General features: G+C 42.8%; 4 protein-coding genes across 21 annotated transcripts; 3 read left to right on the plus strand and 1 right to left on the minus strand.

The window, feature by feature from the left end:
- The first annotated feature begins 23,075 nt into the window (after positions 1–23,075).
- On the plus strand, positions 23,076–33,054 carry FAM111B (FAM111 trypsin like peptidase B). Of its 2 annotated transcripts, none has more exons than XM_014831759.3 (5): positions 23,076–23,263; positions 23,983–24,117; positions 24,226–24,275; positions 25,471–25,595; positions 30,757–33,054. In XM_014831759.3, the coding sequence occupies exons 4-5, from the start codon at positions 25,515–25,517 to the stop codon at positions 32,857–32,859; spliced, it is 2,184 nt and encodes a 727-aa protein (XP_014687245.2). In that variant the 5' UTR covers positions 23,076–23,263; positions 23,983–24,117; positions 24,226–24,275; positions 25,471–25,514; the 3' UTR covers positions 32,860–33,054. The 2 variants fall into 2 exon arrangements, with proteins under 2 accessions (XP_014687245.2, XP_014687246.2); XM_014831760.3 differs by having other exon boundaries at positions 23,137–23,263; positions 25,476–25,595.
- A 6,244-nt stretch (positions 33,055–39,298) lies between these two features.
- Positions 39,299–52,400, plus strand: FAM111A (FAM111 trypsin like peptidase A). 15 transcript variants are annotated; one of them, XM_044750150.2, is made up of 5 exons: positions 39,299–39,554; positions 42,359–42,462; positions 42,736–42,924; positions 45,875–45,992; positions 48,377–52,400. In XM_044750150.2, exons 4-5 carry the CDS (start codon positions 45,912–45,914, stop codon positions 50,111–50,113), a joined length of 1,818 nt encoding a protein of 605 aa, XP_044606085.1. In that variant the 5' UTR covers positions 39,299–39,554; positions 42,359–42,462; positions 42,736–42,924; positions 45,875–45,911; the 3' UTR covers positions 50,114–52,400. The 15 variants fall into 15 exon arrangements, with proteins under 15 accessions (XP_044606085.1, XP_044606082.1, XP_070343941.1 ...); XM_044750147.2 differs by having other exon boundaries at positions 39,309–39,554; positions 42,739–42,881; XM_070487840.1 differs by having other exon boundaries at positions 39,340–39,570; positions 42,739–42,881.
- A 15,806-nt stretch (positions 52,401–68,206) lies between these two features.
- DTX4 (deltex E3 ubiquitin ligase 4) lies at positions 68,207–103,290 on the plus strand. Of its 3 annotated transcripts, none has more exons than XM_070487844.1 (9): positions 68,207–68,233; positions 77,272–77,992; positions 85,335–85,396; positions 85,744–85,905; positions 88,003–88,064; positions 88,940–89,092; positions 92,365–92,526; positions 97,093–97,182; positions 99,443–103,290. In XM_070487844.1, the coding sequence occupies exons 2-9, from the start codon at positions 77,379–77,381 to the stop codon at positions 99,674–99,676; spliced, it is 1,539 nt and encodes a 512-aa protein (XP_070343945.1). In that variant the 5' UTR covers positions 68,207–68,233; positions 77,272–77,378; the 3' UTR covers positions 99,677–103,290. The 3 variants fall into 3 exon arrangements, with proteins under 3 accessions (XP_070343945.1, XP_014687244.3, XP_070343944.1); XM_014831758.3 differs by lacking the exon at positions 68,207–68,233 and adding an exon at positions 68,608–69,350; XM_070487843.1 differs by lacking the exon at positions 68,207–68,233 and adding an exon at positions 70,142–70,280.
- A 217-nt stretch (positions 103,291–103,507) lies between these two features.
- Positions 103,508–107,763, minus strand: MPEG1 (macrophage expressed 1). Its single transcript, XM_014831757.3, has one exon. The coding sequence runs from the start codon at positions 107,603–107,605 to the stop codon at positions 105,452–105,454; it is 2,154 nt and encodes a 717-aa protein (XP_014687243.3). The 5' UTR covers positions 107,606–107,763; the 3' UTR covers positions 103,508–105,451.
- Between the last annotated feature and the right edge of the window lie 8,309 nt (positions 107,764–116,072).

A 116,072-nucleotide genomic window follows, 5' to 3' on the forward strand; every position in this document is an offset into this window, starting at 1 on the left:
GGTAGAGATCTTGTGTCTGCCACTGTCTCAGCTGAGTGACCTTAAATAAATCAACTTTTGAGCCTTGGTTTCCTCATCTGTGAAATGAGAATAACTTGGGCTATTGAGAGTACTAAATAAAATATCGTATGTGAAGGTAGCTAATACAGAGTAGTAGTAAGTAGAAGCTTAATAAAGGCTGGCTCTTAACACTTTTCTGGAACAAAATATTAACCATTCGTGTTTCTCAGGTTTAATTCTTGAAATGTATTCTAAGGAAACAACAGTGGCTATTCACAAAGATGTGAATGTATGGAAGATTAATCAGAAAGATATTTGGAAAAGTGAAAAGTCAGAAAAATATTTAAATGCCCAACCACAGGGAAATGGTTAAATAAGCTTATGTTATACCTGCTCTGTGGTACTGAGCAAAAATGCTCAGTGTCAAGAGAGTATGTTCATGAAAATACTGTTAAATAAAGAAAGCAGATTGCAAAACAATATGGAGAGTATTAGTCTTATAAAAATGTTATCTATGTGATTTTTGTTCCTCTCTGGATCTTGTCCCACACCCAACACATTGTCTCTCCTGCGAGATTAGGCAGCTGCCCAAGCACAACTGGACCCCAAATATACATGTGCTTCCTGAGCACATCTTAGCCCTATTGCAGAGATCAATTTGTGGACATTTCTTTCTCTTCCACTGGAGGACAGGACCACCCTGACATTTGTGGCACTTAGGGAAAAAATACAGGCCTATATACCATACTCTAAATATTCAAGCTATAAAAAACCCTGAAAATGTTAAATATGTTCTACCCTCTATCTTGACAAACATACTTTCATAAATAAATTATCAATCATAGAAAATAACATTGGAGGAATATACATTAAAATGTCAGCAGTAGCTCTCTCTCCATAGTGGGACTGTAGGTGATTTTAACTTTCTTCCTAGTGCAAGAGTATTTTATAAAAAGTCTATAAGGTAAATGCAGGACTTCTGATATCAATAACAGTGATGTGATATTCATGTATTTATACTTATTGAGTGCCCAGTTTATACCAAGATCTTTTCTGAACATTTAGTATATAGCAAAACAGATAAAGATCCTTGCCCTCTTAGAGCTCATAATCTCATGTTGGGAGGCAGGCAATAAAATAAATCAATAAATAAATACATTGTACAGCATGGTTGAAGGTGATATTTACTATGGCAAAACAAAAGAAGTAGAGAATACCTATGGGGGACAGAAGCATGGCAGTAAGCAGGGGAGCAGTTTTGATTTCTAATAGTGGGGTCAGGAGAGGTCACATTGAGAAGGTGGCTTTTAAGTGAAGACTTAAAAGAGGCTAGAGAGTTTTCTGTGCAGACTAATGAGAAAATAGAATACAAACAGAGGGAAAAGCCAGTGCAATGGTCATAGGCAAGAGTACACCTGAGCTGTTTAAGGAAATGCAAGGAAGACAAGGAGCTGAAATAGAGTGGCCAAAGGCAGTGAAGTAGGAAAGAGGTAAGGGAGGTTATTGGAGGCTGTCATGGAGAACCTAGTGGGCCATTGTAAATAATTTGTGTCTTTTTTTCTGAATGAGATTGGTAATCATAGCAGAAGTTGGACAAATGAATGACAAGATCCGTCTTTTGTTTTCAAAAGAACATTCTGGTTTCTGTGTTGAGGTAAGACTGGGGGGGGAGCAAAGAGAGAAGGAGGGAGGATTTAGGAGGATATGGCAGTAATCTAGGCAAGAGTCATTGATAGGTGGTTATAGAGATCAGAGCGAGAGTGGTTGGTAAAACCATCAAGAATTGTTAAGGCATTAAAATTGTACCCTACTTACAAGCTAACAAGATAGCCTGGCACAATTTCATAAATGCTGGCAGAAGGTATATGACTCCTGGGTCAGAGACAGGATTTTATTACTCGTGCTCACTAAGGAGAATGAATTCTATGTTTGTGTCAGTTCCCCTTGCCCCACAAGATTGATAAAGGTGATGCAGAGTGGCATGGATCAATGTTGCAAATGCAATGGATTTGTGCTGCAGCTGAGGAACCCTGAGTTTAGGGAACCTGAATGTTTTATAATAACTACATGTAAATCTGCCTGACTTTTGCTCCAGAGAGAGACATTACCTCTTTCTACCTGACAGGAAACAAACTTGCTCTCTGCTTCTGAGGAAAATAATATCTCTAGCTTCCAAGGCTGTTCCCTAAACAAACATCTTTGAAAAAATCAGCAGGAACAAAGGCTATCAGTGTCTCTGCTCATAAGACATGCAGAAATGTGAGAACCATGGAGAATTGTCTCCCAATAAGAATCAGCAAGATTTTATAATGAATTGGATATAAAGTGGGAAGGAAAAAGGAGACTCAAAAGAAACTCCAAGATTTTTGACCTTAACAACGAGAAATATAAAGTTGCTGTCAATTAAGATGAGAAAGCCTACTGGTGGAGCAGGTTAGGTAGAAGGTGGGATCAGGAGTTCAATTTGGGATATGTTGAGTTTGAGATGGCTATTGAATGGATATCCAAGAGGAGGCAACAAACAAGCCGTTAGATATGTGTGTCTTGAGTTTGAAAAAAGAGTCTGGGATGGGGATATAAATTTATTAATCATGGGCATATAGACTTTTTTTTTTAAAGATTTTATTTTTTTCCTTTTTCTCCCCAAAGCCCCCTGGTACATAGTTGTATATTCTTCGTTGTGGGTCCCTCTAGTTGTGGTATGTGGGATGCTGCCTCAGCGTGGTTTGATGAGCAGTGCCATGTTCGCGCCCAGGATTCGAACCAATGAAACACTGGGCCCCCTGCAGCGGAGAGCACGAACTTAACTACTCGGCCACAGGGCCAGCCCCGCATATAGACTTATTTTAAGCCACGGAATTGGATGGGATCACCAAGAGAATGAGTGTAGATGGAAAGGAAGACTAAGGATTAGCTCTGAAGTGATCAAACATAAAGAGATTGGTGAGAAGACAAGGGTCCACAAAGGAGACTGAAAAGGAGTAACAAATGCAGCTAGAGTGAAGAAAATCCATCAAAGGATGATCAACCATGTAACAAGCTGCTGAAAGATCAAGTAAGAAGAGGAGCAAGAATGGACCACTGGATTTAATAACGTGGAGATCACTGATGACTTTGACAAAAGATTTTCAGTGGAAGATGGCAGTAAAACCCAATTAGATGAGATTTAGGAGAGGGATTGGAGATAGTGTGTATAGACAGTCTTTTCAATGAATTTTGTTGCAAAGGGAACCAAAAAAAAGGGAGAGTAGCTGGTAGAAGGAATCGGGACCAAGAGAAGGCTTTATTTTTATATAATAGAAAAATATACCATATCTCTATGCTGATGAGAAAATCCAATTGAGGGTGAAAAAAAATGATGATGCAGAAGAACCATGTGAGACTTGCTGAAACCATATCCTTTATCAGTGGACAAAGGGGATGCAATATAATACTCAAGTAGATGGATTGGCTTTAGATAAGTACATGGAGTGTTTGTTCATCGATGGTAACCGGAGAGAAGGATGGCTATGTGGGTGAAAATTTGATAACTAGGAATTTGTGGCAGAGGCAGTCTATGGAAGTTCTCTTCTGACAGTTTAAATTTTCTCAATGAACTCAGAAGAAAGTCATCTTCTAAGAGAGAATATGGGGAAGAGGTGTGGGTTTGAGGAGAGGGGAGGTATGAAATAGTCATCTAAGTCATGAGTGCGCGAGGGTACTGAGTATATATATACTCAAGTGTAATATGATTGCCCAACAGTCATAAGAACTCACTTGACATGCGTGGTCATGAATTAGAAGACTATTCAGTGTGGATGTGTGTTTTTGCTCCAGTCACACTCAGCTGTACGAGTCCAGGCCCAAGGTATGAGAGTAGTTGAATTTAACCAGGTTTGTGATTTTGCCATGTGAATATGACAATGTGTGGAAAAGGGACCAGGTGGTTGAGGGTAGATGAAAAGGAATGATTATAATGATTGCCCATGGGATTTATGCTTATGAAAAAGAGGAGAAAGAACATGAAATGGGTGAAGGAAAGGGAAAAAGTGATAGGTTTGGAGGTCCTGGCATGCCTGCTAAAATATTGGAGTCAGAGTTCTTAGGAGATAGGCTGAAAAGGAGGTGACGGTCAGAGAATGGAGATCACAAAATCATAATTATGGAGGGGTTGTAATTATTGGTAAGGACAAGGTCTTGGATATGACCACGAACGTGGATAGCTGGAGGAAAATGGAGGAAAAGGATTATTGAACAGGCTAGGTTCAAGGAACTGAGAGGCCAACTGTTGAAAATATCCTTTACATGTTTATTGAAATCACCAAGAATTAATACATTAACTGCATTAGGGCAAGTGTCTGAAACCCAAGAGCCAAAATCCTTGAGAAATGAGGGTAATAACCTTGGGATCAGTGGATAAAAGTAACAGAGTAGTGGGTGATGTAATCTGATTACATGAGATTCAAACTAGTGAATTTTAGGGAATAATTAGAGGGAATGGCTGAAAGCAGCAATGCGGAACAAGGAGGATGCATACCCCACTGCCAGATCAATGGTTTGAGGGCTGTGGAATAAAAATCACTTGCCGTTTGAAGGGACTGAAAGGGAAACAATGTCCTCAGGGAAGAGCCAGGAGCAAAATGGTGACATGTATGTTTACAGAAAAGGTGAAGGTTTTGGAGATGTTGCTGATAATGGATCATAAATTACAGAAGTCTCAGTGGAAGATGTTTGGGAGTTGGAGAGAGGTGGGATGAGGGACAGAGCCTTAAAAGGATTAGAATAGAGATATAGGGGCTGCTCTGGGAGTCTGGACTCCTTGAGGTGACCAACATAAACAGGGACAAAGGGCTTCATATGATTAGTTCTGATGTATTCAAGGCATATAGTAGTAATTGGCTGAGTATTTTGAGTTAGAAAGGAGTGGATTTCTGGAGACTCCAATGAAGCCATTAAAAGTAGTTTGTCTGAATCTTAACATCTGAAAATATTCACTGTACATCTGCATTATCAGAGAAGTTGAAGACAAAGATGTATGTATATGCCTAACACTATGCAGAAAACATTGCTGAAAGAAATTAAAGAAGATCTAAATAAATGGAAAGACACTCCATGTTGATAGAATGGAAGACTTAATGTTGTTAAGATTGTAATACTACCTAAAGCAATCTATAGATTCAATGCAATTCCAATCAGAATCCTAATGGTGATTTTGCAGAAATAGAAAAATTCATCCTAAAATTCATATGGAATCTCAAGGGACCCTGAATAGCTAAAACAATCTTGAAAAAGAACAAAGTAGGTAGACTCACAGCTCCTGATTTCAAAACTTACTACAAAGCTACAAAGTAATCAAAACAGTGTAGTACTGGCATAAGGACTGACATATAGACCAATGGAATGGAACAGAGATCCCAAAAATAAACCTTCACATATATGATCAACTGATTTTCGACAACAGTGCCAAGACCATTCATATAAAAAATTTAACTCAACAATGGATCAATGACTTAAATACAAGACCTAAAATTATAAAACTCTTAGAAGTAAACACAGGGGAAAATCTTCATCCATCGGCTTTGGGAATGAGTTCTCAAATATGATACCAAAAGCACAGGCGATAAAACAAAAACTAGGTAAATTGTACTTCATCAAAATTTAAAATATTTATGAATTAAAGGATACTATCAAGAGAGTGAAAAAGACAACACCCAAAATGGGAGAAAATATTTGCAAATCATATATCTGATAAAGGATTAATATCCAGAATATATAGACAGCTTTCCGAAGAAGTTATACAAATAGTTAAAAAGCACATGAAAAGATGCTCAACATCACTGTCATTAGAGAACTGAAAATCAAAACCACACTGAGATACCACTTCCCATCCATTAGGATGGTTATTACCAGAATATGAAAAATAACAGATGTTGATAAGAATGTTAAAAACTGAAACCCTGGGCATTGCTGGTAGGAGTCTAAAAGGATGCAGCCATTGTGCAAAACAGTTTAATGGTTCCTTAGAAACTTTAACATAGAATTACCATATGATCCAGCAATTCCACACCTAGATGTATACCCAAAAAGAAATGAAAGCCGGAACTCAAACTTATACACCAATGTTCATAGCAGCATTATTTATGATAGCCAAAAGGTAGAAGCAATCCAATGTCCATCAACAGATGAATGGTATAAGAAAAATGTGGTATATACATACAATGGACTATCATTCTGCCTTAAAAAGGAATGAAATTCTAATACATGCTACAACTTGAGTGAACCTTGAAAGCATTATGCTAAGTAAATAAAGCTAGACACAAAAGGACAAATATTGTATAATTCCACTTAAATGAGGTATCTAAAATAGGCAAATTCAAAGGGATAGAAAGTAGAATAGAGGTTACCAGGGTCTAGGGAGAGGGAGGATGGATAACTATTGTTTAATGGGTACAGAGTTTCAGTTTGGGTTGATGAAAAAGTTCTGGAAATGAATAGTAATGATGGTGACCCAACATTGTGAATGTTCTTAATGTTGCCAAATTGTACACTTAAAAATGGTTATGGGGCCGGCCTGGTGGCACAGCGTTTGAGTTCGCATGCTCCACTTTAGCGACCCAGGGTTCGCAGGCTGGGATCCCAGGCGTGAACCTAGCGTTGCTCCTCAAGCCATGCGGTGGTGGTGTCCCACATAAAATAGAGGGATATTGGCACAGATGTTAGCTCAGCGACAATCTGTCTCAAGCAAAAAGAGGACGATTGGCAACAGATGTTAGCTCAGGGCCAATCTTCCTCACACAAAAAAAAAAATGGTTAAAAAGGTAAATTTCATGTTATGTATATTTTACCATAGTAAAAAAAATAAAGAGTTGAGAAAGGGGTCTACCCAGGTTTTTAAGCAGTTTTCTTTTCAGAAAGAAAAATTTGATGGTGAAGGTAGAGAAAACTTCTATTCTGGTAGATGGAAGCAGAGGCTAGTGCAAAAAGACAAACAGCAATATTCTAACTTGAGGAGGCGGCTCTGAACTAAGGTTGTGGCAGAGGAAGGAAAGTGAAGGAAGGAACAGATATTTGAGGTATGTGGGGGAAGGATACGGAGCAGATCTGTGTGGGGGAGTAAACTTTCATTCTTCTCAAGTGTCAGTCCTGGCCATAGTGTTCTTAGGGCCAATAAATGGCCCAAAAGTTCTTTTGGGGGAGTGATAAAGCATGATGGATCTTTAGTTAAAACTTCTGAAACTTTGATTGAAAGTTCAAAGGAGAAAACAACAGTGAAAGACTCGGGAATAGGCAATTTTAGATAAATTGGGGGAGAACCAGAGAGCAAGAAAAGTACTTGAAGGAGAAAAAAAAGGAAGAGTAGCTTTTTCTGACAGCTACAAGAACAGCACAAGAAGGTAGGATGCAGAGGGTAGACTCGTGTCACAGACCCAGTTCTGTTCCTTAAATATTCAAGCATTCTGAAAGTCTGGGTTCATGCAACAGGGTGCATTTGTTTAAAGATTACCTCATCAAACTACAGAACACAGTGTAGCTTTAGAATGCCTTTAACCACAGGTAAGACAAAATATATTTAACCTTGCCTACCAATTAACACATATTTGTTAACCCTTTCACCTCCATGAATAAAAAAATATCTTAAACATCTATACTAGCTAATTGGTCAATAACTGCTTCAAATGTCTGATCCATGGGTTCTTTCTCTTACATTAATTAACCTGATCAGTTTTTCACATTTTTAATTATTTTTCACATCATTGCATATAATTGCTAAACCTATAAAATGGCATATTGATCATTTAATCAATACAAAAAACTAACATGTTGGTTCCATGTTGGTTAGCCAGGCATCATGCTAAGCATTTTACGTGCATTGCATTATGTAATACCATACCTCTGAAAAATATGCACTCTATTTTCCAGTTTACCGATTAGAAAAGATTTTGAGACTGATTGGTTAAGCAACTTGGCAAAGAAGTAGGAGGCAGAGCTAACATTTGAACGCAGCTTGAGCTTTGAAGGACTACCAGGCATGCCAACAGCCTTCTCTAAATTATTGTTAAGTTCTTGGCACTTTTCCCAGAATTGAGAATATCCTTTCAACTGAACTTCATGGATACGTGTCAAAAATTTTCCTTGTTTTTCAAATATTGTAATGAAACCAAGACAACTTCTGAAACGGCCTGTGGGCCTAAAATATCTGTGAGCTGGACCTTTAAGAAAATGTTTGCCAACCCTTGCTCTCAGTTTTCCTCCTTAACTGCTCTTGAAAGACTGATACTCTTCATTCCCCATAAAAGAAGGCTTATTAGGCATCTGCTGATCAAGATATAGGAAAAGGCTTGTGGTGGTGGTGGTGGAGAACTCTGTGGTGGGCATTTGGGAAGCTCATAGAATGTTTAATGTTCACTTTTAATATTCATTCTATTAGGGAGGAAGAGCATGGGTTTCAGAGTCATTCATACATGGTTTCAAAGTCTAACTGTCTCTCACTTCTGGATGAACTTGAAGAAGTTAGTTTCTCTGACCTTTGATGCCTTCAACTTGACCATGATACTAACATCCTCATGAAGATTACTTGGGGGATATGTGTAAAGTACATTTTTAATTCCTTTGGTTCCTGAACAATCTCCCCTTTCTTCTCATCCTTGAAGAGTTAAAAGACTGAAGAATGCCGGTGTGCTTCTGCTGTGTGATTCCCAGAATCTGCAGACCTTATACAAATTCTTGGCCGGAAGCAACCCTCAGTCCCTGAAGGTGAGGGGGTAGTGGGAGGTTGTGGTGTAGAAGTGGGGTATTGAGGATGAGAGAATAGCAGGGTCAAGGTTCTGGTCCTTCCTCCCTGCCTTTCTGCAGAAGGTTGGAGCCACAAAAGAGGATGGAGGGAGAGGCACATTTAGAGCTGATGCTTCTTCTCAGGAGGAGGCAACTGCATTCCGTTTGCGGGTTTTGCCTTTCACTTGGAGAGGCAGTGGAGGATGGTAGCTAAGGGCATAGTCTTGGAGCCAGACTGAATGGGTATATATTACAACTTTCTAGTTGTGCGGCTTTGGGCATGTTACTTTACCTTTCTGTGCCTTGGTCTCTTCATCTGTGAGATGGGAATAATATTGGCACCTTCCTCTTAAACTTGTTGTGAGCACTAAAGTCCATACGACGTAAATACTTAGAGCATAGCTGTGCCCAATTAGTGCACACTGGCTATTCATTATCATGAGGATACCTGTACCTGCTTGCTGGTGACTTCACTTGCTTCAGTATGGTCCTGGAGATATGGCTCATTTATTCCATCACTGACTTGATCCAAGCACCCTCTCCTGGCCTCCATTTCTCTCTTCCTCATCACATCCAGGTCCCCATCTCTGAGGATGCCAGTGCAACCTTCCCAACGTCTCCTAGTCCCTTCTGCTACTTCTTCAGGTTTATGGCTCTGTTTATCACATCAACCATGGAAACCCCTTCAACTTGGAGGCACTGGGGGACTCTTGGCCTGAGTATCAGACAGTCATTCTCCTGCCTTAGAAACAGGTAGGCACACGGATGGAGACCAATGGGAGCAGTCAGCTCCTAAAGGCTTGAGGAACCAACCTGGTTCAGATTCACCACAGCCGCTTGTAGCGTATAACAGAAGTTGGAGTATTTTAAAGACACTCCTTCAGAATGTGGTACCTCAGATGAGCTCCACATCCCCCCCCTTCCTGTCAAAGCATAAAACTCATCTGGGCAAGGGCAGGATGTGACGAGAAGGAGGAGGAGAAAACTGGAACTGACAGATCATCTCTGGTCTGATGGAAATTAAGGGCCAACTGAAGCAGCAGGGGTCAGTGACAGGGGCTGAAAGAAGGCCAATCTACAGGGAAAGGTGAGTGTCTAGGACTTCAGAACAGCGACCTGGAAAAAAAAAACCAGGGCAGAAGTCCACTAGTAAAAACTGCCTCTCAGGAACCAGAGATGGGACTCCTAATGACTGTGTGTGAACCATGTGGAGGCATTTCCCTTGTTAGCGAATGTCATCCTCAGAACAACCTTATCAAGTGAGGGTTAATATCTCCAATTTAGAGATGAGAAAACTATGCTGAGGGATATTAAATATGTTGCTGCAGGAGATCGTAGGTTAAAGCATTGTCTTTGGCTTTGGCTAGTATGACTCGAATTCAAGTTTGAATGACTTTGTTGATTTTATTAGCTATGTGACCACAGGCACTTATCTGAGCCTCAGTTTCATCATCCACAAAATGGGGATAATAAGAGTACCTTCAGTGATATTTATATTAGAAAGAAAAGAAAAAAGCAAAGAGTACCTTCATAGAATGACACAAAGTGTAAATGAGATACTGTATATGAAAAACTTAGTATATAGCACATGATTGTAAATATTATCATTGTTATGGCTGAAGTCACACAAAGAGTGAGTGATTCAGCTGAAATGCAAACCTAGGTCTATTTTTGCCCTAAAGCTTATGAACTTTCCTGTTCTGTGGACATTTAGTCAGTGAATTGACACTTCAAAGCCAGCTGGCTTTATTGCGGGTACTGAAGCTGAGACCCCAAATAATGATAAACTAATCCAGGTCAAGATGACCTTGAAAACCAGGTTAGGCCTGGGGTGTAGAAGGTGATGAAGTGACCCCAGCTTATAGAAACGAGGGAACCAGGCAGAGCCGGACAGTCCGCACAACTTCCTCCTTGGCATTTTCCCCAGGGAGGTGTTTTTATCTCCTGGCTTCTTGACAGTCTGGGTTTTAGGACTAATACTCAGCTATTAAATTCTATAGCCCAGTTTTTTCAAACTGTTGTATGCTAAATAACAGTAAGTGGCATATGATCAAATATTTCTTTTTATTTCAATAATTTTATATTTGTGATGTGCGTTGGAGCAATATAACTTTAGCATCAAACCCATGATTGCACATCTTCATTGCTTTGAACAAGGCTAGTTTTACAAAAGTGAGTTAATAAATAAAAATTCTAAATATGTAGAAGTGCCATGGTACATATATATGACAAAAATTGGGAAGAGTGTAAAACAATACAATTTATTTTTTAAGTTAATTTTTATTGAGCTAAGTTTTATTGAGTGTATTGAGTTTAATCTTGTGAAATTTCAGTTGGACATTATCGTTTGTCAGTCATGTTGTAGGTGCACCCCTTCACCCTTTGTGCCCACACCCCACCCCTCCTTTCCCTTGGTAGTCACTAACCTGTTCTCTTTGTCCACATGTTTAAATTCCTCATATGAGTGGAGTCATACAGAGATTGTCCTTCTCTATCTGGCTTATTTCACTTAACATAATTCCCTCAAGGTCCATCCATGTTGTTATAAATGGGACGATTTTATTCTTTTTTATGGCTGAGTGGTATTCCATTGTATATATGTACCATATCTTCTTTAGCCAATCATCAGCTGATGGGCACTTAGGTTGCTTCCACATCTTGGTTATTGTAATTAATGCTGCAGTGAACATTGGGGTGCATGGGACTTTTGGAACTGCTGACTTCAAGCTCTTTGGATAGATACCCAGTAGTGGGATGGCTGGGTCATATAGTATTTCTATTTTTAATTTTTTGAGAAATCATCAGGGAAATATAAATCAAAACTACACTAAGATATCACCTTACACCCATTAGAATGGCAAAGATAATCAAAACAAAAAGTAACAAGTGTTGGAGAGGTTGTGGAGAAAAAGGATCCCTCATACACTGCTGGTGGGAATGTAAACTGGTGCAGCCACTATGGAAAACAATACAATTTATTTTTAAATACATTCACCTAGCCTAATTCCACAGCATATCATATTCCTTTCAATATCAAAAGTCAATCCAATTGTCATGAAACTATGACTGATTTATTTTTTTCAGGAAAATTAGCTCTGAGCTAACATCTGCTGCCCATCCTGCTCTTTTTGTTGAGGAAGATTGGCCCCGAGCTCACATCCATGCCCATCTTCCTTTACTTTATATGTGGGACACCTGCCACAGCATAGCTTGCAAAGTAGTGCACAGGTCCACACCCGGGATCCAAACTGGCGAACCCTGGGCCACCAAAGAGGAACGTGCGAACTTAACCGCAGAGGCACCAGGCCGGCCCCTATGACTGATTTTTTTTTTAAACTAAATCAGCTTTTATACATTTCTTAAATTTTCCTTCAAAGTATAAGGCATGTAGGAAAATCACTTGAACTACTCTGCTGTTGTCACCTTTAACCCTGTTTTGATCCCAAATTGTATTTTGAAGTTGGGCCGTCTTCCCATATTCACCTGAGCAAATTCAATGTTATTTTGTGGTGTTACAGAAATTCAGATTTACATGCAGAAACTTTACTCAGAAACTATCCAAATAAGAGTCCCAGAAACGTTAGGGTTGTTATTCAAAAGAACGTCAAAATTCTGTGGAAAACGGAAGTATTTAAGGCTAAAATAATCCACTGGTGAGAGTGGGATGGGACAGATGAAACAAGATTGGTTATAATGCTGATAATCGTTGAAGCTAGGTCATGAGTATAGGGCGGTTCATTATACTTCTTTCCACTTTTGTCTAACTTTTACATTTTCCCTTACTAAATGTTAAAAATAAATTTTTTAAAAAATCACAAGAACCAAAAGACTCTGTCAACTTCCTCGCAACTTTGGAGCATTAGCCAGGAAGAATAGAACTAAATTTGAGCTGGTCCTGTATCTAACTTGGCCACTTGATAGTTGACCACTTTTACACTAAATTTTTGTATTGTTCTTAAAATTTTCTGAGAGCATTTTGAATATTAAGGGTACTAACATTTGAGGTGTATGCTACAAATTTGTTTCTCAATTTATAATTATTTTTATTTTATCAATGGAGCTTTGACATGCAGAAAATTTTAATATCTATAACATCAAATATGTCATCTTTTTCATTATGACTTCTGAGGTCTTTTTTTTTAATTAAGAAGCTTTTTCCTACTCCAAGCTTATACAAATATTTTCCTTTTTTTTCTTACAATAGGTCAATTTTTACTCCTTACATTTTAATCTTAATCTCATTTGGAATATATTTTTTAATAGCATTAATTAAACTCCTTTTATATCTTTCTTTCAGATGGCTAGCTAATTATGCTAATACTATTTATTAACTAAATCATTCTACTGCAATTTAAATATGTCTTTTGTCATATAACACAGTTACATATTTTTAAATCTATTTCTGTATTTGTTTCTAGTCTTTTCTTATGCTATTTCAATGGCTTTATGGTAAGTTTTAATATCTCATAAAGTAAATCTCCCTCCACTAATCTTTTTCTCATTTTTCTTTTTCTTCTTGTGGATTTATGAGCTGTATGGATTTACATTAATTTATCCAGTTTCCTACCAACTACCCCAACTACTTATTGCAATTGTAACTGGAACTGGATTAACTTTTTAAAAGAATTGTGGAAGGATTGATATTTTCATGACAGTAAAAATTTTTCACATAGAAACATGATATGTATCTCAATTTTCTCAGTTCCTGTCTTACATCATTTGGTAAAGTTTTGGTGTTGTCCTTGGATAAGCCAAATGACTTTCCATTAAACTTATTCTTGGGTATTTTATGCTATATGTCACTAGTATTGGTAGAATTATTTTTCCTTTTCTATTTCTGAGTATTATTACTTAGTTATTGGTTCTTATTTGTATTCCTAATTTCAAACATGCCACAATATTCTTTAAGATCCTGCTTATTTATGTGATTTTGGTTAAAGTCTCTTGGATTTTTAAAATGTATAATACTGTAATATACAAACAAAGATAATTTGCTTCTTCTTTTCCCATATCTCTATTGGTTGTTCAGTTCCTTGCCTTATTCCACACAATAGAACCTAAGGAATGGATTAAAAAATGGGTGGATTAATTTTCCTATTAAAATACTTGTCTCACAGATATTGAGTAAAAAACAAAGTCCAATAAATACATATTAATTTGTTCAGGCTGCCACAACAAAATACCATAGACTAGCTGGCTTAAACAATAAAAATTGATTTCTCATTGTTCTGGAGACTGAGAATTCTAATATCAAGGTGCCAGCAAAGTAGGTGTCATTCTGAAGCCTCTTCTCTTGGCTTTTAAGTGGCCGCCATCTCACTATATCCTCATATGTTGGACAAAGAGAGAGAGCTCTGGTTTGTTCTCTTTAGCTTAGAAGCACACTAGTCCCATCATAGGGACCCCACCCTCATGACGTCATCTAACCCTAATCACCTCCCAAAGGCCCCACCTCCAAAGACCATCACCTGGGGGGTTAGGGCTTCAACAGATGAATTTAGAGGGTGGAGGGACACAAATATTCAGTCTTCATAAGGCACATCTGAAACAAACAGCATGTGTGTGTTAAAAGCATGGAAAAAGATATACTAGACATATGTTGAACTGAAATCCAGGAAATAACATCAATATCTGGCAAACTAGAACTTAAAGTGGACATCTGATAAATACAGAATCCTCCCACAGGATAGGTCGTGAATCTTCCTAACAACAAAAGGCAGCTACAAAATATGTAGGTACACAAAGAATGATCAGTAAATCCATAATCATAGTGGGAGAATTCAGGACACTGTCCTCAGAAAGCAACAGATCAAGTAGATTAAAAAAAAAAAAAGGGGGCTGCCGGCCCTGTGGCTCAGCGGTTAAGTGTGCATGTTCCCCTTTAGCTGCCCGGGGTTTGCTGGTTCGGATCCTGGGTGCAGACATGGCACCGCTTGACAAGCCATGCTGTGGCAGGCGTCCCCATATAAAGTAAAGGAAGATGGGCACCAGTGTTAGCTCAGGGCCAGTCTTCCTCAGCAAAAAGAGGAGGACTGGCGGCAGATGTTAGCTCAGGGCTAATCTTTCTCAAAAAAAAAAAAAAGACCATTTGGATTTACACAATATCATTATAACTTGTTATTCTGGTGACTTTTGGTGATCTACTTAATTTGCGCTTGAGAACTCCTGTTTATCTGCTTTGCTGTTTATCACAGCAGATCTACAGGGATTATGGTGGAGGGGAGGGATGTGCTTCCACAAGGGGAGTGCTGGCAACTTGTTTCTAAGTCTAGAGGCCCCTGGTCCCTCCTGTGATCATCAGCTACCTATCGGGCAAGCTGTGCATCTCCAGCCCCAGTGGAACACTCACCACTTTAGCCTGTGGGTAAATGCCACAGCTGTCATGCTGCTTAGGACAAACAGGATATGAAGATGGAGGACAGAGGTTGATTAGATGAGCCACAATAAAAGCATGTCCTAGGCTACCTCCCACTCACTTTTTACTTCTGTCATCCCCCAACTTACAGGTTTTCTTACAGTTCCTATCTCCACAGCTGTCTGCTTCCTCCAGTGTTTTGATGTGGAGTTTCCTCCAGGTTTATCTGTCTGCTCAAAATTTTTTTGTTTCTTTTTATTTTTCCCATGATTTCATGTAATTATTGGTGTGAAGAAGACAGACACGTGTATGGCTCACCACCTTGATCTCTCCACATAGGATTCTCTTTCCTCACTCTTTCTCCCAGGCTGGTCCCATCCCTCATATTGCACCGTTCTCTCATATTTGCATCATACAGTTGCCTTTGTAGTCAGATGAACCTGTCAATCAGACTTTCCCATGGACACAAACTCCCCTGAAATATTACCTGAGTCTCGGGCTGTACATATGGATCTTCCCTTGACACAGCAAGCAGTCTTTTCTTTTACCTTCACGAAAAGTTTCAACTCAGAAGTTGATCCCAATGGACTTTCTCAGAAGGTAAACTTGCTGTGCCTTCTTAGGGCACAGGGCAGAGGGCAGATGTTAGGAGGGACCATTTCTTCCTTCCTTACCCTGAAGGAGCTCCTGTTTCACAGGAAAAAATTAGGGACAGTCCAACGGAAGTTGTTGGCAATCAAGTCTTGTCTTGTCACCAGGGGAAGAGCAGACTGTGTGTTGAGGGGTGAGATTTTAAAAAACAACAATGATGCCCAGGAGTGATAATAAAAATACTTTAAAACTGGGAAAGGCACCAACCTTTCCAAACAGTCTGTCTTTCCAAGGGCCTACAACTGGGACCTGGAGATCATGGAACGTCACTAGCAGCCTATGGGCTACCTATCTGCCCCTACCCAAGACACACACACACACACACACACACCCCTCTGCTATCCTTTGGTCCCTCATCTCATCTAAACTTAGTCCAAATCTTTATCTCCCTGTGCCCCAAACTCGTGTGTTGTAGGGCTTTTGTGAATTCCTTTTCAAGCATACTCTTTGACCTCCAAAAAATATTCATGAGAAATATATATAAGGTAAAAAGTTTCATTTCAGGCCAGATCAGCCGAGCTGCTTATGTACGAACACTGAACTGCTTACTTGCTGCAAAAATATATCGAAAAGGAGTTACTATGCTTGTGTAGTCATCAATTATCTCTGGAAAGGGATAGAGGATGGGGTGAAAATTAATTTATTTTCCTATATATACTTTTTTTTTCTTTGGAAAACTGTACTGTGTGTCTATTCAAAAGTTAATGCTTTTTGCAAAGGGATGTTGCCTCCACTAAGGAATCTTATGGATTCACTTATCTATCAAATTCTCTTATTAACTTTGCAATCAATCAATAGTCGTCTTTCTACTGCTCATAGTTGAACAGAAATTTCTATATTATATGAAATAATAATATAATTATATGAAAAAATAATAAGGTGCAGCTTTCAGGCCCAGCCACAGCAAGGAGTGTGCTTGGTTTCCAGACACGAGGCTGGCATGGGTGTGCACCATCTCAGTACAGAGAAACTAGTGCTTGTCTGTGCACTCAGTTTTACACCTCGCTAGTCATGCTAGCTCTTCAGGGTGTGTGACTGGCTCCTGTCCTCTGTGCACCTGGGGCCCACTGATTATAAATCATATAATAAATAACCTCTACATCCTCTGTAGGTTTCTTAGAATGTTCCCCTTACATTACACAGAAACTGGCAACTGGACAAGATCCTAAACTGAAACCCCCAAGGCTAGTCATCTCCTTCTTACTAGCTGCATGAATTTGAACAGGTTGACTTCTTTTTTGAGCCTCAGTTTCCTCATGTGCAAAATGGAGAGAACAAAATTTGGTCAGCCTAAAATGTGTGCCTCACATTTGGAAGCCAAGCACACCCTTTGCTGTGGCCGGGCCTGAAAGCTGCACCTGGGGCATTGGACCACTCTTTTCATTCCTACTTCCTTTTATAAACTTGAAGTTGGGTTAAACCCTATTTTACCCTGTGCTTTTGCTTGTTAATCCCAAACTGAAACCCCCAACTCTTCATGCTTTGCTACTTTCCTCTCACAGTCACCAGTGCTGAGGACCTCTCCCTGCCCCTTTTGAAGCTTACATTCTGATGCAAGGAGACACAAACTAAACCAATCAAAAAAATCATATCTGCTATACAGTGAAATGGAGTATATGAAAAATAAAGCAGGATAAGGGGATAGAAGATGATGGTGGGGAGAGGATAATATTTTAGAGGAAGTGGTCAGGGAAGCCATCTCTGAAAACCTGGCATTTGACAGAGAGCTGAAGAAAGAAAGGAGAGAGTCAGTCCCATACCAGTGGTGGAGGGCTCCAGTCCAGGGACACACTCCAGGAAGTGCCCAAAATGGTCCATTGGGATGAATAAAGGAAATAATTGAGCTTCCATTTATATTTTTATCTAAAAAATAAGAAATTATGTGCAGCTAACAGTTAATCTATTGATTATAAAAGAATATATAAATAAATATATATGTGGTGAATGCTCAATTTGTTAAAAACTATAGGAGTGGGAAATTAAAAGTTTAGAGATTACTACTCTAAAGCAATTATCTTCTGAAAGGCAAGGGTAGGTTTTCTCCCTGTCTGTATCTTCAGATCCCATCATATTATCTGGAACAAAGTATGCATCAATATCCTGTGTATATCTTTTCTACCTCCTCTACTTTAAGCAGAGTCCATATCCTACTGTATTTGTAATAGCAACTAGATCCATGCCTTGAAGATAAGCCCCTAATAGATGAACAGATAGGTGGATGGTCAGAAGGTTGGATCAGTGTGGGCAGAGGTGACTCACTGGATCTGGGTGCATTGAAATGCTGCAAAAACAGCCTTGGCACAATAAGACCTTGGGTTTTGCTGTCTGACATGAGTTAAAATCATTCAAGGACTGCTTTTGAGAAATTTATTTACCTTGTTTCCTAATCTGTGAAACAGGAAATGAATTAAATAGGAAGATGATGAAATGAGGCCGTCCTATGGAAAGTGCCAAAGCACAATGCCTGGCATTTAGTGGACACTTCCTGCATGTTATCTCTCACTCTACTCTCTTCACCTTCACTCTCACGCAGCCTGCTCCCCATTGTCAGTGCCGGAAATACTTAGCTGCTAAGAGAATGACAGTTATCATGCTGGCTTCGCCCCTAAGATTCCTTTTACAAAAACTCCAAGGACCCAGCGTGATGGAGATAAGTCTGCCTAGAGACAGATGAGGCGGGCCTTAGTTAACTGAGAGGAAGGTAAGTTGGAACAAAGGGTGAGCCAACATGAGCTATAACAACCTTGGACTCATAGGCGTACCTTCAGGGAGCACGTGACGCGGTATCTCCCATTCCCACCTCTCTGTGTTCTGTGCCACAAAGGAAGCCTCTTAAAGGGGTGGGAAGCTCTTGGCCGCCAGAGAACCTAAGAGTGGGCAAACCACATCGTGCTGCCATTGGCCATAAGGAGTGTCAATCCTCACTCTGCCCGATTTTTCCCCGCCTCCTTGCCTCTCCCGGTTCCAATAGGTTCATCCTCTGGCGACATCTACTGACGGTGCGGTTCACTTCATCCGTCGTGAAGAAGCCTTAGCCAGGAGAGAGCACGGGGTGAAGACAGGGCGCGGTTCTTAGGGGTTGTGTTCGAGTGCCAGGGCGGTCCTAGAAGGAGGCTGCCCCCGCTGATCTCGTTCCTAGGACTGACCAGTGGGCACTGAGTGAGGGAGTAGGGAGAGTAGTGACGGAGTAGGGAGAGCCGGGTTCAGACCAGGAAGGGAGAGAGAAAGGGTGGGATGGAGTCGTGGAGGCTCACTGGAACAAGAGAGAAGAATGCCTCTGAGCTAAGGTCACTGTGCCTGACTGCTCGTCCTGTAATCCTGGCTCTGCTAATAGCTGCGTGTTTTTTGAGGGCAATTGCTTGCCATCTCTATGGCCACAGTTTCCTTTGAAGTGGGGATAACAGTAGCTGCCTCTTATGGTTATTATGAGGATTAAATTAGGTAATATTTGTAAGGTATTTAGAATAAGTTTTGTTAGATAAAATTAACCATTGGCTTTGAAGAGGGTCAGCAGCAGTATTGGCATCTCTCTTGAGACATGCAAGTTATGGGGCCACAGTCCAGCCTTAAGTAATCAGGATCTCTGCAGAGGGAGCTCAGAATGTGTTTCCATAAGCTCACCAGAGGATTCTGATGCATCCTAAACTTTGGGAAGCACTGGTTTGAATTTCTCAGGTGGGTCTCTTGATGCCTCTGCTTGTTAAAAGATGCAGATTACAGGCCTCACCCCAGAACTATTGAACTTAAATATATTGGGGTTAATTCCTAGAATTGGCCTTTTAAAAAAACAAGTACTAAGTTTAAAACAATTGGACTGGGATCACAAACGAACAGATCTCTTTAATTTACAAATAGGGAACTGAGACCCCCAAGAAGGAAGGGAACTTGCCCAAGGTCTCCATGCAGGATCCTAAGAGGCTATGAGGCCCTAAGGTTAAACTCCTGGACTTCTCTACTGTGGCCCCAACTAGTCCTGTGGTTTCCAGCTAACTATCCTGTTTCCTAATTTGTGAAATGGGGGCAAAAGTCACAACTACCCTAAAGGGTGACTTCAGTGATCAAATGAGACCAAACTGAGTCAACTACCAAACACACCCCTTACAAGGGTTGAACTAAAGTATTCATCCATCTCCAGGCCCTAGAACCTGAAATGACTGTAGGCCCCTCGGCCCCCATAGAGAAGGATTTCCCTCTAGGAAGCGCTTGATAAAATCAGGCTCCTTCAAAATTCGAGTCACCAGGGGAGGGGATTTGGGGAGAAGTTCCAATCTCTGGGCCTCTTGGTTTGGCCTGAGTCTGGCCCAGCTGAGTTCTGAGCTGAGAGACTCAAGGCCCGCTGTAAGAGGGTGGAGATCAAACCACCCAGCTCACTCCCTCTGTCTCAGCCCCAGGCTAAGTCCACGTGGGGTGCAGTGGATACTTCTCTTACTGGCGAGAGAGAGAGAAAATTCCTTGCTGATTCCTTGAGCACTCCCTATTCTGTCACTGGGTTTGCATTAAAGCTCTCAGAGCACAGCCTTGAGTAGGAAAGCAAAGCTGGAGGTCTACTGCAAACCAATAGGTTCTGACCCAGCCAACTCTAGACGGTTTTCTTGTAAGGGTCAGTTTTACATTTAAGGCAGAAATAGAAGACCGCCACTTAAAATAGCATCAGGCTAATTATTCCAAGAATGTGGTTCTGTGCTTATTCCAGTGATGAGTAATTGAAGAGGGAGTAGAAGCATCAGCTATTAGCTAGGATCAAGGAGCCATGACACTAAGATTGACAGAAAGCATGTGCTGGTTGGGATGCCATTACAAATAGACAAAAGTAGTCTACTGGAAAGTAAAAATCCACACATCCCTTAAGAAACAGGGCACCTGGGAAGCAAGGCAGGATTTTTCTTTATCTTCTGCTGAGATATCACCCTGTGGAGTTCTTTTCCTTTTAATTCTCACTGTAGTTCAGATATACTTCTCAGTTAATGGCCAACATCATTACCATCCTAAGTCCAAGCTTCTCCTTCTCTGCCTCTCTCTCTCTCTTTCTCTATTTTGGGCTACGTTCTTCCCTCCCATGTTGAGTCCCTGTCCGTTCTTGACCCTCCCTGGGGATTCACCATCATGTGTTGAATGTGAATCCTTCCACTTCACTCCTTATCTTTCAGTTGGAGTGGATTAGCATCTCTAAGTCAACATGTCAAAAGTAGAATTATTCTCACACACACACACACACACACACACACACACACAACCATTCATAGTACCCACAGCAGCTCCTTCCTCAGATTTCCCCATATCAGTTAATGGAGACTTTATCCTTCTAGTTGCTCAAGTCAGAAGCCCAGAAATCATCACCTAGCCCTCTTTTTCTCTTGTTTCTGAAACACCCTATCCATGAACAAAGCTTGTGGACTTGCCCTTCCAAATCTATGCAGCATCCAACCACTTTTCACACCTCCACCATACCACCCAAGGTCATGCCTCCCACATCTTTGGAGTGCCAGGATAGCTTCTTAACCACCTTCTCCTTTTGTATCTACTCTTGTCCATTCAGCGTTTTTGTCCACACAGCTCCCAGTGATTTTTTTTTTTAAATCAGGTTATATTACTCCCTTGTTTCAAATTCTCTGTATAGAATACTTCTCACATTTATAATAAAATCCAGACTCTTGACTATGGCCTTCAAGGTATTTAGTGCCAATGGCATATGCAAGCGCTCCTTAAGGTATGTTCCCTTCCAGGGCAAATTCTCAGTCCCCAGAGATGTCTGACAATTTCAGGAGCACCCTTCTCCACCACCTCATGCTTTTCATAACTTTTTAGTGTCTCCAGATTCTATAAAGAAAAGCGAATCAGCAAGACCCCTTGTGCAATAAGTTGTTCTCCATCTAGATAGATATTGGTACTGGTCACCAACCGGTCACCTGTGACACTTTAGGATGATTTAAGGAATAACAGTGATTTGGTAACCTATCATAGTTTTTCCTCTTTTCTCTTTTAATTTTTTGATATTATTTTTACCGTTTGCTTCTAAAGTTTACTCTCTCCAAATCCCACAGATCACCTGGAGTTTAAGCAGTGATTGTAGCTTCTCTGTGTATGTTTTATATCAAGACAAGTTCGGGAAAGCTTTCACAATTCTTCCACCAACACCATCAACTTTTACATAAACATCTATTCTTCTATGAATTACGAAAGAAATGTCACTATCATCACCCACCAATCATATTTTCCCCTTCTTTGACCAGCCTTTCAAAAATAGCACCCAAGAGGCCAGCTGGTGGCATAGTGGTTAAGTTGGCACGCTCTGCTTTAGCAACACGCAGTTCACTGCTGAGATCCCAGGGCGGACCTACACACCACTGGTGGATCTGTGCTGTTGAGGCATCCCACATACAAAAATAGAGCAAGATTGCCACAGGTGTTAGCTCAGGGACAATCTTCCTCACCACAACACACTCACAAAAGTACCCAATACTGAAGGTTCTTAAGAACCTAAATTTAGGTTCTTAAACTGTAAGATGTTTTCTCAAGCCCCTTGCAAAGCACTTCTTTGATGGTCAGTTTGGAGATACCTAACTTTGGCGTCCTCCATCAGGGCGGTAAAGTTGTGCCATGTCCTAATGCAACGTCTAGGAAACCAGGCGTGCAGGTGCTGCCCCGTCCTCCTGGTTGACAGAGTCTATGTGCATCAGCCTCTCGGCGAAGTTGGCTCATTTGCAGAGGGGAGCCAAGCCCGACTAGACGCCACCGCAGAAGCTGCTTGCTTTCGGCCATTCTGGCCGCTGGAAGCTGATGAAGCGAGGCACGCGGACGCTCAAATTTCCCGGCAGGAGCCTCCGCCAGGTCTCGGGGAGCTCTGCAGCAGCTGCAGGCTTCGGTCCTGGATCCTCCTCCCACCGCTGCCGCCCACCCCGCTGCGGCTGAGGGGCATCCACCACCGCGCACAAAGCACCGGTGGCCGGACTGTTAGCCCTGCAGCTTCGACCCCGGGCGCGCTGCTCCTGCTCTGCGCAGCTGCCCCGGATCGAGAGCCCCGCGGAGAGCACGAATCCGCCAGCTCCTCCTATTCCCGCCCAGCACTCGCTCAGCTCTTCTCCTGGCGACAGCCGAAGCGGATAGGCGGAAGGGATGGAGGGAAGGAAGCGAGTGCTCCAAGTTTGCCCCAGAACACGGAAGCTGGCCGTGGACCGAATGTGGGCAGTGAGTGGAGGGGTGGGACCAAGCCGGATCATCAGGACAAGTGGGGCGGGTGGATATGCATCTCCTGCGGGCCCGCCTGTAGCGGCAGCCCGCCCCCTGAGGTCCATCCCCATCCTTTCTCACCGCCCCACTCAGTGGTCCAATGAGCGCGGACAGCTCCTGCAACGTTGCCGTCCGTTGGCCAGATGATGTCATATCCCACACCCATTCCTGTGAGGCCGCGTAAATTCCGGGAAAGAGCCAGCTGAGCGCCATCTCTGCAGTTCTTGCGAATCCCAGTGTGGCCTTCGCCGGCACTTTTGGGGCAGATTCTCCGCTTCTGTGAGTGGTTCTTCTGGTCTTGAGTTGAACGTGGAGTTCTTACGGGGTGGTTATCAAGGGCACTGCGCAGAAGGACCTCAGGCAGGAACCAAAGAGGTTTTCGGGGGAAGGGAAGAAAGGCAGCTTTCGGTTGTGGGAATCTCCTTTCTGCTCCCCAGCTTCGAAGTAAAACTCCCCAGAGATTTACTCCTGGAAAGACACTTTGAGATAGTCTTGAGGGTAGAACCTGGTATCTTCCTCTTTTTTTGTGTGAGGAAGATTGTCGCTGAGCTAACATCTGTTGCCAATCTTCCTCTTTTTGCTTGAGGAAGATTGTCGCTGGCTAACACCTGTGCCAATCCTCGTCTATTTTATGTGGGATGCTGCCACAGCGTGGCTTGACAAGCGGTGCCAGGTCCACACTTGGGATCGGAACCATGGACCCTGGGCCATGGTGGTCGAACTTAACCACTACACCACCTGGCTTCCCCACGGTATCTTCTTTTTTAACAAGCTCAGAGGAAGTAATTCACAGGAATATTAAAAGTTTGATCTGAACCAAAGTCCTTAATTTACAAATGAGGAAGCTAAGATCCAAGAGGTGTGTAGGGAGAGAGTTTGACGTTTTGGGGTAGTTCTTTCCAGGCCTTAGGTAGTTTCCTCCATTGTTGCTCTGATCTGTTCTCAGCTGAATGTCAGAAGGGAACCCTCTTCATATCCGGAGTTCTCTCTTTGTGCAGGTCTCTTCCTTCTGTGTCCTGTTAACTCTTGCCACCTTGGTCTCTCAGCTCTATCTCTTCAAGTCAGGAATCCCAGCTGACTCTTGCCGCCTCTCGGTGTGCCCTGGCCTGGAATCTCTCAAGCAGTCAGCTAGAGTAAGTAGATTGCACCTCATTTGTCACTGTCTTTAATTGCGTGATGTCCAGTTCTTTGTAAATTATTGTTTCACGTATCTTGCCCATTTTGGCTTGTTTTGTTTTCAGACTTGAGGGAAAATCCGGTTCCTGTTACTCCATTTAGCCAGAAATCCAAGGTAATAATTGTTCTAATGTACTTGTCTACTTGTTTCATCTGTGTCACTTCTGGGATCTGTTTCTATTCATTGATTTCTCTCCTCATGATGCATCATACATTCTTGTTTCTTTTTATACCTGATAATTTTTGATTGGATATTAAGCTTCATTAACTTCACATCTTTGTGTGCTAGAAATTGTTATATTCCTATCAATATTCTTGAGCTTTGTTGTAGCACACAGTTATGTTATTTGCAAACAGTTTTATCTGTGCAAGACTTGCTTTTATTTTTAATGCCTTATTGTTATTATTATTGTTTCTAGAGATTGGCACCTGAGCTAGCATCTGTTGCTATTCTTTTTCTTTTTTTTCTTCTTCTTCTTCTTCTCCCCAAAGTCCCCCAGTATATAGCTGTATGTTCTAGTTGTGAATGCCTCTGTTTGTGCTATGTGGGATGCCACCTCAGCATGGCTTGATGAGTGGTGCCACGTCTGCGCCCAGGATCTGAACCGACAAAACCCTGGGCTACTGAAGCGGAGCACGGGAACTTAACCACTTGGCCACAGGGCCTGCCCCCCAACGCTTCCTCTTAAACTTTGTCTAGGTGGGACCAGAGCAGCCTGTAGTCTAGAGCTAATTTTGTCCCACTATCGAGGCAACACCTTTCTGAATACTCTACCTGATACCTCATGAATTATGATGTTTTCCAGTTTCACTTTTGGGAACAGAAACTATTCTCAGCCCTCTGTGAACTTCAGATTCGTCCCATCTTTTTCCTTTGGGTGGTTCTTCCCCTGGCTTCCATTAGTTTCATCACACGCCTGCACTCCTCAGTATTTAGCTGAAATTTGCAGGGTACCCACTACAGATCTCCGACGCTGTCTGTATAGCTGTAGCTCTCTTCTCTATCGTACTCTGCCCTACAAATTGCAATCATGTAGGCATCCCATGACTCACAGCGTATCTTCTCAACTCAGGGAAATTGCCAGGCTCTATTGTGCTTTTTCTCTTTGGGCTGTAGCCTAGAAACACTCCCCAGGCAGTAAGCCAGACATCCATAAGGCTTACTTCATTTGATTTCTCTCTCGTAGGGATCAGAGATCATTGTTCTATGCTGCCTGATGTCTAGTGTTTGAAAGCTATTCTTTCATCTGTCTTTTCTTATTTTTTTAGTCATTTCAAGTAGGAGGTTAATCCAATCTTTGTCTGTCTAGCTTAGCCAGCAGAGGAAGTGACTTACCTTCCCTTGGATATCATCATGAATTCCATGAAGCCTGAAGAGAACAAGTCATTCAGTGCTACAGGAAATGCCCAGAGTACCAGACCTAAAGTTTCAGAGGTAAGTCTACTTTTTAACAACCCTTCGCGGGAGCAGCACTCTGACTATAGCGCTATATTAGGATCCTGGAAGGGGATAAGTTCATAAAGAATGGCAGTTATAATCCCTTCTTTTGTGTGGTTTAAAATATATTTGGAGAGATCATACACATAAGTGCCTGTAAAACAAAATGATAGTGTATAAGTTATTAATGCAAAAAGTGCCTTGTTAGACAACATGGTAACTGATAAACAGTGTAGACACTTACTATCATTGACAATATAGACAGACGAAAAATAATAACATAGTTAATATTTACTGAGAAGTTGCTATGTGCCTGGAATGATGCTTGTTACTTCCTATGGATTATCTCATTTAACGTTTAATAAAACTCTATACAATAGATGTTATTATCATCCTTATTTTACAAATGAAGAAAGTGAAATCCAACTTCCTTAAAGGTGAAAAGTAATAGACTTTGGAGTGAGGATTTGAATCCAGGCAATCACACTTTGGGGTCTGGTTTTTGATCAACACACTATTTTACTCAAAATTTGAAAAATGAGGGGCCAGCCCCGTGGCTGAGTGGTTGGGTTCGTGTTCTCTGCTTCAGCAGCCCAGGGTTTCACTGGTCTGGATCCTGGGCGTGGACATGGCACCACTCCTCAAGCCATGTTAAGGTGGTGTCCCATATGGCACAACCAGAGGGACCTACAACCCAGAATACACAACTATGTACTGGGGTGCTTTGGAGAGAAGCAGAAGAAAAAAAAAGAAAAATATGGGCAACAGATGTTAGCTCAGGTGCCAATCTTTAAAAAAAAATATGCAAAATGATAATACTAAGTGGAGATATCAACAAGAGCTTTTGGAGTGCAGAGAGGAGGATGCTTAATTCATACTCAAAAAATTAAGGCAATACCATACGAGAAAGATCTTAATGATTAAAACTTCACCAGGGAAGTGGATGAAGCATGAGGGAATAGTCTGAGTCATGTACACATGAAAACAGAGTTGAGGAACAGTATAGTTAGACTTGATGGTATATAAGGAGAATTCAAGAATGTGGTAGACAAATAATGCTGGCAAGATAGTTTAGTACAAGATCACAATAGGCTTTATATCAATAAAAAGTTTTCATTTTGTCAGGGAGAAAAATCCTGCAATTGTGAAATAATAAAATGGATTAATTAGATTAAAATTAAATAAAATTTAAAATTAATTTCCTCCATGCACTAGCCACCTTTCAAGTGCTCAGTCACCATGTGTGGCTAATGGCTGCCATATTGGACAAGGCAGATATAGAACATTTCCATCATTGCAGAAAGCTCCACTGGACAGTGCTGCTCTGGATTAAGGAAGTCTGTGGCCTTGCTACTCAAGGTGTGGTCCATACCCCAGCAGCATTGATAGCACCTGAGAGCTCATTAGACCTGCGTGATCTACATTTTAACAATATACCCAGGTCATTCCTATGCATATTAAAATTTGAGAAACACTGTTTAAAAATATGCTTCCATTCAAATATTATATATGGTGAAATCCATCGTTGGTATCAGCATTATTTGCTAATATTTATTTAGCTTGTATAGCATTATTACAAAACGAGACACTTTTAGCCCCATGGAGGGAAAAAAAAATGGATTTCATTAGTTCATGCATCTGGAAAGTCCAGAGATCAGCTGAGCTTTAATTTAGCAGTACACAATTATTTTCAAGGACTTATTTATGTTTTCTTTTTCCTTTTTTCTTTTTTGAGGAAGATTAACCCTGAGCTCACATCCTTCACCAATCCTCCTCTTTTTGCTGAGGAAGATTGGCCCTGAGCTAACATCTGTGCCCATCTTCCTCTACTTTATATGTGGGATGCCTGCCACAGCATGGCTTGATAAGTGGTACATAGGTCCATACCTGGGATCCAAACCAGCAAACTCCAGGCTGCTGAAGGGGAGCACATGAACTTAACCACTACACCGCCAGGCCCGCCCCAACTTATTTATGTTTTCAATCTCTACACTCTGTTTTTCATTTCAAGCCTCTGGCTGGCTTTCTACATAGTGACCATGTAGGTTCAGTAATTTCAGGGTTCATATCTGCATTTTTGACCATCCAGATAATGAATCTATCCTGGTAGCCTGAGAAAACTTCTCTTTGTCATCTGATTGTTTCAAGCTAAGTAGCTCAACCATTCTTGCACAAAAGCTTGTGGCTAAGGGGGCACTTAAAGCAATCAAGATCTATTCTGAGCTGGCAGGAATTCATTTCTATACACTTTAAAAAAAATTTTTTTTTAGTGAGGAAGATTGGCCTTGAGCTAACATCTGTTGCCAATCTTCTTCTTTTTTGCTTGAGGAAGATTGTTGCTGAGCTAACATCTGTGCTAATCTTCCTCTATTTTATGGGGGATGTCACCACAGCGTGGCTTGACAAGTGGTGCTAGGTCCATGTCTGGGATCCAAACCTGCAGACCCAGGGCCACTGAAGCGAAGCACGTGAACTTAACTGCCACGCCACTGGGCCAGCCCCTCTTTATACATTTATAGCACTAAAAAATGAGAGAGGTAGAATAGCTTTTTGGAAGATAGCTGCAGTATCTTTTACTTCCTTGAACTTCATGCTTAGGTATTTGGATTTTATTCTGTAAGTAAAGAACAAGTATTTACAGTTTTTATTCTTGTATTATTTAGGAGGAGGGGTTTAATTGAAACTTTAAGTTAAATATTCATGTTAAAATACCTAGCGCTACACTGTTCAATACACTAGCTACATGTGGCTATTTAAATTTAAATTCAATTTAATTAAAGTTAAATATTGAAAAACGTGAACAATTCAGATTCTCAGTTGCACTAACCACATTTCAACTAGTCAATAGCGACACGTGGCTGCCATGTTGGGCAGTGTAGATGCTCAACATTTCCATCATTGCAGAAAATTCTATTGGACAGTACTTGTCTAGGGCATCCACTTACAGAACAAAAGTATAATGTAAAACTTCCAAATTATTTGGAGGGAAAATAGAATGAGGAAGAAAAATCGATCTGAAAGAAGACAACAAAGCAAGAGAATATAAATTTAGAAAAAATGGGAAGAATAGTTGAGCAATTCCACTCTTAAGTCTATACCTGAGAGACGCTCTTGCACATGTGCACCAGGAAACATATTCAAAGATCTTCATAGCCAAACTGCATCACTATTTTTAGCAGAGAAACCCTGGGAACAACTGAAATACGCATAAACAGTTCATTTCTTCAGTGGATTCTGTTTAACTGTGAAAGTGAATATAGGACTCCGTCAACTGGAATGAACCTCAAAAAAATAGCAAACGAAATCAGAGAAGTACACATTCAGTAGGATGCATTTATATAGAATCAAAAACAGGCAAAACATATGGTTACTTATAATTTTACTAGGTATGTGTATGTCTCTAAAGAAACATAATTTTTAAACAAATTCAGGAATAGTTGTCTATGAGAATGAGAAAGGGAGATATGAAGGAGGGGCATACTGAAGGCTTCTAGTGAAATGTAATATGCTATTTCTTAAGCTGGGTGGCAGATACATAGATGTTTATTATTATTTAAAATATAGGATATGTCATATACTGCTTTTGTATGTGTAGTATGTTTCCTAGTTTTATAAAAGTGGCATACAAGAGATAAATTAGAGGAAGAAACTCAGGATGAGGATGATTCATAGGGTGCTAGCTTGGGTGGTTGAGTGGGTGATGGCAGCATTAACAGACTCAGGAAACACAGGAAGAAAGGAATGATGAGCACTAAGTTTTATGACTCTGGTTTTGAAAGGGTTTGGTTTAGTTTTGAAAGTGTTGAGAGTGAAATGCCCCTATGTGTTCCAGAGTAGACGTCAAATAGGCAACGGAATCTTATATCTGGAGCTCAAAAGAGAGGATATTGTTGCAGATAGAGATTTGGACAATAAATAGTAGTTGAAAACATGAAAGAATAGGAAAGCACCATGAGAAGAAATTCACATGCCCAGAACCTAAGCCCATTCCATTGCACTTTCCTCCTAAATAAACCAAGCTCAGGTGTCCTTTCTGACTTTACTCTGTCTAGCTTTATTCCTCTATTCATATAGAGTAGGTCTAAGACTTCAGATTCCACAATAATTCCCAGGCAAGTTCTCTTGACTCCCACGGTGTAGTATTTTTCATTTACATCCTTGTTTTTCATTCCTCTTGCCATCAGGTTATCAATACTTTTTCCTAGGCTATTGCCAACTGATTGTATATGTATATGTTTTGAATATGTATGTTTGTATATGAAAATGTAAATTGATTTGTATACATATCAATCCTGTGATTTATCAATCATTTTAGTACATTCCCAGAGTGCTGTTGAATCATGTACAGAATAGAAGCTAAACAGATACTTAATGGGAATTTTTGAAAGGTGATGTTTCAACTGTGCAAAAGATGTGTTAAATAAGGCCAACTTCACTAGTAAGTAAATAAATGCAAATTTAAAAAACAGTTAACTTAGATGGCATTTCATCTATCAATTGATGAACATTTAAAATAATAGTACTGAAATCCTTTTGAGGAGTTAGCCATGTGGTTGATCTCCTTGGGCAGCAGGGGAGAAGGGACAGTGTGAGTTGACCCAACTTTCCTGGAAAGCAGAGTGGCAGTATATATGTTGTGAAGTACTCTTATAACCTTAGTCTCAATATTTCCATTGCTGGGATTCTGGCCTAAGGAAATATTCAGATATGCAAACAAAATGTTTTATGTATAGAGATTGGTCACATTTAGAGCAGTAAAAAATTGGAAACAAGCTAAATATCCAGCAATAGAAGAATGGATTCGAAATTATTGTACAGTGAAATATCATATGGACCCTCAAATTGTGTTTTCAAAGGTTGTTTAATGACACATGAAAGCATTGGCAGACTGCTTAGTGAAAAATAAACTCATATGCAGTATAGTATAATTTAAGAATCATAAGATTTATAACTGCATGTAAAATAATAGAAACAAATAAAATGTACAGTGGTTATCTCTGGTAATGGAATAATGATTGATATATTTTCTCCATTATACATTGTCTATTTTATTATCCAATTTTTATTCAGAATATCTATTAGTTTTATAATTAGAAAAATATGAAACATTACTATTAAATGTGGTTCTTATTAAATTTTTAATCTTTCATTTTTTAAGGATGTCGTGAAGCAGACATGTTCTGGCACACCTGTTGATCATTCTCTAGTTGACACAAGAGAGGGTAGTGGCACCGTTAAGCTTAAAAGTGAAGTTATTAAGCAAGAAACATCCCATGAAATTCAGAACCCAAATCTGAGCACCAATAAAAAATGTTGTTTCACCTTTACTTTGAATGACAGCTCCAGGAAATCAGACCGTAGTATATTTACAACATATGGTGAACTCAATGAGAATATCTACTCAGCTTTGAAAGCTAATGACAATTTCAGTGAAAGGATGGAGAATCATTTTAATAAGAACATTATTGCTTATGAAGAAAAAACAATAGAAGGATATGTAAATTTAGGAATGCCTCTCAAGTGCCTACCTAAAGGTTCCCATTTTAAAATAACGTTTGGTCAAAGAAAGAGTAACCAGGAAGAAGATGATCAGATATTACGCCAATGTGAAAATCCAAACATCGAATGCATTCTTTTTCACATCGTTGCTGTTGGGAAGTCAATAAAGAAGATTCTTAAGATCAAGGAACTTCATGAAAGAGGAAGTACACTTTGTATCTATGCCTTGAAGGGTGAGACTATCAAAGAAGCCCTGTGCAAGGATGGCCGATTTCGGTCTGACCTAGACAAATTTGAATGGAAACTAATGGAAGGTCATAATAAAATTCATGGAAAACAGTCCATGGTGGATGAAGTATCTGAAAAAGTCTTAGAAATGGACATTTTTAAAAAAAGATCTGTCAGAAAAGGTACCTGTAGAAAAATTAAACGGGAGAATGAAAATGCCACTGATGAAATCAGTCCCTCGCATCCGATACAGAATAAGATCAAGGTCCATGAACAAGAGAAAGATGCAGTGACTGAAGATGCAGAACACAACAGAGAAGAAATTCTGCCACCTCAGAGTCTAGGGCATGATATTGAAGGTAAAAAATGCCGGACTATTGTCAGAGTTAGGCATTATTACAACAATAATTTCAACAGAAGATATAGGGAGAAAATCTCACGAGTTAGGCAAAGGCCCCATAAGGCTGTGCATTTTGCTATTGATGAGGATATCCAGAGGAAGGCAATTAATCTCTTGATAAAGAATTTCCAAATGTTGGACCAAGTTATAATGCATCAATATCCGAATTTTAATGAAGAGGCACTCCGGATAAGAAAGTATTTTCGGGAAGAGCAGAAAAAAACAAAACTGTCAACGTTTAAACAATTCAACATATATAAAAAAAACTTCGGAAAAGTGACTAAAAATTCTACTTCAGTTGCCACCTGTGAACATCTTATTCATCTTAGTAAGTCAGTTGGGTTCATGAGGTGGAACAATAATGGAAACAGGGGCACAGGTACTTGCTTTGTCTTCAATGATGGTTATATCTTTACCTGTCGACATGTTGTACATCTTATGGTGGGAGAAGGCACAGATCCAAGTTTGTGGCCAGATATAATAAGCAAATGTGCAAAAGTAACTTTCACTTATAAAACGTTCTATCCTACTGATAGCAATTGGTATTCCCTTGAGCCATGGTTTGCAGTGTCTGATGCAACTCTAGATTATGCCATTTTAAAACTAAGAGAAAAGGGAACTGGATTTCCTCCAGGCCTATTTGGACAAATTTCCCCTCCACCATCTCATGGTTTGATTTACTTAATTGGTCACCCAGAAAGCGAGATCAAGACAATAGATGGTTGTGCTGTGATTCCTGGAGATCAGCGGTTAAGCAGGTACCCAGAGCATCATCAAGATGAGGTGGTAGGACCCAATGCTGCCACTTACAGTGCTTTCTCTATGTTTACCCAAAGGAGTTTCCCATCAGGAGTTTGGAGAAGTGACACACTTAGCTATGATACTTGTTTTTCTAGTGGGTCCTCTGGCTCCCCGGTGTTTAATGAATCTGGCAAATTGGTTGCTGTACATTCCTTCGGCCATTTTTATAAGTGTGGCAATGTGGTGCATGCCCTCATTGAATTCGGCTATTCTATGCAGTCAATTCTTTGTGATATTAAACAGAAAAATGAGAGCTTTTATAAATTATTAAACGAAGAGAAAAATGAGAATCAAAATGAAGACAAAAATAACAAACAAGAGTTGTCACTTTAAGATCATCAGGTGGAACCCATGGAACATTAGAAAAAAGATTCTGTTTTCAAGAAAATATGCCAATAATTTAGAGTAGTTGGGGCTCTTTCCTTAAAATATAGTGAATATTCTTTTTTAATTAGACAGCTTTTACAGAATCTTGTTAGATATGTAAAACACATATTAGAGTGAAAATAAATATTGATTTTTTTCCCAGATTGAGTTTTTTTATTTGAAACAATCTCAAGCCTCACTTAAAATACTTAGCTCACTGATGACATATGCAAAGAATTTGGTATTTACCACCCTAAATGCCTAGGATGGTACAGCCATCCCATCTTCCTAACTGGTGAAGCGGTTCTTGTTCTCTGAGTAACAAGATACATTTAGAGTTAGAGTTAAGGGAAAAAGGTGTATTGATCCTCTAAAACCCAAAGTTCTTTGCTAATCTTATTTTTTCCTCTTTTCTGCCGCCTGTGACATCAGCCTCTATCGCAGATGCCAATAGTAAATCCCGGCTTTTCAGTTCTTTAATTCTGTGCTTCTCTGGCAGATATAAGGAGTGATTGCTTAGTCTCCATTCCCATCTGCTCATGTTCAGAGTCTGGAAAGCTAAAAGCTGTCTCAGTCTAAGTTGAAACTAAGATTCTGGGCATAAGTCGGATTCCTTTAAATAGATGCACTTGCCTGCCGGAGTCCAGCTCCAGCCGGTAGGGTTCCTGAGGGAGGAACGGTGTTGGCGAAAAGAGAAGTTACGGTGAGACTGGAAGTGAGGTTTCCAAGCCTGATTTATTCGAAGCATTCAAGCACTTATATAGGGTCCAGGTCATGCGTTTATGATTTCATGGAATTATCTCAGTACATAATTTTGGCAAACAAAATGGGTACATAAGCATATCTTGTTAGAATATTAGCACAGTATGTCTGTGAGAAGTAAGCAACCTTTCTTAAATATAGATATTGACCTTTTTTATATGTCTACTAGGCGTCTAGATGATTAAGAATGATTGCAAAACAGTGTGTAACGTCTAGATTTATTTCCTCATGGGTCGAATGGCCCTAAGCCTCTATCTTTATTCCTGTAATAATGAAAGCAGAAGTATCGCAAAGTGTAAGGGGACCAAATACACACAGGCCCCCAGCTCCGTCTGATCGAAAGCCACACAGGCACAGTGCTTGGGGTTTCTCTTTTACCATTAACTATTTTATAGGGTTCCCAATCCTCATCATAATCCCAATTCCTCTGTGTCAATATATTACGATATTTCTTTGCAACTTTGTCACGATCATGAGTTGCCTTAGGAAGGGGTAGTTTTTGTATGCCTCTGCTCCTGGGTGGGTGCCACCATTTACCTCCTGTCCTAACAGGCCTAAGATAATATCTGCCTCGTAGAAGGACCTGAGGAGGGAATGTTCTCCTTTGAGGCTGATTATTAGAAGGCTTCCTCCTGGAGGGCTGTCCAAGCTCCCCCACCGCCTTTCCAGGAGGGGGTCAGAACGTTTTTTTCCCTTCAGGCTGTTGTTTCCCTGAACCCTCCCTAGAAGGCCAGGTTACATCAGCTTTTTTCCCCTGCTTGGAGAGATTTTTCCCAAGATATCCCATGTACAGAAAAAGAACAGCAAGAGCAATATTGCTAAGATTAGTAGCATGAGTAGGATCAGGAGCGGCTGACCGCCAGCTTCTGAGGGTCCGCCGTGCGTTCCCTCATCTCTCTCCTTGGGTAGAGGCTTAGCTGACTGGTGGGCGGCTCCCGGCACTTGCCTATTATTTGGAAGATGGAAATAAGATGTAGGCCATGTTTCTTCTTGCTCCATCTTGTGGCAAACTAAGTCATAGAAAAGTGAGCATCTGGAGATAGTAGTTTTGGCCACATTCAGTGAGGTCTAGTCATCAGCTTCCTGGGTACCCAGGAGTAATCACAGCAATAGCAGCAGCCAGAGTCAGCATTGCAATGTCTAGTCATTCACTTTGATGGTGTGGAGAGGCGTTTCTAACAGCTTGCTATCCAACCAGCTTCCTGATTCCTGGTCTGCAGCTAAGACTGTATTCTCAAACCCAGCAACTCCAGTGTTGGTCTTCTGAATCCCACTGCTTTTATCATTCTGAAGATTTTCCAGCACTTAATCCCTTCAGTTAAATCTGTTTACTTGCACTCTGATGTACCCTCCTTAACAACTACTAATTGATTAGACTGCCCAAATATGTGGTAGTCTCTGTGTGCAAAAGCCATAAATCTGACTCAGAGAAATTGTTGGTTCAGAAACTCTAGATCTGTATGTCTATTACAAAGGATATAGGAACAACTGCTGAATTTCAAAAATACAATAGTAGCTTAAATGAGAGAAGTTTATTTATCTCTCACCTGATAATCTAAACATACTCTGTGGTTGTGGGAATTCTGGGATGTTAAGATATTGGGTGTCTTCAATCAGGTTACACCACAGTCCTCAACATGCAACATAGTCCAAGATGGCTGCAAAACCTCCAGCCAACACATATACACCACAGCCAGGAAACTGCAAAAGAAGAATGCACCTTTTCCTCTTAAGAATACCATCCAGAAACTGCATGTATCATGGCTGCTTGTACCCATTGTATCCAATTTGGTTACAGAGCTCATTTAGCTGAAAATCAGGCTGTGAAATGTAGCTTTTATTCTGGCTGATCAGATGCCCAGCCTAAATGCTATTGCTGTTGAATAAAGGGAAAATGGATATTGGATAAACTAGTAGTGTCAACCACAGACCCACCCATCTGGCCCCTCTAGTATCTATATATACTCTTCTTTTCACATATAAAGCACACTTACCCACTTCCCAAAATAGTCCAGAATTTCTGGATAATGTGCATTTCGCTCTGACACATCTGGATGCGGCTCCTCATAGTCCAGGGATGTATCTGACCATTCCCCCTCACACTACATACACACCCCATATACCATAGTGGAATATGGTCAGAATCCAAGAACTTAAATTTTTATTCAGAAAAGAGAAGAATGGAAACTACAGCAGTCACCATCCCATAGCAGTGGTCAAATTCTGTTGCGCAGGATTTGTCAGGATGCTCAGCTCTGGCAGGGGGAACCATTTTTGGTTAGCTCATACTGCAACTCTTGGTTACCGCTTTTTGGAGCTGGAAGTGCCTTGATCATTGTCCTTCACAGCCCCAGATTTTGTCCTTCAGGGTGGTCTTTTTTGTCCATTGTTTGCTGTGGCCATTCCTTACTCTTTTTTTTTTTTTTTTTATAAAGATTTTATTTTATTTTTTTTCCTTTTTCTCCCCAAAGCCCCCCGGTACATAGTTGTATATTCTTCGATGTGGGTCCTTCTAGTTGTGGCATGTGGGACGCCGCCTCAGCGTGGTTTGGATGAGCAGTGTCATGTCCGCGCCCAGGATTCGAACCAACGAAACACTGGGCCGCCTGCAGCGGAGCACGCGAACTTAACCGCTCGGCCACGGGGCCAGCCCCCCTTACTCTTTTTTAAAGTCTACTTTTATTAAGTGAGGACTTATGTACAGTAAAATACACACTTTTTGGCAGGTATATGAATTCTGGTATATGAATACAGGTATATGAATTCTGGTATATGAATACAGGTATATGAATTCTGGTATATGAATACAGGTATATGAATTCTGGTATATGAATACAGGTATATGAATTCTGGTATATGAATACAGGTATATGAATTCTGGTATATGAATACAGGTATATGAATTCTGGTATATGAATACAGGTATATGAATTCTGGTATATGAATACAGGTATATGAATTCTGGCAAATGTATATACTTGAGTAACTGCTACCACAATCAAAAAGTTAAGCAGTATTTAGTAAAATAGAACTGCAATGCTGTCATCATGCTTACAAAAATTTAATGATAATTTTAGCCAGTGTATATCTTTCCCTAACTACTCCTAAATTTGCTGTTAATTTTTGTTTTACATCGGGGTTTTTCAAATCAGAATCAAAAGTCCACACGTCATATTTGGTTGTATGAGTCTAAGTCACTTTTAATGTGTAAACTCCCCCTTTCTCTTTATTTTTTCCTGACATTTATTTATTGAAGAAAAGTGGGTCATATTTGTCCTGAAGAATATTCTACATTCTAGACTTTGCTGCGTCATCCCTGTGATGTTATTCAATATGTAGCTGTAGTCTCTGTATTTCCTGTAAACTAGTGGTTAGATCTAGAGGCTGATTATATTCAGTTTGGACTTTTTTCCAAGAAACTTCCTAGGTGGTGCCAAGGAATGCCTTCCGGTTGCATTTACGGGAACTTTTATTGACAAAGGAGATCCATAAAGATGGCAGAGAGGTAGACTTACTGAGGAAAATGTGACCATATTCTTCTATCCAATACTAATATGTGAGACATATGTTGTATTATAATTATTTACTTATAAGCCAATTCAAGGTCCCAAAGTGCTTATTCAAGAGACAAGCCTTCTTTCTTAATCACTACCTGAGTAATAGGAAATCTACTCTCAGTATTAGACTCATCATTTCTCTACCACACCATGTATACTGACATTTCCTGTTTCAGTACTTACTGAAACTGAAAGGAGCAATCGCACAACAAAAGGTGAGGTATAGCTTTAACCAAAAGGAAACCTTTAAACATTTTCATAAAGCTGTGGGCCCTCATGATGAATCCTGGGAGCCCAGTACTGCCCCTGCTACAATCACACAGATAAAAGGTTTCAAATCACTTAATCCTGCTGCTGCAACTAAATCTCCACTTAAGATTATTCATGGAAGCTCCTAATTGGGTGAATCAGATCTTCAAACTTATTTTTTTTTAATAGTAGGCAATTGAAGCCTGCCCTTCTCAGTGCCAATCCTGGAAACCTGGTCATATGCCACTGCTTGAGCTTGGCTGCCATATGATCTCTGCCCCATCCCTCTGAACCAAAGATGGGTCCAACCAGATGGGCCAGACAAACCGTGGTTCTAAGTGGTTATAGTAAGAGGCACTCTCCAATGAAATTTTAGGTATAGCTTATCATTGGGATTTGCAGGACTCAGATACATAGACCCTTGGATTTTGTGACAGTAAGCACATCTGAATTTGGGATCTATAGCTCAAATGTCACCACCTCTGTGCTAGCATCCTTGAAACCCTCTTCATGCCACCGCTGCATCCTATTTATTTCTGTATTACAGCCCATGAGTTATAATTTCCTTTTACTTGTCTTTCTCATTTACTACATTGTAACTTATTGGATGGTGAGGACAACGTTACATTCCTTTTCATAGCCCTTCTTAACACTATACTTGGCACACATATAAAAGTTCCCCCAAAAAGAATGAATAATGTTTTTAAAAAGAAGAATTTAGGTTTATCATTCTCAGACAAAGTCAATGAGATATGAGTAACAGCTCTCTCATACAGCATATGCACAGGACTTCTACTCCAACAGATACTTGTATTGGGACCATACAAATCATTAAAGATGAGGCCCCACTGTGGTGCTTCTCCATCACTTTCCTTTCTGTCTTTGCTGCTTTGTCATCCTGGGCTTCATCTGACCTTGCAAAGGGCAGCCAAGAAGAGAAAACCAGAGGCTGGTCCGCACCTTGCTGGTGAGATGACATGCCCATCCATCCACATCAAACACATTGGTTTCAGCCTGTTTTGTTGTTGTTGTTGTTTATTGTGAAGGTCACTTATACAGTTAAAGTAAAACTAAAACACAGCCACTCAAAATGAAATCTGGCTAATGATTCTGGTCTGTTTAACCATCTGGTTGAACCACGTGGCTGAATCACTTCCCCCAATTGCCAGCAAAAGAGGAGAGGGTGGGTAAAGAAATTAATTGCTAAGCTTCAGGGAACAGAGTCTGCAATTGGCTCGGGCATAGCAGTGGGCTTTTGCTGTGGCTGCTGCTATAAAAAGGCTAGGGAGGAAACCTAAGGTTAAGGAATTAAACTTCCTAATAGGTAATACATTGATTTACAAAAGAAAACTATATAACTTAGAATATATTTAAGGGTCCAGCCTGCTTTCCCCTTTTCAGGGCCAGAAATATTTGGTAGCTGAATTAATAATAGCATACTCCTTAGCCTTGCGCCAAGAATCCCTTTACAGTTTTACAACAATGCAGGGGATCACGAGTGAGGGAGAAAAGGGCATTTGAGACTGCCAGGGAAGGTGAAGCAGATCATTAGCAAACTAAAGGGGCAGTGAGGCAGCCCCAACAAGCCAAGCTAACCTCAGTTCTAGTACTTTAAGACCAACAGATGGATCTCGGAGGAGCACATGAGAGAACCACCAGCTCCGCAACTTTACAGATCTCTTCTAACCTCTCCCACCTCTCCAACGCTCAGCGAGGGAAATAGTCTCCTAAGCGCTGCAAGCTCTGCCCCAGAAAACTGAAGATTGGGTAAACTATCTCCCTATCGTGCTGCCATTGGGTATGAAGGATGTCAATCCTAGCTCCGGCTCCGCCCCCGCGCCCTGCACCGGTTCATCCTCTGGCTCCATCTGCAGGCGGCGCGCAAGACTCCGCTCGTGGTGAAGACGCGCCTTCGCTGGGTGAGGTTCACAGGGGCTCCGCTCGCTTGGCAGAGACTCCCGGAATAGGGCTGCCCGCGCCGGTGTCATACCTCGGAGCTGCGAGTCGAGGAGCTCCATGGGCGCCGCGAGAGGATCAGGGAGAAGCTGGTGAGGTCGGCAAGACGCGGAGGAGGCGGAGCGGGGAAGAGCTGAGGTGAGGAAGACCTGAGGTGGGTTGGATCACAGAGACTGATCTAACAATAAATTCCTAGAGGCTAAAATCATGAGGCCAGGTTCCTCCTCTGAAAAATAGGGGTGATAAAAATTGTCCCCACTTTGCAGAGGTGTTGTGATGATTTAAAATTTGTAAAGTGCCTAGTTAGCAATTGACTTTAAAGATGATCCAAACCAGAGTTTCTCACCAGGGCGATTTTTTAAAGATACAGATTATATATTTACCTTGCATGTAAAAATTAATTTCTTCCCATCAAGGAAGAAGTTTTCCTCCCAAAAAACTATTTACTGACTGCAAATTAAATATGGAAGAAAAAATACTTTGGAGCTAATATTGGAAAAGACATATCCTCTGGAGACCTAGTCTAAGAATTTTGAAATAGCCTTTTTGATAAAACATTGACAAGGAACCCAAACCATTTTCTTAGAATAGGAGTTTCATAGTAATTATAAGAACTTTGGTCTTTAGAAGACAAAAGAAGTCAGATTAAATAAATAAGTTTAATGGTCAAAATAGCTTTTTACAACTTATTTGGTTGATGGTCTTGAGAATGTGAATTTTATTTCATTTTAGGTCTCACTAGCTATGTTTTGTAACTTGAAATTGACTTCATTTTGTCTGAAATTTGAAGAAAAAAACAATAACCAAAGTTTGCTACAGAAAAAAATGTTAATCTTAGTCTTTTGTTTTAAAGATAAGGAACTTTAGTAATATAAATCAAGAAAATGCCAAAGATGTAGGGATGATGAGGAAAAAGTGTGACAGTAATCTTTCACCAAAAAAGTTTATTGTCCTATTACCTTAAACCAAAATATATTTTATTGCAAATATATTTAAGGTTTAAGAATTATTTATTTTATACCCTTTCTCCAATAAGCTAAAAAATAACTTAGCAAGCCAGAAATGTTTTTAATATAAGGATGATTAAAATTATACAAAATTATATAAAGATTTAAGAAAAAACATGATAGATATCTTGCTACATAGTAGATTTTGTTGCATAGATGTTAGAGGAACACATTTTATATCCTCTGTAATAGTAACTTTATTTAATCTTCTGTGCACTATTTCAATAAACAAAATCTATCAGTATGTTGAATTCTTAACATCCATGTTTTAGAAAGTGCTGTTAAGCCTATTGTCTGTTAAATCACTACTTTGTTTATATATTGAAATGTACAAAAGGCAAAAAAAAAAAAAAAAAAAGAAGGAAGGAAGAAAGGAAGAATGGAGAGGGAAAAGCCACAGAAAACACTTCAGGTCGACACAAACATTCTCAGTGGACTAACAACTTGTGTTTATTCTGTCATTGTAAGTCTTCTTATTCAATACTGTCTCCACATGCAGTGGCCTCAACAATGCCTGTGTTTGTTCCAAAAAGGACAACTTCACTCTTCTTCATAGCTTTCTAAGGTCCATTTCTTAATTTCCAGGCAGTATCTCAAAAGCCTGTCAAAGGCTATGAAGTCAGGTGGAGATGGCAAGATGCTGTCCAGGTTTGGGAGTCACCAAGCTAGCTCTCCAAAACAGGATAGCTCAGACTGTTGGGCACTTTTCAATCCCAGTATTCTTTGCCACCCTTTGCTTGTCACTGAAACTTTTACTGCTTCAGAATCCATAATGAAAAACAGAATCAGCCAAATCCTAATTCCTTGGTGATTGTTGCATGCACTACTCTCAGGGGCGTAGAAACCTCTCCGTATTTTCGGAGAATGAAAAGCGATGAAACGTACCTATAATTTACTGTTGTTGTTGACTTTTTAAAGATTTCTCTAGCCAAACCCTAGAGAACCCACAGAAGAGGAAGCAGTAATTTTAGCTGCTTTGGATGTCTTGTATGGATATTAAGGCCGGTTCCCCCAAAGTGCCACCTGTATTGTAGTTACCAACACACTTTTCAACCCTATCACTTTATATACATCATCTTCTTCTGTCAATTGCATAAGAGCTGCCACCATTGTGACCTTGATCCCTTCTCTGACACAGCATGAAATACTTGCACATTGCTCTTGATGCAGATCCTTAAACAGCTGGCTGCCTTTGCAAGCCCCTTCCCATGGAGTTCTTTGATTGTCAGCTTTGAGATGCATCTTCCTGGAGTCCATATTGTCGTCTTCATCCGGATTGTAAACTTCTCCACATATTGGACATTTGGAGAATCAATATATGACAAGGTCGTCCACTCCCACCGCCTGCATTCGCGGCTTCTTCCTGATTGTCATACTCGTGGGGGTGTCCCAACTGCTGGGAATACTGCCTCCGGGGAAGAGCCCGAGTCGCCCAAGCCCTCTCCTACCCACCCACCCACCCGCAGTGCCTCCTGTGCGCTGGAGCAGGTGACGTGTCTCCTCCACCATCCTCCCGCCCCACTTCCACAGCGGGTTCCCGTGCGTGGGGCTGGGGCTCCTGGAGGGGCCCGCTTCCAACGTTCTCGCTCCTTCTCCCGGGCCTCCTGCTCCCGCGTCTCTCAAGCCCAGCCCACCGCGACCCACCCCTCACTGGAACTCTCGAATTTGGGACTACGGAATCAAAGAAAGATGAAGCAGGCATTGATGGCAGTGAGCAATGGAGTAATGGGGCATGATCCTGATTAGGGAGGGACAGCGGCGGGCTCCCCTCTACTCGCAGCCCGGGCATTTGCTTCCACTAGCGGAGGCGATGGCTCTGCGCTCACCTTTGTCCGCGCGCCGCTCGCTGGGTAGCGCGCGGCCAATCGCCTTCCGTCGTAGGCGTGTTGCTATACCATGATCTGTCTGTCATTGGTCAGATGCCCCATTCCGTAGGTTGCTGCCCCAGAGCGCAGAGTCCCCGGCTGAAGCGAAAGGTTCCCTCGAATTTTCAAGTGCAGGCGGGTGACAGCTCGGTTTGGGACAGATTGGCCTCTTAGGTGAGTTACTCCTTTGTTCCTGGGGCTGACCTGGAGTTTGGGGAAAATTCATTGGCAGGGCATTGTGCAGAAAAACCTCAGGCTGGTGGAGAAGGGGTGGAAAATAAAGGACCAAGAGAGATGGTGGTGGGCAGAGGTGGGTGGGAGGCTTAGGCTGGAAGAAGTCGGGTGGATAATATGAAAGCGAAAGTAACGAAAGGGCCTGATGCACAGCAGTTCCCAAAAGGCGGGAAATTTTTTCAACCCTTAGCCCCGCCTTTCCCCTTCTCGCAGTAGGAGCTGAAGTGGGCGCGCCCTCCTTGGCAGGCTGTCTTCGGAGGAGCTCAGAGGCCTTCACTTCCTCTAACAAGAACTGACCTCGGTTGGTCGCTGGGTTCGAGTCCCGGGTGCTGTGGCGGGCGAGGTGCGCAGCGGAGTAGGTGAGCGCCGGACAGGTGCGCGGGAGCCTTCGGGGCTGGAAGGGTAAGGAAGGGGCTGCGGCGGGGGGGGGGGGCGCTCCGAGGTCTGGGCCAGAGGGCGCGGCCCACCTGGGGGGACAAGAAGGCACAGGTTTTATTTCAGTGGCTGCTTGTTGTCACTCTGTGTGCTGAGGGGAGCGGGGTGGTAGGTTTGGACGAAGTCTAGGGTCGGTCGGGATCCCTCTGATCCCTCAACAGCTTGGTTCAGCTCAGGCTTGGGAGTGCCTGAGAGGAGAGAGGAGGGAGAGAAAAGAGAGGGAGAGGGCATTGTAGGAGGAGGAGAGGGAGGAGGAGAGAAAGGAGGAGGACAAAGGAGGGGGAAAGAGAAGGAAGCAGAGAGAGGGAGGCGGACAAACAGGAGTGGGGGGGGAGAGAGAGAGAGAGGGTGGGATTTGATGGGGAGAAGAATTCCAAGGGGGAGCCTTTGGGTGGGCTGGAAACTGAGATAGGACAAGTGTATTGCCTTATCTCTTTACTGTAGGACATAGGGCAAGGCCCTCAGGTCACAGAGCCTCTGCTTCTCCAGCTATAAAACAGAACTTGGAGTGGGATAGTACACTTCACGTTTTGATGGAACATGGTTCAGACTGGATGCTGGAAACCGTGTTGGAGGAGGGTATTGGGGTATTAGTTTCTTACCCTCTTGCTCCTCTCCACTGTGATTGCTCTAGTTCATTCCAGTGGAGTGCAAAATTCACATTCGTTTCTGCCCACTTTATATTCCTTTTTTGGTCCATGTGTAATAATCACTCTTAAAGCATCTGAGGCCTCTCTCAATTCCATAGGATGGGTCACCATCAACAGACACACTGAACCCCCAAATTCTCTTTGTTGTTAGGCAGTAAGTTCCTGCCTTCAAGGATCTCTCAACATAGCCCAGCTCCTTAATTTTATGTATCTATTTTTGTTTCCCCAAGTTCTCTGCTCCTTAAAAAGTACCCCTGGGGCCAGCCTGGTGGTGTAGTGGTTAAGTTCATGTGCTTCACTTTGGTTGCCTGGCTTCCCTGGTTCGGATCCTGGGCATGGACCTACACAGGGCTCATCAAGCCATGCTGTGGTGGCATCCTACATAGAAGAACTAGCAGGACTTACAACTTTGGGGCTTTGGGGAGAAAAAAAACGAGGAAGATTGGCAACGGATGTTAGCTTAGGGTCAATCTTCCTCACCAAAAAGCTTAAAAAAAAAAAGTATGCCAGTGGTAAGGATATTGTTGTTGATAATACTAACAGCAGCAATATTTACTGGGCAATCTGTCATGTGCTAGGCCTTGTTCTAAAGGCTTTACATGCTTTATATTTTTTAATCTTCACAACAACAGAGGCTGATTCTGTTGCTGCTTCCATCTTGGAGGTGTGGAGAATGAGGCAGAGAGTGAAGATAGTAAATGGTAGCCTGGTATTTGAACCCAGATGGTATTATGAAAACAAACATGGATACAGCACTTTCTTATTCATTCTCTCATTTAGAATCATTGCCTCATTTTGCAAAGAGAACACAAAGGCTCAGAAAGGCTGAAGTGAGTTTCCTAGCTAGCATATTACTGGTAAATGATGAAGCCAGGTTTCCTGCTCTGTAGTGAAATGGTTAAGAGAATAAACATAGTCTTTAGATAATTTCTACTTGACAAGAAATACAGGGGCCAGAGCATAAATTAAAAAAACATCAAAAAGCAACCCAGAAGGTGAACATTCTACGACTTCTCTGTTCCCTTCAACAAATCAATGCTTTTTCTAGAATAAGAGACTTAAGAGCCATACTAATTAAAGACAGCTTGTCTACTTCAATTAAATCTTGTTCTGAATAAATTAGTGGTATAATTCTTTAAGAAAAAGTCTTAAATTTTTAGAGATGGAAGATTATAATTAGGGTTAAAATATTATGATGTCTCTAACTGTAAAATAGTCTAGTAAAATAAAAAGACACAAATTTGCAAAAAATGAGCAATTATTAACTGTGATAAGTATAGGGAAGTTCATTATACTATTTGTTTTTTTTTAATATTTGAAAATGTTCATAATCAAAAGTCATTAAAAGTATACTTTCTGGGGCTTTGTGACCTTGAGTAAATAGTTTAATTTCCCTAAGTGTTCAAGTTCTTTATTAGTAAAATGGGACTAATAATGTCTATCTCACAGGGCTGTAAGAAGTATGTGAAGTAGTTTATGAAGAGCACTGAGAACCGGGCATAGTACATCATATGCATACTCCATTCATTCATTGAATGTATCTTTACAAATGTATCTTTATTGAGGGCTTGCCGTGTGCCACACGTTGTGTTAGATACTGAGATACTGAACATAGACAGCTGCTGCCCTCTGTGGTTTTCCTTCTAGTGGTATTTATCACTATTGAGGATTTCACTATTTTATTTACATTGTTCATTTTCTTCTGGGGAGACATCAGAGGAAAGATAAAGGGCAAGCTGTCATTTTGATTTATCTTCATGGTATCACCCAGTTCCTTTTCCATCTGTTTCCCTGCAATTGTACTATCTCCATCTTAAACAGAGGCTAGATTTTAACATCAATGTAACTAGAACACGCTTTTGAGTTCTCCAACTGCAAACCCTTCTGTCGGGTATTTATACCTGCATTTGAATTCCATCTCTGCCGTGTAGCTCTGGTCTTGGGCAGGTCATCTACATTCTCTGAGTTACACTTTCCCCATCTACAAAATGCAGCTATACCTGCTTTGCATAGTATCTGTGGGCATGGGCGATTAGAGATAATTTTTGTAAAGTATTTAGTATAGTGCTCTATAAAAGGGAGCTTTTATTGTTGGGGTGATTGTAGTTGATAGAAAAACTGTCTACTTGCTCAGTTAACATCTCTGAGGAGAGCAAAGCTGGAGCTGAAGGAAAAGGTGGGCTATGGGGTCCCTGTTAATCTTATCCTCTGTACAATTAAGAATAGCTATGAAGATACTACTGTAACTTGAACCTCTTTGAAATTAGTATTTCAGCTGAACTGTCTATTCGTCTTCAAGCCATCATGAGCCCTAAGAAGCGCAGGTCACAGAAGATCCCATTTGATGAAAAGAGTAATATGAAAATTGATAACTATTTTTCTCAGGTATGTTTGTAACAATTTATAGAATATCTTGATATTAGACTTAGCTATCCTTCACATTGATTCATAGTTCTTCCTGTCAAGAAATTATCTCATTGTATGTGGGGAATATTAAGTAAGTTTCTCATCCATTTTATTCTTTCTATTTTGGGAGGTGGTGGCGGGGAGGAGTTTTAGTAAAAATCTTGGCCATATCAAAGCAGCCTTTAATAAAAAGCTATTGTGGGGGCTGGCCCAGTGGCGTAGTGGTTGAGTTCTTGCACTCCGCTTTGGCGGCCCTAGGTTTGCAGGTTCAGATCCCAGGTGCAGACATAGTATCGCTTGTCAAGCCACACTGTGGCAACATCCCACATAAAATAGAGGAAGATTGGCACAGATGTTAGCTCAATGGCAATCTTTCTCAAGCAAAAAGAGGAAGATTGACAACAGATGTTAGCTTAGCGTCGATCTTCCTCACATGCACAAAAAAAGCTATTGTAACATTTCCTGAACAACTGCAAAATATCAAATATAATGTATTAAACTATGTAATAAGACAAAATCAATGCTATTTCAAAGCATGAAAATATATACCATCCCAAATATGGCTGATCTATTTGATAACAATAATAACCTACATTTATATAGTGCTTTACAGTTTATAAAACAATTTTTTAAATGTTTACTCTTACTGTAACCTTGTTAGGCAGTCAGGAAGGATTTTATTATCCTCAATTTGTTTATAAGAAGAGAAGAGAAGTGAGTTGCTGCTTAAGGCAGAAGTGGAGTGAAGTCTTGGACTTCAGTTTATTTACTGACATTAAGTTGGAGCTCTTTCTATTAACTGGGCTTTGTTATCATATCAAACCATCACATCCTTTTCTGAGTCTAAAATGCTCCTTGAATTTATCAAGGAGTCTGAGAAATGGTGAACATCTGAGAATGCAACTTAAAAGCCTTTAACTTTTCTTTGACCCTGGTTTTAACTAAAACATCCAAATATCTAGAAAAGCCAAGAGAAGTCTAATTCTGTTTTTCTCTATTCTGTTCCACAACAGAGGGAGCTAATAATCAGGTACTACACCAGATCCCCTTTTGAAAGTGTCCATATCCGCCCAAGAATCCTTTGAATAGTTGGAAATCCATTACATTGTTCTGATGGGGTGTATGACAGCATTTTTGGATGTTTTGGCAGCATTAGGCTGAAGGGGTACTCTTTGAGACTTTGTATGAAGTCCCAGAGTAAATTTATATTATGTTACATTCCTTTTTTTTGATCCAGAATATTAATACCATTACAAAGAAGGAAAGTAAAAATTAACGTATAATGTGCAGGTCATTGTGCCAGGCATTGTCACATGTGATGTTATACTTAATCTGTACAATAATCCTGGCATTGTTATTCCATTACCAGCAAGTGGCATCGCTGGCATGTGAACCCATATCTGTTGGCACCCCTGCCATGATGAATCTGACTTGGGTAAAATGTATCTTTTAAATATAGGAATCAGATGCTCTTAATTTTTCATTGAATTTCTGCTATTTTATTAATTCTCCTTACGTAATTCCTCTCCCCTCCCCCACCCCTGATTTTTAAGATAATGCCCTATGATAATGGGAATCAATGATAGAAAATTTACAAAAAGAATATATAGTCTAATGGAAGAAATACTAGACTAGGTATTGGAGTTCTGATATTCACTTCATTCATTGGTTATTATGTGACCCCAGAAAAGGCACTTACAGGGAGAACTTTCTGTGCTTCCGTTTCTCCACCAAAAGGACAGAGAGGCCATATTTGTTCCTCCTCATTTCCTAGGATTTAGGAATTAATTGATATAATAGAGGAAATAATTTGCACTCTTTTCATGATAGATGCCAGGTGAATCAAAGTTTTTATTATAAATAACTATATTATTACGACCAAATGATTAGTTAACTAATCATGGTTTTTTTTAACATTTAATGCATAATAAATCCCGATAACTTATTCTTGCCGAGTTTGGAGCTTTAAGAAGACATTTTTGGTGCAATCCATCACTATGCTCAGAAAAAAATAAAAACTATACAGCTGAAAATAGTAAACAAGACCTGAAATAACACTGTAAGAGAGCTGGCAGACTTTTAAGCATCTCTGTTTTTGATGCAGTTGAAAAAAAGTTATTTCTTTCCTCATTTCCCAGAAAAATGCACTAGTGTGGCAGTATGAAGAGCTTATCTGACTGATGGGACAGGAAACTCACCTTATATTTTGAATCCCAACTCAAACTCTGATTTCTTTGTATTCACTGGCCTTTTGAGATTGGTTCTGAGTTTCCTATAGAAATTTTTTGAATTATGTACTAAAAACAGAAACAAAAAACTAGAGTTGCATTTAGAGTTTTAAAGTATTTAACATTTATTTTTAGGTCAATAAAAAAGAACAGAATAATTCCAGTATTTCTCAAATGAAGACGGGCTCTAGAAAAGGTCCAAAAGATATCTCTAACACCCAGGCTCAAGGACCCAAAGACCAGACTGTGCCCCTAAATAAGACAATTTATGTTACCTTGGATGTAAATCACAAGAAAAACAAAAAGATGAAACACGAGCTCACACATAATGAGAGGGATAGCTTATACGTGGCACTCAACACTCTTAAGGCTGTCAAAGAAGAGATAGAAACTCAGCAAGGCAAAGAAATGCTGGTGCGAGGCACAGAAGGAATTGAAGGATATATAAACCTGGGAATGCCTCTCAGTTGTTTTCCGGAAAACTGTCACGTGGTACTTACATTTGCCCAAAGTAAGCAGAAAGAAGAGAACCAGGTATTTGGCCGGCATGACGAGGTATCTACTGACTGTGTCAAATTTTATATTCATGCAATTGGGAAGAGGAAAAAAAGGATTGTCAAACGCGGGGAACTTCACAAAGAAGGGTGCAAACTCTGCATCTATGCTTTCAAAGGAGAAACCATCAAGGATGCTCTGTGCAAGGATGGCAGGTTTCTTTCCTGTCTGGAGAATGATGATTGGAAACTCATTAAAAACTTGGACTCCATTTTAGAAAACACACAGCCTGTTGATGACTTAGAAGGCAAGCTCTTTCAGATCGAGGTTGAAAAAAGAAGGGGCTCCAGGGCAGCAGCAGCTCTGAATCCTGAGTTAGAGGAAATAAACACTTGTGTGTTGAGTGAAGAAATTGTGGACCAGTACCCCAGTTTGAAAAGAGAACGTGAAAAAATCAGAGAAAATTTTGAGAAAGAAATGAAAAAAATAAAGGGGAAAACTTCATTATTTAAATTGCATAAAACAAACTTTGGGAAACTGACAAAAAACTCTACTCTGGTTAAAGTACACAAACTTCTTTCTCATCTCAGTAACTCAATTGGGTACATATCCTGGGACAACAATGGAAATATGGGTTCTGCCACCTGCTTTGTTTTTAGAGGGTTGTTCATTTTCACTTGTCGACATGTAATAAATAACATTGTGGGACAAGGTATAGAGCCAAGTAAGTGGGCAGACATAGTTGGTCAGTGTGTGAGAGTGACATTTGGTTATGAAGGGCTCCCAGAAAAAGAAGAGAATTGCTTTTTTGTTGAACCTTGGTTTGAGATATCTGATGAAACTCTTGATTATGCTGTTCTGAAACTGAAGGAAAATGGACAGAAAGTACCTTCGGGACTGTATAATGGAATTTCTCCCACACCTGTTAGTGGGCTGCTGTATATTATTGGCCACCCAAATGGAGAGGCAAAGTCTACTGATGCTTGTGCTGTGATCCCTCAAGGTCAGCGAGTAGAGAAATGTCAGGAAAATCTTCAGGCTAGAGAAGCACAGGGTTGTGATTATGCTAGGGAGTGGATCCATATGTTCACTCAAAGTAGTTTCCAGGAAGTAGTTTACAACCGTGATGTGATTACCTATGAGACCTCTTTTTTTTGGGGGTCTTCTGGCTCCCCAGTGTTTGATTCAAAAGGTTCATTGGTGGCCATGCATACTGCTGGCTTCCCTTATTTGTACCCAAACACAGTTCCCACTATCATTGAGTTTGGCCCTACTCTCAAATCCATCCTCCTTGATATTAAGCAAAATCATGGAGCATGGTATGAAGAACTATGTATAAATCAGCAAGATGTAGAAATGATGAGTGATGAGGATTGAGGACAGTGAGAATTTGGTCTGTTTACTAGTTTTAAGCGGATTACCTGTGGAGTTGCTATTCCGTAGGCAATGATGATAGTTTTCTAAATTCCAAATGGTCAGTTTCGTCAACAGTAATAATAATTAGTGCCAGCTCTGATGGCCTAGTGGTTAAAGTTTGCCACTCTGACCACTTCAGCAGCCAGGGTTCATTTCCTGGTCACAGAACCACATTACCTGTCTGTCAGTTGCCATGCTGTGGCACCTCACATAGAAGAACTAGAATGTCTTAGAACTAGGATATACAACCATGTACTGGGGCCTTGGGGAGGGAAAAAAAAGAAAAAAGGAAGACTAGCAGCAGATGTTAGCTCAGGGTGAACTTTTCCCTGCAAAAAAATAAAAACAAAAAAAAGAAAATTTAATCAGGAAATATGTAAAGTGTGAGGGCAAAGTCTCCTGAAATGACATTCAGAAATAACCATTCTTAAGTATGCAAGCTAGAAATTAAAATAATAATAATTATTGGTGACTTCCTAGGTGCCAAGCATTTTTCTAAGCACATGAAGAAGCTAGTCCTTATTATCCCTATTTTACTTTTTTTAAGAAATTTTCATTTTTGCTAATGATTACTTTTTTTTTGCAAGGGAAGATTAGCCCTAAGCCAACATCTGTTGCCAATCTTCTTCCTTTTTTTCTTCTTCTTCCCCCATCCGCCGCCAAAGGCCCAGTACATAGTTGTGTATAGTTGTGAGTTCTTCTGTGTGACCCACTGTCACAGCGTCGCTACTGACAGACAAGTTGTATGATTCCAAGCCCAGGAACGGAACCTGGGCCGCTGAAGCAGAGCGTGCTGAACTTTAACCACTAGGCCGTCAGGGCTGGCTCTCTGTTATCCCTATTTTAAAGTCAAGCAATGTGAAGAATTGATTAAGATAAGATTAGGTAATAATCAGTTTTATACTCTAAAAGTAGTGTAACCGTTATTTTTTTTAACCTTCCATATCTTCCCCTAAATTCAGTTGCTTGAAGGCAGGATCTGAGACTTGTTCATCTCATTATCTGCAATATCTGGCACATGGAATGTACGTGCTTAGAAAATGTGTGGGTTGAGGCCAGCCCGGTGGCGCAGCGGTTAAGTTCGCCTGTTACACTTCTCAGCAGCCTGGGATTTGCTGGTTCGGATTCTGGGTGCAGACATGGCACCGCTTGGCACGCCATGCTGTGGTAGGCATCCCGCGTATAAAGTAGAGGAAGATGGGCACAATGTTAGCTCAGGGCCAGGCTTCCTATGCAAAAAAGAGGAGGACTGGCAGTAATTAGCTCAGGGCTAATCTTCCTCAAAAAAAAAAAAAAAAAAGAAAATGTGTGAGTCAATCAGTAGCAAAACTTAGGGATGCAGTTAATTTTTAGTGAGAAACTAAATACTTGGCTAGAAATGATCTCAAACAAAATTGTTATTGTTCACTGTACTTGGATGGGAAATAACTTTATCACCTTGAGTACAGTGTTTATGGGCAGGTTCCTTTGACTTTCATCTTAAAGACTCATTCTTAGGTGAGCACCTTTTCCCTCATCTCCTTCAGTGAGGTTGTTTCATAGGTTTTTTTAATACAGTTAAGATTTTCTTGTCACAGCCTGCCTTCTTTCCTTTGGTCCCTTGACCTCCTAAATGATTTCTTAAATTTGCATACATTAAGGTTCACTTTTCATGCTGTAAATTCTATGGGTTTTGACAAGTGCATAATGTCATGTATCCATCATTACAATGTTATCCAGAATCACTTCCCCACCCTAAAATTCCCATGTGCTTTACCTATTTATCCCTCCTCTCTCCCCTGAACCCCTGGTGACCCCTGACCTTTGTGCTGTCCCTGTAGTTTGCCTTTTCCAGAGTGTCATAGAAACGGAATCATATACTAGTTAGCTTTTTCAGATTGACTTCTTTCAGTTAGCAATACGCAATTAAAGTATTTCTATGTCTTTTCATGGATTGAAAACTCATTTCTTTTTATTGCTGAATAATATTTCATTGTGTGGATATATCACAGTTTGTTTATTCATTCACTTTTTGACAGATAATTTGGCTGCTTACAGTTGGTGATTCTAAATAAATTTGCGTACAAGCTTTTGTGTGAACATAAATTTTCAACTGAGTTGGGTAAATACCTAGAAGTGTGATTACTGTGGTATATGCTAAGATTGTGTTCAACTTTGTAAGAATCTGCCAAACTGTCTTCCAATGTGGCTATACCATTTCGCATTCCCACTAGCAATAAATGAGAGTTCGTATTGTTTCACATCCTCACCAACGTTTGGTATTGTCAGTTTTTTGGATTTTAGGCATATTAATACTGTTGTAATGCCTGGTATTCTTCAGGGAATTATGATATTCATTCAGGAAATTGGGGCTGTTTTGGATGATCTAGCATATGTACACGTAGTTACAGTATCAGTCTGGATTCTGAAGAATAAAGCCACTACAAACACAGTAAGAATCAGGTATTTAGTTATGAATTGGGGTTGTATGAATATGGAAGGAGCACAGGAAGAGAAAATCTGTCAGACTGCAGCCAGAGGATGTCAACCTAAAGCATTGGAAAACAGATAGAAGTTGCTGATTGACGTGGGAAAGTCTGAGAAGTTGCCATGTCTTGTCTCCATGATGGTAAAGTGATAGCTTACAAAGAGGTTGCAAAGTTGCAGCATCAGACATAACGTACAAGTGGGAGCTTATGGAGCCAAAGTCCTGCCTGACTGCCACAATCTTCCAGTAATGACTTCCACTTCATTTCCACCGCCCAATATTTTTATGAGTTTTTGTTACCAATGCAACCCAGAAAACACAGGGATTTGAGGAAAATAATTCTCAGCTTTATAAGGAAGTAGTGATGCTGCTAAACTGACAATAGGTAGCCAGCACACACAAGCATGCGATACATGCACATATATACAATCATCAGTTATCATTGTAAGCAAGGCTGTAACCCAGTGTTTATCAGGAAGTGTATGTTACAACTGATTACTAACTGCAAGTCACCTGCGTATTCACCATGTCCTACAAATAAATTATGCTATAAACAAATCCTATCACCAGGTGTTTTTGTTCAGCTGAAATATTCGGCCATGTTTAATATCTGATGCCATCACAGAGAATTATCAAGTGAAAACTCAGGCCAAAATTGGACACAGCTAGGAAAAATTCTACTTCTTCCTGCCGCCTTTTGATTTTTCATACAGCCCATCTCTTTTCTGTCTTTCCTTATTTTCCTCATGAGAATTCCAGGTGAGCTCACAAAAGCTTTAATCATGGCCTTTCACTTCTCATTTCTACCTTGGTTTCTCTTCCAAAACATTAATTTCCTTATTTCATCCCTTCCCGTCTTTCACACTGAAACACAAACTCTTGTTTTTCTATCACGCTCTCTGCCTGTTAACACCTTTGAAGACATCCAGAAAGGATTTTGAATTTCAGATTTTGAAAACTGCCCAATATATATAGCTGATATGCCTTGGGATAGTTACTTAAAATCCCTGAGCCTTGATTTCTTATCAGTATTTTAAAAAAATTATATAGCTTGATAATGGGCTAAGCACTGTCTTAAAAGTACTTTATGATAACTCTGCATCCTCACATCAGCCCTCTAAGGTAGGTACTTTCATTAGCCCCATTTCACTCATAAGGAAACTGAGGCACAAAAAGGTTAACGAACTTGGCCAAGTTTGTACAGCTCTTGAGAAGAAGGGAAATGGATGGGAAATCCAAAAGACAGGAGAAAGGACAGTTGCTCCTTGGAACCTCTGACCTCTGATCAAATCCATTGACCTTTTATCAACTTTTCTACAGGCTGTCCTTTTTATTTCTTAATTTATATACAGTAATATGCACTCGTATTTTATTTCTTTTTATTTATTTTTTTAGGAAGATTAGCTTTGAACTAACATCCACCACCAATCCTCCTCTTTTTGCTGAGGAAGATTGGCCCTGAGCTAACATCTGTGCCCATCTTCCTCTGTTTTATATGTGGGACACCTGCCACAGCATAGGTTCGCACCCGGGATCCGAACTGGGGAACCCCAGGCCGCTGTGAAGCAGAGTGTGCAAACTTAACCTCTACGCCACTGGCCCAGCCCCTGTGCTCTTTTATTTTTGTCACACAGTCCTATGAGTTTTAAACACATGCGAAGATTCTTATTATCACCACCATTATCAGGATGCAAAGCAACTCTAGCACCCCAAAGAATCTCCGTGTATCACCCTATTTTAATCTGACACTTGCCCCTTCCCTACACCCTGACAAATGCTTGTCTCCCGTCTTAAAGGATCTTTTTATTCTTAGCTTTTTATGGCACTTGACTTTCCTTCCACTGTTCAAGCCATTCCTCACTCCTCTTTCTCTTCATACTATCCAAATATTCCTTTGGAATCCCATCTTTCATCCTCTTCACTCCCTTATTCTCCACTTGGCAATTGCAGTCATGGGTCAGCTTCCCTAGTACCTGTCTCTGGATCATTCCATGATTATTAGTTCTAGCCCTGATATGTCTCAGGAGCACAAATATGCAAGTCAAACTCCTGGACAGAGTCCCCTCAAACCCAACTTGTTAGAAACCAAGCCATGAAGAACCCCCACCCTGCACCCCCTGAATCTGCTTTTTCCTGGTGTCTGTATTCTTTTCACAGCCTCGCCACCCACCTAGCCTTCCAGACTAAAATCTTTGGAAGTATTTTTGGTCACTCATTTCCCCTCCTCTCCCATATCTATGTTATCAACAAGTCTTGACCCCTCATCTCCAGTTCTTCATTTCTTTCCATTCTCTTTCGTCTCTCTTCCATTGATAACGTTATCACAGTAGCTAACATTTTACGCAGTGCTTAATATTTAGGGCCATGTTAAAACTTTAAATGCAATATCACATTTACATTTTGCACAATCTTAGAAGGTAAATTTTGTCATCATCTCAATTTGACAAATGAGAAAATAAGGCATCTAAGGTGGAAAGTCATCCTGAGCGGGGAAGCAGGTTTTAGACCACCTCTGGAGCCTGGATAACCATTCCAGATCACCAGGAGCCCTAAACGCAATTCTGTCTCCTGGCTTCCCTGGGGACAAAGTGTCAGAAGACATGAAGATCTGGAGCATTCCTTTCTTCCCTTGCCATGCAAACTGCTGAAAACACTGGGCAAAATCAGCCACCCACCTCTACGCCACCCACCCCAAATCTTATTTTAACATGTTGAACTGAATTATCTTTATGGTACTTTTGAGCTCTGAACTTCTGAAATTGAGAGAGGAGACCACGGACTTAGGGGAAATGTTAACCAGGGCTCTTTTATGGGGCAGAATGTATTAGTATTTAGGTTACATAATAGAAAAGTTACAGAGGTTGTAGTGGGTTGAACTGTGTCCCCCCAAAAGATATGTCTGAGCCTTAGCCACTAGTACTTGTGAATGTGGATGTGACTTTTTCTTTTTAGAAATCAAGTCTTTGCAGATGTAATTAAGTTAAGAATCTCTAGAAGAGTTCATCCTAGTTTTAAGGTGGGCCCTAAACCTAATGATTAGTGTCCTTATAAGGGAAAGAAGAGGGAAATTTGACACACACCAAGAGAAAGGCCTTGAGGGAATTAAAAATAAGAAGAAGACGACATAAACATCTGAAAAAGCCTGAGAAGGGAAAGTTGGGGTGGTGTGACAAAGGGGTGAAGAGAAAGAAGACCAGGAAGCCCATTAGTTTCCCTCCAGGCTGGAACCCATTTCAAAGCCAGCACCTCATTTGGATCCACCTCTCCCTCCTTTCTTACTCAGCAGCAGCCAACATTTGTCCCCTGTTTGTCAGTCCCCAGATCTCTCCAGTCTCTTTACTTCCTCTACTAAACCTCTGGTTCCCTTCATTTCCTCCACTAAAACTTCTGGACTTTGTCCAGAATGCTCACTGCAAGGAAAGGTGTGGTAATCAATGAGCAGGTAAGGAACCAGGTGCAGGCACCTGGGAGCCCAAGATGTGAGGTGTCACAAAGGCCAAGCAGGGAAGGGGTGCTGTGTCTACTTAGAGGGATACAGATTGAGAGGAGGATTGAACAAAGCCTAGTGCAGTCTGTGCCCCTCAGGAGCTTGGCTTCCTTGAGGAAGAAGGAAGGATGTGTGGTTAGGAAGCAATCATACAATCATAATAATAATGGATCAGGGAGTAAGTTTGCATTGAGTGCCAGCCAGAAAGTTACAAGCTGAACTGACAGAGAAATTGAGAGAAGGGAGAGGGAGTAGATGAAAAGGTGTGGGAAGGTGGATACCAGGAAATGAGACTCACCAGCAATTGCATTGATACACCCACTCCACAAATATTAATTTATGTGTTGAGCATCTTGTTACTGTTGGCGAGAGAGTGGAGAATAAGGTAATGTAGTCTTTTGCCACAATTTCCTTTTTTTCAACAGGTATCTACCAGTGCTACAGTATGATTGGATCTTTCCCCTATTCAGTGCATCATTCCCTAAGGGGATGCCTCCTGGGTGAAAATTCAAATTCAGTGTGACCCTTGGAGTAACATATGAAGTATAAAACAGAACAAAATGAGTATCATTTCTCAGCCTGAATATTCTCGTTATTTTCAGACTATATATTTGCAAATTTGCTTACTCCCTAAAATTAATTTGAACCCCCAAAATCAATACACATGGTGCTTTTGGTCATGTGCGATTGTGCACAGAGCAGCAAAAAACTGAGTTGCTTGATGCACACATTCCCAGCTGAGGTGGAACAAGACCATGCACTGGCGTTTTTAGCTCTCGTATTATAATTGTATCCTTTTCACTGTAAATTTAGCATCACATTTTTTGCATTTTTGTGCGTTTTTTGGGTGGTGATTTCGCTGTTGAAAATGACCTCCAAGCATAATACTGAAGTTCTGTCTAGAGTTCCTAAGCATATGAAGCCTATGATAAGCCTTATGAAGAAAATGCATGTGTTAAATGAGCTTCGTTCAGGCATTTTATAGCACTGTTGGCTGTGAGTTCAATGTTAATGAATCAGCAATATATGTTAAATAAGGGTTTTTTTTTAAAGCAGGAATACACATAAAACAAGGCTCTGCAATGACTGATCAATGAAAATGTTGTGACCAGAGGCTAATAAGAATGTAGCCCTGTGTTTCCCCAAAGAGCAATGGTTCAATATTCCATAATCCAGTGTTTCCAGTGACTTTATAGAATGAAACTACTGCAAGGAACAAGAATTAACAGTGTGCAGTACTCCCCCGTTATCACAGTTTTGCTTTCTAAGGTTTCAGTTACCTGCGGTCAACCTCGGTGTGAAAATATTAAATGGAAAAATCCAGAAATAAACAATTCGTAAGTTTTTAATTGCACGCTGTTCTGCATAGTATGGTGAAATCTCATGCCATTCTGCTCCGATTCAACCACGGTGTGACTCATCTCTTTGTCCAAGGGATCCACACTCTATATATTACCCGCCTATTAGTCACTTAAGCTGCCTGGGCTCTCAGATCGACAGTCAGGTGTCACAGCACTTGTGTTCAAGTCACCCTTATTTTACTCCATAATGTGCCCAAAGCACAGGAGTAGTGGTGCTGGCAATTCAGATTTAACCCTTTGAGTGAAGAGGTAAAAGTTCTTAACTTAAGGAAAGAAGAAAAACCTTATGCTGAGGTTGCTAAGATCTACGGTAACTATTATTACAGTGTATTATTATAATTGTTCTATTTTATTATTAGTTGTTGTTAATCTCCTACTGTGCCTAATTTAGAAAGTAAACTTTATTATAGGTATGTATGTATAGGAAAAAACATAATCTATATAGGGTTCAGTACCATCTGCAGTGTCAGGTATCCACTGGGAGTCTTGGAATGTATCCCCCTGTGGATAAGGAGGAACTACTGTATATCATTTCAAACATAGTTTATTATAGTGAAAGGATACAGATTAAGATCTTCAAAGGAGTGGGATTTATTCCAGGCATGCAAGGCTAGTTAAACATTCAAAATGCAGCAATGTAATGCATCACCTCTACAGGCTAAGGAAGAAAAATAATATGATCACATCAATAGATGAAGAAAAAGCATTTGACAAAATCCAACACCCATTTATAAAAACTCTCAGCAAAGTAGGAATAGAGGGGAAGTTCCTCAAGTTGTTAAAGAAGATCGACAAAAAACCTACAGCTGATATCATACTTCACAGTAAGAAACTAGATGCTTTCCTGCTAAGATCAGAAAGAAGACAAGGATGTCCACTCTCACCACTCCTATTTGATATCATACTGGATGCCCCAGCTAATACATAACACAAGAAAAGGAAGTAAAAGGGATACCAATTGGGAAGGAAGATATGAAACTAACTTTGTTCACAGATGGCATGATTGTCTATGTACTATGTAAAAGCTCCCAAAGAATCAACAGCAACAACAACAAAACCCTCATGGAACTAATAAGTGATTATAACAAGATTGCAAGGCACACAGTTAATACACAAAAGTCAATTGCTTTCTTATTTACTAGCAATGAACAATTGGAATTTGAAACTTAAAACATAACACCATTTTCATTCCATCCTCCAACAGTGAAATACTTAGGCATAAGTCATATAAAATATGTACAAGATCAGCATGAGGAAAACTACAAAACCCTGGTGAAAGAAATCAAAGAAAATCTAAATAAATAGAGAGATGTTCCATGTACGTGTCTGGGAAGACTCAATATTGTCAAGCTGTCAGCTCTTCCCACTTTGATCTATAATCAATGTAATCCCAATAAAAATCCCAGCAAGTTATCTTATGGATATTGACAAACTGATACTGAATTTCATGAGAAAAGGCGAAAAAACCCAGAATAACCAACACAATATGACGGAGAAGAACAAAGTTGGAGGACTGACGCTACCAGACTTCAAGACTTACTATAAAGCTGCGGTAATCAAGACAGCATGATATTGGTGAAAGAATAGACAAATAGATCAGTGGAAGAGAACAGAGAGCCCAGAAATAGACCCACATAAATATAGTCAACTGATCTTTGACAAAGGAGCAAAAGCAATACAATGGAGCAAACACAGTCTTTTCCACAAATAGGTCAAGAACAACTGGACATCCTTATGCAAAATTTTTAAAAAATGAATTTAGACACAGACTTTACACCTTTCACAAAAATTAACTCAAAATGGATCATAGACCTAAATGTAAAGCACAAAACTATACAATTCCAAGAAGACAACATAGGAGAATCTAAGTGACCTTGGGTTTGGTGATGTCTTCTTAGACACAACACAAAAACATGATACGTGAAAGAAAAAATTGTTATGTTGGATTTTGTTAAAATTAAAAACTTCCACACTGTGAAAGACACTGTCAAGACAGTGAAGGCTGCCCCATCCCCACTGCTGTGAGGTGCAGAGATAAGTGCTGAGCAAGGTCAGAGAAAGTCCATGTGAGCCTGACCACTGGGACACCAAAGCACTTCTTGCCACCCCTGGGCCCTGTGGGCCCTGCAGCACAGGCCAGATGGGGCAAACACCAGTTATTTTAAAAACAGAGAGAGAAAGAAAGAAAAGACAAGCCATAGATTAATATAAAATATTGTGAAAAACACGTCTGATAAAGGAATGTTAACTAAAATATACAAAGAACTTTTAAAACTCAACAATAAGAAAACAAACAATTCAGTTAAAAAGATGGACCAAAGACCTGAACAGACATCTCACCAAAGACAGGTGGCAAATAAGCAGGTACAAAGATGCTTAATGTCATATGTTGTTAGAAGATTGCTATTTGAAACAGCAATGAGATACTATTGCCTATGTTCTATGGGTTCTATGTCAAAACCCATAGAATGTACAACACCAAGAATGAACCCATGTAAAATATAACTTTAGTTGACAACAATGTATCAATATTAGCTCATTATTGTAGCAAATGTACCATAGTAACACAAGATGTTGATAATAGGGGAAACAGAGGCAATGGGGCACTGGGGGAACTCTATGTATTTTCTGCTAAATTTTTGTTTAAACCCAAGACTGCCACCCAAAATAAACTGCATAATTTAAAAAAGACCTGCAGAGGGAGAAACCATAGAATAAGACCCAGGAGAGAACGAGTGTGGAGCTTCCAGTTGTCCCTTTGCAGTGGAGTTGTGTGGTTAGCATTTATTTCTCCCAGTAAAGGTGTATGACAACATGCATGGAGTATTGCCAACAAGGGAAGCTCACCCAAGTCTTTGTGTCTGGAGTTTTTATTAGTGGTTGATCATATAGACATGGCTGACCACCCGTGAGGCTGACCTTAGTCTCCAGCTCCTCCAGAAGTCAAGCTGATACTGTACGTCTCAAGGCCTCTATAATATATGGCATTGTTAGCTTTAACTATCTGTCGTGGCTCAAGGACCCAGGTAGACAAAGACACTCTTGTCAGGCAGGACATTCCAAAGGCTTAGAGGTTACCTCCCAGGAGTCAGGGGCAAAGGGCCAAACTTTTCTTTGGACAAGATTAATTCTTTTTTGCCCACAGGGCCTGAATTGCAACACAACTTCTCCCTTTGCCCAATTCTGCTTTTTTCCCCTTCCTTGCTTTCTGGGTGATGAGCCAAAGGATGCTCCTTTGTAAACATTCTGCCCACTAAGCTCTGTCTTAGAGTTGGCTTTCTGGAGAACCCTGCCTGCAACAGCTGATGCGATGGGACAATTGATCTGTAGTTTAGGTCCTAGACTTAACTCTGAAGAGATTTTATTCACCAGGTTTTGAGATTTATTCCAAACTTTCCACAGAAAAATCACACACCATGCACAAAAAGGGGAAGCAAAAGTTTTAAGTTGCTTTAAGAATTTTTAAATCTGTAAATTATTTATTTTTTAGAATCCCAAAGACAATTAGGTTAATTTAGATACTCTGAAAAAGAAATAGTTTTCTAGTCAGAGGGGCTTTAGGAAAAGTTGAAGAAAGACAGCTGGCACCCAGTTTCAAGTGTTACATGCATCTGAGGAAAATCCCATAGGCCAGACAACTCCCTAAAAGGAGAAATTTGCCATTACTTTGGATGTAAACCTCAAGAAACACTACTTAAATAACTAACCAGTAGATTGTGATAAGCTGTGAATATATAGTGTAATACCTAGAGTAACCACCAAAAAAGCTATTCAAAGAGATACATTAAAAAACTATTTACAAATCAAAATAGAATCTTAAAAATGTGCAAGTAACCTGCAGAAGAAAGAGAACAGAGATCAAACAGTAGACCAAAACCAAAATGGTAGACTTAAGCCCTAACATATCAATAATTACATTAAATGTAAATGGTTTAAATATACCAATTAAAAGGCAGAGATTGGCAGAGAGGATTAAAACATAACCCAATTATAAACTGTCTACAAGAAATTCAGTTCAAATATAACATTATAGGCAGATTGAAAGTAAAAGGATGGATACTGCAGACATTAATAAAAGGAAAGCATAAATGCCTATCTTAATAATAGATAAAGTTGACTTCAGATGAAAGAAAATTACCAGAGACAGAGAGGGATATTATATAATGATAAAAGGATCAGTCCACCAAGAAAATGTAGCAATCCTAAATGTGCAAGCACAAAACAGCAAAGCGGCAAAGTAGACAAATCCACAACTACAGCTAAAGACTTCAACACATTTCTCTCAACAATTTATAGAACAACAATACATAAAATCAGCCTGAGTACAGAAGAACTACACAAAGTCATCAACCAATAGCATCTAATGAAAATTTATAGAACACTCCACCCAATAACGACAGATACACATTACTTTCAAGCACACACAGAACATATGCAAAGATAGATCATATCCTGGGCTATAAAACAAACCACAACAATTTAAGATTTGAAGTCATACCAAGAGTGTACTCTGGCCACAGTAGACTCAAACTAAATCAGTAACAGAAAGACAACGGGAAAATCTCCAAACATTTAGATACTAAACAACACATGTAAATAATGTATGGGCCAAAGAGAAAATCTCAAGGGAAATGTAAAAATATATTGAGCTGAATGAAAGTGAAATAAAATATCAATTTTTGTGTGACACAGCTAAACAGTGCTAAGAGGGAAATTGATAGCACTAAGTGCTTGCATTAGAAGAGAGGAAAAATCTCAAATCAATGATCTAAGCTTACATCTCAAGAACCCAGAGAGAAAGAACAGCAAAGTATGTGACTGAAGGAAGAAAATAATAAAGGTAAGACCAGAAATAAATAAAGAGCCGGTTCTTTGAAAAGGGCAATAAAATTGAAAAAACTCTAGCAAGTATGGCAGAGAGAGAAAACACGAATTACCAATATCAATATAAAATATGAAACAGAGGATATCATTACAGACCTCGAAGACATCAAAAGTATAAGGAAATGTGATGAACAACTCTTCACACACAAATTTGACAACTTATGTGAGATGGACCATTTCCTTGAAAAGTACACACTATCACAACTCATCTAATATGAAACAGATCAGTTGAATAGTCCTGCAACTGTTAAGGAAATTGACTTTGGAATCTAAAATCTTCTGGAAAAGAAATCTCCAGATCTAGATGATTTTCCAGGAGAATTCTACTAAACTTTTAAAGGCAAATTAATACCAATTCTGTATAATCTCTTCCAGAAAATAGGATAGGAAAGCACACTCCCCAACTCATTTTATGAAGCTAGTATTATCCGGATACCAAAACCATACAAAGACAGTACAGAGAGAGAAAGAGAGAGAGAGAGAGACAGAGAGAGAAAGAGAAAACTACAGACCAATATCTTTCATAAATATAGACTCTAAAATTCTTAACAAGGTATTAGCAAATAGAATTTAGCAACTTCTTTTGTTTGCTGTTGATTCAGTAGCAAGCAAAGTTTTAAAAGAATAACACACTATGACTAAGTAGGGCTTATTCCAGGGACGCAAATCTGGTTCAATATTTGAAAATCAATCAATGCAATCCACTGTGTTAACAGACTAAAGAAGAAATATCACATGATCTTATCAGTTGATGCAGAAAAAAGCATTTGATAAAACTCAATAGCTGTTCATGATAGACAAAAAGACACAGAAAAACAGGAATAGAGAAGAATACACCTTCTTCAACTGGGTAAAGAACATTTAAAGTAAACACCTATAGCTTTTATCATATGTAATGATGAAAGACTGAATGCTCTCTCTCCAGGAACAAGGCAAGAATGCCCATTCTCACCATTGTATTCAATATGGTACTGGAAATTCTAAGAATTGCAATATGGCAAGAAAAGTAAATAAAAAGCTTGAAGTTTAGGAAGGAAGAAATAAAATCCACAAAAGAATTCCTAGACCTACACCTGTACTCTTGCAACGTCACAAGATACTAGGTAAACACACAAAAATCTATTGTGTTCCTATATAGTAATGAACATAAGGACTCTAAAATGAAAAATACAATTCTATTTATATTCACTCCAAAAGGATTGAAATATTTAGGCACATATTTAACAAAACATGTACTGGACAGGTGTGCTGAAAGCTACAAAACACTGATAAAAACAAATCAAAGATCTAAATGGATAAGCATATTGTATTCATAGATTTGAAGACTCAGCATAGTAAAAAGATGTCAGTTCCCCCCAAATTGATATACAGCTTCAATACAGTCTCTATAAAAATTCCAGCATTTTTTCACATATAGACAAAATTATTCTAACATTTATATGGAAATCAAAGGAACTGGAATGGCTAAAACAATTTTGAAAAAGGAGAATAAAGTTGGAAGAACCAATCTACCCAATTTATAACAAGACATTGGACAGCCTATTAATCAACACTATGTGGTATTGGTGGAAGGATAGACACAGATCAATGGAACATAATAGAGAAACTAGAAATAGACCCACATAAATATGCCCAACTGATTTTTTGACAAAGATGCAAAAGCAATTCAAATAAGGGGGAATGGCATTTTCAAGAAATGGTGCTGGGGCAATCAAATATCTATAGGCAAAAGAAAAAAAAAGAAAAGAGAAGAGAGAAAAAAAGAAAAAACTCAATTTAAACCTCACATCCTACACAAAAATTAACTCGAAATGGATCATAGGTTTTAAATGTAAATTGAAAACTCTAAAACTTTTAGGAGAAAATATTCAAATCCTAGGGCTAGCCAAAGAGTTCTTAGAATTGACATGGAAAATAGAAACCATAAAAGTAAAATTGGATAAGTTGGATTTTATCAAAACTTAAAATATTTGCTTTGTGAAAGACTCCATGAAAAGGATGAAAAGACAAACTATAGATCAAGAGAAAATATTTGCAAACCACATATGCATTAAAGAGTTATTATCTGGAATATATAAAGAACTCTCAAGCTTGAAAAATAACAAAGTTTTTTTAATGGCAAAAGGCACGAATAAACATTTCATCAAAGAGGATATACAGATGGCAAATTATCACACAGAGAGATGTTCAACATCATTAGCTGTTAGGGAAACACAAATTAAAAGCACAGTGAAATATCACTACACACTTATCAGAATGGCTAAAATAAAAAAAATATCGACATCAAGTTCTGGTGAGGAAGTAGAAACGACATCGCTCATACCTGGCTGGTGAAAATGTAACATGGTCCAACCACTCTGGAAAACTGGCAGTTTCTTAAAAAACTAAACATATGACCTTGCAATTATACTCCTGGGCACTTATCACAAAGAAATGGAAACTTTATGTTCACATAAAAACCTATACATGAATGTTCATAGCAGCTTTATTCATAATAGCCCAAACTAGAAACAACTCTATGTCCTTAATGGGTGAACAATAAGGCAAACTGGTACATTCATACCATGGGATATTATTTAGCAGTAAAAAAGAACAAGTTCTTGATACATACCACAATCTGCTTGACTCTTTACAGTATTATGCTTAGTGGAAAAAGCCAATCCCAAAAGGTTACATACTCAATGATGTCATTTACGTAACATTCTTGAATTGACAAAATTATAGATATGGAGAATGTATTAGTGATTTCCAGGGGTTAAGGACAGGATGGTAGGGTGGAGGATTAGATGTGGCTATAAAACGGCAACATCCAATGTGGTGAGGGAAATGTATATTGTATATATTTATATACAAAATGTGTAACATATGACATAATGATGTTGTATCAACAAAGGAGCAGAATTATAACTATTCTGTATCTTGACTGTGGCAATGTCAGTAGTGATATTGTATTATATATTCATGTATTATATAGTTTTGTAAGATGCTACCATTGGGTAACATGGAGGAAGAGGGTACATGGAATCTCTCTGTCTTATTTCTCACAAAGGCATGTGGACCTACAATTATTTCAAAATAAAAAACTTAATTAAAAAAAGGCAATGCAGCTTCTGTCTGGCTCTGTTTATTGGGTCACACTCATTTGGCACCCAACCTCTACACCGTGCAGAAGCCAATCAGCAACACAGACAGGCTGAGCATAGGTGCTTGAGCTTACGATAGCCTGGCTGACTTCCCGATGACAGCCAGCATCAATCACCAGACATGTGAATGAGCAAGACAGATTATTCTGACCCACAGCCATCCTTCAAGCTGCCTTGAGCCCCACGTGGAGCAGAGACTAGCTGTCCTCATCAAGCCCTCCCCGAACTGAACTGCACATTTGTGTGCAAAATAAGTGCTTATCGCTGTTTGCAGCCACCAATTTTAGGGTGGTTTATTTCATAGCTATAGGCAACTGGAAAAAAGAGTGACTTTTGTCTATGAACATTCTACAGAAAAAGAAGAAAATGGCTTTTTCATTGAACCTTGATATTAAGCAATGATGGCACTTTTTGAAGTATCAAATTATACCTTTGAAAATTCAGACTAGCTTCATTCCAATCAGTCAATTAGCATAGCCGCCATATTTCAAATTAGAAATTAGGCACATCATTTCGTTAAAGATTGTTATACCACTTATGGATGCGAACAGGTGACCATTTGGGAGATATACTTTGGATACTAAAATGAAATGTTTGAGGTTTTCAGGGGTTTATAGTACAAATTATTTGAAATTAGGATTGTTTTGGAAGATCTAAGAAATGTGTATACAAATATATTACTATTATTAACATATAATTGTAAATTAATATTGCCAAGTGGGTTATGAATGATGAATTATCATAGCTTATCAAAAATACACATAATCTTACAAGTGTAATCAATTACTAATGTCAAGTCATCTCTATATTCACTTCCTTTTGCAAATGAATCAGGATAGATACAAACCCTCTCATGTGTCATGGGCATTTTAGTTCTGCTGTAGCTGGCAGGTACAAGAAGACCAGATTCAAAATCAGGCTGGACATAGGTAGAGCCATTTTCTTCCTGCTTTGCATTCATCTTTCAAATATCCATTCATCTTTCAAATAGCCTGTCTAACATTTGGTAATAGTCCTCTTATCTGGTTTAGGCTTTTTTTCACCTGGGAATTTCTGGTTTAGCTCGTCAGATGTTGTTTTCACCTTGGTCCTTCCAACATCCTTTCATTTATTTATTTATTTATTTATTTATTGAAGAGGAAGTTTGGCCCTGAGCTAACATCTATGCCAATATTCCTCTCTTTTGTATGTGGGATGGCACCACAGCTCAGCTTGATGACCCGTGTGTAGGTCCATGCCAAAGATCCGAACTGCAGTGCGTGAACTTAACCACTACACCACCAGGCCAGTCCCCCGACATCCTTTTTAAATCTTTACTGATCGTTTCTGGATCTTTACCTACTCAGACCACAAGAAAGTTTACATTCTCTTACGCTTGGAATGAGGAGTCTTCATACTCTTGGTCTCACAATTGAAAGTAAAAATAGCTCAATAAAACTTTACATTACCTTTCTTCAATACTACTTTTGTTCCTCCTGAACACTCTACCCTTGTTTTCTCCCTTTTCTTCTTTCACAACGAGACACTTTAACATTGCTGGATACCCCTTACTGCACAACCTCTTTGTCATATAACTTGTGTTATGGAACCAGCAATTTTTTTTTGTTTTTTTGGTGCTCCACTAAGTTTTGGACACCAATTTCCCCTCTGGCTAAATATGTAACCTGGGGCAAAGTGCTCAAATTCCCTAAGCCTGGTCATTTGTAAAATGGGAATAATAATGGCTCTGGGTAGGATTAATTGAAGTATCCTTTATTTCTTTTTCTTTTGTCCTTCAGACCCTGAAACGTGGTGTTTTAATGAATAGTGTTGATTGAGTTGGATGTGGAGACTGGCCTTAAGGCAGAGGCTGACTGGAGATTCTGGACATCACACTGGGGAGATTTCTGGGCAAGGGCACCAGAAAGAACAAAGCTCAGAGGTAGCCTTGAGCTTGGTGCTTTTGGAGGCCTAAAGAAAAGCATATCTGATATTTTTCCTTTTGCTTTGTATTTAGAACTGTGAGGAGGGAGGCAAGCATAGAGGGATGGAAAAGATATGAAAAATACTAAGGATGGGAGAGATGGGAGAAAAGACAGCTGTAAATTAAGAGAGAGCAAGAAAGAAAGAGGGAAGAGAAATCTCCCAAAACAAAAAAAAGATTATGTAAGATTATGAAAGAAAACGGTTATTTTCAAAAGGATTCATAATCCCAGTCCCTAATGCATAACCTATTTTTATTTTTACATCTCCTATCTAGTTCTTGATCATATAAATTCATTGTTCTATGTGGCTGCAACCTTGGCAAAACAAGGTTCTGTTCTCTGGTAAGATTGACATGTAATCCTGATATCAATCTGCCCTTTTAGATAATTTTCCACATTAACTGTGATGACCAAAATATCCAAGTCTAGCTTGTGTCTGTCCCAGTGTGTCATTATTTTGGTCATAGGAACCCTGCAGAATAAATCAATTTAACACCTGCTTCTTGACTGTAGCAACGTTGAAGCAGGCCAGAAAAACCACATTTGCTCTTTACTTAGACGATATAAATCCATCATTCCCCAAATTACTGCATCCCTTTGGCCTGAGTCTCCTGAACAGAAATGGGAGTTGAGCAGTAAACGGTGTGTGCTATTGGCCTTGGCGCGTCGCTTTGAGCCAGCAGGGGGCGTTTGAGCTCCAGGGCGCCAGCCAGAGTAGTCAGGGGGCGTGGCTCTGCATCCTTGACGGACAGCTAAGGACGCGGGTGAAGATGAGGTAATAAGAGCTGGAGCAAGGAGGGCGTGGGGTTGTGGGCGCGTGTCTGTTCCACTGTGAATGTGTCAGTGCTTGCGTTAGCCGACGACACTGCGTGTCTCGGAGCTGGCGCTGCAGACACTGACCACACTGTATTAAAAAAAAGAAATTCCATTTCTGGGAGGGAGGCTGCAAAGTTGCGGCCAGGCGACAGCTGCGGTCCTGGGGCTGGGTCATGGCGGGTCGCTTTTCGGCGTCCAGGGACTGGGGAAACCCCCGTGGGCTACGGTTTGCCCTAGCGCCACGCTTGGGAGGGGCGATTCTTTCTGGAAGCGAGTGAGCAGAGCCACAGGGAGGGGGAGCTCTCACCAAAGAGGCGACAGCATTTCGTGCGGCAAACGGGTTGGGAGGGTGGGGAGAGAGGGGAGGGAAACACAGCGTGCCATTCCGAGCGCAATTGCGCGGCGAGATCCCACCCTAGCGTCTGCAGAGCCCGAGGCGCAACTGGTGCGAGGGCTCGGTCTTCGCCTCGCCATTCCTTTTAGCTCGCGGCCGCCAGGCTCTGGCCGCGCGCCCGCCGAGTGGTTTTGCAAGGCGGACGCCTCTTTGCAGAGAGCCGGGTATTTGCATGAAGCGATTCGACCCCACGGATCAGCGGCGGCAGCAGCGGACCCCGGCGGCGGCGGCAACAGAGGCGAGCTGTCGGAGCCAGGCGGCCCCAGTCTCCTGGCCCCGGTGGATGCGCTGCTGGGGAGCGGCCCATGGGCCGGAGCTGAGGCTGCCCGGGGCTTCGGGGCGCGGGGCGGGGGGCGCGGTCGAGGCCCGGAGGCGGCGGCGCAGGAGGAAGCGGAGGAGGGCGGGCGCGCCGAGCCCGGGAGGCAGGCAGCGCAGAGCCGCCGCCGCCGCCGCCTCAGCCCAGGGCTCGCCATGCTCCTGGCCTCGGCCGTGGTGGTCTGGGAATGGCTGAACGAGCACGGCCGCTGGCGCCCCTACAGCCCGGCCGTGAGCCACCACATCGAGGCGGTGGTCCGCGCCGGCCCCCGTGCTGGGGGCAGCGTGGTACTGGGTCAGGTGGACAGTCGTCTTGCGCCCTACATCATCGACCTGCAGTCCATGAACCAGTTCCGCCAGGACACGGGTGAGCTGGCCGCCCCTGCCCTGCCCGCGCCCACCTCCCCTCCCTGCCCTGAGATCTCCCGCCTAGCGAGCCCCCGCGGGCCTACCCAGTCGGCACGTCCTTGCAGTGGTGTCACCAAAAGGTATTCGGGCAGGGGGCGTTTTACTCCCCATGATCCTATTAAGATCCCGCCCGCAACGAACGTCCATGCTAGTAGCATCAATGTTCTGGTTATGCAAACCGAGCTTCTACCTAGCTCCTAAGAACCTCTCTTTTACACCCCTTTTTAAGCGCTTGATGGCCCCAAGTCACCCCATACACAAATTGTGGAGCTGCCCAGCCACAAGCGATCCCAGCCTCCAGCACAGGCTTCCTGCTCTCCTCTCACACATGGGTTGACCCTGCTTTGCCTCAGGCACCCTTGGGCCTGCCACATATCACCCTCGTCTAGTCTCCCACTGCCTGTGCCCCTCCAGTGTGAGATGCCTTCCCACAGCTGGGAAAGGAAGAAGGGAATCCCCGGAGGCTCTGGCTGTAGTCGAGTATGGGAAGGGCTGGGCCGCCCCGGGGAGTGGGGAGAGATGGGAGTTGGGGGGTTCCGGAGCATGAAACACCCTGGATGCTGTGGCATTGGCAAGTGCCACTGCTTATGCACTCAAGTGCTGAAGCAACAGGCCAGAGCAGATGGAGAGAGGAGGGGGAGGCACCGGTTCCGGAATGCCTGGCAGGGAAGCCACTCCCTTTGTCCATGGAGGAGGAGGTGCATTCCTAAGAAGAAACTGCCCCCAAGCTTCCTCCTGAAACAGTTGCCTGTCAGGGATACCCTGACCTGCCAGAACACTAAACTGTCTTTTCATGAGAATCAAGTTGCCACTGTGGCCACCACAATCCCACTTCCCAGCTGACCAGCCTTTCCAGGTTGGAGCAAGGAAAGGAGCCTACAGGAAGAAGGTCAGGCTGGGGGGTCATTGGTGGAAAGGGCAGGGCAGGGCAGAGCTGCACCTCTGGTTGGCCCAGTGGGTCCAGGCTTAACTGAGGACCTGAGACAAGTCTATGTGTCCCTCATGGAGGTGGGGAGTTGTTTTTGGAATTCTGGCTAGACTTTCCTGAGCCTGTGACCCAGGAGTCTGGAGAGGCAGGTGTGTTGGGGGGAGGGACTAGAGAGGATGGCTGGGAGAGTCCCAGAGGGTCAGAGAACAGCTGTTTGAGCAGGATATCTCAGCCTCCTTGGAAAGCCCCCACATCCTGTGCACTAATTAGGATTGTCATGGGAAAGGGGTATCTTTCCACCCTCATGTCCCCATTTTGAGTCATAACTCCCAACAACCTCTTTGCCAAGGACTTTGCAAACGCTGGCTGAATGAGTAAAGCTTTCTGGGGAAAGGATTCTAGAAGGGTTACATCTGGAGGGGCTTAAACCTTGGTGGGAAAGGGAGACTGAGAGGAGGAGGGAATAAGGAGGAATGTGGGGAGATTGAGAAAGAAGATTAAGTGTGGCTGAGGGGGAGGGAGAGAATGTCATTGTACGATTTGGATAGAGGTTGTGGATAGAGGTGTGTGTCTGGAGAGGTGGGGAGCTGAGCCATGGAGGTGGGACCAGGAAGACCAGCAGTTAAGACACCTGACAGGGAAGTCCAGCCCTGTTCAAAATAAACAGGCAGGTGTTAGCTTTTCTATCTCAGATTAAATGTCTGCAGCTGAAGAACCACCCTGGTGACATAAAGATCCCATCCCTGGTCCTATATTTGGGAAGGGAGAAAGTTTAATCAGTGCTTAGGGGTATCTAAGATGGACATGGTACCTAGAAAGGGTCCTAGCCTGAAGGGCCCTTTCTACAGAAGTGAAGTTTGGAGAAAACTGGGTTAAAGGACAGAAGCTACCTCTTCAAGGTCTGAACACTCTTCCCTGAGGATGAGCTGACCACTACATGGTGGTTAGCAATTTAGTCCAAGGCTGGGGCTCCTCAGATTTTAGCCTGGAGGCAGAAAGCTGGCCCGGGGTCATTTTAAAGGCTACCTTAGGGTATGTTTTACATTCTGGTTTGTCTTTCAGGCACAGGATTCAGACTGCTTAGGTTACATCCACTCATTCTAATGGTCAGTCGGTCAACATGTACTGAGTGGCTCCCTCTTCAGTGCCAGGCTCTGCGCTGAGTGCTGAAGGCACTGGGCTGAATTCCCAGGAATGCTGGGTCTGTCAGGGAGCTTGTCAAAGTAGAATAGGATCTCTGGGTTTCTGGGCCCGGAGCCCCCTCCTCTCCCTTCTTCACCAACAGACACACAGTTCCTCTCAATATAGCTCATTGATGAGGCCATAACGGGGTAGGAACTTTAAACCATGGGCTCCCAGGCAACCTCAGCCAAGCCCTGGCAATGTTTAATTAAATTACCCACCCTCCCCATGCCACAGTTTGAAGCTGGGAACCAGAAACATCCCCACAAACAAAGGAGAGCTGGAAGTCCCCTGCCCAGAGGCAATTCCTCTCTCTTTTGTTGCCTCCTCTATGTGGGGACATTTCCTGACATGGGAGCTTTGTTTTTTCAGAAGTTGCTTGCCCTGCTGCTGAGTGAGTCCTTGGACTCTCTGCTCCCCTGGGCTCTGACTTCATCCAGCCTGTCTCCAGGGAGATGGCCAGGAGGTAGCAGACACCCTCTGTCTTGCCTCTGTTTGCCCTGGGCCCTTCTCCTTCCCCAGACCGCTTCGGAGTCTGAGCTTATTTGCATTCTATGCAGGTCTCCTCTGGGCATTTTAAGATAGAGAATCTGGAAGCAGGAAGAAGATGGGACTTTGGCTGCTTCCAAGAGCTTTGGTTGGGTCCTCTCCACCTATGGTCCTTTACCTTGAGTGTGGGCTGAACTTTTTCTGTTGTAGGGCAGTGACTGGAGCGCTTTACTTCAGCATCACTATGTCTTCCAAGGCACCTGATCACTGCCATCTCCAGGACTCCCGCAGCGGGATGGGGGACGACCTGGGCTAGGAGTGGGCAAACATGACTCAGGCTCTCATCCCAGACTCACTGGCTTACTGTGTGACCTTAAGCAAGTCTCTTAACTGCTCAGATCTCATTTACCTCTGTAGAAAGAAAAGCAGCCTTAAGATTCCTTCTGCCTCCTTTCCTCCCATCCTGCAGATCAACAGGCGAATGGGTTTGGCCCCTGCACCAGTGATGATGGTGTGAGGAAAGGTTCTTTTTAGCTCCGAGTTTTCTGTGCAACTTTTGCTTCTTTTGTGTCTTTAATGAAGTGAGAAAGGTCAGACAGAGAGAGATTAAAGGGTTTGACAGATGCTGATTTTTAGGCACCCCCTGCCATACTCTGCCCTGTGTGAGCACGGGAGTGGAGGAGGCAGCCGTCATGATGATCACCGTATGGGGCATGCGCCAAGCACATGGCAGACGTTATCTTGTTTAATTCTCACAGTAATCTTATGAAGGAACAAGTGTTCCTATTTTATAGGACAGGAAACAAGTTGAAAGAGATGAAGTTGTGCAAAGGTTTACAGTTAGTCAATGGCCGAGCTGGAATTCGAATTCAAGTGACCCGTGCTCTACTCCTTGATTCAGTGAACACTCATGGAGCACCTGCTTCCTGCAGGCACTGTTCCAGGCATGTGGGATATAGCAATAGCAAAACATCGAAGTCTTTGCCCTCATGGAACATTCTAGTGGGAGTGAGGGGTGCTGGTAAAGGAGGCCTGGGTTATCTTGGGCACAGTGTGTGCTCCAACACAGGATTGCATAGGTGCAGGTGAAATGCCCTAGAGACCTCGAGGGGTCATACCTGGAAGGCGTTGTCTCCCATTTCCCAGGAGCCGAAGCATCTTGAGTGCTTTGGGATGCAGTGTCTGAGTTGCTAGAAAAAACTGATTTTCTTTTTCTTCCTCATTAGTCTGTGAACATCCTTTATCCCTATGCCATTAGACGCCTTTTCCTTGGGTCACTGCATGTTAGGACCAAATGGATTTCCTCAGATCATCTAGTTTATGGTCTGATTATAGAAAGGCCCAGGACTAGCCCATTCCAGATAGAGGGGTCTCTGAAAATAATCAGAGAATGAAATCCCGCCATCTCTCTTGTCCCCAAACATTGGTTCTGAGGTCTGCCTACTGTCTCTAACTAACCCTCTTGGGCTGAACTGAACTCAGCATCTTTCCCTCCAAAAACCAGCTCTTCCTCTTGATACCCCTCTGCCTATTAAGGCACTACCACTTTACCACTTGTCCATGGCCAAAGCCTTGCGATTCTTTGACTCATTCTGTCATTCTTATTTGGGTACCCCTTACGTACGGGCATGTTGACCGTGTGGCCCAGCAGTTGAAACGTTAGTGTGTATCATGAATGCTCAGTAGTTGTTCACATACAGATTCCCAAGCCCAGTCCCTGGAGATGCTGACCCTTAGGTCTAGAGGGCATTGCTGATCCATCTGCAGGAGATTCTGAAGCAGGTGATTCTGGAACCTCTCTTGCAAAGCATTCAGTTATTCATGGTCAAGTCCTGCTCATTTCCTCTCTGTGTGGTCCCTCCAGTCTGTTGCCTTTTTTGCTTTTCACTGCCAACACCCTCCTTACTTCTCACTTGGAACTAATGAACAGAGCAGCTCTGGTCTTGTCACTTCTCTGTGTCACAAACCTCACTGGCTCCTCATTGCTTACAAATAAAACCCATCACAACCTAGTATTCTAGACCATCTATGCCCTGGCTCTCACATACCTTTCCAGGATTATCTTCTTCTATGCCTTATATTTTCCTCTACTTCTGCCAAACAGATGTCGCTTTTATCCTCATGCATTACCTTAGAGTTCTTTGACACTCCCCCCCCCCCAACTATTCAGACAGTCTGTTCTACTGAAATGCCCTTCCTTGCCATTTTTGCCTGTTGAAATTCTCCTATCATTCAGGTCCTATGCTGTTTGTCATCCATTTCATGAAATGTTCTCCAAATCATCATTACTTCATTTATATCTTTATAGTTGATATTTATTGAGCCCCTATGACATGCCAGGCACAGGGGATACAGCCATGAGCAAACACCCGGCTGCCCACTTTTGTGGGATTGGGAGTCCAGTGAGGGAGACAGACATTCATCAAATTAATCACACAAATAAATGTGTTACTGCACATCAAGATAAGTGCTATAAAAAAACAAGAATGGGAATTTGACCTGGTCAGGGCATCCTAGAGAGGTTTCCTTAAGGAAATGAGCTGAAATATGAAGGGTGAGCAGCAAGAGGATGCCAGAGTGTTTTGAAAGAGGGACCAGCATTGTGAACAGGCCTAGAATCAAAGGAGCATGGTAATGGGGAAAGACTGAAGGAGGCCAGTGGCAGAAATATGGGCAGAGTGCATTAGGGTATGAAGGGGCCACAGAGGTTGGTGGGTGGAAGGGATTTTGGTTTTGACCTAACGGGGAGTCGTGGAAGGGATTTAAGCACATGGGGATGTGGTCAGATTTTCTGCCAACATGCATTTTGTTGGCACCCTTCCTGTGCTTCTTGTGGCATATTATGCCTCGTAAAGAGTCATTCACACAGTTGTCTTGTTTTACACTGTAAGCTACTCAAGGAGAGTGTGAATCTTTGTTTTCCTCATAGCAGCTAGTGGGTACTCAGCAATATGTGATGCGTGATTAAATTTATCACAGCATGTTTATGGAGCCCTCATCACTGCCAGACACTGCATTAGGGTCTGGAGTGCAAAGAACTGTACAGTGGCATCTCTGCCTCCACTGAAGGCACCGATACGAAGTGCCGAGACACTGGTACACATCAGGCACAAGCAGATATGCATCTCAGACTTCCTAAGGGAGGGGCCTGGACTAGGAGAACATTTTAAGATATGGATGGCAAATGGCATGGGACTTGAATTATCATTCAAGGAGATGGCAACAGTACAAATGTCAAAGAAGGGCATTTCAGTAGAAGGGACCGGCAAATAGTAGGGGACTTGGACAGAGAACCCTGAGGGAACGCACGAGGATAAAAGAGGCATCTGGTCCTCAGGAGTGGAGGAAGATACAGGCATAGAGGAAGGTAAGCCTGGAAACGTATGTGAGAGCCAGGGCATAGCTCCCAGACGTTCTGGGGGACCTCTCAGGCATCTCTGGGATTGATGACTGTCATAAAAGATGTCTTTTAAGCACATTCTCTCTTCCTCCTCCTCGTTCTTTCTTTCTCTCTCTGCCTCTCACACATTGCATCCCCTGAACTAGACTTTCCTCATGACTTTTCCATCCTGCTTAGACATATAACTGAAAATAGATTACAAGGATAATCACCACATTTGATGAGCCCTGTCGTGTTATTTTTGTGCCATATGTTCATTCCTTCATTTCACCCTCAAGTCCACCCTTTGAAGTAGCTATGGTCACCGAAACAGATGAGGACACTGAGGCTTCATCAAACAGCTGGAAGGGACTGAACCTCTGCTGTTGGACCCAAAGCCTGTGCTTTTTGTTCCCAGCAAGTGGGCTACTCAGGAAGGAAATGGAGGCCAACCGGGGAACTGTGGCCCACCCCCCTTCTTCCTCCTCCTCTGTCCTCCCATCCTGCTACCCCCATGTCGCCCAGCAGAACTCCTGGTTCTGAATAGGGGATTGTGCTGCTTCTGCCTCCAGCCTCTGAATGTTGATGTTTTGGGTCATTAAGGGGCCTGGAGATGGGGTGTGGGGTGGGGGGTAGGTTATGACCCTTGGCAAAGGCCTGAATAGCCATTGTTCCTTTTCTTCCCCCCTTGAATGGGATTCTGTCCCCAGTCCTGGTGTCTCCCTTTGGTTGGAGGAGGGGGTGGGTCAGAGGCCGGCAAAGGGGAACCTTTTCCCACCACTTTGATGGATAGGACTTAAGCTGACAGATGCGGAGGTTCTAGCATCCTCGGAGCTTTCCCCGGCCTCTGCACCCTGCCTCATGAGCCAGGCACCTTCAGCCTTGACGTTGATACCCATGAAAGAAGCCCTGGTTGGGGATGGGTCTGAATTCAGATTTGGGGTGGGTAGGTGAGAAAGAAGCAACAGTTACAGGCTTAGTTTTCTCTTCCAGTCCTGCAGGTTCATTTCTGCTGTTTTATTCCTCTGGCCTCTTCCTTGCCCCTCAGTGAGACTATAAAACTTGAGAGGCTCCTATCTCTAGGAGGGTTTGAGTTTCTTGCAAGAAAGACGTTAGATAAATATAAAAGAATTCGTGTGACCATCATTATCAGTGTTGATATAAGATTTAATGCTGCGAAATATGAGCATGGGAAATATTCATGGGAAATCTCAACCTGATTTTCCGTTTTTTTACCACACCCATAAAGGTACACAGAGCCAGCTCAATCGCCTCCACCTCTGGGCAGCCTCCCTGGATGGGAGCAGTCTTCCTCTGTCCTTTAAGCTTCTGTGACTCTGTGTTCTTTTCCCCCATAGCCCTCAGGGCAGGGGCATTTAGAGGGATAGGGGAGAAGGGATATGATATTTATGAGCACCCAGTAAGTGTCAAGGGCTTTATATGCCTTAGGACAAATTACAGGGCTCACAAGAAATCCGCGACCTGGCATGTACAAATACATGTTTGTTGGATGAATAAGTGAGTCACATTTAATTTTCACAAAAACTCTGTGAAGGAGTTATTAGCCTATCTATTGGGGGGAAAAAAGGAGGCTGAGGTGTTCTATATTAGTAAATGAACAAACTTGGCTGCAGACCAAGCGCCAGACTCCAAACCGGGAGGTACTCTTTCTGGTACACAGCACTACCTCCAGATCCTTCCCCTTGTAATTCATCCGCTTCTACCCTTGTGTGACCGTATACTCCTAATAGGCAGGAATGAGTCGCTTTCAAAGCTGATACCTCAATAACAGCCTAGTGCCTGGCACACAGTAGGTCTCTTTTGATGTTCTGCCTAGTAATGAAACACAATTCAGTTTCATTTTTGCTGACCCTGACCCTCTCCTCTGTCTCTCTCCGGCAGGGACCCTCCGGCCAGTTCGCCGCAATTACTACGACCCGACTTCGGCCCCCGCGAAGGGCGTGGTATGGGAGTGGGAGAATGACAATGGTTCCTGGACGCCGTACGACATGGAGGTGGGCATCACCATCCAGCACGCCTATGAGAAGCAGCATCCCTGGATCGACCTCACTTCCATTGGCTTTAGTTACATCATTGACTTCAGCACCATGGGCCAGATCAACCGACAGACCCAGCGCCAACGCCGTGTCCGTCGACGTCTTGATCTCATCTACCCCATGGTCACTGGTGCCTTGCCTAAGGCCCAGTCCTGGCCAGTCAGCCCTGTGTCGGCTGCCTCACCCCCTGCCCCACCCTGCTCCTGCCCACAGTGCGTCCTGGTGATGAGTGTCAAGGCGGCCGTGGTCAACGGGAGCACTGGGCCCCTACAGGCCCCAACAGCCCGCAAGAACATGCCTCCTTCTGGGGTCAAGCTGCCCCCACCAGCAGGCCCTGGGGGCAAGCCACTGGACAGCACAGGCACCATTCGAGGCCCGGTGAAGACTGCCCCATCGCAGGCGATTCGGCGACAAGCCTCTAGCACGCTGGCAGGGGCGACTGCAGGTTCTCCTGCCAGCCCCCCAGGAGCCAATGGCAAGAACGGAAGGGTGGCCCTGGCCACCTTAAATCGTACTAATCTGCAGCGACTGGCTATCGCTCAGTCCCGGGTGCTGATCGCCTCTGGGTAGGTGTTTCCCTGGCAGCCACTGAGCATTTACTCCCCACTGGCATAGGACATGACTGATCTTCTGGGTCAGAGAGAAGGAGGGGCTGCCAAGACCTCAGCTGCTCATCATCTTGTCCTGACCCTCTGGCTGCAGGTGGAAGGCAGCAATGCTGGATAAGGCGGGGTTTGGCATTTGGGGTCCGACAGATCTGGATTCTAGTTTTGAGACTATGCCTCTAACTAGCCATGTGATTTGGGGCCGATCCCTAACATTCTAGAGTCCTAACTTCCTCCTCTGTAAATGCTGGCAATAATACTCATGTTAGTGTTCCTGTGAGGCTTAGAGAAGATTATGCATACTATATATTATATTATAACAGGCAGCATTAATTGAGGTCACACCATGTTCTAGTTTTGGTCTTTATCACCTCATTTAATCCTTACAGCTACTCTGTGAAGGAGGCATTTTCATCCTGTTTTACATTTGAAGAGGACAGAGTTTCACTTGCTCAAGGGCATGTAGCTAGATGTCGGCTGAGACTGGCATCCAAACTTTAGGAGGTCAGAGTCCAGACTCCGTCTGACTCTGCTCTGCTGCTTCCCTGTGGAGCATGAACCACGGTGCGTGGCATGCAGTCGGTGCCAAATGAGAGTTAATCCCTTTCCTATGGTCTCTCTGGAAGCGGAAGGGTGACTCCAGATTGGAATAACAGGCCATATTTAGTAAGTACTTACTATGTGCTGGGTGCTTTGTGTGCATTGTCTCAGTTATTTCTTTGACAACCTGGTGGTGTTGCAGGTTCTGTTGTTATTGCTTTTTATGATCTTCTTGGTCTTCTTGATCATAAAATAGGAGAGGCCCAGGTCTATGTGGTGCCCACAGCCTTTGCCTGCCAGCCCCTGATTTCTTGTGAGATTGGCCTTTCGCACCTGTCCAATCTTCCCTTTCCCCAGGTTGGGATGGGTTAGGTTGGACATCTGAGTGTGAAATTCAGGCTGCCCCGAGGAGCTCACAGATGTCAGTGCTGGGAGGAGAGAGGGTGGAGGGTATACTGCAGGTGAGAAGCCTGGCCTTTACTCCTGCCTCTGCCACTTGGGTAAGCCATGGGATCTTTGCAAGGTCCAGTTTCCTCGTGTGCGAAATGAAGATTGTCACATCTGCCTCACTTACCTGTTGATGCAAGTAAACCGTAATCAGTCTATAAATCAAAATTGGGGTGAGTTTATTATGAGTCAGATCTGAGGCCTAGCCCGGGGCCTTTCTTCCCTAAGAAAGGAAGGGCACCAAAGAAGTGGGGTATACAGAGTGGTTATATACCATCTTGGAACAAAGAGCAGACATCACATATGATAAGAATGTCCCTTTTACAATTGTCACGAGATGCTTAGCTGGCACAGAGGTCGGTGGTCAGCAGGTCAGTGGTCACAAGGTGAGCACAGCAGGTCAGTAATTAATCCTTAGTTCCAGGAACAGATGCTTATCCTTAAAGAAATGCCAATATGGGGGGGCTACATCCCTGTCTTTAGAGGCAGCATTCTTGTCTTTGGAACATAGTAAATATTTAAAGCAGGTGTATATTGCATGCTCAACAGGCCACATCAAGTCCCTTTGGAAAAACAAGGTCGGGAAGAATTAGTTTTACACCAAATGGCTTCCTCATATACTCCAATAGGTACTATTGCTTTTCATTTATTTATCATACCCCATGGAGCCATTGTGAAAATCTCCACTAAGAGAGTTCACCCCTTAACAGTTTACCTGATGCACTCTCCTGCGGTTGTCAGCATTATACCATTCCCTTATGCCATGATGCAAGTGTCAGGCATGGGCACTTGGAATTAACTCCCCAAGGAGAGCCACACAACTCACGTGTTACAGAGTAGGGACTGGAACCCAGGTTTTTTTTTTTTTCCCTTCTTCTCCCCAAAGCCCCCTGGTGCATAGTTGTCTATTTTAGTTGTGAGTGCCTCCAGTTGTGCTATATGTGATTCTGCCTCAGTATAGCCTGAGGAGTGGTGCCATGTCCAAGCCCAGGATCCGGACCGGCGAAACCCCGGGCCACCAAAGCAGAACGCGCAAACTTAACCACTCAGCCGCAAGCTCGGCCCCCTAGAACCCAGGGTTTAGTCTCCTCGTCCACTGCTCTTTTGGCTAAAACCCAGCTCCTCATTTTATGTGAAGGCAATTTTTAAATGGTCTGATGCTGGTCAGATGCACAGGATTTTCATATGACTTCCTTTGAGCTGGCAGAATTATTTGGGAGAGGGAATATGTATGTAAACAGTGCTGCTGCTTGTTTTCTCCACGCCATCAGACATCAGCATCCTGGGGGCCCCTAACAGCTCCAGGGTGATTGCTGGTGTGGCAGAGGCAGGCTGCTTGGTGGATAAGAACACAGCCTTCAGACCCTGACTGCCTGGGCTCAAACCCAACCTCCTTGCTGTGTAACGTGGGGCAAGTTTTTTATCCTCCGTCTTCAGTTTGCTCATCTGTAAGATGGGGACAGTAATAGTACCTTCCTTATAGGGTTTGTCATGAGGATTAAATGAAATAGTGTATAGATTTAGCACAATGCTTGGCACTTAATAAGAGTCCAGCATTAGCTGTTATTATTATTATTATCAGCAGGTATCTATTGAATATGCACTGTGTGTGTAGTTGTTGAAGTCGAAGCTGAGCAGAGTCCAACACCCCACCTCATTTCTGGCGCCCTTGACAAATGCCAAGTGACCCCATGCCATAATTGAGAGAAAGGAAACCCAGATCGCTTTAAATCTCAATGAGGGAGTCGGCAGCTCTTTATCTCCCTGCTTTATTCCCTCTGCCAATAGAATTGGAGCAAGAGAATAGGGTGGAGGTGGAGGTCCTGGCAGCGCAGTTTCAAAAGGGCTATGGAAACAAGTTGTTTTTTTCTCAGCTCTGTTTTCCTGACAAGGGAGGCCCCTCCCCACCCCTCTATCTTCCAGCCCTTTCCTTTTCACCTCTTACCACTTCCCTTACCCCCACTACCATCTTCTCCTCCAGCCTTTCTTGGCCATTTAATTAGCGTGTTTATTCCCTTTGTCTGCTATTGCTATCGACCTTCTGTCGTGGAATGGCCCCTTCCCCCTCCTCTCTCAGCCCATGACCTCTTCAAGCAACTTTCCCACGGAAAAAAGGAAGACCAGGGAGGGCGGGAGAGGTGGGATGGAGAGAAGGGTTTGTGGGGAACAAAAGATCCTGTGAATTATTCAGAGACACAAGCAGGGGGTTTCTAAAGAGAAGAGAGAAGGGGCTGTGCTGTGGAGGGTGGGAGTCCTGGGTTGGCTCCTAACTCCAAGAAAAACACTGCTGCTCACCATGGTATCTGTGACGCTATTCTCCAGCCATCGACACCCCTCCCCTGCCACCTTGTCACCTCTTCTCGTTTCTTAGTTTTCTATTTTAGGAACAGAAATTAAAACATGCACTCTCCATAACTGGGAGCAGCCCAATAGAATGGGGGCAGAGGGGTGCCTTCTGATTGACCAACAAGTGGTACAGTCAGACAGCTTTGGCAGAATGGAGTTGGGATCCTGAAGGATGTGAGAAACATGTCTACCATCAGGTTGCTGATTTCTAGAAGGAGGGCTCAGGCGTATTTAGCTGGGGCCTCAACAGGGTGTGATGGGTGTGGACTGAATGGGCCTTTCTCCATGTTTTTCATTTTAACCAGTAACAGTGGGGGAGGGGTGATCAGGTGTTGGCAACTCAACAGTCCTGAAGACTGCTGCGCACCCCACTTTATACTTGATGTCCTCAAGAACCTGAGAAAACTGGAATATTAAAGCAGGAAAAGACTTTAGCGAAGCCCAACTTCCTCTTTACCACGGGGAAACAAAAATGTAAACAGTCTCCCAAATTTGCATAGGGTTTGGTTATTTACAAAGTGTTTGACGTAGATCCTAAATCCTCACAAGGACGCCATGGAATAGAGATTTAGGATGCCCTGCTAACAGCTGTGGTAACTCAGATGCAGTCAATGAAGTGTGGAGAAGCCCTGTGGCTCTCGCAGAGGCACAAAGTCAGTGCCCAGCTGCGCTAGGACGCAAATGTCTGATCCCTGTGCTGGTCTCCTTCCGTCATACCCTTCTGTATTTCATAAGCAAAAATCCCCTGCTTCCCCAAACCTTGCTACCCCTGCCCAGAGCCTAGTGACAAGCCCTTCTGCCATGTTGTCCCTTTCCTGGCATGGCAGGGACACCCACCTCTCCCACAGTGTTCATGGTGAGTGCAGTCCAGGCCCCACGTGCAGACCCTCCCTCTCTTCAGACCTTGCCCCCACCTCCAGTCCTAGGGCTGCCTGGGGTGTGTGCTCTGGGAATTGGCCTATTTCCTGGTTAACCAGATTGGGTGTGGAAACCTGCCAGTCCTGTTTGTGGGAACAAAGGAGGCTTTTGTCACCCAGATCGCAGCTACTTATCAGTTGGAGTGGGGGCCTTGGAGATGGTGAGGGGGAAAGGCAGGTGTGGGCTGGGCAGTGCGCTGCCCCCTTGTGGGGAGCCAGGGAACAGGCACAGGAGGATGGGTCTTCACTCCCAGCTTCTCCAGGTGCAGTTCCGTGAGGAGGAGAATGAGCCGTGGGTGGGGGACCCATGGCTTACCTTCCACTGTGTCCTTAGATACTGGGGTGGGAAATCGTCAAGAGGTCTCCATGGCACCTTCTAACCCCAGACCCGCACGAGTTTACAGATCAGGAAATTGAGGGTTAGATAAGTTAAGGATGTTGTGAGGAGTTATTGGGAGGATGGGGACTCCAACCTTATTTTCCTCACTCAGCGTCCACCACACCATGCCTGGCCTGGTGGCGCAGGTCGGCTCAGGGTCCAGAATTGAGCCCGTTCCTCTTTTCTTGGCCAATTTTCCCTTGTTTTGAATTACCCTCCCCCCATCGGGGTTTGATTTATCCTGGGGACAGTTTCTGAGTAAAAGCAGCCTTTGGTGGCCTGTTGAGATGCAAACATTCCCACATCTGTTATTTCACATCCTTCTCACAACTCTGGTGCACGTGTCATTGACCCTGGGAAGGGACAGAGGTGCGGGAAGACTCAGCACAGCCAGGAAAACCCATCTTTGTGGGCATGTGGGGACAGACTGACCCAGTGCTCAGCCTTGAGGTCTCATTCCAGCTCTCCCTTCTCTTAGTTGTGGGCTTATTCCTTACACTCTCTGAGCATCATGCTGTCTGTGCAGTGTGGGGTGTTCTAAGAATTACATAGATGCAAGAGCACAGCCTAGTGAGTAGCTAAAAAATGGGCTCTGGAGCTAGATTTCCTGGGTTCAAATCCTGAGCTGTGTGATCTTCGTCAGATTGGCTTAACCTCTCTGTGCCTTAACTTCCCTGCCTATTGAAGTGGGGTTAATAATACTAAGACCTCCTGCACAGGCTGTTGGAAGGGTTAGATGGATTTATATATTGTGAGCAGTTATAACTGTGGCTGGCACAAGGTGCGCTCTATGTGTGTTATCAATTATAATGCGTGGATGAAGGGCCGTTGCTCATTGCTCTGTCCCCAGCATCCAGGAGAGCGTCCAACACAGAGCAGGGCTCACTATCAATGGACAGATAAACAAATAATAAACTAAATAACCAAATAAACATGCTCTTTTGCTCTCCTCCTGTTTTCTCAGCACCACCTTACCCCCATAGCAGGACTACTGGCTTCTCAGGCGGTCTGGCTCCTCGAGTCATCTGTAACCCAGTCCATTGGCCTCTCTAAACCCACTTCCCCACTCCAAGCCCAGCTGTGGAAGCCTGGGTGGCAGGGGGATGGCGCAAGACCCAGCCCCACATGTCCCGTATTTTTCTAGTTGGCGCCGTGGGAGGCCTGCTCTCTCCTAGGCAGCTGTGCCGTCTCCTCTCCAGCTTGGCTTGAGTTGCAGGGGAGAAGGACAGAAAGAGGAGGAGGCCTTGCCTGATATTTATATTTCTCAGGGAAAGGAGAAGCAACAGCTGTTAGAGCAATGGTTTCCAAATGTTGGACTGGGATTGGCTACATCTGCATTCTCCCAGTAGGAGCTTGTAAAAATGCAGATTCTTGTGCCCACAGGTGGAGATTCTGATTCAAGTCTGGAGCTCTGTCTTTTTTTTTTTTTTAAGCTTTTATTTTTTTCCTTTTTCTTCCCAAAGCCCCCCAGTACATAGTTGTATATTCTTCGTTGTGGGTCCTTCTAGTTGTGGTATGTGGGACGCTGCCTCAGCGTGGTTTGATGAGCAGTGCCATGTCTGCACCCAGGATTCGAACTGACGAAACACTGGGCCGCCTGCAGCGGAGCGAGCGAACTTAACCACTCCGCCACGGGGCCAGCCCCTGGAGCTCTGTCTTTTTAAAAGCTTCTTAGTTGGATTTCAGGTACACCCAGGTTTGGGCTCGCTTATTTATTTATTTTTTGGTGAGGAAGATTGGCCTTGAGCTAACTTCCATTGCCAATCCTTCTCTATATGCTTGAGGAAGATTGTTGCTGAGCTGATATCTGTGGCAATTTTCCTCTATTTTTTTTGTACGTGGGCTGCTGCCATGGCAGGCCTGATGAGGAGTGCATAGGTCCATGCCCAGGATCCCGGCCCATGGACCCCAGGCCACCGAAGCGGAACATGCAAACTGAACCACTATGACACTGGGTTGGCCCCTTGCTTCTTTATTTTTTCATTCCTCAACAAATATTCATTGAATGCCTACTAGTGCCAGGTTCTGAATGAAACAGACAAAGATATTTGTTCTTGTAGAGCTTAGATTCTAGAAGGGAGGGTAATAAGCGCAACTTATTTTAAAAGGTATAAGTTCCATGGGAAAAAAAAAAATAGAGTAGGGTAAGGGCTTGGGAGTCCCAGGGTGAGATGAGGGGTGGGCAGCAGGAGTGAATAAGATGGTCTCAGGAGTCTCACTGAAGGGGTAAGATTTGAGCCAAGACTGAAGAAGTTCTAGGAGGGAGCTAAGTAGATGTCTGGTGGAAGAGCATTTCAGGCAGAGGGAAGAGCATATGCAAAGACTCTGAGGCAGGAGCATGGCTGGCATGAAGGAGGAACAGCTAGAGCAGAGTGAAAAGGTGAGTAATGTGAGAGGGATAGGGGGTTTGGGGTATGCTGGTATTTTGACTCTGAATGGACTGAGGGGCCATTCTGAATTTTGAGGTTCCGAGTGGAGGAGTGACATGGTCTGAGTTAGTTTTTGAAGGTATCCACTCTGGCTGCAGTGCTAAGAACTTACTGCATCTTTAGTAAGGATAAGTAATTTCTGTAAGAAAAGGGAACTCCTCAGTGAGTGAAGTTTGGGGTCCCAGCACTGGCCCATTTAGTCCCATTTGTCAAAGCCATAATGTATCTGCTCTTTCCTTCCACAGGGTCCCCACCGTCCCAGTGAAGAACCTCAATGGGTCCAGTCCTGTCAATCCTGCTTTGGCAGGTAAGAGAAACCCTGAGCTTGTCCTGCTTAAGATTGCAAAACGAAAGCAATAAAATAGCTAGTGACCATTTATAAAAGAGAGAGAATTTGGGTATTAATTAAAACAACGGGGCGTTTTAGGAGTTGGGTGGGAAGGGCAGGAAGAGTTTGGGGAGAATTCATTGCTAAAAGCATATCATGCTGCTGAAGATGCATGAATGAATACAAGTAGAGGGTAAGTGGAGAATTCATGAGTTACGGGAACTCTTCTGGAAGGGGAGAGAGATGGTTAATGGGGAGGGAGGGATTTAGAGGGTGTTGGGGACCTAACTCCCCAGTCCTCCCTCACTCATGCCTTGCCCTTCCAGGAATCACTGGGATCCTCATGAGTGCAGCCGGGTTGCCTGTGTGCCTCACCAGGCCACCAAAGCTGGTCCTCCACCCACCTCCCGTCAGCAAGAGTGAAATAAAATCCATCCCAGGTGTTTCCAACACGAGTCGCAAGACCACCAAAAAACAAGCCAAGAAAGGTATCAGCCTCCTTGTCTTAAGGAGTCCTAGGGGGGTGGCTGGCCTGGTGGTGTAGTGGTTAAGTTCATGTGCTCCGCTTCGGCGGCCCAGGGTTTGCAAGTTCGGATCCTGGGCTTGGACCTACACACCACTCGTCAAGCCATGCTGTGGCAGCATCCCACATAGAAGAACTAGAAGGACTTACAACTAGGATATACAGCTATGTACTGCAGCTTTGGGGAGGGGAAAAAAAAAAGATGAAGATTAGCAATAGATGTTGGCTCAGGGCCAATCTTCCTCACCAAAAAAAAGAAGGGGGTGGACTTCTGGGGGGTCAAAGACCTGCCTCCCAGCCCTGGCTCTGCCTCTGCCACTGAGGGTCTGTGCCTTAATTTCTGCATCTGCTAAGTGAGCATAACTAGTACCCCCTCTGATGATTATACCAGAGTGGATTGTGTATAGATCAGATGGAGACCCTTTGAGAAATGTAAAAGTGTGGTGTACAGATATAGAGACATAAAAATATAAAGTGTGACACCAATAAAATGTGTCAGAAAGATTACGTTGGCATTGGAGCCAAAACAGGTGGATTGAAGTCCCAACTTTGTCGGTTGCAAATCGTATGATCATGAAGAGTCTCTATTTTCTCGTCTTTACAATGGAGTAAAAATGCTCACAACCATTGTCCAGTGGGTGTGCCCTGGAAGGCATCCATGACACTTGCGAAGTAGCCACTGTCTTGTGTCCCTCTTGAGCCTCCAGATGCTCTGGCCATTTGAACCCTCCTTCAGGAGTTCCTTCCTACCTGCCCGCAATCCCACAGCTAAGGGGTCAATACATACCTGAGCCTATCCTGGCACCCTTTGCTGCCTCAGCTCTGTAGCTGCTCTTTCTCTTTGCTGGTTAAATGTATTGACCATCACCCCTAAGTCTCCACCTTGCAAAGTTGTTGTGATGTTTCAGTGGAATCATATGTATGTTGCTCTTAGCCCAGGGCCTGGCAAGCAATAGGCTCTCAATTAACAGAAGCTTAATTCTTACAGGAGAAGCAGGGCAGTGGGAAGGAAGGGCCGGCATCCCAGCTTTTGGCTGTTACATGATCTACTTCCTCAAACACTTGTCCTACTTTTCCAGTCTATTAAAATTTCTCCACTTAAATGAACTCAATTGCCTTGCTCATAGTCTCACGGGGAATGACAGGATTTTGCACTTTCCCACTCTTCCTGTTATTATAATAGCACATATTGGAGCCTTAACTGGCAAAGTGCTAAAAGGCTGCATGTCCATTAGATCATTTAATTGTAAATGCAACCCTTTAAGTAGGTGCTATTGCTTTGCCCCATTTTATAGGTGAGCAAATGGCAGTTTAGAGAAGTTAAGAGAATTGGCCAAGGAGACACTGACCCTTTTTTCCTTCGCTGCCTTCTTGTGTGGCCGTATCATCCCATCCCCTGCGTTTAGGCTGGGCTGCCTCCTATGGCTCCAGTCCCCGAAGAAATTCCAGAATCATTGCACCTGACAGGATGCTTTCCAGAGCATCCCCTTTTCCCTGCTGCTGGCCCACATCTGCTGGCAGTGACCACACCCTCAACTTCAAGCCAAGGAAGAGTATCCTGAGACTATAGTCATTGCTTCCTGGTCTCCCATAAAAATAATATCACTCTGACGCCATGTTATAGATCAAGAGAGTGCTTAGCACATGTAAAATGATATGATAAGCCTACCTAATATTTTTAAATGTGTAACAGTTTACCTCTGTAAACTCTGTAAACACTCTTGCTTTCATTTCTGTTGTCTCATCGCATTGTTTGGGCAGGTCCAGGCTCTTCCATCTCTGTTAAAAAGTGGGTTTGTTGAAAATAGGCAAGGAGATGTCAGGGAAGTGACTGAAGGAGGTAAAGGCAGGTGTCAACACCTCCCACCTCCTCAGACCACCTCTTTCCCTCTTCTATCCTGAGTTCCCTTTCAAATTCTTATGTACAATTTCAGAATGAATGCCTCCCCTTTCCTGCTCTGAGCCTGGCTAATAACTCCCCTCTCTGACATGCCTGGCTTGACAAAGCTGTTTGATCCCTTATCTCTGCCTTGCTGGCCCGCTGATCATCCTGTCTCCACAGGTAAAACCCCAGAAGAAGTGTTGAAGAAGTATCTGCAGAAAGTCCGGCACCCGCCAGACGAGGTGAGTGCGGGGAAGCAGGGCAGGGCTCAGCTTCTCCACCACCCACCAGCATTTCCTCTGCCAGAGTTTTCTGAAGGATGTGGGGGGAGCTGCTTCTAAGCCCTGACTGGACAGAGCTGATCAGAGCAGACACCCAGGCCCCGGGTTCGTGGTCCCCAGCCGCAGCTTAACCTCTCCCACCACCCCATTCAGCAAAGTGCTGATTGATTCTCAACTACCTGAACATGACAGTCTGAATTTAAGAAATACAGGATGATAAGCTATGGGAACTGACTTTAAAATGGGCTTGATGTAGAACAGTGGCTCCCAACCAGAGAGGGGATGCTACTGGCATCCAGTGGGTAGAGGCCAGAGATGCTCCTTAACACCCTAAAATATCCAGGACAGACCTTGCAGGAAAGGATTATCCTGCCTCAAATGTCACTAGTGCCAAGGTTGAGAAATCCTGTTGTTGATCTGTTTAAAATGCACACCCTCCAGTACACTCAAAATATAATACCTTTACAAAAGTTCATCTTAAATAAAGCTTGACAGTGGGTCTATCAGCAAGCATTTATTTCCTCGAAAGCCTTTGGAGGACACCAACAAAGGCAGTACATTGTCACTGCTCTCAAGATTATCTTGTTGGCTGGCCCATGTTCACCTGTACCACCACTAGGAATTATTTCAGAAATTTCTCTCTTGCGTAAAGCAAGACAAAACTATAGTTAGAGTCCCAAAGGCACATATACCCTGGTTTGTGGGCTTTCTAGAAGAGGAGCAGTAACGGCTCACCTGACCTCTGAGATCTTGTGGGAACCACTGTGGAGATGCCCTGGCCTCCTAGGCTGGGTGAGAGCTGACGACCTCTCTGCTCTGTCCCTTCCCATCCCCAGGACTGCACCATCTGTATGGAGCGCCTCACAGCCCCATCAGGCTACAAGGGCCCACAGCCAACAGTCAAGCCTGATCTGGTGGGAAAGCTGTCGAGATGCGGCCACATCTATCACATCTACTGCCTGGTTGCCATGTACAACAATGGCAACAAGGTTAGTGCCAGTCTTTGGGACTGCTGCTACCTCCCGTGCTAAGCCCTGGAGGAGCAAGAGCGTGGAGCCCCTATTAGGGTGGCACCCGGGTGATTTGGGGAGTCCCACAGCAACAGGAATGATGATCTTGGCAGTTCTCAGCAGGAGCAGTCCTTCACAATATTGTAATGTTGGAAATACCTGTCTTTACCTTCCCTGTGGGCTATGCTACCCAACTCGCCCCAGTCCCTACCCTGGGTGTGGTGGTCTGAGAGAGAGAATCCTGTCCCTGAGGGTTCTGAAGGGAGTGACCCATGATAATGGGCCCATGTTCAGTGTTCATTCATACTAGCATAGAAGGATTTTCCAATCACCCTTCCTTCTCTAGGGCTAGTGATTTTCAGTTATAATTCATTTTCTTTGAACAATTTCTTTTATTTATTTATTTATTTATTTTTCTGGGAGAGATTTGTGCTGAGCTAATATCTGTTGCCAATCTCCTTTTTCTTTTTTGTTTTTCCCTCCCCAAAGCCCCAGTATGTAGATGTATATTCTAGTTGTAAGTCCTTCTAGTTCTTCTATGCGAGTCACCGCCACAGCATGGCTACTGGCAGACGAGTGGTGTGGTTCCGTCCCCAGGAACTGAGCCCCGGCTGCCAAAGTGGAGCATGGCAAACTTTAACCACTAGGCCATCAGGGCTGACTCTGGACAATTTCAAAACACCCTTGATTGCCCCTTCAAAGCATTAGAGACTGTTGCCAGAGCATACCTGGTAGTCCCTTAGCATCCCACTTTTGGAGGAAGAAAGGCTGCTTGTGATGCTCATCTTGTCCATTAATCACAGTGGAGTGGAATTCCCCAATTAGAGCTGGTTTCCAGGAATCCGGGAGTGTCCTCAGATGATAACTCTCTCCTTACAATGTCTGAGCCTTTTTTAAGTCATTGGCTTTTCTCCTGTTCTTTCCTGTGCCTGGAATAGTCTTCACTCCTCATCTCCATGAATTCGAATCCTACTTGTTTCTTCAGGCCCAGCTTGGACTGCATCAGAGTCTGAGATTTCCCTGATATCCACCAACTTCTTACTTACTCAAAAGAACATCTGGCTTTTGGGGGCTGCTTTTGGGGGCTGCTCTGTACTTCTCTTGCTGTGGGAAAGAGGAGAGGCAGGCTTGAACCCTGGCTTATTAGCCAAATGACCTTGCGCAAGATTTTCAACTACTCTGAGGTTTCACTTTCCATCTGGAAAATGGAGATAAAGCAATATCTAATTTATAGGGTTTTATTACTATTATTACTCAAGTTGATATTTGAATTATGTATTTTCTTCTTTGTATTATGGCTATAATCTTTTTCTTTGTCTTTATGTAGTCCTCTGATTGAAGTTGGCAAAGTGCTTGGGATCTTTCTCAGTGTCTCAGAGAGTGCAAACTCAGTCGTTGATGGACGATGCATGTCTGGATCCCCTGCCCACTTCACTGACCCTAAACTAAAAGGTTTCTTTGGGACTTTGCATTTTACGAAGTTATTTTGAGTTTAAAGGGGTTTCTTAGCACATTCATTACCTTTTTGATGACTGTATTTAAGGAGAATCTAGTACCTCCTTGCATTTATTTCCATCGTGCTTCAAAAATGTTTCTCAATTCACTATCCTTTATTCTCCTTCGCATTAATACTTTGAAGCATGCATTTTTTATTTTCTTTACACAGAAGATGGGAGAGAGGGCCCCACAGAGAAACAGAGTGATTCACCCAAGGTCATGAAGCAAGTTAAGGCCAGAACAGAGAGTGGGACCTGGGTTTCTTGACCCAAAGCCTTGGGTTCTCGTCCTTTCATCACTTGGAGTAGCCTCTGTTTTCCTGAGTACAAGCTATTCCTTTAAATGTGTAGAGCTTGAATTGAAATGTCCTGAAATAACTCCACAGAGGATCCCAGCCCTCCGGAGGAGATGGGTGTCCTGGACAGCTTTGGTCCCAGCTGTGCGACAGCGCTTTTTATACACTTTGCTCCCTGCCCACGCATGCCTTCCTTGTCCTCATCTGCTTTCTTTTTGTGAACCTGGAATATGATTTACTGTCCAGGCTGTCCTCCAGGCTCTCCTCCCACCCATCCAGGTGGCACTTCACCAGGCCCTGCTGTGAAACCATGACTCCTTACATCACTGCATCCAGAGTCCCCTGCAGTCCCCTAACAGAGCCACTGAGGTACAGTGCAAAGCCTGTGGGATTTACACAGACCCACTGGAGTCCCAGCCCTAACTAGTGGCAAGTCCTTTAATTTTGCTCTGCCTCAATTCCCTCCTCTGTAAAAGGGAATAATTTTTAAGGCTAATAATAATAAGGCTAATATTTCTTCTCAGCTGATGTCAGAAAGTGAGGTCTAAGCAAGATAAGAGATGTAAATTGTTGCAAGGTTTAAAATCCTATAACTAATGCCATCATTCCCTCCTCTAGTTATTTATGCACACCTCATCCTTCACCCTTCTCAACCAATTCATAACTATTCTTTAAGGACCGTCTTCTGAAAATCATCTTCATTTACTCCAGCACATGGTGCCCAATTTCTCTTTGTCGCAGTGGTTTCCAAAACTGTCTGAACATTAGTCTCCCCACGGAAATCATAAAACTACTAATAGCATTTAGATACTCCACATGCTAAACCCTTCTTATGGATTATCTCATTGAATCCTCTGAACAGCTCAGTGAGATAGGTACTCTTATTTTCCTTGTTCTATAAGGAAACCAAGCCTTAGAGAGGTTAATTAATTTGTCCATGGTCACAGAGCGGGTAGATGACAGAGCTGGGAATCAAATCCAGGCAGTTTGTCTTCAGAGTTCACGCTCTTCACCACCACACTCCATAGCCTCCCAACTCTGCCTCACTGGGCCTGGTGTGAGTCTAGGTATCTTTAGATTTCCCAAGCTTAGGAGGTGATTCTGATGTGCTGCTCTCTAGTGCTTGCTGTCGGTTCCACTCCTTCGGTACTTAGCAGTTAAATGATGATTCCCTATGAGTGCTCCCTGCCCTCTTGAGCTGGTCTCCTTCTCAAGAACAGGATCTCTCTCACCTGCCCCTTAGCATGGATCCTGGGGCTTTTTGTGGACTTTACCTCCCGTTACTTTGGAGAAAGCAGAAATGGCTTCGGTAGCTAGGCAGGGAGGTTGGGAAGTTTAGTACTCATTTTGGTGCATTTTGACACCCTGGCCCTTTATCTGTGGTACGTTTGGGGGTTGGGTGGGGAGGTCATTACCAAAACTGTTTCCCAATCTGGTTCTTTTGGCTTTGTCTTCCCAGGATGGGAGTTTGCAGTGTCCAACCTGCAAGACCATTTATGGGGTGAAGACAGGTACCCAGCCTCCGGGGAAGATGGAATACCATCTCATCCCCCACTCTTTGCCTGGCCATCCGGACTGCAAAACCATCCGAATCATCTACAGCATCCCCCCTGGAATTCAGGTGAGCTCATCCTCAGCCATTGACTTTTATTGTTTTATGTTTAAATGTTTGCAGATAAATGTTTGTCTTACTCCATTCCGGTTGCTATAGCAAAATACCATAGACTGGGTGGCTTTTGAACAAAAGAAATTCATTTCTCACAGTTCCGGACGCTAGGAAGCCAAGGTCAAGGTTCAGGGTCTGGTGAGAGCCCTCTTCTTGGTTCATAGACCATCTTCTCGCTGTGTCCTCACATGGTGGAAGGGGTGAAGGAGCTTTCTGGGGTATCTTTTGTAAGGACACTAATCCCATTCATGATGGCTTCACCCTCTCAACGTAACTACCTACCAAAGGCCCTACCCCCTAATACCATCACGTTGGGGGTTAGATTTCAACATATTAATTTTGGGAGGACACAAACTTTCACTCTATAGCATTCCACTCCTGGCTTCCCAAAATTCATGTTCTTCTTGCATGCAAAATACATTCATTCCATTTCAACAGTCCCAAAAGTCTTAACTCATTCTAGCATCAACTTTAAAGTCTAAGTCCAAAGTCTTGTCTAAATATTAACTGAATCAGGTATGGGTGAGGCTCAAGGTACGATTCATCCTGAGGCAAATTCCCCTCCAGCTGTGAACTTGTGAAACCAAACAAGTTATGTGGTGGAGCCTCACCAGACGATAAGTCTGTTGGCACCTTAATGTTGGACTTCCCAGCCTCTAGAACTGTGAGGAATGAATTTCTGTTGTTTCAAAGCCACTCAGTTTGTGGCGTTTTGTTATGGCAGCCCGTGCTGACTATGATGATGTTATGAAAAGTTTCCTTCCCAATCTAATACCCCGTCTCACAACTTCCCCACTCTCCACCATTGTTCTTGCTTCCTTATGTATCCTTCCAGATTCTTTGTGCATTTGCAATGAAGATTGCATCCACTCCTCCCATTTTTACACAAATGATGACATATTAGACATATTGTTCTGCACCTTGCATTTTTCAATTAACAATATAGTCTATAGATCTTTCCATGTCAGTATAAAGAGTGTTTCCTCATTCTTTCTTAGCTCTGCAGAATAATCCATTGTATAAATGTACCATAATTTATATTCAGCAGTCTCCATTTGATGAGCATATGGATTGTTTTCAATTTTTTGCTACAACAAATAATACTGTAATGAATAAGCTTGTATGCATATGAGTATACCAGTAGAATAATTTTCTAGAAGCAGAATTTCTTTGTCAAATGATATTTGCATTTGTAATTTGATAGTTAGTCCTTGGATCTGATTTTTGTGGGCACTTGTTTCCTCTTCTGATTCTTTGAAAGACAATTCTAAGGAACAGACTGAGCAATTTTCCTGATAGTAAATACAAATGTGCCCCTTCCTTTACATGTTGAAGCTTTTTCTAAATGTTCTAGTGTGCTTACTGGATTCATTTATTTAACAAATATTTATTAGTTCACCCTTATTTTCTCGCTCTTCCTTGCCTTCTTCCATTTTCTCTTTTATTTAACAAAGATTTGGGGGTGAATTATGAGCCAGGTGTGTTCTAAGTGCTGAAGAAACAATGGTGAGCAAAACCTTGCCCTTCTTGAAGTCCCCATTCTAGTAGGATGAGGAAGATGATAAAGTAAACAAATGAAAAAACAAGATATTTCCAAAGAGTGCTAAGTGATGTGGAAGAAATAAAACAGGGAGATGTGAAAGCCTGCAGAAGAATTAAATTAAAAACCATGATTCTTCTTCAGAGGACTAACCATCCAGTCAGGGAAAAATAAATATACATCACTAAGCTATAGAGCAAAAAATGATATGCGCCACCGGTAAAAGCTGTGGGAGGCAGTATGGACAAAGGCAACACAAGGCCTTCAAAGTCTGACAGAACTGGGTTCCAATTCCTGGCTGCTTCCTTATCAGCTGAGGACTTTGGACGGTCACTTGACCTTTCTGAGCTTGGTTTCTTTATCTGTACAGCCAGAAACCTAATATGCAGGGGTTTTGTAAAGATGGAGATAATGTTTGTATGTGCATATTGTGGCACCGGACACAGTACTAAGGTGCTCAATACCTAGTTTGAGTACCCTTCTTGTCAGGATAATGAGGACAGCTTATGTCTGTCCACTGGGAGGGTTGGAGGAGAACTTCTGCTGTGGGGCACTCACTATTAGGGCCTTGGAAGACATGAAGAAATGGAGGAGAGCGTTTTTAGTTGGAGGATGTAGCAGAGTTGTAGAGGAGAGAAAGTGGGGGTGTTGAAAGCACTTAAGGAAGAGTTTTAAGAGGTCGAAGACTTGTGAAAGTGGAGGAGAAGAGGAGGGAGCGTGAAGGATGTAGAAGAGTAGGCAGTGAAGACAGATTGTGGCCAGGCCACAGAAGGTCTTGAACACCAGGGTGAGGGCTGTGGATTTTGCTTGTCAGGCTGTGGGGAGTCCCTGGAGGTTGTTGGGCATGTGATTAGTCGTGTGATTGAGATTAGGCTTTAGAAAGTCAGTCTGGCGAAAGAGTGAGTGAGGGATGACCTGACAGACCAATTAGGAGACCACTGTAATAGTTCAGGCTCCAGCAATGGGGCCTGAATAGGGAGGGGCCAGGGGCAAGGGAGAGCAAGATATGGTTGGATGCGGGGGCAGGCGAGACTCCTGGAATGATTCTAGGCAGCTAGTTGGGGTAATAGGGACATGAATGAAAATTTGGGAGTCAGGAGAAACAGCTGATGGCCTTGGTGGGAGGTAGAACAGACTGAAGTAGGCAGAGGTCAGGATGGGGCAACCATTTTGGAGGATGCTCTTTTTCCCAGCCTCCAGGACTGAAGAACAGAGAGCCTGAAGGGTATAGAGGTGCCTGCAGGCTGCCCCTGGAACTGCCACAGCTCCTCCAGGAAAACTCAAGCTTATATCAAGGCAAATGCATCTCTCCACTGTCATTACAGCCACTCTGTAGACCCAACCCGGAAAGTCAATATCTGCCCTCTCAGTGCCATGCCCATCACTAGAGACTCCAGGGACCAAGAGCTTTGGCTTCCTGGAGGAGTTGAGACCTTTAAGCTCTGCCTTCACTGCAGAGAACTGTTTCTTGGGGGAGAAGCTCAGCTGGGCAGAGTCGTGACTGCTCAGTTTAGCAACATGCTGGGAGCACACAGCCTTGCTGGGTCACTGCCAGGCAGGCATCTGAGTTGGCCACACAGCTGGCACTCTCAGGCAGGAGAGGAGAAGGTAGAGCTGTGGTTGGAATTGGCCCTTCAGTCCGGCAGCCTGGCTTAGAAACAGCCGTGGCCATGAGAATGTGGTCAATGTGGAGTGATTTCATATGAATATAAAATTCAGAATGTCACGTCCTGCATCACCAGGAAGACATTACATTGTTGCCTCTTTCAGCTCACAGTCATCTTTCCCTTCTCTGTAACCCCACTGCACTTATCATAGTGCTCAATTTGCCAAGTTATAGATGATCTTGAACCATGCTATTAAAAAAATTATCACAGAATTTTAAAGTCATTTTGGAACCATTGTCCATAATAAGAGAAAGTGAAAAATCTGTTTTCTTACAGTTTTGTTATTCATTCATTCACTCATGCGCTCATTCATTATTTAGCCAGGATATATTTTCTGATCATCTCTATGAGAGCTTGTGCCAGGAGCTGCATGGAATTATCAATATTAAATTGGTTTCATCCAGAAGAGAATTTAAAACAGAGTTCCACAGACCTTAAGGGAGTCAGGGATGCTCAGAAGTTATAGACAAATATTTGTGCATGTGTGGGAAATACGTGTATTGGTGGGAGAAAATCCCCCACTTTTCATGAACTTCTCAAAGGGGCCTGTGGACCCTTTCTGGACTCTGATTAGAAAGCCTGGTTTCTGGCTAAATTCTGCTTTAGTTTCTTTCTGAGACTGCTTTTTAGTAGGAGTATTGGGTGATGACAGTTGAAATGTTGTTAGAAGATTTTTAGTCTCAAATATCCAGATCTATATTATTAAACAAGAAAACAAGTAAAAACACTCGAGGACAACAGAGAAAATTCACAAGAATTATTCAGAAAATTCTGATTGCATGGCTCCTAGCTCAGAGGCACTTTTGTTATTCTGAGTAGGGTAGAGGTAAAAAGGCCAGAGTATGCCTCAGGAAGGCTGGATTAAGTTTTGACAAAGCAATTAACCTTATGAAAGTCATCTAACCTCTTGGGCTGTAATTTTCTTCTTTTGTAAAACAAAAGAACCAGAATAGATGATGATGATGAAAAACATTTACTGAGCTCTTTCTATGCACCAGGCTTCATGCTCACTTAACATTTACAGTAGTCCCACAAGGTAAGAATTCACATCCTACCTATTTAGCTTAGGGAACCAATGCCCCAAGAGTGGCTCCAGCTAATACAGCTGGGAGGCAGCAGGTCTGGTTTAAACCCAGGTCTTAGGACTCCAAAGCGCATGTGTTAAATGACTACTCCCGCTGCTGTTCCGGTCTGTTCTCTGTCTATACTCTTGGGCCGTTATTATTGTCATTATTTGAATTAGTCACAGCCTACACCCCCTTCCTTAGAAATATTTTGAAAAATGTCCTTCACTTTCTTTCTTTCTGCTTTTAGGGGCCAGAACACCCGAATCCTGGGAAGAGTTTCAGCGCCCGTGGCTTCCCACGACACTGTTACCTTCCGGACAGCGAGAAAGGGAGAAAAGTAAGGGCTGGGGGGGCGCGGTGTTCAGGGTAGAGCTGGGGAACTTACTTCTGTGTTAGGGCGCCGAGTTGTGCTTCCTGCGGTGCACAGGCTAAAGAGAACTGGGTCTCTTTTAACTCTGGATGTACATGGTAACAAGGTCATATTTGAGTCAACTGTAGGTAAGAGTGGATCTAGGACTCTTTTTGCAGGGTGGTGGAAGTCAGAGCATTTGGTTTTTTCCTGTCCTGGATATTACTGGCAATAATTCACATATTTTAGGACCCTTTCTCTAGGGCTTTGCTGCTTAACAGCTGGTCCTGGGAGCAGCACCAGTGGCAACACCTAGAAGCTTGATAGAAATGCAGAACCTAAGAAACAACTTCATTTTAATAAGATCCCAGGTGATCTGACAGCACATTAAAGCTTGAGAAGCATTATTCTGGTGCAGCAATCTCAATTTGTGGGAGACTATTTTCTTTTTATGTACTTTCTATTCTTTGACTTTTCCCAAAAGGGCAGAGGGAAAAACCTTTGGGTTTCTGGATTCCTAGTGATGCATGGTCAGGTGTAGTGGTTTAATGAATTCTAAACTTAGAATAAAAATTTCTTATTCATTTTTCTATGGATAAGGCCAGAAAATCATTGGGTTTTCAAAACCTTCTCTGTTCTCAAAAGAGATAAGAACCATTGATCTAAGTGGATATTGTATCCTTTCTTGTGGGAGTGCTGGGGAAAATGTTGGACAAGAGGTATGTTTTCATTTGCTTTCTCTGGGTCATGCTATGTACCAACCAACCTCTGAATCTCAGTGGCTTACTTCAACAAATATTTATTTCTCATGCACTTTGCATGTCAGTTGCTGTGGCTCGGTTGCTGCTATAGGACAGCTCAGTCTGCCCCATATGGCTTCCTGTTCCGGCATCGCGGTCAAAGGAGCAGCTGTTCCATGGTCCATGCCCTTCTCATGGAAGGCAGCAGAGGACCAAGAGAGAATCCAAGTGGAATTGTGCATGAGAGCTGCTCCTGGAAGCTTGTTACTTCCATTCACATTTCACAGGCCCCAGCAAGTCATGGGCAAATGAGACAACGAATGGGGTCATAAACTACCTATAGGGAGCCCCCTCGGGTCTCATGGCAAAGGATATGGATACCTTCTCTGTTGATATACCTCAAATCCTCTCCTCCCTCGGAGACTCAGCTCAGAAGGAGCCACCTCCATGAAATCTATACTGATCCCCATCTGAGAGTCAACAGAGTAATGATTCAGACCACGGACTGTAGAGTCAGGGAGTCCTGAAATCAAGATCCTCTTTTGCCACTTACTAGCTGAATGACCAAGGCAAGTCTTTTATCTCTGAGCCTGTTTCCCTGTCTGCAGAAAGGTGATAATCAGAATACTCATCTTATCCAATTATTATAACCATTACATGACCCAATGCTTGGCACTTATTAAGTAAACACTCAGGAGATGGTAGCTCATTGTTTTAATGTCTGCTGTTATAATTACTACTACTATTATGCCCTGCTTGCAGTAGTTCAGTTTTGAATCCAGTACGTTTTTATTGGATGCTTCTTCATGCTGGACAGGGTGTTGGGCATTTATCTTGCTCACCAAAGATTTTTCTTTATAATTTAGCTGAGTTAGAACATTCTGCAAGCCCTAACACCTCTTGGGCCTCACCTATAAAATAGAGACAATAGCACCTGCCAGACCTGCCCCAAAGTGTGGTTGTGAGGACCAGCTGATCAAATAAATATGAAATAACCTGGGAGCAGTCAGGGTACTTCAACCATGTCACTGGAGAAAAGTTCTACAACTTTAACTGTGGGTAAATTAATACCACATTCAGGTGGTGATGGTAGAGGAGCTTCAGAAGATCTCAGATCCTAAATGCCTTGAATTCCTAGATCCTGTCTTTTAAAATACAGCTGTGATGTTGGTAGCTAACAGTTGTTGAGTAGTGTCTGCCAGGGACTGCCTCCTAAAATGTTCACAACCTTTGGAGGCAGATTGCACCATTGCCAATTTATAAGTAAGGAAATTAAAGCTCAGAGAGGTGATATAACTTGCCTAAGGTCACAGTTAGTCAGTGACAGAGCCAAGAGTTAACCTGCAGGTCCCTGACTCCACACCCAAATCTCTTTCTAGTCACTATGCTGCTTAGGGCATCATGATGCAGGAAGGCGTGAGACCCTTAGGAGACTCTCTACCATCCATGGGATAGTCTTTGACTGACACTAAGTATCTGTCTTTGGTGTTCTACCTTTACTGTCTTAGGTTCTGAAGCTGCTACTTGTGGCCTGGGATCGCCGCCTCATCTTTGCCATTGGTACCTCCAGCACCACGGGCGAGTCAGATACCGTCATCTGGAATGAGGTCCACCACAAGACAGAGTTTGGCTCTAATCTCACTGGCCATGGCTACCCAGATGCCAATTACCTGGATAATGTGCTGGCTGAACTGGCTGCCCAGGGCATTTCTGAGGATAGCACTGCCCAGGAGAAGGACTGAGCTACAGGGGCTTTGGGGTGGAGGGGCCGTGGGGACCACAGGGCAGGAATTGGGGAGAGTCAAGGTAGAAGTTGGTGCCATGCCCTCCTGACTCCCTCATCTCCTCTCCTGTCCTGTCTCCATCCCTTATCCCTCCCAGCCACAGGGAGGAGCCAGATTGAATAAGGTGATGTCATTCATAAACCTCATCTATCACAAAGGGGACATGGGATGAGGGCCATCCTCGGTCCATTCCCATGGAGTTTTCGGTGCTGGGTAGGCAAGAAACCCCACCCCCCTGCATCCCCTTAAGTGGGGGCATGGTCAGCACACTTAGGGTGTGGACAGTGCATGGGCACTCCATACCCTGGCCTTGTGAAGCCTGAGGTTCAGTGCCTCAGCTGGCTTCTTGCTGCTTCCACTCTGCTTTGAGAGCGGAGTATCTGCTTTTCTCTCCTCCGCTGGAGGTGAGGAGCTCTCACTGTGCAAGGTTGGGGGGTAAAGGGGTGAACCGCTAAACTGCTGTGACATCAGAAATTGATGCCTCGGTGTACAGCGAGGAAGTACTTCTTGCCAAGAGGGTCAGGGAGGCAAAGTCTTCTAGGAGCCCGCTCAGCTCTCATGATAGTCCTTGGCTTCCCTGGGCCCTCCCTCCTCCTCACACCTTTGACCGTCCAAAGAGGCATCTGGTTCTCTTGTGCGGATGGATGGACTCTGGGATTCCTCTCTGGGGTGGCATCTTGTGATGTTTCTAGCCCCTCTCTGATCAGACCAGAGCCTGCATCCCACTTAGCATCTGAACTGTCCTCAGGGAGAGGAGCCCATAGCCTTCTTCCCAACTCATCCCAGACCAGCTCAAAGATTCCATGAGTTTCATCAAGTCACTGTGAGTAGAGCTCATTCTGGGCTCTGTGCCATCTGTGTATGTGCATATATATGTGTGTGTGTGCGGTGTGCGTGCGCACAACAGGACTGGGTTGGTGGAGAGTCCCATCATGTTCCCACACTGTTTTGCAAGATGTTAAACCCCAGTTCTGATGGGGACCAAACAGCCAGGCTGTGGTCCCCTGACTTCCCTCACCATTTACCATAGTAAATTTGGACCCTGACAGAGATAGAACTGTGCTTTGGGAGATATGTAAGATGAGGCCCTTTCTATATCTCTTTCAAGGTTGGATCTCCATCCAGTCTTATTTCTATGAAAGCTTCAATCTGTCTCCATGCAAATTTGCTAGTCAGAGCCCAGAGGTGGTGCTGGGTCCCTGATCTCCCTCATCTATTACAGATTGATCTAGAGCATGGAGGGAGCCTCTTTAGCTCATTCCTAATAGGGTAAGACCATATTATGGTCCAGTCCAACCTACGTCAGGGTTGTGTTCCAAGACCCTTTCTATCTTCTCCCCAACAGTCCTCTTGCCTTTGGCTCCCATTAAGGAAAGTATTGGGGGTCAGGGAGGAGAGAAGGGGGATCAAGAAGGGAAACTCAATTCCCCCTTTGAAAGTGGGTTCTTTGAACTATGTGTTTGGGGGAAGTTCCTCTGGATACTAATTTGAATTTATATACCTCATATTTTGGGGGTTTGACGTATATATATATGCATATATATTTCATAATATTAGGAAGGTTTTTGATGCTAGAAAAATTGAAACAAAAGAACCTTCAAAAATGGTACTTAAGTTAGAACTGAAAGCCACGCTTTCCTGAGAGCTAGCTCCAGAGCTGCTTGGTGTTAAGCCTGCAGCAGTTTTGACGTTAGTGTGGCCAGTGGGTTCACCTGAGTGTCACCCAGTTTCTCAGGACACACTGGTGCTGAGCCTTTCCTCATTTTTCAAATGGCTGTAGGGATCTTAATTGGCTCCAGCAGAGGGAGCTCTGATAGGAGGAATTGTCCCTGCCATCTTAGTTCTAGTCTTCCCCATCAGTCGGCAGCCATTTTATCTCACCAGCAGACCAGAAGATTGGTCCTGAGTTCACTGCACCATGGGGCAGATTCCTGCCTCAGTTGGGAAGGAAACATCTGAACTCAAGGAAGAGACATCCCTGCAGTGTTTAATGTCATGCCCCGTGCCCTTTGCTAGGCTACCATGTACCAGAGAAGATTGGAGAGCCTCATTGTAGGCCTAATACCATCTCCACCTTCAGTGCCCTGGTCAAGTATCTGCTGAGATTCTCACCCACAGGGATGAGGAAATAGACTGAGGATCAGTGAGTAGAAACACACAACTGTGCAGTAGGAGATGGGGAAGAAAAGAAGACATGCTTTGACAACTGGCAGTGGGCAGTGGGGAGAGACTGATTTCCTTGCACCAGGCAGAAGAAAGGTATATATGGGGAAGTGGATGGCCAAGAGCAGAAAGAAGAGACCCAGACTGTGTGTAAGGCAGGCAGCCTGACAGGGGCAATACCACTTTGATAGTAAGTCTTCATACCTTCAAGTCTTTCTCTCTAGGATGTTGACTGTCGCTGTGCCCTGTTTCTCTTCCTCTCTGAGGATGCTCTTCTTGTGGGACTTTCTGGGCAGAAGGGATCTTGAATTTCCTTTCTAACACTGTGCCAGGCAAGACGGGGGGCCTTCGTCTTCCCTTTCTCTTGTGCCAACCTGGAAAGGCACAGTCTTGGGTTCAGCGAGAACCCTGCCAGCAGAGGCCCTGTGCATCTAACAGTTTGACACAGGATGTTTTCCCACCAGAAGCCCTGCTGTGTTCTTTGGCCTATACAGGGAATTCCATGCCTTTCCTTTCATCGTCTTAGCACCAGCAGCCTAGTTTCTCCCTTCCTGAGTCTCCAGGGACAACAGATGGGATTGAATGTCTCCAAACCCTGACAGATGCTCATCCTTTAAAGGTAAATTGTGTATATGTGGTCGTGTGTGCCTTTGTGTTTTCATCTCCCCCCTTCCCCCTTTTGTAAAACTTGGACTTCTCTGTCGTTTCATACTTGATCAAAAGTACTCGTCCTGGTATTGCACTGTTGTGCGCATGAGATGTTAGGGGAAGTCCTCGTGAGGTACAAGAAAGGGCCTGTCCCCTTTCCTTGTCTGTGGTTACTGGCATTTGAGTCGGGGGGGTTTCTGGGAAACGGCAGGTGAACGTCCTGTTGTCTGTAACTGGTGTGTTTTGAAGTCCTTGGTGTTGCTCTGTGAGAGGACATCGCCACCTGGTGCTCATGAGGTGTATGTGCAGAACAATAAATGGCAAATGAACAACCATAAACTGTTGTTTAACCTGCTTTCTATAGATCAGGGCACCTATCTGTGAGGCATTTGGGATACCTCCCTGAGTCTGTAAGGAACCACAAAACCTTCCGCTGGAGGGAGGGGAAAGTCCCTTTGCTCTATTTTTTTTTTCTACATCTTTTCTAACCACACATTTGGCCAAGGGACCTGGCTTGACTTCTTGTTCCTCTGAAGCAGCGGACCACATGGCAGGGGAAATAAGTAAGCGAACCTTTGGGGGAAAGACCCTCTTAAAAACCACGAATGTTAGCTTCCTAAAGTTCACTTTACCTGACCACAATATAGTGTATGTGTCAATAGTTTACAGGCTGTTGTTTTTCAAATAAGTGTTTAGCATTAATCCTGATACTAATGAGAACACAAAAATAAAACGCAAGTGCAAAGCTGCCTTTGTCACCCAGATGTGTCTCTATGTCTGATAGTCCACAGAGTGGTTTCCTTGGCAGCCAGGATTAATCTTTCCACAGACCTCAACCTGCGTTCACCAGTCAGGAAAGTGGAGCCCATGAACCCCTCCCCCGGCCCCCATCAGGGTCCTAACTTTGTCAAACGACTTGAGTGTAAACTGGAAACTCTCACGTTCTGATTTCCTCTGGATGAACAGTCAGACAGAGTGTTCCTTAAATACATATTTTAATGCATATTTATGTGAAATTTTGTTATCAGAAATACAAGTTTGTGAAGAGCTTTTTATTGCAATGGGCAGTTACTGCATGAAAAGCGTAGGAGCCTGTAGACTATACTCCATCTCTCTGACTCAGTAATCTTCAAAGAATTCATGGGAAAGTTAGTATTTGCAGAAAAGTGGTTAGCTTTGCTGAAACCTACCCACAAAACACCCAGAGGTTTAGGGGAACATTTTAATGCTTCAGAGACAGGGTTAAGTGAAGAGGTTGTAGAAATCAGTGTCACTGGCTGAATAGCTGGGAGAGCAGGGCTCAAATTCTGTGATTCACTTCTCTTCTCCATACCGCAGTGGGAGATGGATGCATATCCTCCCATCTTCCCACAGGCTGGGATGCTTCAAGCTTCTCAGGAGGACCTATTGTAAGCCTAAACTCTTGATTGTGAATGTTAACCAGGAGAGGACAAATTATCCTTCATAGAAGATAACTCGCTTATGACATTTGATTGGTTAAGAAATGTTGTGGAGGGACATTAATAGATTCACCCCAATAATTACGGTTAGGTGAGATCAGTATTAAAATTGGGCAAAGCCCCAAATGTTATGTGACAATCATGCATCCCACCAGGTGCCCCCGGGAAGTCACCCTGGAACTGAAATAAATGTGTCACAAATGGTGTTGGATGCCTTTTTCATTTCGTATAAAAACATGGATCTGATCAAGTCAGCCCCCTTTCTGGTGGGAAAAGTAAAGGTTGGGTACATAATTGGTGCTTTCTACTCTGTTTTACTTTTAAGGAAGAAGTGATAGTTAGGGGTGGGCTTACTTTGACTTCTTGCATTTTTCCTTGTCTCCCACACCCAGGAAATTGCAGACTTCCCATTAGAATGTGGGAGGGGTGTGTGTGTGTGTGTGTGTATGTGTTTGAGGGGGTTGTGTGCATGTGATGGGAGGACAGGAAGAGTAAGGGCCACTCATGGACTACAAAGGGGTTGTACTTTGCTAACACAGACAGGAAACTGTAATGCTTGATCTATCCAAATCTATGGCTCCTTTCTTTGCCCCAATTATGATGAGTTAAGAGGAAGAAACCAGGTAGTTGGTTGTGGGTAAGAATTCCAATTTCCGCTTAGCACCAGAATCTTTTCCAGGTTTTACCCTTTCTTCATTCACTCTGTCTCTAAACAATTCCCACCCCATTGACCTCCTAATGAAAATTTATAAGTTAAAATATTTTCTGAGAACTTTATGACACTAGCCTGAAGTCCAAGAGGGGCCTGCTCTAAGTCAGTCCTGACCATGGGGAAGTTGGAAAAGGTGGGCTTGGTACAAGCAACATCTTTCTGTTCAGATGATGTTGAGATGACCCAGAGGAGAGGCCACAATCCGTTAATACGGAACCCTCAAAGCTGAAAAGCAGTGGCCAAGCAGGACTTCCTGTGTCTTCTGGGCATCCAGTCAGCCTCCATGAACATGAAATTCAGACAGCTTTTTAAAAAACGAAACAGTGGAAAGGTAGCATATAAAGGCAGAAATTCTTGCAGCTCATGAATTGAAAACCACGGCTGACCTCAGACTAAATGCGTAGTGTCAGAATCCAATGTCAACATTCTCCCACCTCTCTTTTTACACATATAGATTCAGATGAAGATAATTCATGACACACACAGAGAAAAGACACCCCCCTTCCTGCTTTAGTCCCTGCGATGACTTTTGCTTAGAAAGTCACAGCTGTTCCCCAACCCCAACCTCAAATTTGTCCATGTACCTCTGTTAATTTCCTGGCCCAGAGACCTGAGGAAGTCACAAAATTATACCCGCTTTTTGTTGCGCTTGCCACTTCAGTAGTTAGGATGGCGGAAGTAGAGAGAGAAAGAATGAAAGTCATCCTTGAAGCTCTGGCCGGAGATGAGAAATAGTTTCTTGGGAGAGATTCAGGCTGGACTCTGCTCCTGCTCTTGGTCAGGCATGTCTCTAGTCTCTGCAGTGCCTGGAGCCAAACTCTGCCTCTCCTCCTCTAATGCCTGGTATTCCCTCTTCTTGTACTTGCGGGTGCCGTAGATGGCCAGAGTGATGACAGCTGCCAGGGCGGCGGTGACCCCCACTGTGATCCCAGCTGCTGCTCCTCCTGACAGACCACTATCATTCCCGTGGATGACCTTCATGGCCCTGCGCAACTCTAAGGGCTCTCCCAGCCTCCACTGCTGGGTCTGGGAATCTTTAATCCAGGAACTTGCAGTCTCAATATTAGTCACTATGACTGTGTTGGTGGCAGCCTGACTCATGAGGGGTGGCCGACTGTAAGGTGGGAGCCTGACGGGGGGTAGTGACCCTCCTGTAAAAAGCCCAGCCTTGACACAGTAGGACACTTGGCACCCATCACTGATGACGGCTAGGTGTTGGCTGAAGCCCCCGGGACACTTTTTTAGAGAAGGTGCCCCTATATCTCTGGATATGGCAGAATCCACCAAGGGATTCCCGACTGCACAGCTAAAGAACCCACCAAAGGGGACCGAAAACCTATATCCCAACTCAAAGTCCTGAGAGGCACATACCTTGAGGTTTTCAAAAAGTCTCAATGGAATATAGCCAGCTGGGCATGACTGTGCATTTGTCAAAGGGTTTATGCTCTTACCACTGAAGAGGCCCCCGAAAAGTAGTCCTGAGTTTTCTGGTACTTGGCCAGTGGCCGCACACCAAAAAGCCCTAAATTCGGCCTTTGCCACCCGAAACACATCTTCACACACCGTCTTGCAGAAGATGAGGAGGGTGCACTTCCGTTGACACTCCAGGTGGTTGTAACCCTCCTCATGGATCTGGGACAGCAGGTGGATTGGGGAGTAGCCAGAAGGGCAGGAGAAGTCGCCAGTGAGTGGGTTCTTCTCCTCCAAGTTTTGGCAGAGTTGGACAACATCATTTCCTGAGAACTGGGTGCATTCCTGATAAACTCCACCAAAGGAGAAATTGGTCATTTTCCCCTCGCAAGAGCCATCGTCAGTGTTGGCCTGAAAATTGAAGTTGGGTGAATCGAGATCTGTGCATCCAGGGTAGGTGTTGAACATGTAATAACGTCTCACAGCAGCTTCCACCGTCTTAGACAACTTCTTCACCAAGGGCCCCGGCAAATCAGGCAGCGTGTCGGGGTTGATGAAGAAGTATAGAGGCAGTCCAGCACGGTCTACGGCCACCAGGTGGTTGGTGATGCCCTGTTGCCAGGCCTGGAGGGTGATGCCTGGGTAAAAAGGAACCCCTCCAATGCTTTGCACTCTGGAGTTGCTTCGGTTTGAGATGTAGCTCTTGGTGAAGGTATTCTGTGACGTGTAATTCTCCTCAAATTTGGAGCTCACAATGTTTAGGAAGGCAACTCCAGCAGATGCAGTTATTGCACTACGGCTGCTCTGGTTATCCTGCAGGAAGGAGGTTCTGATGTGGTCCTCCTGAATGAGAGCAGCCCCAGCGTCCACACTGATGATGACATGGGTGCCATAATTGAGAACCAGGAGTTCTGCCAAATAGGTGGCCATCCGTGTCTGGTTGTTCTCCAGACGGTCACAGATGTCTATGAGCTCCTTCTTAAACACCCTGCTTAGTTCTGAAGCTGGGTTGATTTTAACTGTGTATAGCAGGTTTCTTACCTGAACCCGGGTAGTTATAGCATGGTCCTTCACCTGAAGGGTCTTCATCCTCTGGAATTCAGAGGAGAACTTGCCATTGACTTTGGAAAAAAGGGAGAGTTCCAGGTTGATGGAGTAGGAGGTGCTGCTCTGGTAATTCACCCAGGAATCCAGGATTTCTGAGTTCATCTCCAGGTTGCTCTGTTTCTGGGGAATGGTGAATATTTCATTGGGGATGATGTACTGTCCGTCCTCTGTGGTCCTGCAGTTGGTATAAGTCAAGTCCATCACCCGTCCCATGTCCACATTCCGCAGATTATCCCAGCCCCCTCCAGGTAAGACTTCCAGAACAGGTAGTTTTAAGGCATCCTTGCAGTTTTGAAATCCAGCCTCATCTCTCTTTTCCAGAGGCTGCTCCATTTTAGCCCATGCTGCCGCTGCCCAGAAGAGGATGGCACCCCTGACGCTGTTCATGGCTCAGGCAGCCCCAGCTCCACGCCAGCCCTAAGCAGTGGGCCAGTGAGCTTGGTGCAAACTGAACCAAAACGAAAGAAAGCAGTTGCTGAAACAAAAAAATTCAACAGTTCTCTTAAAGCCACCAGTTCCTCTTTAGGCTAACCTAATTGCAAAATGGGGAAATGAGAGTTGATTGGAATACTAAGGTCTGTTAGGACTTCTTTGAAATAATATGTTGTGATAGATTTGCAAACACAGCCCTATATCCTCAACAGTTAGCTACCCTGCCTGAACCCCACCTCCCCACAGTCCCGGGCTGCAGCAGTGTGGGCACTCAGAAGTGCAAACACATACCTTACTGCTTCCTCCCAGGTAGCTTTCCAACTTTGAAAGAAAGTTTTGATTTTGCTTTTTTGTTTGCTCTCTTGATGTTTCAAATTTTTCCTGACTGTTCTCTCCTGGGACTCCAATACCAGTTTCCTTTTACCATAAATGCAGAGGTGAATGGCAACATCACCCTTGCTAGGACACCCTGCCTTGGCCATACTTCGGCTAGCTGTAGGTCAAGGCCAAGGCCTCGGTTTCCCATTCACCTGAGGGTGAATGTTGTTCATGCAGAAGAAAGAAGTGAAAATCTTGGACACAAGTCCTGTGGAGTTTTATTGTTATAAGCCCTAATAGTCCTGACATTTAAGATGCCATTATCTGGGGCAGAACTGAACGGGTCTGAAGAGGATTCCATTGGCTATACGCTGGGAACCTCAGTCTGCACTGTCCTTGGCGTGCAGAGTGAAAGCAAGAGACCCCCACACTGTGTCATTTCCTTTCAGATAAAAATGTTTAGGAAAAGATCACATCCACACTATAATCTGGATTTTGATTTATCAAAAGCAGACAGTAGCCAAGGTGTACGTGTGTGTATATATACATCCTCTGTATGTGTGTGTGTGTGTAGTTGGCAATAAGTTGGTACCTGCTGTTCTACCTTTCATTTTTCATTCCATTGTTTAGTGCACATAATCAATATAAGTGCATAAAAAATAATTTGGCTCTGGGCTGCCCAGTGGCGTAGTGGTTAAATTCCCACACTCTGCTTTAGTGGCCCAGGATTCTCTGGTTTGGATCATGGGCACACACCTACATACCACTTATCAAGCCACTTTGTGGTGGGCATCCCACATATAAAATAGAGCAAGATGGGCACAGATGTTAGCTCAGGGCTAATCTTCCTCAAAAAAAAAAAAAAAAAAAAAGAATGTAGCCCTGCATTACTCAATTCTTTTTTTTTTTAACAAAAGCAACTATTCATTTGTTATATCATCAGGAGAACATACTTTAAGGCATTTCCATTAGTGTGCTGATGCTATGTCTATTAGAGTCCATAATTTAGAACAGTGCTTCCAAGCCCATTGGTCTAGTACCAGAATTAATTGAAGCCCAGCTCTCTCAATTCTTTGGGACAGCTAGGGTGCATCTTAATACACTTGTTGGTAACCAGGGAATCCAGAGGAGTTAATGAAGCTCCCGGTTGTACCCTCATGGCTCCCCAAATCATACCATGAACTAGGTACAGTGCTGAGACTGAAAAAGTTATGTTTCAATTCACAACTATCACTAACTATCACCCTTATCCATCAAGGAATTGAATTACCTCAGATTGTCACAGATGCAGCTGACAAGTGTTTTCAGAAATAATGAGGCCAGTTGCGTAGCTTCACAGGCTGAGCTTCACTAGTTATTATTAAAACTTCAGTGGTGTTCTGTAAACCCAGAAATACCACATTCTGGACCTGTTCATGCCTCCATTATCATGCTTCAGGGAATTCACTTACATTCAAGAGGGATTAATTTATGAACGAGTGTTCAGTTTATACTTGACTGAGAGGCAAGCTTTTGCACAGGATGTCCTGGGTAATTTATAGATCATCTAGTTATAAATTTATCAGTCAGTAGAGTGATCCTAGAGTTAGAAAAATTAGAGTTGAATGCCCTTGAGTGCTTCCAATACGTCTGTTGAAATATCCACAGACTTCCCTTCAATCTGTTTCAGGGCTAATTCAGCAGATCAGAAAACTCTCTCACTCACACTGCTTTGGAGACATGCTGACAATTTCTTACTCTTTGTTTTCCTTTTAATAGATCCTGTTGAGACCTCACTCTTCTGCAAGGAGAATACAAGCAAGGTGAATACAGATAATTCCGAGGGGTTCCTGTATCTTGAAACACCCAGTCATTGTCGTATTTTGGAGAGCTTTACTCTTCATTTTTACCATAGGGAAAAATTGAAAATAGCTAAAAGAGCCAATAAGAGTGAAATTATATTGCATCCACATGACAAAACATTTTATGGCATCATAATTTTCAAACAATTTTAATAACACAAGAAATTCTTATGCCATAATGTTATGTGAAAAAATCATCATAGATATTCAGTATAACCTCCACTATATACAAATATTTATAACTAGAGGATATACACCAACCCATTGGCAATAATTATATCTGGTTGGAAGGTTTTATGGATTATTTAAAATTTTTCCTCTTACTTTTCTGTATTTTTTGAGTTTTATGCAGTGAGAATGTCTTTACTCATGTGACAACTTTCTATTGAGAAGGTAGTAAGTACCAAACTCAGGGATGGGTACTAGGTAATCATCATTTTTGTACTCAGGAAAATAATCAACAAATATACATTTAAAAACAAAGAAAGAAATTATTTCTGGAGTTTCCATATATGTGAAATGATCCAAAGCCTGTGACTCTGTGATTTCTGTGCTCAAGGAAGTTCCTTTTCAGTTCACGGGGAAACAATGAAAGGAGAAGTGCAAATGGTGGGAATTTCAGCTCAGCTTAGATTTGCATGCCACTGTGGTGCTCATAATGGTCAGGTGCGAGGCAGATGCCTGCAGGAGTTTGACCAGAGTTTTTCACCCACTCCTTTCTTGCTTTACTCTGCTCACCAGCAATTTCCCCTAGTTTTCCTGTACTGAAATGCATATGCAATCGCATAAACTCTCCAGATGGCCGCACTCAAGGGCCTGTGTCTAAAAATTGAACTTGGTTTCTAAAAGAAAGGCAATTTTTCTACAAAAGGTATGCATCTGTGTTGCAGAAGAGTGATTTCACTTCCTCCAAAAAGAGGCAAGAGGGAAGTCCCATGTCTGCTTTCTTTCTCAGTTTGAACACGTGCAACCTTCTGATACCATCTCAAACAGAGCCAAACCATGATTCATGTCTTAGGTTCAGTTCTGTGTGGGCTTGGAGCCGGTCCTGGTGTTTCCCACTTCTGCATTTCACCTGCGGTCTGAAATGGGCAGGAAAATCTGGCTGCATTTGCCGGCACCACTCCCTTTCTTATTTTTAGCAGGAATCTGGGAAACCAGTCTGGAAGCTGACAAATAGTTGCTAAATGGATCAGAGAACTATGATTTTTATGGACTCTGGAATAAATTTAGTTCTGGAAACTCTAGGAGGTATCAGTTGACAAAGTGACAGTATTTTCTTTTCTAACAGTTGATTCCTAACCTGATGTTTTGAGAGCTGCTTTGTCAGCTCCTTCTCCTCAGAGACTGTTCTTCCCATCAGGATTATTTGTGTCCTGACCACAAAAATAAGAACATAGTGGTTCCTTGATTCCTTTTCTTCTTGTGGGTAAAAACAGAAGGCCCATGTGAAATCCTGCATATTTGCGTTAAAAAACTAGGGCAGAAGTTGGCAGTCTAAGCCATTTTATTTCTTTCCTCTGTTAACACTTTCCCCTCCTGATTTTTCTAATTGTTTTTCTCTTCCTCAACTATTCCCTTTCTGCTCCTTTTTCTCTTTGCCATGTCCATAACCGGGTTTGGAAGACACAAGTCTGCGATTTAAAGTGATCCTCCCATGATGCTAAAGAAGAAGGAAATCCTGGTGTGGCAGAGTCTTAGTCTCCAGGCTGGTACTCCTTTATTCCACATCAAGGCAGTTGCACCATCCATTGCCACTGATCTCTGAGGCTGCCTCAGTACCATCTTCAGCAGAGTTCTCCAGGACATTCTAATGGAAGTCTATACTTATTGTGCAACTGTTATTTGTCAGGCATCCCTTGTAAGTGCCATTTTTAGAGCAGCCAATGTCAAATGTAATGCTCCTTTAAGAGTCTGGGAGATGGAGTGAGCCCTCGGAGTCACTCATCCCTTTTCAACTACTTTCCAAGCTAAGCTCCACAGAGACTGAGCAGCTAGGACAAACCCATTCCCCCTCCCCAACAGCTTTTAGGTTTCCCAATGATACCAGCCTAATACGAAGAGTACCTTTTATATTCTTCTTCAGCTGAACACAGATTAATATGGAGGGCTTTGCACAACAGCACTCAAACACAGTGAATTTCTCTTATATCCTTGTTTCTCAGTCCCTACATCTTTGCTGTCCATGTAACTTCTTCTTTGAGGAAGATTTTAGCATTTGGCCTTTCTGGGTTAACTGTTGGCAGAGTTTATATTTATGTGTTTCATTATTGGGTAACACAAAATCAATCTAACATTCAATCTATCCTTCTTTTACCACAAGATATTCAGATCGATTTTGAGCTGAGACAAAATAAAAATTACCACCGCTTTTCTTTCTACCTGAAATAACCATGAATGTGTTAAGGTGAAAACATGTGAATTAGGTGAGGTGGTTGTTCCATCACAGAATTATCTGGAATTGGGAGCTTTGGGTCTCCCATTGAAATATTCCTATTGTCTCTACTATTTTTTTGTGACTACATATTTTTTAAATATGACATTGAGTGTGGGCTGGGTTGTGGGTCTCTTCGGTCTCTAGACTTTGTTCTGCTTTATATAGTCACTCAAAATGTCTCAACTGCTAGACTGATAAACATGGATGTGAAATAGAGGTTTCAGAACTGAAGTACAGGCAACATCCGGGCTCCATATGTTACTTTGGGCAAGTTCTGGAGTCTCCCTAAGTCTCTATCTCCTCAACTTTGAAACACAAACAATGGCATATGCCTCTGTGTAATAAATTAAGTTGTTAAGAGGATTGACTGAAATCATGTAAAGCTCTATATGACTGAGGTAGGAGCTCATTGTATATCAGCTCTCATCTTTGCTGAACCTGTTGCTGCAGTCTTCTGGTTGATTCTGTGGTTCAACACTTTCAGGATGGGAGTGGAAGAAAAGGCATTTTAGAGCATCTCAGGAGCTTGACTTTCCTTTGGTGGTCCATTTGACAGCATAGGAGGCCATACTGACTCAGAGGGGCCACCTGAATATTTTTTACTAACGTCCTAAATAGAGACTTGCACCTCTTTAAGGAAAACAATCTAGTAGCCATGCCATCTGGATTAATGACACAGTTAAATTAGAAGTGATGGTTGATTTACCAAAGAATTCATCCTGGGAGTCTTTTAGAATGGAGTTGACAAACTATTTTTTCTAGTGACCACCTCGGTAAATATTTTAGGCTTTGTAACCAAATGGTCTCTGTGGTAACTACTCAACTCTGCCATTTTTGTGTGAACGTAGATGATATGTACATTCATGGGCATGGCTGTGTTCCAATAAATCTTTATTTACAAAAACAGGTGGGGGTTGGATTTGGTGTGGGGTCTGTAGTTTACTAACCCCCAACTTAGAATCATAGAATTACAGAATCCCATGATTGGAAAAGACCTGCCCTCCCAGCCAACACTTGAACCTCCTCTAATACAATCTTAAAAAGTGGTCATCCACCATCAGCTTGGATGCCTCTGGGCAGGATGGCACCCTGCCTCCTGTCTGTGGACAGTTCTGTTTCTTAGAAAACTTTTGCGTCAGCTGAGCCCAAATTGTCTGTTTGATCCTCTGGTGGCTGAGATCATACTTCTTTGTGTGGCCATCTTGATAGTGATGCTGTGTACCAGAAGCGCACAGGACTTAATTCCACATGTCAATGAACAGTGATGAATTACAGACAAGAGATAGGTGGGATCTGGCAAATAATTTGTTCTTCCTTTCTCCCTCCAGTGGACTGTTTTGAGGACCAGTGTTTTCATATGGTCTGTCAGAAGACATTTGCATGACTAGACAACTGTCTGCATCTTTCCTTAAGCTGTCATCATCTCAGTAATATACCTCTTTAGATTTGCTTTGTTTCCTTCCCTGCCTTATCTCCCTTTACCTCCTACATTTGGTGCACTGGGATTGTACCTCCCAATGAAACATTAATCAATGTGGGACATTAACTAATATTATAACGTCACTCTTATGTGCATTTATCATTGTATATTTTAATGGACTTTTTGTTTGACTCTCTCCCCTAGTAAACTGTAAACCCCTTATGAGACGTTACTGTGTCTTTTTGGTTCATCATCGTGTTAGTGGAGTCTAGTGCAGTATCTGGTACATAGCAGAGGCCCAATAAATATTTGTTACTATTGAATGAATAACCAGTGAATAAAGCAGACAAAGCTGATGATGTTTCTCAAATATTTCCCTGGAAAATCAAGCCATGACTGGTTGGGAATAAAATTCAAGCCAAAGCAACATTATTACAGGATTTTTTCTTCAATTTACTTCAGTATTTTTGAGCATTTACTCTGGGTCTAGCTTGCTCTGTTTGTATTTCGTATTGTGAAATAGTTTGGTTTTCTGGTCTATAATTGTATCACTGGTGAATCTGGAATGGTGTGAGCCTAGTGTCTTACATAATAAATGGATTATAAGAGCCCAGATGGAGTGCTCCTATGTGCCAAGATCTTTTGCTCTAATTATGTCTCATCTGGTATTTAAGGCTCTGGCTCTGCAGGACTGAATCCATATGCATGTCGATACCCACCTTGGTCCCCATCTTGCCAATAATCTGCAGCTAGTGAGGCTGGCTTAAAGTTACCTGGTCTCACCCTCTGGCTTCCCCTTTCCTTCTTCATAATCCCCCCAACCAGTTTGCAAACAAGCTTTGCCTGGAGGGTGGGGCAGAAGTTAGGGAGGAAGGAGAAACTATCAAAGGACTGACCTTCCCAATTCTGATGACACTTCCATCATGTTGACAGTCAGGAGAAGGACTAAGGAAAGTAGAGGAAGAATAGAAAAAAGGTCAGCATAGTGCAAAAAAGAAGACAGAAGGGGTTTATTTAAAAATCCTAGTTTTTAAAGAGCCAAATCTGAGCTTTACCAAGAAGAACCAGAGCACTGGCTCTGGGTTTTCCTAGGTTCTGGGTAGACATTTCTGTCCCTCTTTCCTCCTGGTTCCCTCTTAAAGCTAGGTTTTTAATTTCTATGTTGAGAAATTAGGGCATCATGGGACAGCAAAAGTAGCACAAGGCTGGAATTCGTCATTCTGCCACTAATCTGCACGTGACCTGAGACAAGTCACTTCCCCTCTCTGAGTCTCTGTTTCCCCATCTGTAAAGTAAGGAGGTCCGTTGAGATCCTTTCCAGCACCAGCATAATGATGCATGGCCCCTGAGTCTGCAATCCAATTACAACCTGTTTCAACTGAGAGCTAGGGCTGTGATCTTTTACTAAAAAATTTTGAGAATATTTTGTTCCATACAGGTCATGGCGTGTACATCTTCCCATTTGTTGTTCCTGGTGGTACTTCCTCTTACTGACTTGTTTCCTTGTGTGGCTTGTCGTTTATGACTCTCAAGCTCCTTTTCCACTGGGGTTTGCTGTGGGAGGCCAATTTGCCTTGAATTGTGCAGTTGTCCCTCCAGGATGGTTTTAATGTTTTCTCTGATGAACCTTCATATACCCACTGGACTAGTGTTTATGTTAATTTCTTGGTTTGGTGTCTGTGTGAACTGAGACCTCACATCTGTATGAACACAGGCCTGGGGTTCTGATATCTCTTGGAAGATGGGAAGCATCCTGGCCGTTTTGCACAGGCAAGTGGGTGGAGTTTTTCTCATCTGCAGGTGGTGGCTGAGGCAGCCCTTCTTGACTCCTGGACAGGTCCAGCCCCCCTTGAACATGGTACACAGAACCAGAGGCCTAGACCACCTCCCATAACCCTTAAAGCCCCAGTACCCTGCTATGTGGTCTATATCTGGCTCAGAAAGCCCCCTGGCCACAGGGCTTCAACTCCCACTCTCTGCTCTAATTTTGAGTTGTCTCTTTCTAGCACCCCCAAATTTCCCTTTTTTGGTTTTGAGCTTGACTCACTCTGTTTGGAGAAATGTGCCTATGCCTGTGTGTCTAGGGGAAGGGAAGTCTTCCATGTGTAGGCTCAGCTAGCCAAATTCTCTCTTATTACGGTTATTTTGTGCAGTTAACTTTTTTGTAGATAAAATGGGTGGCCACACATATATTGTGGTATCAGGGCTTTGCAAAACAAATTTTACTGCTATCACACCCCCTCCTCCCAATCAAAGAACACCTTCACTGAAGTCTGAAGCCCTTTGTCCAGAGTTAACAACTCTCTTTTCATAGGGAGAGCTCAGGCTTCAAATATGATTCCCTTTTCCTCTCCCTGCACCCCTAGGAAAAAGGTGATCTGCTCTTTTCACAAAGTGACAAGGATG

Source organism: Equus asinus, chromosome 17 (genome assembly GCF_041296235.1).
Source record: "Equus asinus isolate D_3611 breed Donkey chromosome 17, EquAss-T2T_v2, whole genome shotgun sequence".
In the NCBI taxonomy this organism is placed as follows: domain Eukaryota; kingdom Metazoa; phylum Chordata; class Mammalia; order Perissodactyla; family Equidae; genus Equus; species Equus asinus.

Bases quoted from the DNA above. Each gene is read 5' to 3' on its own strand.
- FAM111B (XM_014831759.3), top strand. From the start codon at position 25,515: ATGAATTCCATGAAGCCTGAAGAGAACAAGTCATTCAGTGCTACAGGA. The intron at 25,596-30,756 runs GTAAGTCTACTT...TCATTTTTTAAG, and splicing joins CCAGACCTAAAGTTTCAGAG to GATGTCGTGAAGCAGACATG.
- FAM111A (XM_044750150.2), top strand. From the start codon at position 45,912: ATGAGCCCTAAGAAGCGCAGGTCACAGAAGATCCCATTTGATGAAAAG. The intron at 45,993-48,376 runs GTATGTTTGTAA...ATTTATTTTTAG, and splicing joins TTGATAACTATTTTTCTCAG to GTCAATAAAAAAGAACAGAA.
- DTX4 (XM_014831758.3), top strand. From the start codon at position 69,140: ATGCTCCTGGCCTCGGCCGTGGTGGTCTGGGAATGGCTGAACGAGCAC. The intron at 85,906-88,002 runs GTATCAGCCTCC...CTGTCTCCACAG, and splicing joins CAAAAAACAAGCCAAGAAAG to GTAAAACCCCAGAAGAAGTG. The intron at 89,093-92,364 runs GTTAGTGCCAGT...TTGTCTTCCCAG, and splicing joins TGTACAACAATGGCAACAAG to GATGGGAGTTTGCAGTGTCC.
- MPEG1 (XM_014831757.3), bottom strand. From the start codon at position 107,605: ATGAACAGCGTCAGGGGTGCCATCCTCTTCTGGGCAGCGGCAGCATGG.